The sequence below is a fragment of the Hordeum vulgare genome, chromosome 3H, assembly GCF_904849725.1.
Source record: "Hordeum vulgare subsp. vulgare chromosome 3H, MorexV3_pseudomolecules_assembly, whole genome shotgun sequence".
NCBI classification, from domain to species: domain Eukaryota; kingdom Viridiplantae; phylum Streptophyta; class Magnoliopsida; order Poales; family Poaceae; genus Hordeum; species Hordeum vulgare.
In genome coordinates, this window is record NC_058520.1 from 281,681,216 (window position 1) to 281,825,394 (window position 144,179).

Consider the following 144,179-nt stretch of genomic DNA (forward strand, 5'->3'; position numbering starts at 1 on the left):
GCTATCTTGGTTTGGACTTCACCTAAAACTTTCCTATGGATTGTGCTATCATGGTGCTTGTCATTAGTCCCAGTTCTCAACGTATCCTCTCGGTGTAAGAAGTTTTCATATCTTTGCTTTCATCTGTCCTTGTTCCTTTTAGTGGTTGTTTGTCACCTCATATTTGTTGAGATGATTTTCATAAGCCCACTACTATCTGGTTCTTTCGTTGTTGGTTTTCCAACTACTATGTCTATTCTCTATCCGGAGGCTCTTCAATTCTATTGTGATGGTAGTTGTCATTCTTTTTTCTTCATTCTCTTCTTCCGTATGAGCTAGTTCATATTCTCTTGTTCCGGAGGCATTGTGATATTGCTCTTTTGGGTCTATCTTGTTATTCTATCAAAATCATGGTGTTCCCTTGCTCTATGTACTTGTTTGTTGTGAATATTGTCTATTTCTCCTACCTTTTTGAATTTTTTGTCCCATTTTCCTACCGAAGTGCTGCCGAAATTTTCTGTGAATTCTTGCTTCTTTCTCATATCATTCCTCATCTCCTTACAACCTTCAAAGGTCGTTGGCTTCACTCGTTGGTCAAAGAAGCGACTAAATTCTAACCTCGTGTTCTTTCTAATCCTCTCCCCCTTTCATTCTTGGATCTCGGGGCGAGATCCTCTTGTAGTGTAGGAGAGTTGTGACAGCCCGATGCCGACGTTCCAGAAGATTCCCTTTACTTTCCGTTTTCATCGTGTGTCTATTTTATTTTGTCGCATCATCATCGCATCATGCGCATCATCAGCATTGCATCGGCATCTCCGTCGCCGCCAGTTTTCAAAACTTGCATTCGTTATTAGTTGCCGATTCTCGTCGTTGTCCGTTCTGAACCCGACCGCACACGCACGCGCCCGCGGTACCGTCGAAACCCTGTTTTAAAAGTGTGCGTTTAAAACTTTCTCTGATCGGGTTGAGATTTGACGCGCGGTGTTATTTTTATTATAGCTAGGCCACCTGTCGAATTTCGTCGCGATCGGAGTCCGTCTGGTACCCGAACGGTCGACCGTAGCGGCACCGTATTCGGTCTACCCTCGGACGTCTGTCGGTGTTTTTAATTCGTTGCCGCGCTGCCCGTTCTCCCTCTCGTCCCCGGATATCCCCTCTACATGGCCGCGTACCCATACCCGCGTTCGGAATCGTCTGAATCCGACCCTGCGGTTGGATCCGGAGCGCGATTCCGGTTATCCTAGCCCCCCACCCCCCCCCCCCCCCGTTTGTCTATATATAGACCCCTTCTAATTTTCGGACAGCCTCCCCCTAATCCTGCCTCGTTTTCCACGCCCGAAACCCTAGCCGCAGCCTCTCTCCTCCCCCAGCTGTCGCGGGCCCGCAAGCCCAGATCGGGCCCGCCGGGCCCGAAACCGTCGCGCCCCCGCCTTGCCCGAGGCTCCCTGTCCGAAGCTTCTCTCCAGCCCTCGCCGGAGCGGCTCCCTCACCGGCAGACGGAGGGCCGCTGCTGCGTCCCTGCAGCTCATCGAAGGAGCCCGAGCCGCAGCTCCTTTCCCCGCCGCCGGCCAGCAACCTTGCCGCAGCAACCCAGCCGCCTTGCCTTCCTCGCCGGCCAGGAACCCCCCGTGGTCGCCGCTCGCTGCCAGCCCCTGCAGCGCCCGCCTTCCGCCAGATCCGGCGAGCCACCGCCCGGATCCGACCGCCGCCTCCCAGCCGCCTCCGGCCTCTGCGCCGCCATGCGCCGCCGCGCCCCGGCAGCCGCCGCCGCCGCCAGGGGGTTCCGCACGGGAGGACGAGGAGATCCCTCCTGTGAACGAGACAGCCCCAGCTGGGCCTCGCTAGCGCGTGGGCCTCCCCGCCGCCGCGCCCAGTGTCGAGACGAGCCGGCCCAGGCCAGGCGCCCCGCATAGGCCAGCTCGGTCTGCTAGGCCGAGGCTCCAGGCCGGCCCAGTCGCCCCGCTGCCTTCGCCTATGCCGCAGCCCAGCTCCACCCGACGCCTGCCTCGGCCCAGCAGCGCACCGACCAGGCCGAGGCCTGCTAAGGTGAGCAACCCCCCCCCCCCCAAGCCCTCTAATTTTTGCCCTTGGACTCTTTTGCTAAATTGCGCCCATGCACGTGTTGTAGATCCGGCCCGGTAGTGTTTTTATTTCGTAGTCTTAGAATTAATTATTTCAGGGATTATGGATATATTAGAAAGCCTGTAGAATATCATCCGTAAGTCGGATCGCGAAGGTTTAGATATGTATCTCGTGTAACTTTTCGCGTAGGATCCGAATTAAAAACTTGCACATTTGTTTGACGTCGTTTAGTGTGTTGTTTGCCTAGCTAACCGTGTTGTCTCAATAGGAAGTGCCCGCATTTATTTTCCGCGTGTGTTTGAATTGCTCGAATGCCATGATACAAATGCCTATGTTTTAGGGGCTATTTTTCCATGTATTTAAGAGCGGTCACTCGTATTTTTGCGTGTAGGATTTGCCTCTAGTTAATTTTCCCGTATATAGGTTATTCTCCCGCATTATCGTGTGGCATTATTTTGTGTTGCAAACCCCACATATTTTATATGTTTCCGGGGTAGAAAAATCCCATGGATTTCTATGCAATTAGTTTTAGCTTTTGAGGAAGTTAGTTCGCGAGATATTTTGCTTTGTTGCCCTTTTGATTAATTCGTAGGATTTATTCCGAGCCCCGTTCGAATTAGTTGTCAACTAGAGAGTTGATCTTGGATGTTTTGTTTAGTCCCTGGTATTTTTAGTTGCAGTAGAAATGCATGTTTAGGTGTTGTTTGCTTGCTCTCAAGTTGCTAGAAATAGTGCTGTTTTAGAGGAGCTGAAATATTTCTAAGTCTGGAATCTGTTATTATTTTGTTGCTGTCTTGTCTTGCTTGCATCTTGTGATCTGTAGCTCTTTTGGGGTTAGTCCAATGGAGTTAGTTGTACCCCTTGTGTTTCTCTAGCATGCTGGTAATTTTCATGCCATTTGGAGTCCTTTAGCTATGGATTTTGCTGCTGTCAATATGCCTTCAGGCTGAAAACTGCACTTTCAGGAGGTGTAATTTTCACTAAGTCTGAAATAGTGTGTGAGATGCCATTTTGTGTCTTCTTTTCCTAGTGCTCCTTGCTGCCATGCTAGTTGTTGTTAGTTGTTTGTAGTAGTGCGTCTTGCCCTCTTCCGTGCCATGCCTTGCTTGAGCTTATCGGAGTTGTGTAGCCAAAGTTGTGAGGCATAGAAAATGCTATGTGGCTGACTTTGGCAGATTGTAGTGAGTTCTTGTTATGCTCGTAGTTTTCGAACCGTAGCTCCGATTTGATCGTGTCCTACATGAAACTTGCTTAGGATCTCGTGTAGTTTCATTTTCTCTTGCTGGTTGTTTGTTTTGAAGTGCTCGTAGCCGTCGTTGCACACATATTGCATTCATGCCATCATATCTTGCGGTGCTTGTATCTTTTGAACCGTAGCTCCGTTGGAGATGTTCTTTATGTGTAGATTGCTTGCCTTGACGCGTAGAATCACGTGAACCTATTTGTTTTTCTGTTTAACAACCAATTGAATGCATTAGTTCAGATCTGGACAGAATTGTAAATTAACTTGTGAGGTCGATTCGGAGGTGCTATATGTCATTTCCGACCTCACTTAAAATGCCTAGATGGTTAGTTTAACTTCCGTTTCACCTCTTGCATGTTTTACAACATTAATATTGCCGTGTATTTAATTGTGATAGAACTAAATAAATTAACGTGGAGTTTCGTCAATATGCAACTCGTGCATATTGAACTTCACTTAACGTGTAGTGTTTGATTGTGTGATTTGTCATGCCGTGACTTGCATGTTTTCAGCTGCTCATGCATCATATGGGTTGTGCATCGTGTGGTGAATTTCGTGTGTTGATGCTTGTTTCCGTTTCCCTCCGTCTCGATAGAGTTCCGCAAGCGTGTCGGATGTGAGGACCCGTTCGACTACGTCGGTTCGTCTGCTTCACGGAGGCATTCTTCTTCCAAGCGGGATCTCAGGCAAGATGATCATTTCCCCAGATACCATTACTATCATGGCCATGCTAGTTTTACCGTCTCTATCGTTATGTCTCGTTGCCTACCACATGTTAAATATTAGCCTCTCAACAATGCCATGAAACCTTCAACCTGTTCGACCTAGCAAACCACTGATTGGCTATGTTACTGCTTGCTTAACCCTTTTGATAGCGTTGCTAGTTGCAGGTGCAGTTGCTTCCATGTGATTACATGGGTTCCTCGCCATATCACTATATTAATGCTAATTATTTTAATGCACCTATATACTCGGTAAAAGGTGGAAGGCTCGGCCTTTCTAGCCTGGTGTTTTGTTCCACCTTTGCCCCCTTAGTTACCGGCTACCGGTGTTATGTTCCATAAATGAGCGCTCCTAACACGATCGGGGTTGTTATGGGGACCCCCTTGATAATTCGTTTTAGATTAAAGCTGGTCTGGCAAGGCCCAACTTTGGTACTACATTTGCCTAATCACTAATGAACCGCATAGGGAGTAATTAACCCGAGGATATTTAATCAACCCCCGGGCCAGTGCTCCTCATGAGTGTTGGTCCACCCACCTAGCAGTCGGCGGTGCCACCACGGGGCAACTCGAGGTTTGGTTCTCGTCCACTTTGCATAGACGATGTGTCCTGAGAACAAGATACGCGACTCCTATCGGGTTCGTCGACACACCGGGTGGCCTTGCTGGATTAGTTTTACCTTTGACGAAATATCTGGTGCATCGGGATTCCGGTGATGCTTTGGGTAATCTCAGAGTTGAGGTTTTCCACTAGGGAATCCGACGAGATCGCGAGCTTCGTGATTGAGGATTTCTATGCGGCTTGTGGTAATTTGTGATGGACTAGTTGGAGCACCCCTGGAGGGTTAAATCTTTTCGGGAAGTCGTGCCCGCGGTTATGTTTCAACGTGGATACTTTGTTTAACACTGGCTCTAGATAACTTGAAGTTAATTTAATTAAAATTTGCCAACTGTGTGCGTAACCGTGACTGTCTCTTTCGTGAGTTCCTTCTCCGATCGAGGACACGGTGGGGTTATGTCTGACGTAGGTAGGTGTTCAGGATCATTCATTTGATCATCAGTAGACACGTCCGCGATGCGTAGATCTTCCCCCTCTTATTCTTGTACTCGTAAGTTAGTCACCAAAAATATGCTTAGCCGCTGCTGCAACCTCACCACTTAACCATACCTCACCCATTAAGCTTTGTTAGTCTTGATACCTTTGGAAATGAGATTGCTGAGTCCGCCGTGGCTCACAGATTACTACAACACCAGTTGCAGGTACACGTAAAGGTTACCCGACACGAGCGCGTTGATTGTTCATTTGGAGTTGCTTCTTCTTCTTCTTCATCGATCTAGGATGGGTTCCAGGCCGGCAGCCTGGGATAGCAAGGATGGACGTCGTTCTTCTTTTGTCGTTTGTTTTCGTCCGTAGTCGGACCCTACTCTTACTCTTGATGATTATGTAATGTACTAATGCGACTCTGATGTAGCTTATGGCGAGTGTAAGCCAACTCCTTTTATATCTCTTCTTTTCAGTACATGTACTTGTAACGATATCCATTCTTGCGACACGACGAGATGCGCTTCTATCCCTGACGAGTCCCCCATGCCAAATTGAGGATAGGGTCGCATCTTGGGCGTGACAGCAGCGTCCGAAGGTAGCGCTACCACAATGTGCGCGTGCACTCGAGCCAGGCTCGCCCAAACCCTAGGCCCAGCCGCCCGCACCTACAACCGTCGGAGCTTCGCGTCGAGCCAGCCTCGTCGGAACCCCACCGCACGTGAAAGGGGTCGAGATGGACCTAGAGAGGGGTGAATAGGTACAGTTACAAATTTTAACGGTTACTTGGTGATGACGAGATGATGTATATACTTCTCGCTCCTCATTGGTTACCCCAAGTGGAAGGTTGAGATGTAGTCAGCAGCAAGTTTTCCCTTACACGAAGATTGTAAGGTTTATCGAACCAGAAGGACTCCTAGGATCAACAAGTAGGTGTCTTCCACCCTGGCGCTAGCAGAAGACGTGGACTTGCACACATAACAAATAACTTTGCTCCCAACAAGTACAGAGAGGTTGTCAATCTCTCCGGCCTTGTAGTTTGCAAAGGATCAAAAACAAGCGAGAAAGTAATAGTGATTGCAACGGAAAAGTAAATGAAAACGGTAAATGATGGAGGTGTAGGCAATGATGTTGATATGGACCGGAGTCACATGATGTTCACAAGTGATGTCTCTCTCCCAAAAGATGGTAAACAACTATGCTTGGGTAAACAAATCACAGTTGGGCAATTGAAAAAATTATGAACGCACCACAATGCTAATTATGCTACTTGATAGTTAGAGGTTCAATAGTAATGGGCAGTACTCCAAGACAAGTAGACCGTTTATTCATTAGCATCTACTTACTAATCATCCACCTTGAGATATCTATCCAGAACATCTCACCGGTATTAAGTTACTAGCCCCACCCAAAGTGTAAACTCAAAGCAACGCACAACTGCATTAACAAACTATGCGTAAGGCAAACAATCCTTGCTACCGTGGTAACGAACACCGTTGTTTCCTCCCTGGTGGCAACAACACATCCTCTAGTCTCATGTTTCTGTCACTCAAGCTAGACATCGAGGGGCATGAACCCACAATCATGCATAACGCTCCCTCTTGGAGTTACAATCTACTACTTGGCCAAAGCAATAAATAGCAACGGAGAACATGCACGAATCACTAAGGAACATAATATAAAAGGATAATCAAATATATAACTCATAACAATCTGAACATAATCTCATAATCCATCAGATCCCAACAAACTGAGCATAGCAATAGCAAGAGAATTACATAGATGCCTTGATCATGTAGGGCAGCTCACAAGGACTAACCATTGAAGCACAAGATTGGAGAGAAGACATCACATAGCTACTGGTCATGGACCCATGGTCCAAGGAGGACTACTCACGGCACATCCGGGAAGCGTCCATGGCGGTAGAGAAGCTCCCGGAAGTCAATCCTCCCTCCGGCAGGGTGCCGGGAAGAGGTCTCCTGACGCTCCCGATCTCGGAAGCGCTGCGGCGGCGGAACAATGGAGAAATTCGTGATTCTGGAAGTTGTGTAAGGGTTTCCTCTTGGAGGACTAAATATAGGCCGAAGGAGGGCATCGGAGGAGGTGGGGCCCACCCAGGCGGCCTCCTGGCGCGACCAGGGGGTAGGTCGCGCCAGCAGGTCGCCTGGACGGCCCCTGGCCCCCTCTGGCCCATCTTCGGTGATGTGGAAGCTTCTGTTTTGCTGATTTTTTATATATATTTCCTGCAATTTTTCAGGCTTCGGAAAATTGGGTAAAAGCCCGTGCAAAATAGACATCAGCACACAGAAACTGGCACTAGGTGCACTGAGTTAGTAGGTTAGTCCAAATATGTGTAAAATGATACAAAAGTGTAGCAAAACATATAACAATGTCACCCAAAAGATCATGGAACAAGCAAAAATTATAGATACGTATGGGACGTATCAACAACCCCAAGCTTAATTTTTGCTCGTCCTCGAGTAGATAAATGATAACACAATAATTTCTGTGGTGACATGCTAACACACATATAAGAACTTCAAAGCAAAGCAAGTAAGATATGAAATTCAAGTCAAGACAATAACAATCAAGATTTTATATCTAGTATTGAAATTAGCAAAGTAAGAACCTAAATGTGCAAGAGCTCTTGCTGTCCGTGACTCGAATGTCTCCAAATGGTGTTTGCATGCAAGAAGTGGGAGATGGGTTGAGATCATAAAATATTTTTTAATTGAAACTCAATTTCCTAAACTTTGACACTTGGTCTCCTTCGGAATCTTATTTTGACTCATCCCTAGACCACTACTCACGCACAAGTCAAAATGATCCTCTCCCTTTCGACTTTGAGCACTCATGCAATGGATGAGCGTAAGCAAGATATGTTGGCACTTAGGATGGCAAATAGAATAATGACGGGGAAGGAACACAAAAAGGTGTGAAAGGCTCACATCAATGAGGACAACCATAGGTGAGAGAAAGCCAAATGATAGATATGATGTGAGGAGTAGGGATTGCCATGTAATGGATGCACATATGAGCTAAGGTAAGCTCGCATATGAGCTAAGGTAAGCTCTCCAATGGAACTAGTGGGGGTGCATCCAACTTGTTTGCTCATGAAGACCTAGAGCTCATTTGAGGAGGCTCATCATTGGAATATGCAAACCAAGTTCTATAGTGTAAGGTTCCCCACATAGTTATGCATGAATGATAATCTCTATGTAGTACCGATATAGCAATGGAGTACGAGTGTGGATCTTTCAAAAGGAATAGTAGTGTTGCCCCTTCTCTCTTTTTATTTTTATTTTTTCTTTCTCTCTTTTTTGTGGCCTCTTTGGCTCTTTCATTTTATCTCTCATTTTTCCTCTTTGGGATCTTTTGTTTGTCCTCTTTGGGATCTTTTCCTCACTTAAGGGCAACATTCTATGTTTTACATGAATAAAAAGAAGATCATCACACTTTATAAGAAGTACTCAACATAAAGACAAGTGAAAACTATCATGATGTATGCAAATGTATGCCTCTGCGAGTGTAGCAGGATATGCAATGATACTAACGCGTCATGTAGCAATAATTGGGGCAAGACCCAACTATCATGCAGATCTACGATCAAGCAAAAGCATGTATCACATGAAGATCAAGTCATGAGATGGTGGATGTTGCATGACAATGTATCTCGGAAAGGCTATGGGAATGCCTTAATAGGTAGGTATGGTGGCTTTTTTGAGGAAAGATATGATGAGGCTTATGTATGACAGAGCGTATCATGTCATGGGTTTGGATGCACCGGCGGAGTTTGCACCAACTCTCAATGTGAGAAAGGGCAATGCACGGTACCACAGAGGCTAGCAAAATATGGATGGTGGAAGTGCCAACAATTGAATACTCACATTAGTCCGTAGAACTCATACACTTATTATCGATAACTATATATCTAGTTAGGAGGTTCACAAAGAGACAAGTACCCCGAGGAGGGGTGTTTGGGGTTGGTTAACCTTGCGCATCCTTGACTCATGGTAACATGAGGGTACTCTATATATTCCAACCCCTCCAGAGGTTAGCGATCAATTTAGTAGCTAGAGTTATCTACTATTTTTTAGTTTTTTGAAAAACACATGGATTTCCCAAAATACGACACCTATCACTAATAGGCTCAAGCTCTTGGCACCAATATTCCAAACATTACTCAAATCAATACCTCAAAACTATTGCAAGTTACTACTATACTTAAATAGCAACCTCAATTACCTACTCATGCAAGACACACAACTCAGTGCAACGAGCCAACTCTCTAAGCAAGATAAGCATGATAACTCAAGAGAGTTCCAAAAGCAACCTAAATAAAAGCTCTTAAAAAGATAAGCATGAAAACTAAGAGCTAAGCATGACAGTAGCTACGGAAAGATGAAGAACACGAAAAAAGATAAGCATGAAAACATATGATGTGTTCTAGAGTGGAATGGAGCGTGTTTCTCTCCCAAACAAGGTAGGATAGGTTCCTACTTGTTATGAATAGCAAGCAAAACTAAAATAAACTAAAAAGTAAAGAGCGGGACGTTCCAAGCATAGCACATAACATATGAAGTGATAAAAATATAACATGGAGATGGACGAACTTATGATTGCTGATAGAGAAGGGGATGCACGGGGGCATCCCCAAGTGTAGACGATTGAGTCTCCTTGAGTATTTCTTGGGGTGCATGGGGGCATACCCAAGCTTGAGCGCTTGACACTCATGTATCTTCTTTCATCATCTCACATCGCATACTTGAAAACTCCCTTCATACGAAACTCATCAGAAGTTGATTAGAGTGGTTACTACCCTTAATAAAATAATTCATTACGTGCTGGAAATAAAGATTTTCATGAAAAGCTACTGTTTCCCATGATTGCCAAAAGGTTTTTGCAAATAAAAAGTAAGCTTAGGATTTGCAAAACAATGAAAACGCAAAACATGGCAGAATCTATGAAAATAGAACAGAAGGTAGTAAATAATTTATTCGGGGCACTTCTGCAACATAAATAAAAAAACTCAGAACATATTCTAGAAAGATAATTATATATAGCATTCTGTCAAAAAATTCAGATCAAAAAAATGATGTGGTGATTTGTGACGAATTTTCCGTGAGGCACACTTAATCTGTTTCTGAACAACATGTCACAATTTTTGAACTTTCTTGCAATCGGAGGCTATAACTTGGCACAGAGCTTGAAAATAAAGATACAATGATGTTGCTACAGTAGTAATAAGCATCAAGACCACTAACATTGAAAGTAACAACTCAAAGTAAAGATAACAAGGGTTGTCTCCCTAGAGCTCTTTTTTATAGCCATAAAAATAGGCTTAAGATTTTAATGATGCTCTCGTAGGAATAAGAGTTGTAGAACAAAAGAGAGCATCAAGAAGCAAATACCAAACACATTTAAGTATAACATGCTTCCTATGCATAGGATATTGCAATTGAATAATTCATTGAAGCACAAAGCAATAAGCATAGGAAGGCAAAACAAGTGCAGCTTCAAAACCTTCAACATAAAGTGAGGGAACTTGATATTATTGAAATATCTATAAGCATATGTTCCCTTCTCATAATAATTTTCAGTGGGATCATGAATAAACTCAACAATATAAGTATCACATAAAGCATTGTTAGCATGATCCACATGCAAAAAGGTACTCTTACTCTCCACATAAGCATAATCTTTGGGGAGCCCATGGTTAGGACATTTTAGCATTAAAGTTTTCATGAATAAACTCAACAATATAAGTATCCCCCAAGCTTGAGCTATGCTTTCTCCGTCACGAGACCAAAAATTATAAATATAGTTCATGTATCGATGTATTTCATGAAGAGAATAAAACTTTGCATAAAAAAGAGGCATAAGATCTTCCCAATTTAGCAAATGAGAGTTATCAAGAAGCCTATACCAATCCAAAGCCTTATATTTTAATGATAGAGAGAATAGCGTTCTCATAACAAAATCCATCAATATACCAGCAATCTTAAATAGGGAGCATAGTTGTGAAAGATATAACAAGATTTTGCCTGGATGTATATCTCCTGCATATCGATTAGCCAAGACACAATCAATAATACCACTTGGTATTTTAAAGGGCACAATTTCCGTAGGTGGGGGAGGATTCTCCACCACAATAGTGGTGGGGCGGTTCCCCACAAGCAGCGAACTAAGAGTGCAGTTTTCCATAAGCCCAACTAGCCATGCCAATCATGAAAAGCAAACTAACAAAAGTAAAAAAGCAAAGGTAAAATATAGCATGCAACTCCCCTATCTTGAAGCCTGGAGTCCCCGGCAATGGCGCCAGTAAACTTTGCTTGATGATGAGATGATGTATATACTTCTCGCTCCTTGTTGGTTACCCCAAGTGGAAGGTTGAGATGTAGTCAGCAGCAAGTTTTCCCTTACGCGAAGACTGTAAGGTTTATCGAACCAGAAGGACTCCTAGGATCAACAAGTAGGTGTCTTCCACCCTGGCGCTAGCAGAAGACGTGGACCTGCACACACAACAAATAACTTTGCTCCCAACGAGTACGGAGAGGTTGTCAATCTCTCCGGCCTTGTAGTTTGCAAAGCATCAAAACACAAGCGGGAAATTAATAGTGATTGCAACGGAAAAGTAAATGAAAACAGCATGTGATGGAGGTGTAGGCAATGATGGTGATATGGACCAAATTCACATGATGTTCACTAGTGATGTCTCTCTCCCAAAATACGATAAAAACTATGCTTGGGTAAACAAATCACAGTTGGGCAATTGACAGAATTATGAACGCACCGCAATGCTAATTATGCTACTTGATAGTTAGAGGTTCAATAGTAATGGACAGTACGCCAAGACAAGTAGACTATTTATTCATCAGCATCTACTTAATAATCATCCACCTTGAGATATCTATCCAGAACATCTCGCAGGTATTAAGGTTTGAACGCCACCCAAAGTGTAAACTCAAAGCAACTCACAACTGCATTAATGAACTATGAGTAAGGTAAACAATCCTTGCAACCGTGGTCACGAGCACCGTTGTTTTCTCCCTCGTGGCAACTGCACATCCCCTAGTCTCATGTTTTTGTCACTCAAGCTAGACATCGAGGGGCATGAACCCACAATCATGCATAAACTCTCCCTCTTGGAGTTACAATCTACTATTCGGCCAAAGCAATAAATAGCAACGGAGAACGTGCATGAATCACTAAGGAACATAATATAAAAGGATAATGAAATACATAACTCATAACAATCTGAACATAATCTCATAATCCATTGGATCCCAACAAACCTAGCATAGCAATAGCAAGAGAATTACAAACGCCTTGATCATGTAGGGTAGCTCACAAGGACTAACCATTGAAGCACAAGATTGGAGAGAAGATATCACATAGCTACTGGACATGGACACATGGTCCAAGGAGGACTACTCACGGCATGTCCAGGAAGTGTCGATGGGGGCGGAGAAGCTCCCGGAAGTCAATCCTCCCTCCGGCAGGGTGCCGGGAAGAGGTCTCTTGACGCTCCCGATGTCAGAAGCGCTGCAGCGGTGGAATGATGGAGAAATTCATGATTCTGGAAGTTGTGTAAGGGTTTCCTCTCGGAGGACTAAATATAGGCTGAAGGAGGGAACCAGAGGAGGTGGGTCCAACCTAGGCGGCCTCCTGGCGCGGCCAGGGGGTAGGCCGCGCCAGCAGGTCGCTTGGACGGCCCCTGGCCCCCCTCTGGATCATCTTCGGTGATCTAGAAGCTTCCGTTTCGCTGATTTTTTATATATTTTTCCTGGAATTTTCCGGGCTTCGGAAAATTGGGTAAAAGCCCGTGCAAAATAGACATCAGCAGATAGAAACTTGCACTGGGTGCACTGAGTTAGTAAGTTAGTCCAAATATGTGTAAAATGATATAAAAGTGTAGCAAAACATATAACAATGTCACCCAAAAGATCATGGAACAAGCAAAAATTATAGATACGTTTGGGATGTATCACTTGGCAATTTTGGGCAATAATGCGGAATATGAAAATGAGCCTAACAATTGCAAGGGTGAAGGTTAGGCTTTGTGTACCAAGCACGACAACAAGTAGTATATGATAAAGCATAAGTAAGTAATCAAAGACTAGTAACAAGTAGGAAGTTAGGGTTAGGCATAAGCGCAACTCCGAGAAACAATGATGTATGCCGATGTTCAGTTCCTTGGAGGGAAGCTATGTCACCGATTAGAGAGGTGGTTGTTACCATGAAGAAACACCAATGCCATGAAGGCTCACCCTATTCTCTCCTTGAGACAACACCACGAAGGTGTTTCTCAACCACTAGTGGTAAGACTTCAAGGTGGCCTCCAAACCCTCACAGACTTTTCCGAGGAAATCACAACAGTTCGATTCCTCTCCAAAGAACTCCTACCACCTAGGAGTCTCCAACCTCCAAGAGTAACAAGATCATGGGGACCGCTCAAAACTTGCTCAAATCACAAATAGCTTGGGTTGAGAGGAGGAGTGGGAGACGATCTATCTTTTGATTGGAACAACACTCAAGGGAACTCACAGATGCTCTTGGGATCTAGGATTTGGTGTAGCCAAATGGAGTGAGAGAGAAAGGTGTTCTTGGAATCTTTTCACTCGGTTGGACCACTCCCACTCAAGGTGGGAGAAGACTATATATAGTGGTGGTAGAGAAGTGGACATTGGAGCCACTTATGTTGTGCAGTTGTCGGACGTCCGGCAGTTCATGGTCATCCGGACAACCACGAGGGGTCGGACGTTCGATAGTGGTCGGTCGTCCGAAGATGCAGAAAGTATCAGGTTGTTTGGTGGAGAGGTGCTCACCATACGGACGTCCGGAAGACGTCGGCCGTCCGAAGATACAGAAGGTATTAGGTTAGCACAGCATCTCGTGAAAAGGTGAACACGATATGGACGTCCGAAAGGCATCGGTCGTCCAGGGCACAGTCGCTCGGAAATGGTCAGAAGTCTGACATTTTGAATATGTTGAGTGGCAATGGAATTCCAACCGTACCCGGACGTCAGGTCCTCGGACGGCCGGAGGAGCCGGAAGTCCGAGGGTTTGAATCTGTTGGCTGGCTCCGGATTTCCGAAAGACGTCGCCCATCCATCATCCGGACGTCCGAGAGCCACCGGACGACCGTACAAGAGCAAACCAACAATAGGAATATAGAGAGAGAGAGGAACTGCCTAGAGTTTTGAGCAAGTTTCTTGTGAGACCCACTGATCCCCTCTTAGTAGTGTGGGGTCCCTATACTCAAGAAAGACAAATAGAATGATAGGCCACTTCATCTTGTTTCTTCGTTCTTGATCATCCTGGACAAATTAGTCACAATCCATAGAAAAACTCTCATGGGAACAAAACCTGAGATACACTCGATTAAGATGATTTGTTTCCTATATGTATGTTGTCAACAACATCAAAATATGATTAAGCGAATGATAGCACTTTCAGCAGGAGCATCACCGCTGCATCGCGCTACCGCCCCGCACCCGCTCAGCCCCATCGCCTAGCCGATGGCTATTGTGCCCCGTCACCGTTGTGCACCAGATCCGACTAGGGGTCGTCGGATCTGCATGTTCCCGCCTCCGCGTCGCCCGCCGTCGCCGGGGCCTGACATGCACCACCGCCGTCGTGCCCTTGCCTTGCCTCGACTCGAACACGGGGAACACGAGGGTGCAGCGCGCTCCAGCTCGCCGTGTGGGTCTCTCCAACGCCATGACGGCCCAGCAACAGCCCTAGCCAGGCACAGCCCAGCTCCTGCCTCGCCATGGGCTCGACCCACTCTGGTGAGCGCCCAGCCCCCGTATCCAGCGCCCGCGTGCATTTTTAATATGTTGCGCCCATGTTCTTGTTGTGCCCGTATGCGACATTTGGCTCGCGTATTGTTTTTTTTGTTGCAGATTTATCTATTTATCAAAACATTTAACAATTACACAGAAATGCATGATTTAAAAATGCTAATAATTAAATAACCATGCATCAGATGTAAAAACTTTATTTATGTAAAGTGTTCAGATTTTTGTGTAGACTAATAAATTGCAACTTTCACACGTGTTGAAAATGTTTTACTTGTTGCTTTCATCCATTTTGCATGAATGCCATGCTAAAACGGTTTAATTCATATATAATTAACCTTAGCTTCGATTAAAATGATCCACATATGCAACTTGACTAGAAATATGTGTAGAATAACATGGTGGAATTTATTTCGCTATTTAACAGCTCTAAAATTGTGTTATAGGCAGAACAGTACCGAAATCTTAAGGGCTTGCTTGGAATTGGTGTAAGATTTTACCTCTGGATTTAATTTACACGCGTATAATACCAGCTGCAGCTTGATTTCCGTATGAAAAAGTAACAATGCGAGAGGTAGTAAAAGTTTTACACGGGTATTCAGGGTCAAACGACAATCCAAGCGGAGGCTAACTTGCATATGGGGACTTTCTGGAATTGTTTTTCGTTCTTCCGGCCTAATTCAAACTTACCTAGAATTTCATGTAGTTCCACAAAATCTTGTTCATCCATGTTTTAACATGCTTGTGGTTGTCATTTGCATACATTTTGCATTTATGGCATATTATTTTGTGTTGGTCATATCTTTTAAACCGTAGCTCCGTTTTAGACGATCTATATATGTAAATCGACTAGAATGACGCGTAGAATCACATATTCCACTTTATTTTTATGTTTAACAAATATAAAACATGTTTTAGGCAGATCTGGACCAATTTCCAAATTCATATATGGGGTCGTTTCGAAAATGCTATATGTTGTTTCCGACCTCATTTAAAATGCCTAGATAGTGTAGCTTATTTAAGCTTCACCTCTTCCCATGTTTAACAACATTTAATATTGTCGTGTACCTAAATAGGAGTGAACTAAGTAATTCAAATGTGGAGTTTCGTCAATATGCAACTCGTTGCATATTGAGCTTCACTTAATGTGTAGAAGTTGATTGTTGTGCTTTGTCGTGTCTTACATAATTAAATAGACATGCATCATAATTGCTTGCACATCATGTCATGAATATGTTGTGGTGTTTATCGTGTGTTCATTGTTCGTATCCATATTATTTCTTCTTGATAGATTTCCAAACCGCTTCAGAGTGCGAGGACTCAAATAAATGATTAGTGCTTGTTGCAACCTCACCACTTAACCATACCTCACCCATTAAGCTTTGCTAGTCTTGATACCTTTAGAAATGAGATTGCTGAGTCCCTGTGGCTTACAGATTACTACAACAACAGTTGTAGGTTCAGCTAAGGCGATACCCTGACATGAACGCGATGATTGTTTGATTTGGAGTTCTTCTTATTCTTCTTCATCGATCTAGGATGGGTTCCAGGCCGGGAACCTGGGATAGCACGGATGAACGTTGTTTTATCATTTGATTCCGTCCGTAGTCGGACCCTGCTTTTCTACATGATGTTTGAATTAATTGTTTTATTGAGATGTTCATCGTGTAGCTAGTGGCAAGTGTAATCCAGTTACATATATTCATCTCTTTTGTACATGTACTTGTAACGATATCCATTCTCACAAAACGACGAGATGCACTTCTATCTCTGTCGAGGCCCTCGAGCCAAAATAAGGATATGATTGCATCTTGGGTGTTACACAAGAGTCGGCCTATTTTTTTTTGGACATGATGCCTATATACCCATGATCATTGTAGTGAATATTGTATAACTATCCACTTTTCTGTCAATTTCCCAACACTAATTTGCTTACCCACCATATGCTATTTTACATGAGAGATGCCATTAGGGAAAACTATGCCCCCCGGGGTCTATTCACAACATGCTGATAAAACCTTCAATACGATGTAATTTACTTGTTTTTATTTTATCTTGCTATCTACAATTATCTACACGCCTCACTTGCTTGCAAATAACAAGACAAGAGGACTAACAACCCTCTTCTCTGCGTTGGGTGCAAGTTGTTTGTTCTTTTGTGTGCAACCCCAGAAGACAGTTGTGGTTGATATTCCTATTGGTTAGATAAACCTTAGTTTCATAAGTGAGGGAAATACTTACCCACATTGTGCTGCGATAACCCGTTCCTCTTCATGGAAAACCCAACGCAGATCACAAGTGTCAGCAAGGATTTTTGGCGCCATTTCCGAGGAATATCATCACAACTACCAAGTAACTCCACACAAACTTTCATTCACTTGTTCCTCTTTTTATCTGTTGGTATATTTAGTTTGTCTCATAAAAAATAAAAATACAAAAATATTTACCTTTGATTGCTTAGCTCGTCACTAGATTGCATCCTTGCTCTCTAGTTTACTTGCCTAGCTATGCTATGTTTACCTTTGTCACACCAAAACAGAAAGTAAAATTAAAAAATAAGATAAATGGACCCTCATCCACTAGCTATTTTTTTCAAAAGACCTATTTATGTTGAAATAATTGCTAGTGAGAGTGCACTAGATTTACGAGGTCTTGCTTGAAAATCATGAATCTAGAAATTATGAAATTTATAAAGTGATTCATGATATTTCCTTCAATGAAAAGCATAATTTATATATTGCTGAATTTGAATATTATCCTACATGTAATCATCATGAGAGAGGCAAATATGGTTATAGAAATTTTCATGTTACTCACTTACCTCTCTTGATATTCAAATTGTTAATGCTTCATTCTTCCTAGTTGCTTATGCTAGACACTTCTTGTCTTGATAAATTGTTTGCTCATAAAATGCATATGCATAGGAATTATGTTAGACTTAAATGTTCTTGTCACATGTTTTATGGTGCTCTCTTTGTGATTCAATTCTTGTCTTTTATGTGAGCATCATTGAAATTTTAAGTCTATCTCAATGGCTTTAAAGAAAGAGCTTGCTGGGAGACAACCCAATAATTATCATATATTTCTATTTGTTTGTCATAATATGATTATTGCCTCTATAATTAGTGTGTATGTTTTAATTAGTGTTTCTGACAAGTAGAGCCTTTGGAATGATTTGCATGATGAGTAGAATTGATACGGTACAAAAACAGAAACTTTGACATTGAGTGCAGAATTTCTCTGATTTTACTCGAACGTGTTTTTAAGCTGAATTTTTTACATGGTATTGCTATAAAAATTAATCAGGTCTTCCAAATTGTTCAGAATTTTTGTAGTTACAAAAGTATAGGTTCATTATAGATTACTACATATTGTTCTGCTTCAGTTAGATTCTGTTTTTGCTTCCGTAGTTTGCTTGTTTTGATGATGCTATGGATTGTGTCGGGGGTATACACCATGGAGGATTTAGGATACAGTAATCTACGCTACAATAAAATAAGAATCAACTTATAAGAGCACCTGAAAGTATTTGATATGTTGCTCATACTAACGGATCTCACCAAGTTTTGTTGAGTTTTATGTGATTCATTTATTCAAATTTTGGGTATTATCCCGATGGACAAAGGATTGAGGAACATCGAAAATCTAAGCTTGGGGATTCCCAAGGCACCCCAAGGTAATTTTCTAGGAAGACTCGAGCGTCTAAGCTTGGGGATGCCCCGGAAGGCATCCCCTCTTTTTTCTCAATCCATTGGTATGTCACATGTAACTATATTTTTATTCATCGCATGATATGAGTTTTTCTTGGAGCTTCATTTGCTTCTTTTTTTGCTTTTACTTTGGGTTTGCAACGATTATTGCTTGTTGGGAACACCTATTTGAGAGAGATACCACATCATCACAATTTGTTAGAATACTTTGTGTGCTTCACTTATATCTTTTGAGCTTAGCAGTTGCTCTAGTACTTCACTTAAATGTTTTTGAGCATGGTGGTGTGTAGATTTTATAGAAATATTGTGCTCTCATTTTTCACTTATATTTGTTTGAGAGCTGGACAAATAGTGATGGTAATTTGCATGGGTAATAAGACTAGATAAAATATAAAGGGTATTCAATGAGTGATAATTAAAACCATCATGTAGCACATATAGATAAATTGTGGGTTAATGATATTGATGTGGTGATATGAAAAAGGTGTGAGTGCATTATTATTAATTCAGAGAGGTGTTGATATTAAGAGATGTTAAACTTCTTGTTCATCCAAAAAATTGAAGGGGCATGGTGATGATGTGTGAGCATTTATATTCCTCGTTGAAATCCTAGTGTTGTTTTGAGTCAGAGTCGCGCGATGGTTAATTCCTACCAACCCTCTCCCTTGGGGAATGTGAGTAGTACTTTGATTTGTGATAAAACTAATAAAAATTTGCAATAAGTACATGAGTTCTTCATGACTAATGTGACACCATGGACATACACAAGCGCACCTACTCATATTTGCTAGCCTCTTCGGTATCGTGCATCGCCCGTTCTCACCTTGAGGATCGTGCAACTTTCACCGGTGCATCCAAAGCCCGTGACATGACATGCTCTATTGCACATAAACCTTTTTATATCCCCCTCAAAATAGCCACCATACGTACCTATTATGGTATTTCCATAGCCATTCCGAGATATATTGCCATGCAAATGTCATCGCCACTTCACATGACTAGTTCGTTCATCATCATAATGCTTTGCATGATCATACAGAGCTGGCATACTATTTGTGGCAAAGCCATCGTTCATCATATTTTGATACATGTCACGCTAGATCTTTGCACATCCTGGCACACTATCAAAGGCATTCATATATAGTCATATCGTCCTATCAGTTTTCATATTGAGTTGTAAGTACATACAAGTGTGATGATCATCATTATTAGAGCATTGCCCGAGTGAGGAAATAAAAATGGGGGAGGCCAAATGAGCCCACCATAAAAAATGAATGAATGAGAGAAAAAGAGAGAAGGGACTTTGCTACTATCCTTTACCACACTTGTGCCTCAAAGTGGCACCTTGTTCTTCATCTAGAGAGTCTCATGTTATATCATTCATATGCTAGTGGGAATCACTTTTTCATAAAATTGGCTTGTATATTCCGATGACGGGCTTCCTAAAATGCCCGAGGTATTCATGATCAAGCAAGTTGGATGCACACCCCACTTAACTTCAGTGGAGATTTCATATACTTATAACTCTCGTGCATCATTTTCATGGCAATCCCTACTCCTTGCATCGATACCTATCGATGGGCATCTCCATGGCCTGTTGGTACTCCTAGTTGATGTGAGACTATCTTCTCCACTTTTACCCCTTTGAAACCCACCACCATATTCTATTCCAACTTTATGCTATGTCCAGTGGCTCACGCTCGTGTATTCCGTGAAGAATAAAAAGTTGACGCATATTGAAAAAGTACGATCCAATTGCCTGACTTGGACACCGTGGTGGTTGACATTTGTATTAATGTGGTGAAGATGGAGCCATGCCTTCCCATATAAGAAGATGAATGGGGTAAAACAATCTTTGAGGATCGTATACTTTGAAAGATTAATGATTTTGTTACTTATACATATAAGTATTGTTGTATTAATATTTATTAATTCATCATTTCTCAATGAGCATACATGCATAAGGTTACATCATGGATAGCATGTCAGATCAGAAATTCTGTTTTTATCATTTACCTACTCGAGGACGAGCAGGAAATGCTTGATACGTCTCCAACGTATCTATAATTTTTTATTGTTCCATGCTGATATATTATCATTCTAGAATACTTTTGGGGGTATTTATTTACCAATTTATATTATCTTTGAGCACTAACCTGTTGCCAAGTGCCCAATGTCAGTTGTTGTTTTTTGCATGTTTTTCACTTTTCCGGTTTTCCATGCCAAATGAAGCCCAATTGACCTCAAACTTTTTGGTGATTTTTTCTGTACCAAAAGAAGACCGAGGAGTATCAGAAGAAGGCTAGAGGCCGCATGAGGGGCCCACAAGCCAATAGGGCGCGGTCTAGGAGGGGGCGCCCTGATGGCTTGTCCCTCCCTCGTGGCCCTCCCGACTCAGTTCTCTCGCTTATAAATTCTCTTATACCCTAGAAACATCAGAAGGTGTCCCGATACAATTTTTACGTTGCCGCAAGTCTTTGTTACGACGGGAGGCCATCTGGAGCTTCGTTTCCGCACCCTGACGAAGGGGGTATCGATCACGGAGGGCCTCTTCATCAACCTTGTTGCCCTCACGATGCTGTGTGAGTAGTTCACCACACACCTACGGGTCCATAGCGAGTACCTAGATGACAATCTCTCTCTGTTTGATCTTCAATACAATGATCATCGCATTGTTGCTTTGATCTACATGATGTATGTCCTTTTGTGCGGGGCGTTTGTTGGGATCCGGTGAATTGTGGGTTTATGTTCAGATTATTCATGATAAATATTTGAGTCTCCTCTGAATACTTATATGATTCTTATGTGCATGATTATGATAGCTTCGTAATTCTCTCTGGTCTATTGAAATAGTTTGGCCAACTAGATTGGTATTTCTTTGATGAGAGAGATGCGTTTTGGTAAGTTCAACCTAGCGAATTTCTATATCCTAGTGACATAAGGGGACAAGATGTGTCTTTGTGTTGCTGCTACTAAGAGAAAAAAGAGAGAAGGAACTTTGCTACTATCTTTTACCACACTTGTGCCTCAAAGTGGCAACTTGTTCTTTATATAGAGAGTCTCATGCTATATCAATCATATGCTAGTGGGAATCGTTTCTTCATAAACTTGGCTTGTATATTCCGATGACGGGCTTCCCAAAACACCCGAGGTCTTCATGAGCAAGCAAATTAGATGCACACCCCACTTAGCTTCAGTGCAGCTTTCATACACTTATAGCAGATCATCATCAACTGAGCCTGCATCATCACCTCGTTGCTAGCAGAGACCTCCTACACTGGTGTCCCGACTAAGGAGTGGGAAGCTCCTGGTTTTGGAGAAGATTGTTGTGATATCCCGGCTTAATAGGAATGATAGACTACTCATATCAATAAGGTGCACCTTCTTTTTTCGGAAGCCCATGAGAAAGGAACCTCGAAGTTAAGGGTGCTTGGCTAGAAGTGATTTGAGGACGGGTGACTGATTGGGAAGCTGATTTTGAGTGCGCACGAGTGAGAATGAGCAAAACACAAGTGTTGGTACGTGGGGCTAGTCTAGATCCCATGTGATAGCCAAGCGCAATGACCAGAAACCAATGGGTGGACCGCTAGGTTTGACGTGGGCGTTACAATTTTCTCTTCCCCACTAACTTATTGCCAACTCAATTGGATAAGCAGTTGTGGGGGGTTGTTCATGCCTGCTTGGCACCAACTCTTGGCTAGCAAGGGCGATATTGGGGGAAATGACATCAGCTTCCCGGTGGACTTCCATGGCGGCAAGAGACTGTGTGGACTCAGTTCAGTCAATGTCATCATCGTGAGCTTCATTTCTTGGGCTCGGTTCAATTGGTCCAGCATGGACAACTTATTTAGCCGCAACAACAATTTGTTTCTTCTCAGTTGCGACAATGGTGGTTTTTTCTGCAACACGTTGAATTTTATTTTTAGAGGAGGAAGCAACATGCATCCGGGTGACATTGCATCTGACTCAAGTGACTTGTGAGGTTTCTCTTTCACACACCATGTTTAGTTCCTGGCATGGCTAAAAGCCAAGGCAACTTTGTGAAGTCAAGAAAAGAAAGTTAGAAATTTATTCAACACCAGGAAATAAAAATACCCAATCAATTTCACTTAGTACTAGCCAACATGCATGTTGAAAGGATCAATATCGTTGACTAGAGGGGGGTGAATAGGCAACTACCAATTATTAGCTCTTCTTACCAAATTAGGGTTAGTAACAAAAGTTTCTCTAGATGAACAACTAGGTGAGCAACCTATATGATGCTAACAAGAAAGACAACAAGTGCAAGCAATGAATACACCACAACAATAATAAGTACAAAGTAAAGGTAAGAGATAACCGTAAGTGGAACCTGTGGAGACGAGGATGTGTTACCGAAGTTCCTTCCCGTTGACACGAAGTACGTCTCCGTTGGAGCGCTGTGGAGGCACAATGCTCCCCAAGAAGCCACTAGGGTCATCGTATTCTCCTCACGCCCTCACACAATGCAAGATGCCGTGATTCCACTATTGGTGCCTGTCAGATTTCGGGCTCCGCAAAACCTCTAAGATTCGAACTCACGGGCGCACGCGGAGGCCACTCAACAAATTCGATTTACCAGGTTTGTTACTCATTGTGCAAGACTAAGGACTCGCACGATGGTGAGGGGAGCACAGAACACAATAGTTTACCCAGGTTCGGGCCGCCGCGAGGCGTAAAACCATACTCCTGCTTTTTGGTCGATTGCCTCCCACGAAGGTTGGTGGATGAACTAGTACAGTGTTCTTGAGCCTCCGGAGGCCAAGTGGCTAGGCGTATTGCTCTCGGGCTTCAATGATCCGATCCCTTTGCCAAGTATCTTCCCCTCTCTATTTATAGTGGAGGCTCGGGTCCTCTTCCCTTATCGTTGGCGGGAAGGGATCCCACAACGGCCAGTTTTGAAGGGGAACGGGGGAACATGCTCCCCTGCCCAAAGGTGGTCTTCACCTGCAAAGTAATTGTCTGCGCTGTAGAGACGAGCCTGTGGGTGATGTTTGCCCTACTAGCGGGCGGCGGCTTCGTCGCATCATAAGGGAAACCTTTGGAAGATGCCTTTGGGACCCTTGTACGCTCCTGCCCCCTTTGCACCAAAGGGGAAACTGCCCCGCTCTGCCATCTGCTGCTTGCGTGTCCTTTCCTGGCGTCACCCTTGACTCCCAAGGTTGGGCCTTCCCTCGGAATGTCTGCCGCTCCGGAGGGGTCCTGAGGAGACCTCCTATGGGTCTTGATGTCGTTCCTCCTTGTGAGGCCTGGCCCCTCATGAGGTCCTTGTTGAGCCTGCCGATGCTTGGTCGATGGAGTGGGCCAGCCATGGGCCGTAGACAGGCGAGTGTGGGTACCCCCGTTCCCAGAACACCGACAGTAGCCCCCGGGCCCGAGGCGCACCCGGGATGGTTCCCTCGCGAAGCCTTGGAGGTAGTCTGAAGCATCGTGGGCCCTAAATGTCTGCGGATCAGGCTTCACGCGCGCCATGCAGCCTGGTGACAACACTCCAGTTCTCGAGGCGCCCAAGGGCACGTCTGGTCAAAATGATGTGACGCCTAGGTGCAGCACTGGCCATCATTGTTCCTTGGGGGCGACGTCTGTAAGTCCTCCACGCGGGCGCGTCCCCTCGCGAGTTGTGCAGGCCCGGGGCCGCGAAGGGACGCCAGCCTGCTTTGGGCTGCCTATTTAAGACGGCGTGGGTGATAGGGTTGCGTCGCCCAGTCTTCTTTGCCTCCCACCTTGAGCCCTTCATTCCCTCAGCATGGTGTCGATGAGGAGATTCTCTGCCACCGACAAGGGGAAGGCCCTTGGCAAAGGTCCTGCTACTCCCTTTGCCAAGAGGGGCCAAGGCCGCCCCGGGAAGTATGTGGCGGGGCCGACAGCGGCCTCCGGCGGGCGTGGTCATGGTTCCGCCCGCCCGGGGATCTCCATCGGCAGCAATGGCGTGTCGTCGGCTGAAGCAGGTGTCCGTGGTGGCCGGAGTGGGAGGTTGGTGATGGACACCCGGCCGCCTCGCCCGCGGTTCCACTCAGCCGATACGGCGATGGGGTTCATGACATGGGTGGAGAGGTCGGAAATCGCCTGGCTCCAGCTTCCGAACTTCTTTGCGAAGGCGCTGCCGGCCGGCGGGCCTCGGGGCCTTTGGTTGCAGGCTGTCGGCTGCTGCGGCGGGGCATCCTGGGTGGAAGCTGAGGTCACCCCCAACGGTTACGTGTATTTAAACCGCGGGTTCCACACTTTCGCCTGCGCCCGAGGCCTGAAGGGAAGGCGCTACCTCCTCTTCAAGTACGACGGGAAGGCGACGCTCTTCGTTGAGATCTTCGGGGTCGAGGGCGATCGCCTGGGTTGCTGCCCGGAGGACGCCGGCCCTGGCGATTCGGTAGATGAGCCCGTCTCCGATGGCGGGCGACGATCCCCCAGCAACGGCGATACCTCCTCTGGAAGGAGGCCGAGCAACAGCAGCGACAGCAGCTACGACGAGCCGCCTCGTCGTCGTGCCCGAGCCTCCGGGAGGATCCCCCAAGCGTTGCGACGCCCGTCTACTCCTACAGCGCCTGTGAAGGAGGAGGAGGACATGGACTGGGTGTCGACGTGCGGGTGCCTGGCGTCAGCGGCGGCGACCCTCCTCCGTGATCTCCATCGCTAGCTGCCTCATCCTTATTTTTTACCTTGCATCCATAGAAACAAGGATAGGCCCTTCGGGCGTGTAATAGATTTGGGTTGCCGCCTCCTTTTATTAATGATGTTGCCTCTATGTAGGTTTAGATACTTAGCTTGGTAAGCTTGTGGGGAACTCCTTTGTTGTGACGCAAGACTGTGGTGCCCGGGGGGAGGCCCGTTGGTTGGTTGGTCTATCTCTGCTGGCCCCGGTCCCGCACATCTCCCTGCCGCCGTGGGGCGCGACCCATTACCAAGGTCGTTCCTCACGGGGCAAAGCCTTGGCACCAGGGTGTCAGGTGGCTTTGTGATCGGTAAGGCTCCTGAGGCGCTGTGCTCAAGAGTCCCCTTAGACATTCAAGCGTCTCTACGTCGACAAGTCCCAGTCTCGCACATTTCCCTGCCACGAGGCGCGACTTATCAAGGTCACCCCTCGTGGAACAAGGCCCAGGTACCCGGGTACCAGGTGGCTTTGCGACCGGTAAGGTTCCTGCGGCACGATGCTCAGGAGCCCCCTTAGATGTTCAAGAGGCCCTCGTGAGTTCTGTTTTTGGAGGTCCCTAATCTGCATTCAGGAAACTCTGCGTCGGCTGGTCCCAGTCCCACACATTTCCCCGCCGTCGTGAGGTGCAACCCGTTACCAAGGTGGTTCCTCACGGGGCCAGGCCCTGGCACCGGGGTGCCAGGTGTCTTTGTGACCGGTAAGGCTCCTGAGGCGTTGTGCTCATGAGCCCCCTTAGGCGCTCAAACTGTCCCAAGATAAACAGTTGTTGTGAAGTAAGACCAAATGTTGTTCCCTCTTGAGGACGGTGCATCGAGCCGTGAATGGACCTCTTGAGAGAGTGCTAGTTGGCGTGAGTTTGCCAACTCGTCAGTGAGTACCACATGTGGATCCGGGCGCCAAGGCCTTGGCGAGGTACCGACACCGTGCCCCAACCCCTGCTCGCGGGGTACGAGCAGGTGAGGGCAGACAGATGCACGACTCAGAGGAAAATAGCGTGTTGCAAAGAGTTGCAGGGAAAATAAGTTTTTGCTGAAAACTTCATTTAGAAAAGCCCCGAGTTTTGATTTCACAAATTCCAGTAAATCCAAGCCAGAAAAAGCAAATGCAAGCCGCGTCCGGCACCTAATCTATTCTCCGCCTTCGTCGCCCCCAGCGCCGAGCATAGGGCTTCTACTAGGCGTGGGGTGGACCCCTTCCGCATCCTCGGGGGGCCCTGGGCGTATACAGCCTCGGCTCGTTATTACGTGAGAGTGTCACGGTGGGGGTGTATCTGGGAGGTCGCGAGGATGCTTTGTCCTCGCAAGTGTTCCTACCCCATGAGGCATTAGGCGTCTGATTTCGGAAGTCATTGGTGGACTATGTTAATTTCCTTCGTCTTCCCCACTAGGCGGGGGATGGACCCCTTCTGCGTCCTCGGGGGGCCCTGGGCGTATACAGCCTCGGCTCATTATTACGTGAGAATGTCATGGGATGAAGTAGGTTCCGGAAGAATTAAAGAACGATGCAGGGTCGATGCAGAGGTGGCGCAGACGCAGTGCAGGGGCGGTGCAGAGTCGTCATGGGTAGAACATACGGAGGTGCTGAATGTTCCAGGCGTTCTGGATGGGAACTCCATCTTGAGTCTCCAGATGCACGGAGCCAGGCCTGGAGACATGGACGACCTTGAACGGCCCTTCCCACATGGGCGAAATCTTATGCAAGCCTTCCCTGGATTGGACCCGCCTTAGGACGAGATCGCCGACTTCGAGGGTCCTGGAGCGGATGTTGCAGCAGTGGTAGAGCCACAAGGCCTGCTGGTACCTCACGGCTCGGAGGGAGGCCCGGTGGCGCACCTCCTCTCCAAGTACGAGGTTCGTCCCCCGTGCAGCCTCCTAATGCTCCTCATCGAACGCCAAGACCCACGGGGAGCGGTGCTTGATTTCATGGGGAAGAAATGCCTCCGCTCCGTAGACGAGGAAGAATGGGGTGTCGCCGGTGGCTTTGGTTGCGGTGGTGTGACTGGACCACAGTACCGACGGGAGCTCATCGACCTAACCTCGGCCGCAAGCTTCGAGCTTCTTCTTGAAGCTCCTCACCTTGAGGCCCCACAGGACCTCTGCATTGGCGCGCTCCGCCTGGCCATTGCTCCGCAGATGGGCCACAGATGCGCAGCATGTTTGTGTACCGAGGTTAGCACAGTAAATCTTGAAGAGTTGGCTGGTGAACCGCGGACTGTTATCAGTGATGATGCGGTTGGGGACGTTGAAGTGGCTCACGAGCCCCTTGATGAACTTGACGACATACCTGGCCGGGATGGTGCGCACGGGTTCCACCTCCTCCCACTTGGTGAATTTGTCGATGGCGACGTAGTGGTAGCGGAAGCCCCCCGCGGCCCGCGAGAAGGGCCCCAATATGTCCAGCCCCCAGACCGCAAAAGGCCAAGTGAGCAGGATGGTCTGGAGGCCCTGCGCGGGCTGGTGGATTTGCTTGGCATGGAACTGGCAGGCCTCGCAAGACCTGACTAGCTCGGTGGCGTCGTCCAGAGCTGAGGGCCAGTAGAAACCTGACTTGAACGCCTTACCTACGAGCGTGTGCAAGGAAGAGTGATGTCTGCAGTCCCCTCCGTGAATGTCGGCTAGTAGCTCGCGCCCCTGCTCCCTGGAAATGCACCGCATCGCGATGTCGTCGGGCGCCTGCGGTACAAGGCGTCGTCTCGCACTCAGTAGGATGAGGCTTGCCGTATTACACGTTCCGCATCCTCTTCCTTCTCCGGCAATGTGCTACGAAGCAAATATGCTCCGAGTTCCTGCATCCAATCATCGTCTTGAGACTCCACGACCAGGAGCAGTCGAGCCCCCGAGGCCTGGCCGCAGTCTGGAGCCCCCGAGGGTGGTGCTGGGGGGAGCTCCTTTCCGCGCGGCGCCACGTCCTCAGGTGATAGCGTCGCTCCTCAGAAATGTCTAGCTCCTGAGCCACGCGACGTGAAGCTCTTTTGGCGATGTCGTCTGCCTTCTTGTTCTTGCCTCGTGGGACGTGCTGCAGCTCTAGGCCCTGAAAACGTTTCTAGATCTTACGTACCTCGTGCAGATACGCCTCCATATGCTCGTCCTTGGGTGTGTACTCCTTGTTGGAGAAGTTGACGAGGAGTTGAGAGTCGCCCATCATGGTGAGGCGCTGGACCCCCAAGGCCACCGCTGCCTTAAGGCCGGCGATGAGGCCCTCGTACTCCGCTATGTTGTTGGAGACCTTCTCCCCCATTGGAAGCATAGATGCATGGCATAGTGAAGCTTGTCTCCCATCGGGGAAGTGAGCAGGACACCAGCCCCTGCTCCCATTCGCACAAAGGCTCCGTCGAAGTGCATTGTCCACCCCTCGGGAGCCTCCGCTCCGGGGGCAAGGGATTGGTTCCCTTCCAGCCCCCGGTCCGGCGCGTCTATCCATTCCGCCACGAAATCGGCCAGGGCAGCTCCCTTGATGACCTTGGTCATGCTGAATTGGATGTTGAAGGCCTGCAGCTCGATGTTCCACTCAGCAACTCTTCCTGCTGCGTTTGGGTGTTGTAGGATCTTCTCCAAGGGGTAAGCGGAGACGACCTTGATCAGGTGTCCTTGGAAGTAGTGATGCAGCTTGCGCGAGGCGACGAGGAGCGCCAGAAGGAGTTTCTGCTGCATGGGGTAGCGCGAGCAGGCGTCCCGCAGTACCGTTGCTGACGAAGTACACGGGGTACTCGACGAGGACACGACCGCCTGGGGCGTCGTGATCCTTGGTGGCTTCAAGAGGTTGGGACGCCTCGTCGTCCGGAGGAAAAGCCGGGGCCTTGGGAGGACAAGGCTCTTCATGACCTGATTCGCCAGTCTGGGCCTCAGGTCCCTCTGCTCACGGGGGAGTTGGAACTTGCGAGTCGTGCGATCCCTCAGGAGCATTGGGCGAGGGCCCGTCGTGGCTTCCCAAAGTAGCACCCTTGCCGGCTCGCTCCTCCCTTAGTGCCAACAAAGCGGCACTGGCGGAGTGTTGGGTGGCAGCGAGGTACAGAAGCAGGGGCTCCCGAGGGCGAGGCGCCACCATGATCGGCGGGCTCGTGAGGTAACGCTTGAGCTCATTGAAGGCAGCGTCGGCCTCCGGGGTCCACTCGAAGGGCCCCTTCCTTTTCCTCATCTTGAAGAAGGGCAGGGCCCGCTCGCCAACCTTGGAGATGAAACGACCCACGGAGGTGACACACCCTGCCAGCTTTTGCATTTCCTTCAGGGTTGTGGGCACGCTCATCTTGTTTATGGAATTTACCTTTACTGTGTTAGCCTTGATCCCCCGGTGCAACACCAAGAAACCTAGTAGCTTGCCTGATGGGACTCTGAATACGCACTTCTTGGGGTTGAGCTTCAGGTTGACCGCCCGCAAGATGGCGAAGGTATCTTCTAGATCCTTCACCAGGGTCTTTGCTTGCCTTGACTTGACCACGACGTCATCGACGTAGGCCTCCGCGTTCCTCCCAAGTTGCGGTCCCAGGGCAATATGCATCAACCGCTCGAAGGTTGCCCCGGCGTTCTGCAGCCCGAAAAGCATACACTCATAGCAGTATACCCCGCACAGAGAGAGGAAGGTTGTCTTCTCGACGTCCTCCACTACCATCTTGATGTGGTGGTAGCTCGAGAATGCATCCAAGAAGCACAGGAGGTCGCATTCCGCGATGGAGTCCACGATCTGGTCGATGCATGGTAGCAGGAATGGGTCCTAAGGGCAAGCCTTGTTGAGGTTCGTGAAGTCAAAGCACATGTGCTCCTTCCCATACTTCTTCAGGACAACCATCGGGTTGGCCACCCATTCTGGGTAGCGCACCTCCCTTATGACCCCTTCTTTCTTGATCTTGTGCACATCTGGAGCGATGAACGCCTGCTTCTCTGGGGCTTGCCTCCTTGCCTTTTGCTTTACCGGACGTGCGTTCGGGCACACCATGAGGTGGTGCTCGATGACGTCCCTCGGAACCCCCACAAGGTTGGAGGCGCTCCACGCGAACGTGCTCTTGTTCGCCTTGAGGAAATCCACCAATTCCTTCTCTTGGTCTCGGGGAAGATTCGCTCCAATGGTGAAGGTGGGGGTTAGGCTCCCTTCGTCCAGCGGCACTTGCTTCATCTCCGCCTGGTCCTGGGAAAACAATTGCTTCTTCTTCACGGGCGCGATGTCGGGGTGTCTCGTGGGTCCCCTGCGGCGCACGCCTCGCCCCTGGAGTCGGCATGCGCTGCGGCCGCGGCCTTATGGGATAACCCGAGCACCCGTGAAGCGTCCTTGATGTCCCCCACGACCATAAGCACGCCGCCACTCCCTGACATCTTGACGATGATGTAGCCCGGTGCATCGCCGCCATGAACTGCGCGAGGGCGGGGTAGCCGAGTATAACATTGTACGGAAGGTGCATGTGAGCGACGTCGAAGTCGATCTGCTCGGTGCGGAAGTTGGAGCAGGTGCCGAACGTGACAGGGAGACGGATCCCGCCATGACCCCAGAAAAGGGCTTCGAGGGCGCGAGCTGCTCTCGGGGCAACCGCAACGCATCGAAGGCCTCCACTGAGATGACGTTGAGGCCCGCGCCGCCATTGATGAGGGTCTTGGAGACAGCCACGCCGGAGATGGTCGGCGTGCACAACATAGGAAGCGCCCCGGCAGCCGTCGTGGCTTTAGGGTGGTCGTCGGGGCCGAAGGTGATGTCGACCTCTGGCCACACACGGCGTTTTGGGGGCTCGGGCCTTAGGCAGGCCGTCCCCCTGTGATGCAGGAAACACTTGACGTGGCGGCTGGAGGGCGGCGCCTGCGATCCGCCGAGAATGCAAGCGACCGCAGGGGCGACCCTACTTGCTCGGACGCCGTCCACCGCCACGGATCGGCGGTTGTCGATGGTTGCACTTGCCATGGTGCTGTCGAGTCGAGATCTGGTTCCTGCTGTTGGCGTGGAGGCTCCGATGCGCGCCCCCTACCTGGCGCGCCAAATGTCGGATTTCGGGCTCCGCAAAACCTCTAAGATTCGAACAAAGGGGCGCACACGGATGCCACTCAACAGATTCGGTTTACCAGGCTTGTTACTCATTGGGCAAGACTAAGGACTCACACGATAGTGAGGGGAGCACATAACACAACAGTTTACCCAGGTTCGGGCCACCGCGAGGCGTAAAACCCTGCTCCTGCTTTTTGGTGGATTGCCTCTCACGGAGGTTGGTGGATGAACTAGTACAGTGTTCTTGAGCCTCCGGAGGCCAAGTGGCTAGGCGTATTGCTCTAGGACTTCAATGATCCAATCCCTTTGCCAAGTATCCTACCATCTCTATATATAATGGAGGCCCGGGTCCTCTTCCCTTATCGTCGGGGGGAAGCGATCCCACAACGGCCAGTTTTGAAGGGGGACAGGGGAACATGCTCCCCTGCCCAAAGGTGGTCTTCGCGTGCAAAGTAACTGTCCGCGTTGTAGAGAAGCGCCAGTGGGTGATGTTTGCCCTACTGGCGGGCGGCGGCGGCTTCGGTGCACCAGAAGGGAAACCTTTGGAAGATGCCTTTGGGACCCTTGTATGCTCCTCCCCCTTTGCACCAAAGGGGAAACTGCCCCGCTCTGCCATCTGCTACTCGCCTATCCTTTCTTGGTGTCACCCTTGACTCCCGAGGTTGGGCCTTCCGTCAGAATGTTTGCCGCTCCGGAGGGGTCCTGAGGAGACCTCCTGTGGGTCTTGATGTTGTTCCTCCTCGTGAGGCCTGGCCCCTCACGAGGGCCTTGTTGAGCCTGTTGATGCTTGCTCGATGCAGTGGGCCAGCTCTGGTCCGCACACAGGCGAGTCTGGGTACCCCCGTTTCCAGAACGCCAACAGTGCCCTTGAAGGCGGCGACCGAACCTTTACAAACAAGGTTGGGGCTATCTCCACACAAAGCTTGGAGGCTCCCAACAAGACCACGAAGCTTCACCAAAATGGAATGTGGCTCCAAGGTGACCTCAACAGTCTAGGGTGATCAAACACCCAAGAGTAACAAGATCCACAAGGGATTAGTGGGGGAATCAAATATCTCTTGGTGGAAGTGTAGATCAGGGCCTTCTCAACCAATCCCAAGGAAATCAACAAGTTTTATTGGCTAGGGAGAGAGATCGAAATGAGCATTGGAGCAACAATGGAGCTTGAGGAGGTGAGATGTGGCCTTCTCAAGGAAGAAGACCCCTTTATATAGTGGGGGGAACAATCCAACCGTTACCCCCACTCACAACACTAGCAGAGCGGTACTACCGCTGCTAGGAGCGGTACTACCGCACAGTAGTTCACCAACCACGGTAGTAAGAAATTAATACCGTGACTACCACTGCTTAGGCAAAAGGATGCGCAAAAAGTCTGACAAAGCAGTAGTAAAAAACTACTACCGCTGTGCGTGCGGTACTACCGTTGGCACCAGATGTACTACCGCTGGCCCTTTTGCACATACACAGAAAACATGTTGGAGCTCCATTGAAGTAAGGGAAAGGTGGTGCAATAGAAATGTGTACGTGTTGATTCCACCCAAACCTTTCCAAAGCGGACCTCCTCTTAATAGTACGGCTTCCCTACGACTCAAATCCACCAAAGAGAAACGTAGAAAGCAACCGTCTTTGAAAGACTCCAAGGGGCACCGAATCGTCTGGTGCCTAGTCATGAATTATCTGAAATGCTCAATGCACATGATTAGTCCGCACATGCATTGTCATCAATCACTAAAACCACTTAGGGAGAAATATGCCCTTACAATCTCCCCCTTTTTGGTAGATTCATGACAATACATGATTTGCACTAAAGGATATAAAATAACATATGCAAACCCAAAATCTACAAACTAGAGACATGCTCCCCCTGGACGTGTGCAAATGTTAGAGAAAGGACATGGTCTGTCCAACACACAACCACGGAAAACACTCCCCCTAGATTTTATAGACGAGGCATTCCACGCAACAAACTGAATAAACACTAAGCATGGAGGCAAGGCATAGCATGTGAGCATGAAGATAAGGGCACATAATAATTAGACTCACAAGCTACTAACATACTGGATAATAATGAGATAATAAAGATAGAGGAGTAATAGCATATGTCTCACACCATATGATAAAGTACAACGTCTCCTGGTCTCACACACAAAGCAAAAACAACCAAAATAGCAATGAAAGTTCAACGAATAAAGCAACATAGAAAACGAGGAAACTCGCAAATCCTAGACTCTCTCCCCCTTTGGCATCAGGACACCAAAAAGGGAGAGAGGACACCTACGACACAAGTGGTAGCTTGAAATGAAGAGGACTCAGCCATCAGACTCCTCAACATACTCCTCATCAGTTTCGTCCTCTATCTCCTAATCAGACTCCTTGTCAGACTCGGCCCACTGAAGATCCTTCTTTTTCATCCAAGCAGCTTCAGGAGTAATGTCTTGTTCAGGCCCACTGGAGATGTGCACGTCGAGCTTCCTCATAATCAGCTTGTCACACTGACGGCTCTCCTTCTGAGCAACATGAGTCATATACCACCCCTTCGCCTGCATGCAAAACAAGGTCTTCATCCGGTCCTTAAGCTTCTTGGCCCAAGATGGATCGACAAAGGAAGGCCCATGTGACTCTAGAATGCCCTCATCCTCAGCTGTAACCTCATCTTCATCAATATCCACAATGGCAGCAGCAGGTGTAGTGGTGGTGTTGGCCCATTTGTTCTTCTGTCGTAGCTTAATAGCTCATGGCGTATCCACCCGGGAGCTTGGAACTATATAGCTGGCAAGGCCTCTACCCACTTCTTCCAGATCAGGTAAAACATATAAGGGCCATAGACGGGGACCTTACGGTGAAAAACTGCCGACTGAAGCTCACGCCACATGACGTGAGACACATCAAGTGGTCCAGAGGCACGAATCCGCCCTTTCTGACACATCAAAAGCATATCCACCAGGTATGAATGCACCTGGTCCTTGTTGACAACGCGCGGAAAAAGAGTGTTGCGAAAGATACGGTGCATGATATCAAGGAATGGGTTCAGCATGTGAGAGACCTCGCCAGATGGGGACACCTTCTCAATAAATTACGGCATCAACTTCTCCTTAGTTGTAGCAGTTGGCTTAGAGTGTGGGCGCAAACCAGATGGATTATCAAGCCCCTCGTCATGGACGTTCAAAAAATCCATAAACTCCTTCCAAGTAGCAGACAACCTCTCCCCATTGATCATCCAAGTCATAGTACGCTCCTCATCAGAGTGGAAGTGGACTATAACAAAGAACTGAGCCACTATCTCGGGATCAAAGTCAAGTACGTGATGAGCTCCGCAATTCCAAGCTGTTCCACCATGGTCAGAGGTTCACCAAAGTACGTCGGGTCCTTCTTGAGATGGTCCATGTCTATCCACTGAATCGGTACATGGATATTCTTCTTGGTCTTGATCACATCTTCATAAATGAGAGCCTGCTGCTTAGACCAGAACAGTTCACATCCGGGGAGCTGAACCCTATCGTTGTCATAGGGTTTGATCTTCCGGTGAACCTAAAACTCAGCTTGTGGCATAGCATCCCAATTGACAATGTTCTCCTTGTTCTTGTGAGCGTGCCGCTTGAAGTTGCGCTTCGGAGCCTTGGATCCCTCGGGTGCATCTGAAGTGCAACGACGCTTGGAATTGGCATCCCGAGGAGGGTTCGAGCGCGTGGAACCACCACCTACGAGAAGCAACGCAAACACAAGAAAACGACAAAAGAAATCAAGGCAAAGACCAAAGCAAACAAGAAAATCCCAGAGAAAGGAGAACTAGGAGGACAGAACATGTGTATTCAGGGAACAACGACAGTACTGTTGGTCAAGCGATAATAAAAATTTATTACCGCCCTGACAGCGGTAGTACCGCTGCTCAAGCGGTAGTAAAAAATTACTACCCCTCTCACAGCGGTAGTACTGCTCCACGAGGAGCGGTAGTACCGCACGGGCAAAAAGTGCCAGATCTGACATGGAAAACTTCAGATCCGGTACTACCAGAGACCCAAACCCACATGGTGTAACCTATTCAGTAAATTTTCTACCACACAAGCACTCTCCAACCATCCTTGCATGAAAAGATTGTGCCATGAAACGATGAACTAACGCATATGCCCCTAACCCTAGATTCAACAAGAACAAATCAAAGAGAAGGGAACGAGAGGCAATACCGAGGTACATGGCATGAGGGAGAGGAGGGAGACGATCCCACTAAACGGAAAAAGAGGAGAGTGGTCGGAGAAGGATATCCAGCGAGTCCCTCTTGCACCGTTTCTTGAGAAGAGAGAGAGAAAGAGAGAGAGAGCCACAAGATGAATGAGTATGGAGGAGAAAGAACTACCCCTTCCCTAATATAATCCCCCCCGGTGGCCCTCGTGGTGTGGTAATACTGTGGTAATCGTGATAGTACCGCTTGGCCAGCGGTAGTAAAATTTTACTACCCTCGTCCAGCGGCAGTAAAATTTGACTGGCGTGCCTGGAGCGGTAGTACCGTGCCCTCTTCAAAAGATACACTTTGAACTATGCCAGAACAAGAGAAAAAGTGCAGGGAACCCCAAGGGAAGATAAGAAAAATGAAATGAGCACGAAACACGAACGTTGAACAAAATCTTCTAACAAAGAGAGGGCGGTGGTGGGAGCCACCAATGTTTGAGACAAATGGTATGGCACCGCGAAGAATTATCCTTGATGACCAAAGCTCGTCCTTGAAGCACAAGTGCCATAAACAATGGCTAACGTGAAAGACGTGATCAATTTATGCAGAATGGGGGGAGGGAAAATTCATTGAGATAACAACACTCCCCATATGTCCATGCCTACACCTAGAGCGAAATATAATAATGAGTGAGGTATGGTGTGCCTAGTCTCAATCCACATTGCTTGAATCAATGATATTTAGCTCATGCCTTAACTCGCGAAACCTTGCTTCATCTAGAGGTTTGGTGAAAATATCCGCAAGTTGCTCTTGAGTGTTGATGAAGAGGACCTCAATATCTCCTTGCTTGATATGATCTTGAATGAAATGATGACGAATATCAATATGCTTGGTCTTGCTATGTTGCACCGGATTGAGAGATATCTTGATGGCACTTTCATTGTCACATAGAGGATGCACTTTGTCACAAGTGACACTGTAATCCTTTAAAGTTTGCCTCATCCATAATAATTGTGCACAACAACTTGCGGCAGCTACATACTCGGCCTCGGTGGAAGAAAGTGACACACGGTTTTGCTTCTTCGAAGACCAACTTACCAAAGAGCGACCAAGGAATTGGCATCCTCCAGAAGTTGACTTCCTTCCGACACAGTTTCCAACCCAATTTGAGTCAGAGTAACCTACTAGACTAAAGCTTGCTCCTTTGGGGTACCATAAGCCAAAGTTTGGGGTATGAACCAAATATCGAAAGATTCGGTTGACTGCCGCATAGTGGCTTTCCTTTGGTGCGGATTAAAAGCGTGCACAAATTCCCACAGTCAACATGATATCCAGTCTAGATGCACAAAGTTAAAGCAAGGATCCAATCATGGAGCGATATACCTTTTGATCCACTACTTTACCATTGGGACCATTGTCAAGCTTGCATTTGGTTGGCATGGGAAATTTGACCGGCTTGACATCCTCGAGCTCGAACCTCTTGAGCATGTCTTGGGTGTACTTGGCTTGTTTGATGAATGTTCCTTCTCTTCCTTGTTTGATTTCAAACCCGAGAAAGAACTTAAACTCTCCCATCATAGACATCTCAAACTTCTCGGTCATTAGCGCAGCAAACTCTTCATTGAAAGATTCGTTAGGAGAACCAAATATACTATCATCAACATATAGTTGGCATATGAACAAATCCCCTTTGAGCTTTTTGGTAAAAAGGGTGGGATCAATTTTCCCAGTCTCAAACCCATGATATTGCAAGAACTAGGTAAGGTACTCATACCACGTACATGGGGTTGTTTAAGGCTGTAGAGCGCCTTCTTGAGTTTGTATACATGAGTGGGGAGCTTGGGATCCACGAATCCTGGGGCTTGTTTGACATATATCAACTAATTTAAGGGACCATTAAGAAATGCACTCTTCACATCCATTTGTTGCAATTTGAAATCATGATGAGAAGCAAATGCAAGCAGCATACGAATAGATTCAAGACAAGCAACAGCGGCAAAGATTTCATCGTAGTCGAGACCCTTGACTTGGGAGTAGCCTTGATCCACCAGTCTTGCCTTGTTTCGAACAACAACACCATTTGCATCTTGCTTGTTCTTGAAGATCCATTTGGTTCCAATGACATTATGTTCCTCCATTGACCTTGGCACTAATTCCCAAACTTGATTGTGCTCAAAGTTGTTAAGTTCATCATGCATGGCTTCAAGCCAATCCTCGTCATCGAGCGCTTCATGTACCTTTTGGAGTTCAACACACGAAACAAACGGGTGATGCAAAAAAAGTTTGATAATTGTTGACGAGTAGTTACCCCCTTATTGAAGCTTCCAAGCACATTCTTGAAGATATGTTGTCGAACCCGGAGCTTGTTAGCTATCTTGGCGGTGTGGCGCTCCAAACGTTCCTGGAACTCATAAAAATGGCATAGTCGTCCTACCTGGCACGACCCCATCACGAGAGTGACCACACATCACTCCCGCCACTAGTAATGTGACTCTTTGCTAGCACCGACCAGAGTAATCAACATAGCCCCGTCCCATAAGGGGTAACGTGGTCGTACTAGTAAGGTTGGGACGGTAGACACATCATAAATCTAATCCCATTTCCGAAACCATACTCACTCAAAATACCCGGTGCACCACTTCACCAAAAGTGGCCACCTAACTCATCATCACCCTCGGGCATTAGTGGCACCCGACGGGGTTTTCATAAACTTGATTTATGTCATCAACATGCTCATGCTAATACTATTCCAATATTACTTGTCAATATGATTTTAGCATGATCCTCGAAAGGGGTAGGATCAAGCTTAATGCATGTGCTCTAGAGGAGCCATCGGTAACATCACATCAAATGATTTACCGGCACTTATGATCACATGCACGAAAATACTTGCTATTTTAACATGCAATTATAACATATGCCCACTCATGGTCAAAGGGCTGCTTGCCTTGGTCAACTAGGTATCCGGGGTCTTCGAGGTCTTCTGCTCCGATTCCCTCATCACACGGATTTTCTATCATCATCAAAACAATAAATAAGAACTAGCTCACTCAAAAACAGATCACAAAGTTATTTAAAAAAATGTTATTTATTACTGATAAATCTAAGTTGTTATTCAAAAAAAATTGCCTCTATTTCCAATGAAGGAACATTTTTAAAATCAACTAAACAAAAGCAAAACTATTCCAATTTAGTCCTTTTTATTATTGCAAAATAGAATAGTTGTTTGAAAATTCATCTCATGGTCTTATTAAATACTACATAATTTTAGAAGAATAACGGTGGGAAATTATATTTTTACACTGGATAAATGTTTTTAGAAAAATCTTAGAAATTAGATTTTAAATATAAAAGAAAAATGGGCTAAGTCCGTATCCTGGCTCAGCCTGGAATTGGGCCGGCCCAAGGCGAGCCGACAACGTGCCCAGGCGCGGGCGCCGTCAGGTTTGAACCTGACGTGCAGGGCCGTGTGGTCAGCGGCTACGGGCAGCGCGGGGGAGGAGGTTGGGCCACCGACGGGTGGGGCACGCCTGTCGGGGTCGTCTCCTACCTCTGGCCAGAGAGGAGGAGGAGTACGCCGGCGATGCTGCCGACGTCCTCAAGCCCCGGCGAGGACAGAAATGGGCTCAGCATGACGCTACCTACCTGTTGGTGGTCGGAACAATGACGGAGAGGCAAGGGTTCGCCGGCGACGAGGAGGCCGCGACGGAGGAGTTTTGGGAGGTGGTCGAGGAGGCAGCTAGGGGCACGGAAATGCTCGGGGAAGTTGGGCGAAAGCTTCCTGGGGTTGAGGGGATCAGTTTGGTGGGTCGAGGGACGCACGAGCCGTCGTGTAGCCGGAGATCGACCGGAGCTCCGAAATGGAGGGGCCTCGGTCGATCTCGAGCACCGGGGCTCTGCTGGCTTGCTCGGGTGGCTAGGGAGGTGCTAGTGGTCGTTGTGAAGATATCTGAGGGGTGCAAGAGCAAGGGGGAGGGCTATAAATAGGCCCGCAACGGTGAGCCGATTCGGGTGTGCCGGTGACTCACCGTGGCGCGCATGAGGGTGCAGGGAGGAGCTGGGGTCGAAACCACGGTCTCAGGACGTGGTTTTGGACTACCAGAACCATCTGAATAGAGGGAGAGAGAGAGGGGAGTCGAGCCTCCGTGCTCGCGCATCCTTGGTCGGTTCTGGTGCGCGCGGGCACGCGTCGCACGAGCTCTACCGCGGGAGAGGAGGGACACTGAGGGTTGCTCGACGCAGAGGGGTTGTCGGGGAAGAGGTTGGACACCTCGGGGGAGGCTGGAACTGGCCGAGAGCGTCGCCCCCACCTCGGTGGCTTCCTGTAGCACACCCAGAGCGCATTTTTGGCATGCCACGGCATGCTGGTGCGCTCTGAGGCACTTTGGACGTGTCTAGCATGTCCTGGCACTGGCTCGTAGTGAGGCTAGCCATTTGGGTCTCGTGGGAGCTTTGGCTGGTCAAGGGAGACAAGAAATGTTGGTGCTGTCAGCCTTGAACTGATGCTTAGATTGGGGTTTTTGGCATTTCCAATTTGGACCAGTGAGGGGCCAGTTGACTCGGGTTAGGCATTGATACTGGCCACCTAATCTATGAGTTTGGAGCAAAGGGTTGGGTTTAGCTGTGGTTAAGAGGGCTTTTTCCCATTTGTCACAAGGTGCTCGATAGTGGTTTGAGGGGGTTGTACCCCACCACTGGTGCTGCAACTTAACAAGTTTGGGTTTGGTGCTAGAACATGGGGTTTCACCAAGTTTGAGCTCCATTGGACAAGTTTAGCTTTGTAAACTTGAAAACACCACTATTTGACCAGATTTGTCCCTTCCAAAGAGAGTGTGGTCAAACTAAGTCCTACAAATCCCATTTTTGGTGTGGAACCCTCATTTGAGGTATTAGGCACTCGTGCAAAGTTTCAGCATCATAGGACAAACTTTGCTATGTAGAGTTGCTCCAACTCCAATCTGGACAGAAGGGGTTTTAGGGTTATTCGGGATCCTTAATCACCTTGGATCAAAGTGATACTTTATGTGGACACCAAATATGGCTTAGGGATACTACTGGAACTTTCTAGGATTTTATTGAGAATATTTCCTGTGGAAATATTTCAAAAGGTCAAAACAGACAGAAATGGTTTTCAGGGTTTTCCTCAAATAATTATAATAAAATAGGGGTTTAAAATCCTATGTATGGAAAATATATGTCCTTCTGATTATCTCCAAATTTTATCAGATTTTTCTAAGGCAGAAAAGTATTTTTCCATGTAGAAATACCATTTCTGGCCTCAGAAATGGACATGTAAATAAATTAAGAAACAAATTCTAAAAATAATTATTTTTGTGGTTTTGAAATACTAAAATAAGTTAAACTCAGATTACCAACTTTGGGTAGAGACCAACCTTGCCATCAAGGGCAAGTAGTGCAACTCAAAGTAGGGTTTTACCATGATCACAAACAAGAAGAAGGTTTTGAAAATAATTCAATATTGTGAAATGGGGTTTTATCATCACATGATCATCACACAAGTCATTCAATGACAAAATGGCACTCACATCATTAGTTTTGAAGAAGTTTTAACAAGCTCAGATTTTTGCATTACAAAGAAAGTGGTAGCAAAAACAGGGTGTGACAGACCTATCCCCCTTACAAGAATCTCGTCCCCGAGATTCCTAAGCTAGGTGCTAAAAAGGTCCGGAAACTCACATCGGAGATATTCTTCACGCTTCCATGTTTCTTCGTCTTCGGTGTGGTTTCTCCACTGAACCTTGAAATACTTGATGGTGTGGCTTGTGGTGCAATGCTCAGCTTCATCCAGAATGCGGACCGGCTTCTCGTGGTAGGTGAGATCTGGCTGAAGGTCAATGGCCTGGTGGTCAATGTCCTTGTAAAGAATAGAACGGTTTGGCGCTTGAAGACACTTCCGGAGTTGTGACACGTGGAATACGTTGTGCACACCCGAAATTTCCGGGGGTAGCTCCAACTGATAAGCAACTTCTCCACGCCTTGCCGTCATCTTAAAAGGTCCAATGAACCTTGGAGCGAGTTTCCCTTTAACATGGAAACACTTGGTTCCCTTGAGAGGTGTGACATGGAGGTACACCTGGTCTCCGGGAATGAACTCCACATCCATGCGGCGAGAATCCGCATAGCTCTTTTGTCGCGACTTGGCTGCCTTTAGATTTTCTCGGACAAGTTGCACCTTCTCTTCTGCCTTGTGCAAAACTTCCGGCCCGGAAATCAGCCCTTCACCGGTTTCAGACCAGTTGAGCGGGGTGCGGCACTTCCGTCCGTACATCACTTCAAATGGGGCCATTTGGAGACTCGACTGGTAGCTGTTGTTGTATGAAAACTCAGCGAATGGCATACAGTCTTCCCATTTGGCACCATGTGCCAAGACACAAGTGCGGAGCATATCTTCTAGTATCTTATTCACTCTTTCCGTTTGTCCACCCGTTTGCGGGTGGAAAGCGGTGTTGAAAGAGAGCTTGGTTCCAAGGGTTTCTTGGAACTTCTTCCAAAATCTTGAGGTGAACTGCGTACCTCTGTCAGATACAATCTCCTTGGGAATTCCGTGAAGGCTTACAATACGCTCAATATAGAGACTAGCCAACTTGTTCCCATCATAAGTCGTGTTGACTAGAATGAAATGGGCCACCTTGGTCAGATGGTCGACAATGACACATATAGAGTCATGGCCTCTACTAGACCTCGGTAAGCCGGTAACGAAATCCATGCCTATCTTGTCCCACTTCCATTCTGGCACCTGGAGAGGTTGTAGCAATCTAGCAGGTTGCTGATGCTCAACCTTGACTCGCTGGCATGCGTCGCACTTGGCAACATAAGATGCTATTTCCCTCTTCATGTCATGCCACCAGAATCTTTCTCAGAGATCTTGATACATCTTGGTACCACCGGGGTGAATAGAGTAGGGTGTATCATGTGCTTCCTGTAGGATCAAGCCCTTGAGTTCAGCCTTGTTGGGTACGCATAAAAGTTTCCCAAACCACACTACTCCTTGTTCATCCACCGAGAATCCTGGGGCCTTGCCTTCTTGGATCTCCTTCTTGATGCCTTCAATGCTCTTATGATCCTTCTGGACCTCCTTGATATCATCAACCAGCGTCGGTTTGACTTCGAGGTTGGCTAGGAATCCTGATTCTACTAGCTCCAAACCGAAGTTTTCCAATTCCTCGTACAAGGCAGGTTGCCTTTCCTTGAGCATGACGTTCAAGGTGCTGGTATTCCGGCTTAAGGCATCAGCCACCACATTGGCCTTACCGGGGTGATATTGAATGCTGAGGTCATAGTCTTTGATTAACTCCAACCATCTTCGTTGCCTCATATTTAATTCCCTTTGGGTGAAGATATACTTCAAACTTTTGTGGTCAGTGTATATTTCACATCGCTTCCCCAGAAGGTAATGTCGCCATGTCTTCCGGGAATGCACTACTGCTACCAATTCGAGATCATGGGTGGCATAGTTCTCCTCATGAGGGCGCAGTTGTCATGATAGATACACCACAACTCTGCCATCCTGCATTAGAACCCCACCGAGCCCGATCCTACAGGCATCACAATATATCACAAACTCCTTGCTGATATCTAGAGTGGCCAATACCGGGGCGGTAGTTAATCTCTTCTTCAATTCTTGGAAGCTTGCTTCACACTCCGGCGTCCACTCGGACTTCTTGCCTTCCTTCAAGAGCTGAGTCATAGGTCGAGCGATGCGGGAGAATCCTTCTACAAACTTGTGGTAATATCCCGCAAGTCCGAGAAAACTCCTGACTTCCTTCACATCAATTGGCGATTCCCAGTTGGTTACCGTAGTAATCTTGGAGGGATCAACTGCCAAACCACTTGTTGTCATGGTATGACCCAAGAATCCAACTTCGTTCAGCCAAAATTGGCACTTGCTGAACTTGGCATAAAGTTGGTGCTCTCGAAGCTTTTCCAACACTAACCTCAAGTGTTGTTCATGCTCTTCTTCGAACTTGGAAAAGATTAATATGTCATCAGTGAATACGACAACAAACTTATCCAGGTATTCCATGAAGACCTTGTTCATGAGGTACATGAAGTAAGCTGGGGCATTAGTCAATCCAAAAGACATGACAGTGCATTCGTACAGACCGTACCGGGTCACAAACGCAGTCTTGAGTATGTCTTCGGGTCGGATCTTCAATTGGTAATATCCAGATCGGAGGTCGATCTTGGAGAATACCTTAGCTCCATTTAACTGATCAAACAAGTCTTCAATCTTGGGGAGTGGATACTTGTTCTTGATTGTGACCTCATTGAGAGAACGGTAATCGACGCAGAGTCTGATGGTTCCATCCTTCTTGGACACGAAAAGAACATGTGATCCCCAAGGTGACGCACTCGGACGAATAAACCCTTTCCTGAGTTGCTCATCCAGCTGCTTCTTCAACTCCGCTAGATCTTAGGATCCCATCATGTAAGGCTTCTTGTATATAGGCCTTGATCCGGGCATGAGCTCAATGATGAACTCGATGTATCGGTCAGGAGGCATTCCTGGTAGCTCATCAGGAAAGACTTCCAAGTACTCACAGACTATTGGCACTCGATCGAGTTCTACCTTTGACAGGTTGTTAATCCGTGGTACTCGAGCGGGTATTGGCTCAGAGACATACTTGACTTTGACCCATGGTCGCTTGTCATGGTAATGGCCCTGTTGGCACATTCCAAGATGCTTTGATGCTTGGCCAACCAATCCATGCCGAGAATTACTACTAGGCCTTGCGACTTAAGCACAATGAGATCCGCTGAGAAGCTCGTCCCATTGATAACTACTCCGACCTTCCTACATCCTAGGTTGGTCCTCAACACTGCTCCCGGGGTTTGAATTTCCATATGCCCGTGAGGCAGGGTAGGTTTCAAACCACATTTTTCCGCAATCTTTGTGTAACAAAAGAATGCGAAGCACCACAATCAAACAATACTGTTGCTGGGGTGCAGTTGACGAGGAACGTACCCAGAATGCAGTCCGGGCCTTCCTGTGCCTCTTATGCGGAAATATGACTAATCTGCCCCTTGCTGTGATACTGCTGATTGCGGGGAGCCTGATTCCTGCCTGGTGCTCCTTGGCCTGGATTTGGCGCATTGGGGCGCGGTGCGTCGGGCTTCTTATTGGGACACTTTCTGGAATAGTGCCTTGTTTGTCCACATCCAAAATAGGTAACTTGTGAGGGAAGATTGGTCTTGAATCCACTGTTGTTCGGTGGATTGATTGCTGGCTTGGTGTTGACTTGCTGCTGAGGACGGTAGTTCTGGCGAAATGTTGGATACTTGTATTGGAGCTGCTGATAATTGGGTCTTGCTGGAGCTGACTGCCATGGGCGTGGCTTCGGGTTACTCGGTCCTCCACTACCCATTAGCTTGCACTTACGGGTGTCGTCCATAGCACCACGCTTGTCTTCCAACATGAGGGCCTTATTAACCAGATCGCTAAAGATCCGACATTCACAAACAACCAGCTGATGCTGGAGTGACTGTTGTAGTCCTTCCATAAAGCGTTCTACTTTGGCAGCCTCAGTGTTGACATCTTCAGGTGCGTATCTTGACAGGAGGTTGAACTTCTGCAAATACGCCTTAACGGATCCACTGCCTTGCCTTAAGGCTCGGAATTCCCGCTTCTTAATGGTCATCATTCCAGGAGGAATGTGAGCATCGCGGAATCCATCTTTGAACACAGCCCAAGTGATGACTTGGCCTGCTCGCATGATCTGAAATCCATCCTACCAAGCTCTGGCTGTGCCATCGAGACAGTGAGAAGCATAGAGGACCTTCTCATGATCATCAGTGCATTTGACCAGCACGAGGAGGTCTTCGATAGTACGGATCCAGTCATCGGCATCCAATGGTTCGGTCATCTCCGTGAATATGGGTGGCGTAGTTTGCATGAACTTAGAGAGAGTAGAGCGACCATTGCCATTCCCGTTCTGCGGCGGGTTGTTCACCAAGATTTGAGCCAGCTCCTGAATAGCAGCATTGTTGGCTTGACGTTCCTCTCGAAGAGCTTGAAGGAACTAAGCCATAGTCAAGCTTTCGGGAGGAGGCGGTGGCGGTGGAACATCGTCTTGCTGCTCGTGGTGATCTCCAGCTTGATCTTCCCCTCCGGCTCTCTGCTGTTGTCCTGAGGAGGCAGAGCCAGGGTTGCCGAAGGTGCTGTTGCAAGTTGCATTCACCATCCTATCAGGGAGTAGACAGGTCAATTTGCCGCATTGGCTGAATCATAAGGGATGATGCTCTAGTAACGAGGGGTCTCGTGCTGTGCTAGTGTGAAATTTTTTAAGCCAAAGGTTTTTGGAAAGCTAATGCATTAGTTTTAAAACAAGTGATGTAGTCTCTCACAAGCTGCCTAAGGCAGAATGCGACTTGCATCCAACATGCTTACACAACATTCATGGTTCACTGAACCGATACATGAACTCCTACGCTTGGGGAGTACTCCTGATTACCTACGCTACTAATGCTAAGCGGCAGACTGTGCGATCTCATAAGCGGGTTCTGCGGGATCTTCGTCTTCATCTTCATCTTCATCTTCATCAGTGCTTCCCTTCTTTGAAGGAGTAGGAGAAGGAAGCGGACCATCACGACGTCTCTTGGTTGGCGAGGTAGCGAAGAGTTCGATGTCTCTTCCGTGGTCAGACGATGACTCTGGAGAGGAGTGGCCTGAAGCGGTGGTATTCCTCCTCGGAAGGCGAAGCCAGGTGGTCCTTCAGGTGCTCCTTCCTTTTTCACCTTGCGGTTCTTCATCTTCTCCGTGTGAAGCAGATCCTTGACTTGGTGCAGCTCTTGGCGAATCCTTGTTGACTCTTTGATCAAAAGGTGCGTTAATGTGTCGAAGGAGAGACTGAAGTAGGTTTGAAACCTCAGTGGCGTCCCGTCCTCGGAAGATGGGTTGAGTGTCCAACTCCCGTCTACCTCATCCTTAACGAAGGGTAGGTGACGAGTAGCTGGCTCGTCAGCCATCTCAGGAAGGATGTCGCGGAGTCGCACAAGCGCCTGTCGTGCTGCGGTCTCCACTGCCAACATCAGATCCTCCATCTGTGGCCCTTCAAAGAACCAACTAGTCGGGGAGTCATTAGCCTTCACTATCACGTCCATGTGATATTCCTTAGTGTCGGTGTTGACCCGGTGCTCGTGGTAGAGGAAGATGGGCGTGCAACGTACTTGGCACTTCTCGAGGCTATCGCTCAAAAGTAGAGGAAAGCCCGTCTCCAGAAGCATCTTAGGTACGGCGGCCATCTACAAGATGTAGAGGAGAGGGGTTAGAAAGTTTTTGTGGGTGCAGAATCTCAGGTTAAGGTCTATGTGCACTAGTCGTCTTTCCTATCGTCCATGTTACCTAGGCTTCCTATGGTCAGGATGGCTCTGATACCAGCTCTGTGGGGACCCCGACTTACAAGTCGAGATCGCCGAATGATCGTGCTCAGTGATCCCAGAGATCAATGCTCACCGAACACACATATACTGAAATAATAAGAGTCTTACATCTGAGTACCAAATTATTACATCACATGACCGAATGGTCAAGTTCACAAGGTTGGCCCTAAGGCCAAATCATACTAGTAAAACTAATAGCGGAAATCATAGGGGCTAAGCGGGTGCCCATGCCATCAATCCTACACCGACACGCATTCTGACTCGGAAGCGTCCTAGTTCGCAGGGGCGTCTCCGAAGACGTACTCATCTCCAAACTCCAGTCCTTCCATGTCTGGTCAATAATATAACCAGTGACAAGCCAATGAGTACTTTGAATGTACTCGCAAACAGCCCATGATATGAACATTGAAAGTGACTGATAACAATAACATGCATCTTTGGTGTAATTCATCTTGGTGGAATGATGATGAATATGCATCAAGTTAAAGAATTACTTTAGAAGAACATCTTACATATATCAATATATATCTGTCAAGGGCTGAACCATACGGGCTCACCCTATATGCCAAGTCACCAAACTTGGTCATATCATTACTTCCATAACAACACCTTTTTATCACCACTCACACACACTTGGTTTATGCGGAAACGACTGGACGTAGTTTAAGCAGGATTATCCAATTGTCCTTGACCGTGGACACGGCTATTCGAATAGTTTTACACTCTGCAGAGGTAGTACGCTGTACCCACGAGATCCGGGAAACTTCCGTGTCATCCGGGACTCGCGGTATATAGCATACCCGAGGTAAGTACCCGATCAATGCCTTTTCCCCGACGATACTAGACAAAGAAGTCCACTCGATTGGTACCCAACCCACATGTTGTATGTCTTACGAGCACCGACTCTGGACAGTGTCAACCATGCGGGGACCAATGGTGTGCTTGGAACTCATAAAAATGACATAGTCATCCTACCTGGTACGACCCCATCACGAGAGTGACCACACATCACTCCCGCCACTAGTAATGTGGCTCTTTACTAGCACCGACCAGAGTAATCAACATAGCCCCATCCCATAAGGGCTAACGTGGTCGTACTGGTAAGGTTGGGACAGTCGACACATCATAAATCTAATCCCATTTTCGAAACCATACTCACTCAAAATACTAGGTGCACCACTTCACCAAAAGTGGCCACCTAACTCATCATCACCCTCGGGCATTAGTGGCACCCGATGGGGTTTTCATAAACTTGATTTATGTCATCAACATGCTCATGCTAATACTATTCCAATATTACTTGTCAACATGATTTTAGCATGATCCTCGAAAGGGGTAGGATCAAGCTTAATGCATGTGCTCCGGAGGAGCCATCTGTAACATCACATCAAATGATTTACCGGCACTTATGATCATATGCACGAAAATACTTGCTATTTTAACATGCAATTATAACATATGCTCACTCATGGTCAAAGGCTGCTTGCCTTGGTCAGCTAGGTATCCGGGGTCTTTGAGGTCTTCCGCTCCGATTCCCTCGTCACACGGATTTTCTATCGTCGTCAAAAGAATAAATAAGAAATAGCTCACTCAAAAACAGATCACAAAGTTATTTTTAAAAATGTTCTTTGTTGCTGATAAATCTAAGTTGTTATTTTGAAAAATATTTGCCCGTGTTTCCAATGAAGGAACATCTTTTTAAATCAACCAAACAGAAGCAAAACTATTCCAATTTAGTCCTTTTTATTATTACAAAACAGAATAGTTGTTTGAAAATTCATCTCATGGTCTTATTAAATACTACATATTTTTTGAAGAATAACTAAATGTTTTTATAAAAATCTTAGAAATCAGATTTCAAAACTAAAAGAAAAATGGGCTAAGTCCCTGGCCTGGCTCGGCCTGGAACTGGGCCGGCCCAAGGCCAGCCGACAGCCTGCTGAGGCGCGCGGGCAGTCAGGTTTGAACCTGACGTGCGGGGCCCTGCGGTCAGCGGCTGCGGGCAGCGCGGGGGAGGAGGCTGGGCCACCGACGGGTAGGGCACAACTGTCGGGGTCGTCTCCTACCTCTGGCGAGAGAGGAGGAGGAGCACGCCGGCGATGCTGCCGACGTCCTCAAGCCCCAACGAGGACAGAAATGGGCTCAGCATGACGCCGCCTACCTGCTGGTGGTCGGAACAACGACGGAGAGGCAAGGGTTCGCCGGCAACGAGGAGGCCGCGGCGGAGGAGTTTCGGGAGGTGGTCGAGGAGGCAGCTAGGGGCACGGAAATGCTCGGGGAAGTTGGGGGAAAGCTTCCTGGGGTTGAGGGGATCAGTTTGGTGGGTCATGGGACACAGGAGCTGTCGTGTTGCCGGAGATCGACCGGAGCTCCGAGGCGGAGGGGCCTCGGTCGATCTCGAGCACCGGGGCTGTGCTGGCTTGCTGGGGTGGCTAAGGAGGTGCTAGTGGTCGTGGTGAAGCTATCTGAGGGGTGCAGGAGCGAGGGGGAGGGCTATAAATAGGCCCGCGACGGTGAGCCGATTCGGGTGTGCCGGTGACTCACCGTGGCGCATGGGGGTGCAGGGAGGAGCTGGGGTCGAAACCACGGTCTTAGGACGTGGTTTTGGACTGCCAGAACCATCTGCAATAGAGGGAGAGAGATAGGAGTCGAGCCTCCGTGGCCGCGCATCCTTGGCCGGTTCTCGTGCGCGCATGAGGGTGTCGACTGAGATTCTTCATTTTCGGAGCCTCGTTCTCCTTCTCCGCGTTGGTTTCAAGATCCTTGCCGAGTATCACTTTTGGATGCAAAAATGTGTAGAAGAAAAATATCATGCAGCTGTTGTTAGAGTAGTGGTGCTTTATTATAGGGTTACTATTGAAGATATATTTTTTTGATGGCTGAAAAACAAATTTTTGATGTTGTAAATTATATTTCAAACATTTTTTTATGTTTTATTATAGGGCTGCCATTGTAGATGGTGTGAGGAAAGGGAAGGGGGAGGCCGCCGCAGCAGTAAACACTCCCACCAACAAGTGGTGCCGGATTTCTGTCAGTCTCTTCTCTTCCTTCCTGAGGCTGTCTGTACCCAACATTACAATACAGGCACAGCCTTCCTCGTCTCTTCTTTTCGCCTCGCTTGTAGCAGCAGCAGTTTCTTTTTCGCACCCCCCTCTGCCTCCGAATCCTCCTGAATCCGCCCCCCCCCCCCCCCCCCCCCCCCCCCGGGGCTTTCAGCCATGTTTTTCCGCGGCCTTGACCGCGTTATTTTCCCCAAAATTTGAACTTTCCTGGTGTTTGCTTCTTTTGGGGGTGTGGAAGAGCTCGAATATTTCTGTTCGGTATGTTGGATTGGGAATTAATTGCAAGTGCAGCTTCTTTTTTCTGTTCTGAGGATGTTCGTTGACATGGATGCAGGAATATTTGGTTTCTTGACCGAAACCCTGGCGGTGGAAGATGGATGCCAACAAGGACAAAGGGAATGACAAGGTGCATTTGAGGGATTGGTCGTCCCTGGAGGCTCTGCGCACATACAAGAGACGCCGTCAGCCAGAGCCAGAGCCAGAGCCAGAGCCTGAGCCTGAGCCAGAGCCCAATCCCGTGGATGTGCGGGAGCAGCAGGTGTAATCTTCAACTGAAATCTGTGTATTACATGGTGCTGAGTTAGAAAGAGACTTCAGTTGCAATGTGGCACACATAGGGGTTTACGCTAGCCAAATATTTTATTTTGGCTTGTTAGAACGAATTAGTGACATCAACTTGGTAGTTGCATGACTGCGGGAGGGCATCAGTAATAGGGTGCATATCGCCAAAGCCTTTTGAATTTTCCAGGATTACCACCTGACTTCGGTAATCAAATGGGTGAAGAATTGATGAGTAAGTATAAGAGCTTGTTTTTCAGTGGTCTATTGTATGCTTTTGTTCTCCATGGCTGCAAATTTCTGGTTACAGATTATCTTATGCTCGCCAAGCAATTTGCTGGGGGCAACATTCAGCTTTTGCCTTTTGCAATCTTGAAATACTTTGCTAATGGTAAAAGAGTGCCACATTTGATTTTGCCGTGTCAAAAGCTTGAGTGGTTATTTCTCGGAAAAAAAACATTGAGTAGTATCTTTGCCAATCTGTTTTGTTGGTCAAACAGAGTAACATAGAGGAACTTTTCCTTTCTCCAGTTAGTATTAAAACCTGTGAAAATGAAATAACAGGACATGCATGGCATATCTTGTCGGAACCCTATGTTACATGGATACATGCTAGATACATGTCCACCAAGTATCGGGAGAGTTAATATTAAATTAAATACAAATCACCAGCGTCAAGCCACCACCACATGCTAGAATTTATAAAAATGTAAGTACCCCCCATATCCAATTTGTCACATATCCGTGTTGGTGTCGCATAGATTAAAACCCTTTTACTTTGCCAGCTTTTAATTTTGTTTATATCTTTTTCTTCAGTAAGTGACATTCTTGCTGACCTATTAAACTCTATTTCAGGGCCTTCATTTATTATGACTTGAATGAGCTACTTATATTTGCATATATAATGCAGAGTTGATCTTATTTTTTTGCAGGTTACTGACACTTTCTGGAAAAGTAGGGATATTGGATGGAAGCACGGGATAATGATTGATGAAAACAGACAACACTGGAAGTGTATGTATTGTCACCTGACTAGGTATGGTGGTGGTGTGTCTAGACTCAAACGGCATCTTGCTGGTGATTTGGATGTCAAAATGTGCCCAAAGGTTCCAGCAGAAGTTTCTGAAAATATTAGGGAACATTTGCAGAAGAAAAGAAAGAGACGAAAGCAGCGAGCTGCTCAGAATGGTGTCAACAGTGTGACCAGGAGCTTTGCTGATGATACCAAGACTGAGAAGGATCCTGTATCTGTTGATTTAGAGGTGCCAACTCGAATAGACACTTACATTCTTGAAGAAGGCACTAACCTGACGAATGCGGATCATCAGGAGCCTACCATTTTTAGGGTATACAAAGGGACAAGTGTACTTTCCCCTTAATTTATTTTCTGTTCAGAGCGACATCTACTGTTTGTTTAGCTAATTTAGCATAAAGGGGTAATAGAATGATTCTGTTCATGATGAACAATTGTTTCATCTGGAGTTATAAAGAATCACATTATTGGATATTTGATTCGCTTGGTTGCTTACTTTAGGTTCATGCACCTGTGGACTTGGAATGGGTATGTTACAACACCTAACCGATTTCAACTCAAACCCGCAGTGGTACCTCAGAAAATCTAGAATTAACCAAAGGCAATTAAACTTAATAAGACACAATAAAGCCATCCGTAAAAACAAAAATGCCAAAATATCACTGTGAGATTGTGAAATTTGTGGATTTCGTATCTTTGAAGACTAGTGCTCACTGCTGAGAGTGGTTTGAAATAAAAAATCACCCATGCACTGTCAAAACAGACAAATTTGTGGAATATGATCGGCAAGAACATTCTTCCTCTTTCATCCTTTTAGAACCATACTGTCATACTCATATGTTTGTACATTGTTTTGCTTGTGCACATACCATAGCATCTCTTTACATCTATGATATTCCCAAGCTCATTTGAAATGCACAAACCAAAATAAGTACAAACCCAGCCATGAGCACAAAATCCTTGTCCTGATTATTTGTGATTTACATCTCATAATTTTTTTTGTGCATCTGCTGAGCACTACCAATAAACTTGTACTGATCCATGTTTTACATTGTTTTGCAGCCTCCCTTGTTGCTACGAGGGGTAAGGGATATTGGATGGGAGCATGCGGTGGATCTTGATGGAAATAAAAAACGGTGGCAGTGCAAGTGGTGTGATTTATGTCGAAGTGGTGGGGTAACTACATTGAAGGCTCATCTTACTGACAGCAGCTGCCCGAAAATTCCAACGGAAATGTCAAAGCAAGTGTTGCACTTCGTTGAAGAGAAAAGAGCAGCACGGCAACTTTTTAATAGGGACCCATGGCCCCCTTACAAGAAAATTGATGGGGCTAGTCTTTTTTGCTCAGAAGGGAAAGAGGAGGGGCTTGTATCATGTAAGACTGGTCAGCAACCTTCAAATAATGGTATGCATATGCAAACATCAGGGAATTGCACTATTGATGAGGTATACGAACCCAATAACTTAATTCCTGTTGATTCATTTAATTTATGTTAAACCTTGCTCCCTCATTTTTCAAATAATTACGACTTTGAATGTCGGGTGCACGTTTCAAACTTTGGTCACTAATAAGTCTTCTCACCTTGAATGCCATCATCATATTTGTTAGAAATTACATTTACATAATTATATGTTTATAATTTTGCTAATATATAATTAGAAAAACTAGTGGACAAAGTTGTGTATTGGAGAATGTAGACTGTCTTTGTGTGTGAACTCGGAAACAAGTAGAGAGGATGGAGACAGTAAAAGCTTATCAAGTTATGCAACTGGTACTTATGTGCAGTGACCTTTTCATGAAAAGGAAATAGAAGAAAAGGGAACATAACAAGCCATGGACTAGAAATTGATTTATTTTGATAAATGACATTAAGTTGTAAGATTTGTTTGCAAATCAATGTCATTGCATGTTTACCAAAGTAGTCAAGTATCTTATGTCAGTGCGGCTTGTCCTGAGTCAAAGTCCAAGACCCATGAGTGTGAATCTATAATACCTAAATAGTGCATCCCCACTATCTCATTTCTCTTAACATGCATCATGTCCACATCAGCAGTGAGACACATCAGCCATACTTTGCCCACGTCATGCATTCACTGAATGGGCCATGTCAGCAACTTCTTAAATCATTCGGTTTACTGGAATGGTTCCTGATCCGTTTAGTTTGAGACTTTCAACAACGTGAGTGGGTGACACACCTCTAACTCTTCCCCTTCCTCTCACTTGATCTCTTCCCCTCCCTCTTCAGTTTCTTTTTTCTTTCTTCTAATTATTTGGTAACTGAAGAGCATCACAAGGATACCATTATTTCTTTCCTTCCTCTTAAGATTTCTTTCCGAGTGTTTCTAATCTCAACCACGGAACACACTAATCCTCCAGCATAGCCCCTCCTCTTCTCCACCGAACCTCCTTCATATTCCACTCTGATTGTGCGCTACGACACAAGCGGAACGGTGCGGTTGTCGAAGATGCCAGCGGCGTCCGGGGTGAAGTGGTCGAGCAGGGACAACCGAGGCTTAGGACCGAACACGGGGAGGAACCTTGAGACCGACAGCCTGTCAGGAACGAGAGGCTCCCCTGTTCCAGCGTGCCAGAAGTATCCTGGAGGGTAGATCGTCCATCCAACGGCTGAGGGAGGCAGATACCGATTCGCTGAAGAGGGAGTCGACAACCGTTGATCCAGCATTCGACGGCTCCGCATCGATCCCGCATCGCTGTTTACTTTCCGAGAAGCACTACCAGCTGCTTTATTACTTTAGCTACTTTATGTGTATTGGCTTATATAAGCCTCTCTTTCCAGTCCATTTGGGCATGTAAAATATGTATGGGTAAAACCCTAAGCCGCCGGTGGCGTGCTCTTGCTACTTTCCCCAATTTGAGAGCAATACAATTTGCCTCTTAGCTGATTTCGGTCTCTCAAATTAGTTCAAAATAGCTTTTCTTCTTCAGTCAGTCAGTTAGATCCTGACAATTGGTATCAGAGGCCAGTCGATCCTCGGCTGGAGGTGGCGCGTAGAGGAGGAGCGAGCAGTGATATTCCTCTCTGCGAGATCTAGATCGGGCGGCGGTGTACGCGGGCGGCGGCCGGAGTGGCGTTGTTCGGGTGCAATTTTAGAGCAGCTCTGGTTGACAGGGAAACTTCCCTGTTGTAAAACCCCATCTACTGTGCTGAGATTGTGCATCCTGGAGGCGGGCGTTGGCGGCGGTAGATCGAAGATCCAAGGTACTCGAGTCAAATCCCACCACCCAGCCCTGTTTTAGGCCATCACCATGATAGGGCAAGCAACCTTGATAGTGACAGCCGATCTGCAACTGGCATCGTTGGAGTTGGATATTAAAACACTGCAAAGCAACAGGGATGAAGATCGGAAGGAATTTCAGGAATTCCGCGCCATGGTGAATAAAAATTCCGTAACAATGCAGAGCAATTTTGACAAGATCCAAGAGAACTTCAGAAAGTTGTTGCTGGATCCTGACTCTGAAGAGGGATAGATTGAGCGCTCTGAGCAAGGTAGTGCCCAGGTGAAAATTAATGAGGTGCACTCACATGTTGTACCTGCTGGTAGGCCGAAGCAATTGAACAACTACACACCACCATCAGTGCATGGACAGGAAAAAGAAGCACTAGTGGTAGTAGGGTCTGCAGTGTTGAGATTACACAGGAAAAGAGCTGAATTTGGATGGTACTAACAAGGTACCATACATGCATCCTAACTTCAGCAACAACAAGCACGAGGGTAATCAAGCAACAGGGCAACAACAACAACTGCAGTTACCTCCAGTTGATATGGGCACAATGGAAGAATGGCCAGATGGGCAAAAGCAAAGGCAGTATTCTCCTTTAGACAATAGAAGGCCTCTTCTCACAGTGAAACTTGCAAAACTGAACATTTCTGAATTTGAAGGACAGGATCCTGAGGCCTGGATTCAGAATTTGGACCAGTATTTTGCTGCTGCCAGAACACCAATTGAGCATAGAACTGAGCTAGCAATATCTTATTTAAAAGGGCCTATTGTTCAATGGTGGAGAGGAACTGGATATGCACCTAGCAATGTGCCTTGGCATAAATTTTGTTCTTATTTATCTGAAAGATTTGCTATTGACTCAGCCTGTGATGTAGTAAGTTCCTTCCATGCAATTCATCAAACTTCTACCTTGGCAGCTTATGTGGAACAGTTTGAGCAGTTAATGAATATCATGAGAAGAGAAAACCCTGGTATTCCTGATAACTACTATGTGACTAGCTTTGTGTCTGGCCTTAACACTTACATCAAGAGCCATGTGGAATGTTTCAAGCCTAAGGGTATGCAAACTGCCATATGGTATGCTAGAAGAATGGAAAAAGCCCAACCACCAGTGCATGTGGTGCAGACTAAAGCTTATGTTCCACAACTAAAGAGGCAAGTGACTTTTGAACAACCAAAGATAGAAGGGATTCCTGCAGTTCAGAACAGAAATGTAGTGATACAACAAGCAAAACAGAACCAGGTTTGCTACAAGTGTAGGGAACCTTGGGTCCCAGGGCACAGACAAGTGTGTAAGATGAGTCAAAGAGCACAAATTCAAGCTCTGCAAGCACAAGAAGAGGAAGTACCTGAGACCATCTATGTTACTGATTTTGCTGATCCAGACTTGGAGAACCTGGACCAACTTCCAACTGATGCAATTCTTCAAGTGTCTATGCATGCGGCAACTATGGGAATAGGAGCAATCAAAAATACTTCTATTCTGACAGTCCAGGTGGGCAACACTTCTGCAACAGCATTAGTGGATAGTGGCAGTACCTCCACTTTTGTTTCACCAGAGATGGCAGCCAAATTACAAGTAAAACCTAAGTCCACCCCTAAGGTTAGAGTGGCTGTAGCCAGTGGAGAGATCCTATGGAGTGAGTTCATGGTACATGATTGCCCCTATGAAATACAAGGTCAACATTTTACCGACAGTTTCAGAATTCTGCAATTGAAGGGTTATGCCATAATATTGGGAGTTGAGTGGTTAAAGAAGTACAACCCAATACACATGGATTTCATTAAAGTGGAAATGAAAGTGTCTGCTTTGAATGGCCAGTTAGTCACATTTACTGATGAAACAATGCCAAAGGCAGAGCCTGAGGAAGCTACAGACTGTACTGATAAACTGATGGAACAGGCAGTGTGTGGGTTTGTCTTGTTTACTGCATGTGCTATTGAGATGGGGGGCACAACTAAGGAATTACCTGCAGAATTACAATCTCTGCTGCAAAAGTATGAATGCTGTTTCAGGAACCAATTGAGTTACCTCCCAGCAGACCATGTGATCACAGAATTCCATTAGTGGAGGGAGCAACAATAGTGAATCAGAGACCTTAGAGAATGCCCCATCACCAGAAGGAAATATTGGAGAAGATCATCAAAGAGTTGTTAAAGTCTGGAGTGATTAGGCCCAGTACCAACCCTTTTTCCTCTCCTGTTTTGCTAGTCAAAAAGAAAGATGGATCTTGGAGATTGTGCACTGATTACAGGAAGCTGAACTCTATTACCCTCAAGAACAAGTACCCAATTCCGGTCATAGAAGATTTATTGGACCACCTAAAAGGAGCTAAGTTTTTCTCCAAAATTGATCTTAGAAATGGTTACCACCAGATCAAAATGACAGAATGGCAGAAGAAGATATCTACAAAACAACTTTTGTTACTCATATGGGCTTGTTTGAGTACCTAGTCATGTCTTTTGGTCTTACCAATGGCCCTCCTAGCTTTCAAGCCCTAATGAATTTTCTCTTTGGCATGCTGAAATTTGTAGTGATATTCTTTGATGATCTCCTGATTTTCAGCACCTCTCTGGAAGAACATAAACAACACTTGACTCAAGTGTTTGATATACTGCAAGAGAACAAGTTATATGCAAGATTGGAAAGATGTTCTTTTGGTCAAACTGAAGTTCAATATTTGGGCCACATTATTAATCAAGAGGGAGTGGCTACTGACCCATCTAAGATCAAGGCAATCCAGGACTGGCCAGCTCCTACCAACATCACTGAGTTGAGGAGTTTCTTGGGTCTGAGTGGCTATTACAGAAGATTCATTCAGGGTTATGGCTTGATATGCAGATCCCTGTTTGATTGCTTAAAGAAAGATGCTTTCCATTGGGATAAGGATCAGGACAAGGCATTTGCTGAAGTAAAGGACAGGCTCACTCACTCTCCAGTCCTGGCCTTACCCGATTTCTCCAAACCATTTATATTAGAGGCTGATGCCTGTGGATATGGTTTGGGAGCTGTATTGATGCAAGGAAGACCCATTTCTTATTTCAGTAAAACAATTGGGCCTAGAGCTGCTGCCTTGTCCACCTATGATCAAGAAGCTATGCCAATCATTGAAGCTGTAAAAAAATGGAAGCATTATTTCCTAGCCACTGCTCTAATTATCAGAACAGATCAAGAGAGCCTGAAATATATACAAGAGCAGAAACTCACTGAGGGAATTCAGCACAAGTTGCTACTCAAGTTGCTGGGATACAATTTCACTATTCAATACAAGAAGGGCAAGGAGAACAAAGCAGCAGATGCACTGTCCAGCGTGAAGCATTTAGCTTCCATGCTTATTGCTAGCAGTACTACTCCCACCTGGGTAGTAGAAGTGGTTAAAAGTTATAGCCAAGATGGAAAGATTAAAGAGTTGATTGCTCAGTGCACTGTGAACAAGGATAACACTACTTCCTACTCCTATAGGAATGGTATCCTCAGGTTCAAGAACAAGGTGGTAGTGGGGAATGCAACTGCTCTAAGACAAGTCCTACTGAAAACTTTCCATAGCTCTGAGTTAGGTGGTCATTCTGGGGAAAGAGCTACTTATCAAAGGGTAAAGTTGGTGTTTCATTGGCCAGGATTGAAACAGGATGTTATTGCATTTGTCAAGGCTTGCCCAGTCTGTCAAATAAATAAGGCTGAACATTGCCCTTATCCAGGCCTGTTGGAACCACTTCCTGTCCCTGACTTTGCTTGGGCTCATGTTAGTATTGATTTTGTGGAAGGTCTACCTCTGTCTGAGAACAAGGATTTGATTTTGGTAGTTGTGGACAGATTTACAAAGTATGCTCACTTCATTGCCATGAAACATCCTATCACAGTGGAATCTGTGGCAAGGGCTTTCTCTGAAACAATTTTCAAGTTGCATGGTATGTCAGTAGTAATTGTCACTGATAGAGACAAAATCTTTACTAGCAACTTATGGCAGCAACTGTTTAAATCCTTGAAGATTAAGCTGCACATCAGTACTAGTTATCATTCCCAATCTGATGGGCAAACTGAGAGGGTGAACCAATGCCTGGAGAATTACCTGAGATGTATGTGCTTTCAGCAGCCAAAGAAGTGGCATGGATGGTTGGTTTTAGCTGAGTGGTGGTACAACACTAGCTTCCACACTTCATAGCAGATGACACCTTTTCAGGCTCTTTATGGTTTTCCTCCTCCCAGGTAGCTGAGTCTGCATTGCCTGATACTATTTCTGTGGATTCTGACAATTTACTCCAAAACAGAGAGTTAGCTTTGGAAGTGATAAAGCAAAACCTTATCAAGGCCCAGGCAAGGATGAAATGGTTTGCTGACAAGAAGAGAAAGGAAAGAGAATTTTTGGTGGGAGATATGGTTTACTTGAAACTGCAACCTTACAGACACACCTCTCTCAGTCTCCACAGGCACTTGAAGTTGCACTCCAGATTCTATGGGCCCTTCAGAGTTCTTCAGAGAATTGGTCTTCATGCTTACAAGTTACTACTGCCTGAGGATTGCAAGTTACACCATACATTTCATGTGAGTCAGTTGAAGAAGCACATTGGGCCATCAGTAGTGCCTTCCAAAAACCTTCCTTTAGTGGGTCCAGATGGGTTGAACAAGATGGAACCTGAGGCCATATTGAAGAGGAAACTAATTCCCAGAGTTCGGGGGACATCAGTGTTCCTGTGGTGAGATGGTTGATCAAATGGGTGAATATGCCGGTGGAAGAAGCCACCTGGGAAGATTCAGCTTTTATACAAAAGGTTTTTCCTTCTTTTGCAGCTTGAGGGCAAGCTGCCGCTTAACAGGGGGAATTGTTAGGAACGAGAGGCTCCCCTGTTCCAGCGTGCTGGAAGTATCCTGGAGGGTAGATCGTCCATCCAACGGCTTAGGGAGGCAGATACCGATTCGCTGAAGAGGGAGTCGACGACCGTTGATCCAGCATCCGACGGCTCCGCATCTATCCCGCGTCGTTGTTTACTTCCCGACAAGCACTACCAGCTGCTTTGTTACTTTAGCTACTTTATGTGTATTGGCTTATATAAGCCTCTCTTTCCAGTCCATTTGGGCATGTAAAATATGTATGGGTAAAACCCTAAGCCGCCGGTGGCGTGCTCTTGCTACTTATCCCGCCGCGACACTGAGGATGTCGCGGACGACGTCGCCATGGCTGGCACTATCACGTGCATTCGCTCCGGGCCATCTTTCGCCTTCATCGACGACATTCGCCGGGCAACTTCGACGGCCGTGGACGCCCAGGGCCTGCGCCAGCGCCTTGACGCCGGCGAGCTGGACGCGCCCTGGCGCTTGGACGAGGGGCTGCTCCTACATGGCCGCCGCATCTTCGTGCCCGACCATGGCGACCTGCGCCACCAGGTCCTGACCTTGGCGCACTCTGCAGGGCATGAGGGCGTGCAGAAGACTCTCCATCGTCTCCGTGCTGATTTTTACATCCCCGGTGATGGCGCGATGGTCCGCGACTGGGTGCGGTCGTGCGTGACGTGCCAGCGGAACAAGACGGAGACACTACGACCCGCGGATGTACTGCAGCCGCTGGACGTACCCTCCCAGGTGTGGGCGGATATTTCCATGGACTTCATCGAGGGCCTTCCCAAGGTGGGCGGCAAGTCCGTCATCCTCACGGTGGTTGACCGCTTCTCCAAGTACGTGCACTTCATCGCCCTGGGTCATCCATATACAGCCGCCTCCGTGGCGCGGGCCTTCTTCGACGGCATCGTCCGCCTCCACGGTTTTCCATTCTCCATCGTCAGCGATCGTGATCCCGTGTTCACGGGACATGTCTGGCGGGATCTCTTTCGACTGGCGGGCGTGAAGCTCCGCATGAGCACGGCGTTCCACCCTCAGACAGACGGCCAATCCGAGGTGGTCAACAAGGTGATCACCATGTACCTGCGCTGTGTTACTAGTGATCGTCCACGAGCTTGGGTGGACTGGTTGGCGTGGGCGGAGTATTGCTACAACACCTCCTATCACTCCGCCCTGCACACCACGCCTTTCGAGGTGGTCTACGGGCGCCCACCTCCGGCGATGCTCCCTTACGAGCCTGGGACGGCTCGGTCCGAGACGGCGGGCGACTTACTCCGCACCCGCGACGACATTCTGGCTGAGGCACGCCAGCGTCTTCTCCAAGCACAGCAGCTAGCTCGGAAGTACTACGATGCTCATCATCGCGAGGCGGAGTTCGCGGTGGGCCGTTGGGTGTGGCTGCGCCTCCTCCACAGGACCACGCAGTCTCTGGACCCGCGCTCCAAGCGCAAATTGGGACCTCGCTACGCCGGTCCCTTTCGTGTGCTGGAGCGTGTCGGCACACTCGCATACCGCTTGGAGCTGCGAGCTGGTTCTCGCCTCCACGACGTCTTCCATGTCGGCTTACTGAAGGCCTACCGCGGGGACCCTCCTGCAGCGACGCCGGCCCTTCCTCCTACTTCGGATGGCCGCCTCCTTCCAGCTTCCGCACAGGTGGCGAAGGTGCTGCAGGCGCAGCAGCGTCGCGGCGTCTGGCATGTCTTGGTACAGTGGACCGGTCTGCCAGAGGAGGAAGCGACTTGGGAGAAGCTCGACGATTTCCGCCAGCAGTTTCCAGATGTTCAGCTCGAGGACGAGCTGTTTGAGAAGGCGGGGAGAGATGTTATGACCGGTACAACGTACCAACGGAGGAGGCCCAATGGGCAGGGTTAATTACGGGCTTAGCCCAAGTTATCTTACCTATCTTAGAGTCCAAGTTATATTAGAGTCCAAGTTAGAGTCCAAGTTATGTAGGGTTTAGTGGAGGCTGTCGTCCTATATAAACACATGTACCCCTTCGATATTAAGCAGACAATAAACAGTATATTCTGTTGTCGTCTCCCTCAGGAGACGAGAGCCCCAAACCCTAGCCGCCTCTCTCTCTCTCTCATGCCGCGACGACGCCCAACCGCCGGCGCCGGCGTCCCCAACCTCGCAGCCCGCACTTCCACCCCTACAACCTACGTCCGAGACCTGGTAGAACCCTAGCCTCTACCATACTACCATTGAACGCTTAAACTATATGAGTTTATGGAATTTAACTTCTACCGGTGCGTGCTAAAAAATTTCCGCAGCAACGTGCGGGGTGTCATCTAGTTACTTCTGAGGGCATTGACGGTGTCATGGCCCAGGGGTGCCTCGTGCCACTGGAAGCCGGCCCAAGGCCCCTCAAGGTTGATACATGCCTTGGGACATCATCCCAGGCCGTGGGCCCTTTAGAAGGAAGGGCCCTGAGTACTTGGAGCGCAAGACAAAGACGCGCCGGACTCGCACTGCGGCTTTGCTGGTTATGGTTCTCAAGAACTGATCCCGAGCGTGCATGGCAAGGACTTGACCTCCAGTTCTCGCATGTGGAGCATGCGCTGTTCTGGGCATCCTCCTACATGGTCATCGGGAACGGCACGACCGCCTTGCTCTGGGAGGACCCGTGGATCAATGGCCGCTCCGTCCGCGAGCTCATGCCTCACCTGTATGACTGCATACCCAAGCGCCGACGCGCGGCCAGATCTGTAGCGGACGGACACAACGATAACTCCTGGGCACGCGACATCCATGACACTTTAGGCCTGCACGAGATCAGTCAGTACCTGCAGCTCTGGCAGATCATGCAACACATCGAGTTCTTGGCTGGCCCAGACCAGTTGATATGGAAATGGACAGCGAGCGGCATCTACTCGGCGAAGTCATGCTACTTAGCCACATTCCATGGATCTACGACTTGCTACTCATGGAAGCTCATATGGAAAAGTTGGGTGCCACCGCGGGTCAAATTCTTCCATTGGTTGGCCAGCCAGGATCGCTGCTGGACTGCCGAGAGGTTGGCCCGCCATGGACTGCAGCACCATCCTCGCTGCCTCCTATGCGATCAAGAGCCCGAAACCTTACGACACCTGCTGCTGGAATGCCCATTCGCCCGCGAGGCATGGCATGAGACCCTGGCCTGGCTCCGCATCCCAACACCTATACCGAGCCGTGAGCCATCACTCATGGACTGGTGGATGCACGCCAAGGAGAACACGCCACGGATCCTCCACAAGGCCCTGAAATCAGCCGCGCTGCTCGTGCCCGGGATCGTTTGGAAGCACAAAAACAGCTGCGTCTTTGACGATGCAACACCATCCATGTATACGCTTCTAGATAGGATCAAGGACGAGGCCCGTTCTTGGGCGGCCGCCGGGGCACCTGCCCTCCGCCTGGTGATTCCACAAACCTGGGATGTGCACTGATCGTAATGTAATTCATGTCCTAGGATGATTGTACTCGAACTCCTCCTTTTCAATGAAATGTTTGCGTTTTCCCAAAAAAAGACAAGGAAGCCGGGTCCCAGGAGGATTCCTCCACCTCCTTAGATCGGCTAGGATTCTTGTAACCCCATGCCCAGGCATCCTTTATAAGTCGGGGCAGGGCTAGTCAATAGGGCATCCAATCTTATACCTACCATCACCCCTTGATTCACTGTGGGCTCCACCCATGTCTACGAAGCATGCATGCATCAGCGGTAGCATTACTTAGCTACAAAGTGAAGGCAGCAGCAGTAGGTCGGCAAGACCATTTTCGTTTTTACTGTTGTAGGTCAGCAGTGACGTATTGGTAGGACATGATGTAACTGCTTATGTCAACTAGGCTAATAGGTTGGTTCAGTTCACTATATAAGGAGCACTACTCCATTTTCTTTTTGCGGGGAACTCCATCGTTGTAATTCATTTCACTCCATCAGCCAAAGAGCAATACTAGTACTACTACTACAAGAGCCTCTGTATGCTGTTCACTAGTGAGTGTGAGTGCTTCGATAGTATACTTGAGTGCAAGTAGTAGTAGTGTGCAGCCGCTACTGTGTGAGTTCCTCCGTTCTTGAGCGTTGCCGCAGCAAGTGTGCAGCTGTCTACTATTTAGTCCTCTGCTAGATTGTACAAGAGAGAGGTAGCTACTCGGCAGTAGTTTGGGCTAACATACACCCATATACATTAATCTAACACGAGCAGGAGTAGGGGCTTTACCTCCACCCTGAGGGTCTAAACCTAGATAATCCGGTCTCCTGTTTCCCTCTGCTCTTTCCGGCTAGTCACAACAGCCATCGAGGGGTCTGCCGGATTCTACCCCGACAGGCACCTATAAGTTAGCATGTTGCAATTTAAAATTTGGCATGTGGACTATCTAACCGCTCACTATGTCTTTCAGTGTTAACCTTCGACTCGTGTGAACTTTACATCTGAAAGTTGTAAAATTGACAAGCAGAAAAAAGAGTGCCAAAACAATAAAAACTACTTTAGAAAAACATACATACAATGTTCAAACGGGTTCGATTTGTAACAGAAAAGTGGGTTTACACCAGATACACCATCTTTTTTGTTTTTCATAACCCACCTTAGTTCTTTTGAGTAACTATTATAGCATTTAAACTTACCGACCTATTTTAGTTTGTTTTCTTTGAGAAGTTGTCAGCTCGGAGCAACCAGTGTGGTACAGAACATAGTGGCCAACCAGTTGAGGATTATGAACAGTCAAAGAAAGGCAGTGATTGGGTGAAGGAGCAGTTGCCAATCGAGAATGGCAAGCACCACATTGTTGACAAGAACAACGGGAATCCACAAAACAGAGAGGTAGTTATCCTTAAAAAAACCGATGCAATAATAGGGGTTTTGAAGTTTGTCGGAATTTGTGTCGAATAATGTATAGGGCTACATTTGGACTTGGTATTAGTGGAGGGTTTTGTGTTGGAGTAGAACACTTATAACCTGTGCCTAATATATAAAGGCACCAGGTAGCCTATGTCAATTTACTACACAATGGAGGAGAACCCGAGTAAGGGCTGCCAGAGTGTAGGCATCACCGAGCTCCGTCATCAAACATCGCCTCGCCATACTTTCTGCAATTATTCAATCGCTAAAATCCTAACAGACTTTTGGTGATACTACTTATAAATTTCTTGTAATGAGTAAGACGTTAATAGACTTCTAAATTTCATGCAGAAGTTGAACTTAGAGTGTGATAATTCAATACAAGGTGGCGTAACTGCATTGAAGGCTCATCTTACTGGTAAGAGCTGCCTGAAAATTCCAATTGCAATGTCAAACAAAGTATTGAACTTTGTTGAAGAGAAAAGAGCAGTGCTCCATCTTTTGAACAGCGAAAAAATTGATCGTGTTAAGTGTTTTCTTTCTGCTTAGGATCAGAAGAGGAAGGGACTGTACCATGTAAGAATGATCAGCAACCTTCAAATAGTGGTGTGCATATGCAAACATCGGAGAAGTGCGCTATTGATGAGGTATACAAAGTTAATCTAGTATCATTTACCATGTCAGGTTGATCAACAACCTTCAAATGATGCTATTTGGAAGTTAAACATTATTGCTGATCCATTTACTTTTTGTTACTCCCTACTTCATCGTTTTCAAATATCATTTCTACTGTCTGAAGCCATTGTTATTGAAATTTTGGTCACTGATAAGATTCTCACTCAGGAATGGCATCATTAGATTTGTTATCAATGTTATTTCCATCATATATGTTTATATTTTTACTAACATACTCCCTCTGTAAAGAAATATAACAGCGTTTAGATCACTACTTTAGTAATCTAAATGCTCTTATATTACTTTACGGAGGGAGTATAATAGAAAACACTATCGGACAAAGTTGTGTATTGGAGAATGGGGACTGCCTTGATGTAAAATAGGATGGAGATAATACAAACTCGCGTATCATGCCATTGGTACTTCGTGCAGTTTCATGAAAAGAAAAGAAGAGGAAACAAAAAGAGACGGCACAGAAATTGATTTATTCTTTAAAGAACATTAAGTGGTAAGATTTTATAGCTTGGGCTCGCGACATTGAGGGCACTCTCGGCATCCACGAGATTGGCCAGTACATCCGCCTCTGGAACGCCATTGAGCACACCATCCTGTTCAATACGCCCGACCAGCTCACCTGGAAGTGGACCAGGAACGGATCGTACTCTGCCAAGTCCTGCTTCAAGGCTACCTTCCAGGGATCCATCCCCAGCGCCTCCTGGAAGCTCATATGGAAGAGCTGGGCACCACCCCGGGTGCGCTTCTTCCATTGGCTTGCTGACCAGGATAGATGCTGGACCTCCGATCGCCTAGCTCGTCGTGGGCTGTAGCACCACGACCCTTGCCTCTTGTGCTGCAGGACCCCGAGACGATGGACCACTTGCTCCTCCGCTGCCCCTTCTCCAGGCAGGTGTGGCAAGACGTCATCGCCTGGCTTCGCTTGCCGTGCACCGCCCCCAGCCACGAGCCTTCCCTTCTTGCCTGGTGGCATCGCGCCAAGCGGAGTATACCGCAGCCCATCCGCAAAGGCTTCGCTTCCGTGACCCTGCTGACCCCGTGGATGATTTGGAAGCACCGCAACAGCTGCGTGTTCGAGGGCACCCAATCCTCGGTGAACGACCTGGTTACAAGGATCAAAGACGAGGCGTCCCTCTGGACCAAGGCAGGAGCGGCTGGTCTCCGCGTCATCATCCCCCAGACCTGGGATGTACACTAGCTATATGTTTTTCATTACCAGTAATGCCCCTCCTAGGAGGATTGTAACATAAACTCTACCTTTTCAATACAAACAAACGCATGTATCTCACGGCATTTTCTCGAAAAAAAAAACTTGTGTGAACTTTGAATCTGAAAGGTGTGAAATTGATGATCTGCAAAGGAAATAGTGCCAAAGCAGCGAAAACTGCTATTACATGAGATTTGTTTTTCCTGGGTATTTCTTAAACCTGGAGAAGAAGCTTACACCGGATACATCATCTTTTTTTTGTCTTCCTAACCTATCTTAGTGTTAGGAAAGCAACTTATCATTATTGAAGGCCCAATGGGCATATATATATTACACATGACTTGAGGTGCAAGGAAAGTAAACATAGACTAATAAGGACTCCTAGACTAATACTAATAGACTAATAAGGACTCCTAGACTAATACTAATACTTCCTAACATCCCCCCTCAAATGCAAAGCGTATGCAATAGCATTGCATTTGAAGAAGTGTAATACTAAAACAAAAATGATAATCCAAATCCACGTCTTGAGAGTGTCGTCGTAGCATGAAGAGTCTTCAAAACTTGTCGAGTCGTCGAAGGAGAGAACGAAGAGATGGCACATCAGAGGTAGACACCGCATCACTTGAAGATACAAGATAAGTATCAAGTGAAGATGGGTTGTCAAAAGAAGATGGCACATCAAGAGAATAAAGCATTGCGCGGAAAATCATAGTCCACGACAACCGTCGGCGAAAGAAGCTCGGCAGATAAGGCACGATGGACGTAGATCTGTTAGGAATAAGCAACTTGTATTCCCATGAGGCCATAGGCCAGTATATATACATGTACAGGTCGTGGCCTATATGCAGGAAACCCCTTATATATTGGGATAAATACAAAAGGGTACATGACTTATATTATAACTCTGACACCCCCCCTCAAACTCATGGTGGATGAACAACACTGAGTTTGGAGAGATAAAAGCCATGTTGTGCTCTAGTCTGGGCCTTCGTCAGGAAATCCGCCAACTGTAACTCGGAAGGCACATACTGAAGAGCAATAACCTGATCCTGCACAGCAGCGCGCACATAGAAAGCATCAACGCCAATATGCTTGGTGAGCTCATGCTTCACAGGGTCGCGCGCAATGCTAATAGCACCGGTACTGTCAGATAAGAGTAGAGTCGGTGTAGTGACAGAAACACCAAAATCCTGAAGTAACCACCGTAACCAAGTCACCTCTGCCGTCAAAAGAGCCATCGCTCGCAACTCAGCCTCTGCACTCGAACGGGAAACTGCAATCTGTTTCTTCGTCTTCCAGGCAATGAGAGAACCACCAAGAAAAACACAGTAAGCAGAAAGTGAACGGCGATCTGAAGGATCACTAGCCCACGTAGCATCCGAATAGGCCTGAAGCTGTAAAGAACTGGAGCGAGGAAAGAATAGACGGTGAGAGATCGTGCCCCGAAGATATCGGAGAACACGGAGGAGATGACTATAGTGAACCGATGTGGGAGCAGAGACGAACTGACTCAGAATATGAACCGGATAAGAGATATCCGGACGAGTGACAGCCAGGTAAACAAGACTGCCAACAAGATGACGATAACGCGTCGGGTCAGGCAGGGGATCACCATCAGTAGCGCATAGGTGAACATTGAGCTCCATAGGAGTCTCAACAATGCGCTCATCAGTAAGAGCAGCACGAGCAAGAAGATCCTGGATATACTTTTCCTGGGATATAAAGAAGCCATCAGAGGTAGAAGAAACTTCAATCCCAAGAAAGTAGCGAAGAGGTCCAAGATCAGACATAAGGAACTGCTCACTAAGACGGGCCTTGACAAAGGCAATATACTTGGGGTCATCCCCAGTGATGACCATATCATCAACATAGAGAAGAAGAGTCCGACCACGAGGAGAAAGGTGAATAAATAATGCTGGATCATGAACACTGGGTGAAAAACCAGCGGCAGTCACCACAGAGGCAAAACGCTCAAATCAGGCACGGGGGGCTTGCTTAAGGCCATAGAGAGAGCGACGAAGACGACATACCATGCCATCAGGAACAGAATACCCAGGTGGTGGCTGCATGTACACCTCCTCACGCAGCTCACCATTAAGAAAAGCATTCTTAACATCAAGCTGAGAGATAGACCAGTGGCGTGTAGAGGCCACGGCAAGAAGTGTACGAACAGTGGTCATATGAGCCACAGGAGCAAAAGTCTCGTCATAATCACGACCATGCTCCTGCTGAAAACCACGAGCCACAAGACGAGCTTTGTGACGCTCAAGAGAACCATCAGAGCGAGTCTTAACCTTGTAGACCCACTTACAAGTGATGGGACGAACTCCGGGAGGAAGGGAAACAAGATCCCACGTACCAGTGCGTTCAAGAGCAGCAATCTCCTCTGCCATCGCAAACTGCCATTCAGGATGAACAACAGCCTGATGATAAGTAGTCGGCTCAAGAACAGCAGCACCAGCGGTGGAAAATCCAAAGCGATCAATAGGCGGACGAGGACGAGAACGCAAACCATAAGTAGGCTGAGATGAGGATGACGACACATCCACAGAGGCATCCACATAACGTGAACGACGAGTGTAACACTGAGGAAAAGATGGAACAATGGAAGGAGGAATCGCCAAGGTAGAATCGGGGAGTGACGACGAAGAAGTCACCGGAGAGGAAGGTGTAGACTCCGGTGACATGCTAGACGAGGAGACCGTGGAAGATGGTGGCGACAAATCGACTGGAGGTGGAGAAGCAGAGGGAGCGGAACGAATAGGCAAAGGCTCGACAGGTGTGATAGGTGTATCAGGAAAAGTGAGAAAAGAGACATCGTCCACTGAAAAGGTCGAGGAAGATGGGCGTGGGTAGAAGGGACGAGACTCATCGAAAGTCACATCCCGAGAGATACGCATCCGACGACCGATAGGATCCCAACAACGATAGCCCTTATGCTCATTACTATAGCCTAAGAAGACACACTCAACAGACTGAGCGGTCAGTTTGGTGCGTTCGCGGGGGGCAAGAAGAACATAGCAAACACAACCAAACAAGCGAAGCATCGAATAATCAGGAGAACGATCAAAAAGACGCTCGAAAGGAACACCACCCTGTAGAGCAGCGGAAGGCTGAAATTGATGAGATAGGTGGAGGTGGAGACGGCCTCAGCCCAAAAATGAGGCAGGAGAGAGGCAGCAATCATCAATGCATGAGCCGTCTCAAGAAGATGACGATGCTTGCGCTCAGCCACGCCATTCTGAGCATGAGCACCAGGACAAGAGAATTGAGAGAGAGTCCCTTGCTCAGCAAGAACACCACGCAACATCTTAGAGATATACTCGCCAGCGGTGTCAGCACGAAACACACGAATGGGAGAAGAGAACTGAGTATGAACCATGGCAGCAAAACGCTTATAAATGGACAACACCTCACTACGAGAATGTGGCCCGCGACAGGGAGACCCGACGTCCCCACAATTCTTCGTGCTCGCTGTGGACACCCTCAGCTGCCTCATTCGACACGCCCATGAATGCAGCATACTCCGCCCGCTTCAGCCCGGACGCGGTATCCCGGCGATCTCCCTCTATCCCGACGACGTCATGGTGTTCTGCCACGCCACGCAGGACGACGTGGCTGCCATCAAGGGGATCCTCACCGTATTTGGCAGAGCAACCGGGCTCAGAGTGAACTACGCCAAGAGCTCAGCTACCATCATCCATGGCAACCCCAAGACTGCGGAGATGATCACTCAACGTGGATGGCCGGTGGTCGAATTACCAATCACTTACATGGGCATCCCGCTGATGCTCCGTCGCCCCACTGGGGCCCAGCTGCAACCCCTCGTCCATTCGGTGGCGGCCAGGATCCCGGCATGGAAGGCATGGCTCATGAACAAAGCTGTGTGACTAGCGCTGGTGAAGTCTGTCCCGAGCTTGATACCGATCCATCAGCTGCTCGCATTTGCCCCTCCAAAGAAGACCATAAAATATCTCGAGAAACTAGAACGTGGATTTCTTTGGGCCGGCCATGCCAACGGAGGGCACTGCCATGTCAACTGGCGCCACACCTGTCGACCCACAGAATATGGCGGACTTGGGATCCGCGATCTGGAGCGCACCGGTCTGGCTCTTTGGTTCCGATGGCTGTGGTTTGCCCGCACAGACGCCGAAAGGGCATGGCAAGGACTAGACCTACAGTTCACTAGAGAGGAGAGTGCGATGTTTTTCGCATCCACCACTATGGTCCTTGGGGATGGATTGACAACCCTTTTCTGGGAAGACCGCTGGATACACGGACGATAAGTTCGGGAACTCGCCCCCCTGCTATACCAGTGCATCCGCAAGCGGCAACGCAGAACGAGAACTGTGGCAGTGGGACTCCACGGGAACACCTTGGCCCGTGACATACAAGGAACCCTCGGGATACACGAGATAGGTCAGTACCTGATGCTCTGGCAGGCTGCCCAACAATTCGCCCTCTCGAATGAGCCTGATTGGCTGCTTTGGAAATGGATGGCCAATGGCATATACACGGCGCAGTCCTGCTACGCCGCCACATTCCATGGATCCACCCGCTGCCCCTCATGGAAGCTCATCTGGAAGGGCTGGGTGCCGCCCCGCGTCAGATTCTTTCACCGGCTCGCCAACAAAGACCGATGCTGGACGGTAGCGAGACTTGCCCGGCGTGGCCTGCAGCACCACTCGAAATGCTTCCTCTGTGACCAAAACCCAGAGACTATCCATCACTTGCTTCTAGCGTGCCCATTTGCTAAGAGCATGTCTAGTAGAGCCCTCAAACCCTTAAATCTAAAACCAGTTTTAAGGGTTGAGAATTGGCAATTTTTGACACTTATAACGGAATATTCCGTTATAAGGGTTGGGTTTGAGGGTTCTAGTCTTTGCCCCAACCCCAACCCTTAAAACTGTCATTTGACATATCACAATTTTCATCATCTCAATAACACCGAATAGTACTTTCAAACACATAATAATCATTCAATTTATTAGAACAATGTTTTGAAGCAAATTATAATGATTGTTCGAATCAAATAGGACATAGAAAAGTAACCAAAGGTAGATCATGGGCCTTGGCGTCGCCCAACCAACTGCCACTGGTGCTCTACTAGATCATCCCGGAGCTGACCATGAGTGTTTGCATCCTGAATCTGACGATGTGCTTCAAGGAAAGGTTGTACGCGACAAGGGTTTCTTTCCGGTTCCACACGAGTACCAACATTGTCATAGAAACAAGGCAGTTTTAACCCTCTCTCATCCTCGATGATCATTTTGTGTATAATCACACAACATTTCATGATGTTCTCCAAGGTTTTTTTGTCCCAAAAACGAGCTGGACCCCGAACTATGGCAAATCTTGCTTGCAAAACACCGAAAGCTCTCTCAATATCCTTGCGGGCTGCCTCTTGTGCCTTTGTGAAATGAGCCTCTTTTCTGGTTAAGGGCACCCCATTTTTCTCCTTGATGGACTTCACAAGAGTTGCCCAATCGGGGTAAATTCCATGGTGAGATAGTATCCCATTGAGTACTCATTGTCCATTATTTTGTAGTTGCAAGTTGGAGCATCCCCAGAAACTAATCTTTTGAACAAAGGAGATCTATTGAGCACATTGATATCATTGAGTGTTCCTGGCAAACCAAAAAATGCATGCCAAATCCATGTGTCCTCCGATGCCACGGCCTCAAGCACAATGGTAGCATCACGACTTTTACCGCAATACATTCCTTGCCATGCCTTTGGACAATTTTTCCATGTCCAATGCATGCAATCAAGACTACCAAACATCCCCGGCCATCCCCTTTTTTCACGACGACCAACCGGAATCATCGGACAACGCATCCATCTACACAACACAAAACAAAAAATTTAGTGTTGCTCTGTAACAAAAATACAGGAAACAGGGCCGGCCGGAGCTCGTTGTGGAGGAGGCCGGCGGTGTGGAGACAGAGGGAGGAGGAGCAGGGGAGCTCACCTTGGACGGCCCGCAGTGGAGGAGGCCGGCAGTGTGGACGAGCTCGGGGCGGTGGAGGAGCTCGGGGGCGGTGGTGGAGGAGCTCGGGGCAGCGGTGGAGGAGCTCGGGGGCGGCGGTGGAGGAGCTCGGGGCGGGACGGCGGTGGTGGCCCGAGATGCGGCCGGCGACAGTGGAGGAGCTCGGGGGCGGGACGGCGGCGGCGGCCCGAGATGCGGCCGGAGGCGGCTCGGGTCGGCGCGGGGGCGGGACGGCGGCGGCGGCTCGGGGGAGGCGCGGGAGGAGGTTGGGGACGGGAAATTTCCCTCCCGCGCATGGCCGGATCGAAGTGAGGGTTGGGGTAGATTTTGCCCCCCAATCCTCACTTCTACAGGTTGGGAGAGGGTTTGCAGGTCCGATCCATAATTTTTTTTGAGGGTTTAAGGGTTAAGGGGTTCTAGTCTACGCGTTTTTTTTGCCCAACCTGTCGTGGTTTTGTCACGGCAGATGTCCTCGTGCAAGGACTTAGGTGTGAGGACATCGCAACCATGTGGCGGCTTGAGAGGGGTTGGTCGGAATCGAGAGACGCGAGTTTACCCAGGTTCGGCCCCTCCGATGGAGGTAAAAGCCTACGTGCTGCTTGTGCTTCATTGGTGAAGATGATGATCTCAATTACAAGGGTGCAGACTCGCACCTCTAATCTCGTGGGTGTCTAATCTGTCTATCTCATGATTTGTCTTGTCTAGACCTAAGTTGTGTATCTTGTCCTTCTTGGGGTGCCTTACCCCTCCTTATATAGGTGTAAGGGGTAGGTTTACACGTAGAGTCCTACTAGGAGTAGGAATAGGACTAGTCTCTCTTGAATCCTAATCTGGGTCTTGTTTCCTTCTTGTGGGAGTCTTTCCTCTTCTCGGGCCTTCTGTGTGAGTCGGCCCTCATGGCCTCTCTATGAGTCGCCTTATGCCAGATTGTACGTCGGGCCTTGGGCCTTCGTCATTTGTCTGAGTCGCCTACGGGGTAATCTATGAGCCGCCCGCTAGGTCACTGCTCAGTCGCCGGTGAGTCGCCAAGTCCTTGGCGGGTCATACTTCAAGCCGGGTTACACTGCAGGGTATATCCCCGACACAACCCGTAAAAAAACGGTTATTTCTGTTTTTTTGAGGGTTTAAGGGCTCTACTAGACATGCTCTAAGCAAACTTGGCATGCCATCCTGGAATGGACGCACATACCAGCGCAACCACCAGGTAACGAACCTACCATGCAGGACTGGTGGCAACTGGCGAAGGCGCAAACCCCGCCCGCACTCCACAAGGCTCTACAATCCATCACGATGCTGGTCCCTTGGATGATTTGGAAACAGCGGAATGATTGTGTCTTCAACAATGCGAGACCCTCGATAGATGCACTAGTTGACAGGATCAAAGTAGAAGCCAAATGTTGGGCACAAGCTGGGGCACAAGGGCTGAGGGTTGTACTGCCCGCCTCCTGGGACGTCCATTGATGACGAATTTGCATTGTAACAACACCTCTTAGGAGGCCTGTAATCTCCCACCTTTTCAATGAAATGAAACACAAACGCTCCTTGCGTTTTCTCGAAAAAAGAACAGCGAGAACTACTGTTTGGTAGATGATATACTTGTTGTTCATGGGGTTTTCTTAAACCTTAACATGAAGTTCACACGAAGTTTACACAGATGCATCATCTTTTCTTCCTCTTTGTGACCCATCTTTATTCTTTCAAGAAGTATTTCATTTGAACTTACCCACCGTTTTTGGTTGTTTCCTTTGAGAAGTTGGCAGCTCGAAGTAACCAATGCAGTAAAAGACATAGTGACCAACCAGTTGAGAATTATGAACAGCCAAAGAAAAGCAATGATCAGCGAGAGGAGCAGTTGCCAGTGGATCCTGGAAAGCAGCATGTACTAAACAATGAGCATCAGACTCTGGACAAAAACACTGATATTTCACGAAATAAAGAGGTAGTTCTCCTTCAAAAGCCCATGCAAACAAATTATGTACCATCCAATCTGTCCTGTAGTAAGGGGTTAGTTGTGTTTGTGCTATACTGCTATTGAGTTATTGGTTAGTTTTGACCTCATTACTGTTAAACTTTGGTGAAACTACTTAGATGTCTTATAGTGAGTAACACTTCCATAGGCTTTTCTGAATTTCTTGCAGAAGTTGAAAGTAGTGTCATAATACAAGGTCTTTCATTAATATTAAAAACTTTTTTCTGAGATCTGAATCATGTGTTATGCCTTCAGAAAAAATTATTATAAGACTGAAAGCACTTTCCTTATTCTGAATTTAACATTGACTGTTGGAAGAGTAGGAATTTTGTGTCCTGGGCAGCTCGCGCTGTCCCTTTCAATTTGGGCATGAAAGAATTTTCTGTAAACCTGACAAAATTAATGATGTACACATGATGTAATGCCAATCTAAAAATTTGGTATGCAAAATCTTTCATGCTACTGGAAACCAAAGAAGACAAGCAGAAGCAGCACTGTAGAAATCTAATGTACCTTTCAAGTTTTCATGACTCGCTGCTTTTCTATTTTGGTTCTTGATATCAGTGACATACTGGAATATGAAACCTCCCCGGCTTTTGTAACATTATGTGATTGTATTATGGATTTTGACAGAATTTTGAGGGCATTTTATCATGAATTGTATGTGGCCTTGGTGATAGGGGACATGACCTTCCTCGATTCGCCCCCCTGCTGGAAACTAATTAGCATACCTTTGCAACATTGAAAATTGCTAGACAACAAGCATATGGTTATAATTTGTTTACTGAAGGAGAGAGCGCATATGATTTTGTACACATGATGAAACAATACGCTACATGAAAATTTGATGTGTTTCAAGATCAATTCTAAAACTAACAGTTACAAAAACTGAGAAATAAGTAGTAATAGCCCCTCTTTCCCAAAATAAGGCGCGATTGAATTTTTCTGGTCTTCATCGCACAACTTTCACTATGATTTTCACTTATTGTACGCCAACAAAATTAGTATAAAGACATGAAATAAAATGATTTCGCAAGACAAATACGACAACACCATTTATACATGTTCAATCCATGTACTTTGGTATATATTAATGTCTAAGTGGTGCACCAAAGGCCATGCAAAATCAAGCATGCCTTACATTTTGGGAAGGAGGGACTACACTAATCCAGTGGTGTTTGGTATCTCTGTTTTTTTTTTCCGAGTCTAGTAATCTTGTTGCACAACCCATTAAAAAATGGTTGTATGTCCAGCATGAAGTTCATTTATTTTCAAATCAAATGTAGTTGAGTTTTTGGCCATTTACAACGCAGCAGTACATTGTACACCCTTGGTTTACGTGTAGCCAGGATAACTGTTCATACGTGTATTGTAGACTATGCATGCAAACTAATTATGATGTAACATTCCTACCGTAGCTCCATGGAGCTATGAAACTTCATCCATCGAAGAATCGGTCACTTCTGGATTTGGCATATTCGATTTCAAACTTAGGTAGTCCCTCCTAATAAATTTAGATCGAGGACTACTGTTTCAGATTGTAACTTTTAGATTAAAGGGTGCTTCCCTCAACGAGTGATAGTACTGGCAGTTTCAAGTGGTTGGCTTGTCATCTGTTTCAACAATTGTCTTCATATCTTTTGTTAGCTACTAAGATATCTGTCCATATATTTGTCCGCACAACCTATTTGTAAGTCACCTGAACTGTAAATTCGCGTAAGATGATTCTGGAGAGAAGACATGTGCAGCCCCGAGGCTGAGTACGGCAGCGCCGTGATGAGTCCGAGGGTTGACTGGTTTGGGTGGGGAGGTGCAGGCTCGCCAGAGAACTCTAACGCTGGGGAGGTTTAGACAGATGGCCTGGGGCAGCGGTAGCACGGCGGTGGGGGAGGGCGAGGCGTGCACAGGAGCGCCTCTGGCCGCGGGTGGAGGCAGCAGGCCGCCCGGCTGGCGCTAAATCGGGTGGCCAGAGAAAGGAGAAGACGGGAGGTTAAAGAAAGAAGATGAGATGTCTGATTTCGATCCGATGGCCCAAAAAATTGACTTGCGCAAATTTAGTTTTCAGGTGGTATACAAATAGCCACTCCCATACTTTTTTGCTTTTTCTATTCTTCTGATAGGTGTTTAGTGTAATTCGATACCTGTGGCCTTTGGCGTCCTCTACGTAGATCTCTGTATCTATGATTAATATACTAAACTTTGATATGGGGTCCTTCCCTACTCTTCTCAGATGTAAAAATGGTGTAATCATATGCTTTGTTTTGTAAGAGTTATCTCAGAACTTAAAATCCAACAAAGGTAGGCGAATGATAAACAAAACTAACAGGAAAATTAGGGATATTGTACTCTTTTTTTCCTAGTATTTCAACACTTACTTATTTTTTCAAATTTCTACTAAATAAATTGGTATTTAATATATGTTTCTGTGTTGCTAATTTCTAATGTTTTCTTTTCTGATTCTACACTTATTTGTAGATATTGAAACATCCTCGGAAGACCAGGTTTAACTTACGGAGACATATTGCTATCATTGATGAAATTGCAAGGCATTGGAGGTGTAGATACTGTGGTATGGATGGACATGGCAAAATATCTAGGCTCCATTATCATCTTGCTGGTGTCTTTCGTCATCCTAAGTGCACGAATGTCCCTAAAGAAGTTTCTGCAAACGCAAAACACCATATTCTAATAAAGAGAAGGCCCAGGATGAAAAAGACTGGGCAGCAAGCTCCTCCACAGCCACAAATTCTTGCGCAATCCAGTGTAATACTGCAGAATAATGGTCCAGCATTTAGCAATCCTCCACAATTGCCAATGAATGATTTGTCGAACGAGGTGAACTTTATAACTGTATTCTCATTTATATTATTTCCTGTGGCTATATTAATCTGTTCATTAATTTAAGACATGCTACTTATGTCAGTTTGGTTGAAACTGGAATGGGTCAAAGAGTGTTCAGGCTATGATTTATAGTTTCTGCTAGCTCTGTTAGTTTTGTGCCAGTTGTGGTTATTTATATAATCCATTAAGTATATTGTTAATTACTAATAATACAATCATGACTCGTTACACGAAACAATCAAAATATGACATGCGTTGGGCACCGCCGCGCGCAATTTTTTCCCACTGGTTAGCTAACCTGGATAGGTGCTGGACCGCTGATCGCCTCGCTAGGCGGGGCCTCCAGCACCAGGCCCGATGCCCACTTTGCGACCAAGCTCCCGAGACGATACGCCACCTTCTCCTGGAATGCCCTTTCGCCAAGCAGACTTGGCATGAGATTCTTGCCTGGCTCAGGATGACCACCGCAGGACCAAGCGATGAAGGCACGCTCATGGACTGGTGGCTGCGCGCCAAGCAAAGCACACCTACAACGATGCGGAAAGGTCCTGCCTCCATCGCCCTCCTCATGCCGTGGATGATTTGGAAGATGCGCAACGAGTGCATATTCGACGGTGCCCAGCTCCTCGTCCATGTCCTGGTCTCTAAGATCAAGGACGAAGCCGAACAATGGGCACGCGCTGGTGGCCGCGGCCTCAGGTTCATCTTGCCAACCACCTGGGATGTACATTAAATTTTTTCTCGAGAAAACGCAAGGAGTGCTTGCGTTTCATTTCATTGACAAGATGGGAGATTACAAGCCTCCGAAGAGGTGATGGTTACAAGGCCAGTTCGTCACCAATGGATGTCCCAGGAGGCGGGCAGCACAACTCTCAGCCCTTGTGCCCCGGCTTGTGCCCAACATTTGGCTTCTACTTTGATCCTATCAACTAATGCATCTATCGAGGGTCTCGCGTTGTTGAAGACACAATTGTTCCGCTGTTTCCAAATCATCCAGGGGACAAGCTTTGTGATGGATTGTAGAGCCTTGTGGAGTGCGGGCGGGGTTTGCTCCTTCTCTTGTTGCCACCAGTCATGCAAGGTAGGTTCGTTACCTGGTGGTTGCACTGGTATGTGCGTCCAGTCCAGAATGGTGTGCCAAGTTTGCTTGGCCAATGGGCACGCTAGAAGCAAGTGGTGGATTGTCTCTGGCTCTTGGTCGCAGAGGAAGCACTTAGGGTGGTGCTGCAGGCCGCGACGGGCAAGTCTCGCTGCCGTCCAACATCGGTCTTTGTTGGCGAGCCAGTGAAAGAATCGGACGCGGGGCGGCACTCAACCCTTCCATATGAGCTTCCAAGAGGGGCAGCGAGTGGATCCCTGGAATGTGGCGACGTAGTAAGACTGCGCCGTGTATATGCCGCTGGCCGTCCATTTCCGAAGCAGCCGGTCGGGCTCAGTCGAGAGGGCGAATTGTTGGGCAACCTACCGGAGTAACAGGTACTGACCTATCTCGTGTATCCCGAGGGTTTCTTGGATGTCGTAGGCCCAGGCGTTCCCGTGGAGGCCCTCTGCCACCGTTCTCGTTCTGCATCGCCGCTTGGGGATGCACTGATTGTCCGTGTATCCAAAGGTCCTCCCAGAAAAGGGTCGTCGATCCGTCGCGAAGGACCATACTGGTGGATGCAAAAAACATCGCACTCTCCTCCTGCGTGAACTGTAGGTCTAGTCCTTGCCATGCTCGTTCGGTGTTCGTGCGGGCAAACCACATCCATCGCAGCCGAAGCGCCGGACCTGTGCGCTCCAGATCGCGGATCCCAAGGCCACCATATTCAACAAGCCAACAGGTGTGGCGCCAGTTGACATGACAGTGCTCTCCGTAGGCAGTGGCGTGGCCGGCCCAAAGAAATCCACGTTGTAGTTTCTCGAGCTGTTTTATGGTCTTCTTTGGAGGGGCAAAAGCGAGCAGCTGGTGGATCGGTATTGAGCTCAGAACATACTTTACTAGCGCTAGTCGCCCAGCTTTGTTCATGAGCCATGCCTTCTATGTCGGGAGCCTGGCCGCCACTGAATCGACGAGGGGTTGGAGCTGGGCAGCAGTGGGGTGGCGGAGCGTCAGCGGGATGCCCAGGTAAGTGATAGGCAATTCGACCACTGGCCATCCCAGTTGAGTGATCATCGCTGCAGTGTCGGGGTTGCCATGGATGATGGTGGTTGAGCTCTTGGCGTAGTTGACTCTGAGCCCGGCTGCTCTACCAAACAAGGTGAGGATCCCCTTGATGGCAGCCACGTCGTCATGCGTGGCGTGGCAGAACACCATGACGTCGTCGGCATAGAGGGAGATCGCCGGGATGTCGCGTCTGTGGTGAAGCGGGCGAAATATGTTGCACTCATGGTCGCGTCGAATGAGGCGGCTGAGGGTGTCCACGGCGAGCACGAAGAGCTGTGGGGACGTCGGGTCTCCCTGGCGCAGGCCACAGCGAAACCAGATGGGTGGCCCGGGCTTGCCGTTGAGCATGACACGGGTGCTGGACGTCGCAAGTAAGATCGCCAACCACTCCCGAAATCTGGTTCCAAAACCATATCGGGCGAGAACCTCAAAGAGGAAAGGCCATGATATGGAATCGAAGGCCCGCGTGAGGTCCAGTTTCAACATGATCCGCGGAGCCTTTAGGTGGTGTAGCATCTTGAGCGATTGCCTAACCAGGACGAAGTTGTCATGGAGACTCTGGTTGGTGATGAACGCATTCTGGTTGCGGCTGACCAGGCCACCAAGTCTGGGAGCGAGCCGGAGCAATAGCACCTTTGTGAAGATTTTTGCCATGAGGTGTATCAAGCAGATCGGCCGGTAGTCTCGAAGTTCGCTCGCGTCGGCGCGTTTGGGCAGCAGGATCAGTAGCGCCTGGTTAAGCTTGCAGAAGCCACGACCGCGTAGCTCATACACTTGCTGGAAGATGTCCAGGATGTCTTGTCGAATAATACTCCAACAAGCTCTCTGGAATTCGGCCGTGAACCCGTCTGGCCCAGGCACTTTCCGCGCCGGGAGTAGTGTTAGAGTTGTGTCGAATATTATTGTACAAGGTAGGTTACAATTGGACTTGAAGTCATATGGTGTGTAGACAAGGTAGGAGTCGTGTCCTTTACCCCTAGCCTCTCATATATAGCGAGGGTAGAGCCACATGATGTAACATATGCCAACATAATAGCACAGGCGCGCAGGGGGAGCCGGCGGCGTGTGCCGGCGCCCAGGGTTGCCAGGGTACGGTATTGTGAAAGTGTCACGGGGAGAAGCGCCCGTAGTCATGCCCCGGGGATGTAGCCATATCGGTGAACCTCGTTAACAAATCTCGGTGTCGTGCTTGTGTGATTGCTTGGTCCTCGGTAGATCGACAGAGAGCCTCGGATTATTCTAACAAGCAGTTTGACGGCATTCCATATCTCCTCATGGCTGAATGGTGCATCTAGACTTGCTAAGTCGCATGGCTTGATGAGATTGTCCAGGTTGAGCGAGCATTCGCGGTCAGCAGGACGACCGAAGAGTTGGTCGAAGTGCGCGAACGCTGCTTGCGCCATCTCTTCCTGATCTGTGATGGTATGGCCGTCGACGGAGAGGGCGTGCACCTAGTTTTTCCGGCGTCGGTAGGAGCATTGCCTATGAAAAAAGGTCGTGTTGGCGTCGCCATCCTTGAGCGTGGTGATGCGGGAGCGTTGCCAAGCGATGGTGCGCTCGAGTGAGGCCAGCCCAAGGTAAGATATCTTGAGTTGCTTCCGTAGCCAGTCCTCTTGGGGCGAAAGCGCGTGTTCTTCTTGGGTCATCTCGAAACGCGAGATCAGCTCGCGGGAGATCGCCATCTTGTCCGGATGCAGCCGGTGGATTTGGCGCTCCAGCTGGTGAGTTTGCACGCTGTATCCTGGAGGCGCAGCATAAGGCGGCGGAAGGGATCCGGGACGTTCATTGAGCCCCAAGCCACACCGTTTCGCGGAACCCGGCTAAGCGTAGCCAGTAGTCTTCGTAGTGGAATGGTCGTCGTGCCGGGGATGTGGGTGAGCAGTCTAGCAACAATGGGCTGTGGTCCGACACGATGGAGGCAATGCAACGGAGATGGCAGTCGGCATCCGCGTCCTCCCAGTCTGAAGTGCAGAGCACTCTGTCCAAGTACACTAGCGTGGGTGGAGACTGCTCGTTCGACCACGTGTAGCGCTGTCCGTTTAGGTATATTTCCTTCAACGCAAGGTCGTTGACAAGGCGACGGAATCTACCCATCATGCGTCGGTTTAGGCTGCCCCTGCTCTTGTCTTCGTCGCGGAGGATTAGGTTGAAGTCGCCGCACACCATCCACGGCCCAGGGCAGTCTGCACGCACGTCTCTTAGCTCTTGCATGAATGCAAGTTTGTCATCATCATCCTGTGGGCCGTAGACAATTGTCAATCAAGAGGGCGTGCCCGTACCCGTGGTCACCTTGGAGGAAAGGGTGTTCGTGGTGAACAGTGGGTCCGTGATAGTCACGACCTTGCTCTTCCAAGCAAGCAGAATGCCGCCCCGCGTGCCTTGGGCCGGAAGGTATGTGTAGTCATCAAACTCCAAGCGGAGGGTTTCGAGCACAACCGACGAACAAATCAACTCCATCTTGGTTTCTTGAAAGCAAATGATAGAGGCAGAAGTTGTAACAATCAGCAAGCGGATGGCCGTGCGACGAGCGCGTGCATTTAGGCCATGCACGTTCCAAACAACGATCGTAGGGTTGTGATCCATGAACACATGATCGACGGGCTAACGCATGGTCGGCCTATGGCACGAGTGCATCATCGGTACTTGCAGGGGCCGGCGCTGTCATCGCCAAACATGCAGGGATCTCCCAGTCCACCAATGCAGCGATGGCCTTGATCACCATGAGCGGGACGGCGCAACAAATATGTTGTCGTATGCCTTCATCTCGATGGAAGTGATCCTCTGGTTCGTCCCAACAATCCCCAGAGTACGCAGAAGTTGAACCTGCGCCCTTCTCTCGGCGGTGGGTGGCGCCCCCGGATGGGGAGCAGCCGTTGTGGCCGAACGGCCGTGTCGCGGTGTGAAGTTAAGGGGCCGCCGTGGTTTTCTCCCTGGGGTAGGCAGGGCTGCGCTGATGTGCTTCGTGGCGGCTGCGAGGAACTCGCCCAGAGTCCAGCTGCGTGAAGTGGCAGCATGTCCACGGCTTTGGCGGAGCATGATCGGCGGTGAGGCGAACCTCCCGGTTGTAGATTGGCACGGGCCCTGTCGCACGCAGTTGGTGTTTGCCCATTCGTCGCGAGCTGGTGTGGTGTGGGCTGGGTCTCGGAACGCTGCAGGATTCTGACTGGGGTGTGGGGTTCATCTACAGAAGGGGCCAGAGTGGATTCCGTCTCGCATGCAGCGGGATTGGCCTCAGAGGCAGTGGGGTTGGCCACAGGGGCTAGGTGCCTCTCCCTCCGCACTTCAGCGGGTTCGAGTGGCCCTGGTGGCTCGTCTGATTCGCATGGCCCAGTTGCAGTTGCTGGCGTGGCGTAGACATCACTTTTCCCCAACAGGATAAGTGGACCGGCTGGCTGCGAGTCTGGCACCAAGCTCAGTACAGCCAGCTCTCGACAGTCCATCGGATGGGACGAGCCAGGCGTGGGGCTCGCGTCATCCGCCTCGGCCGTGCATCTCTCGGTCCGGTTTGCAACCAGTGGCGAGTCGCAAGCTGGCCCCGAGCCTGATCTCGAGCCTGCAGTGGCCTCCCACACCCCTTTGGTCAAAAATGGGTCTCTGGCAGTCTCCTTCGTCACGTTCCTGGGAGTCTCTGCGACTTGTGCAGCTTTGGTGGTCTGGTCCATTGCTGCGGTCCGCTTTTGCTTTCCTCCGCCCCTTTTCTAGCAATGCGACGAGCTCCCGTGGGCCCGTGCTGACCCGGCCATGGGGCCATGCCGCATCGCTTTTGTGGTACGGGCGGTGGGGCAACCACGCTGGCGGGCGCCGGCCATGAGTTGGCGACGGCAACACCATCAGAACGGGTGGCTCGGTTCCCAGCACGCCACAAGGGTGCGTCCATGGCCATGCCGTCAGCGCGGCCATGAGGTTTCGTGTCCGTACGGCGGCGCTTGCAGCCGTGGCGGCGCGTCCGCTCTTGGCCCGGGGCGCGGTTCTGGCCATTCCCCTCATGCGTGCCATCTCCTCCATTCCCCGCGTCCGGCTGGCTGCCGAGCTGTGGTGTCCTGCTCGTCGCGACGCGCGCCACTGCAATGGAAATCGGGTAGGTGAGCGTCCTGATGGTCAGCGCGTCGGAGCCCAAGCGAGCGGGGGTTTGCTCGACGATCTCCAGAACTGCGGCTCTCCGGATGTTGTCCGGGCAGTGTGTGCTTCCTGCTAGCCGAAATGTGGCCATGTCGGCCCGGGAACGCGTGTTGGTGTGGAGGCGCTCGATCCAGCATGACTCTCCAAGGATGTGCTCGGCAATGGATAGATGCCAGGCCTGGGCAGGGATGCCACGGAGCTCAAGCTCAACACTGAACTCGAACACACCAGAGCCGGCATGGGCAAGCTTGCTCCAGGGCCGGATGGAGAGGGAGAAGCGTGGCAGGTTGATGAAGTGGTCTCCGTCCAGCCGATGTCTGGTGGTATGAGTACTGAACAAGATCAGGAAATCCTGGGGGTGATGGGCATGCACGGTGAAGTCGCCATCAACAAGGTCGAAGGTGTTGAGGAGCACGTCGGAGACCTCGGCGCAGGACACGCGCGGCCTGTTGCCGGTGATGGAAGCGACCATCGCACGGCTCAGGACCTGCTCGGCCTCCTCCATCTCGACAGAGTGCGCCATGATCACTCTGACCGGCTCTTGCACTTGCCGGTCCGACGCGCTCCCGGGCAGCAGGCGCAGCGTGCTCCGGACTGGCAGGTCCGGCGCGACCGGTGGTGCAAGAGGGCGAGTCGTGGCCGTTGATGAGGCACTGCCTGCACCTGATGTCATTCGTGCAATCCCTCACCCGATGACTAGGATCGAGGCAGCGGAAGCAGAGTCCATCGAGTTCCTCCGGGGAGGGGCTGCGGCGCCGCTGCGGTGGCAGGCTGGGTGTGGCCTCTTGGCGCGGGCGGCGATAGCGGTTTCTGCGGCGAGGTTGCTGGTACCCCTCAGCATCGACCTGGACTCCGCCGGCGACCCGATGCACTTTGGAACGAGGGCTGAGGTGGGTTGATAGGTGTGGCCGGCGGGGGTCGGCGGCCCGCGTGCCGCAGAGGGGTGAGGGGGGCGGGGAGGGTGCGCGCGACGTCCCTGTACGAGTGCGCCGAGGACTCACTTCCCGAATCCGACCAGCGGTCGCCGGAAAGGGTCGCTCGGGGCTCGACAGGGTCAGCGTTTGCAGACGCCATGGCCAGGGAGGGCTGGGGGCTTAGGAGGTGGGTCACCGTCGGGGGTTTGGCGGGGCTGGGAAAGTGGGCTGCCGTCGGGGATTCAACGGAGGCGAGGCTGGTGGGGGGCTTGGTCAGGCAGGTGGAGCGGGAGGGAGGGAGCGGCATCAGAGAAGATTTGCCCTGTCAAATGTTTAGAGAAGTATGTACATTAAATTTATATTCATGTCCCTGCCCTAACTCTCTCTCCTAGGAGGGTTGTAACCAAACTCTATCTTTTCAATGCAATGAAACGCAAAAATCTCTTGCATTTTCTCGTTTTTTTTGGAAAATGCATATTTATTGGCTTCTCTTAGCAGGAACCATGTAATCTTAATCTCTTTTTATGCCACACTTTTTTTTGTTGAACCTTAAAACTGAAAAGATCTTGCTCTGATATTTTGTTAAGAGTTTTTTTTTCGAGAAGACGCAAAAGCCTTGCGTTTCTTTGCATTGAAAAGGGGGGTAGTTTACAGCCTCCGAAGAGGTGGTTACAACACGGTTACATGTAGGTCTAGTGGACATCCCAGGTTGGGGGCAAGGCTACCCTAAGCCCTTTGTCCCCAGCCCGAGCCCAGCACCTAGCCTCATCTTGTATCCTATCTAAGAGCTCGTTTAGCGACGGAGGGATGTGATCGAACACACACGCGTTCCTATGCTTCCATATCATCCAGGGGACCAGCAGCGCGACAGATCGCAGTGTCTTGCGGAGCGTTGGGGGGGGGGGTGGCGTCTCTCGCCCTACTCCACCAGTCCTGGATGGAAGCGTCATGCATCGGCAGAGGAACCGGGAGGTGCAGCCAGGACAGCGTCTCATGCCATGCCTGCCGCGCAAAGGAGCAGGAGATCAGCAGGTGTTGGATAGTCTCAGGCTCTTGGTCGCATGGGAGGCAGCGAGTGTGGTGAGGGAGCCCTCGGCGCGCGAGCCTTGCCGCGGTCCAGATCCGCAAGCCAGTGGAAGAACTTGACTTTCGGGGGAGCCCAACCTTTCCAAATGAGCTGCCAAGAGTGGCATGTCAATGATCCATGGAAGGTTGCCCGGTAGCAAGACCTCGCCAAGTAGATGCCGTTGGCCGTCCACTTCCAGATGAGCTTGTCCGGCTCCGAGGACAGATTGATGCTAGCGACGAGCTGCCAAGTCCTCAAGTATTGGCCTATCTCCTGCAGGCCCACCACACCTCTAATGTCACGGGCCCAGGCATTGCCGGCGATGCCTTCCGCCACCGTCCTCGCTCTTCTTCTGTTCTTGGGGATGCATAGGTATAGGAGTGGTGCAAGCTCGAGAATTGACTGCCCATGCAGCCATCGGTCCTCCCAGAACAGAGCGGTGAGGCCATCACCTACTAGCATGAAGGTGGATGCATGGAATAGGCCGCGCTCCTCAGGGGAGAACTGCAGGTCAAGGCCTTGCCATGCACGGTTGGCATCCGTCCTCGATAGCCAGAGCCAGCGGAGCCTGAGCGCTAGCCCCGCGCGCTCCAGGTCTCGAATGCCCAGCCCGCCGTAGGCGAGTGGCCGGCAGACAGTGCGCCAGTTAACGTGACAGTGCCCTCCCATTGCAGCCTCCCATTGCAGCCAGGACAGATTTAACCAATGCTAGCCGTCCTGCCTTGTTCATGAGCCATGCCTTCCAGGACGGAAGGCGGCCTGCGACGGCGTCTACCAGTGGCTGCATCTGTGCCGCTGAGGGCCGGCGAGTGGAGAGCGGGATGCCCAAGTACGTGATGGGCAGCCCCGCGGGCTGGCAGCCCAGCGCCTCCAGCAGGGCGTCGCCATCCTCACCCCCATGCAGGGTCGTGGTAGAGCTCTTGCCGTAGTTCACCCGCAGGCCCGATGCGGTCTCAAAGATGCCCAAGATGCTCTTCACAGCAATAACCTCCTCCATCTCAGCGTGGCAAAGCATCATCACGTCGTCGGCATATAGTGAAATTGCCGGAATGCTGCGTCGGGGGTGCAAGCGCCGGAGGATGCCGGTCTGGAGCGCCCTATGCATGAGGCGGGCCAGCGCATCGACCGCCAGGACAAAGAGCAGCGGCGATGTGGAGTCACCCTGGCGCAGCCCGCGCCTGTGCCAGATCGGGGGGCCGGGTACTCCATTGAGCATAACTCGCGTGCTGGCCGAAGAGAGCAGGATGGACAGCCATTCCCTGATCCTGTCTCCGAAACCATATTGGCGCAGGACCAGGATATGGAGTCGAAAGCCCGCGTGAGGTCGAGCTTGAGCATGATGCACGGCGCGCCCAGGTGCTGGAGCATCCGCAGAGACTGCCTGACGAGCATGAAGTTGTCGTGGAGCGTGCGTCCGACGATGAAGGCGTTCTGGTTGTGGCTCACCAGGCTATCAAGCTTGGGGGCGATGCGCAACGACAGAACCTTCGCGAATATCTTGGCGACGATGTGAATCAGGCAAATGGGCCGATAGTCGCCCAGCTTGTGGGCATCCGCGCGCTTGGGCAGCAGGGTGAGCAGGGCTTGGTTGAGCTTACCAAACCCTCTCCCTCGTAGCGGCGTACAGCTGCTCGAAGACGTCCAGGATGTCTTGCCTGATGATGCACCAGCAGGCGCGCAGGAATTCGGCGGTGAACCCGTCCGGCCCCGGTGCCTTGTGCGGCGGCATGCGGCTCACCACAACCCAGATCTCCTCGGAAGTGAATGGCTCGTCCAGGCTGTGCAGATGGCCGGGCGTGATGAGCTGCTCCAGGTCAAGCGTGTGCTCCCGGTCCACCGCAGTGCCCAAGAGCCCGTCAAAGTGCTCGAATGCAGCCTGGGCCATCTCCTCGTGATCAGACAGTACCTGCCCATCAACTAGGAGGCTATGCACGCGATTCTTCTGGCGGCGGTAAGTGCACTGCCGGTGGAAGAAGCTCGTGTTCGCATCTCCCTCCGCGAGGAAGGTGATACGGGCGCGCTGCCGCACGATAGTGCGCTCCAGGGAGGCGAGCCCAAGGTATGACAGCTTGAGCTGCCTGCGCAACCAATCCTCTGGTAGGGTGAGCGGGCGAGTGTCCATCGCGAGGTCAAAGCGGGCAATCAGCTCGCGGGAGATCGCCAGCTTGTCCCGGATGCTGCCCGTGGAGCGGGCACTCCAGCTCGTAAGGGCGCGGGCAGTGGCCTGCAGGCGTCGGACCAGCCGCTGGAAGGGGTCGGGGTCAAGCACCGAGTTCCAGGCTGTGGCGACGGTGTCGTGGAATCCGTCGAGGCGGAGCCAGAATTCCTCGAAGCGGAAGCGTCTATGGGCCACGGGCATAGGAGAGCAGTCCAAGAGCAACGGGTAGTGATCGGACACGACGGATGCAAGGCAACGGAGGTGGCACTCCCCATGGTAGTCCTCCCACTCCGAGGTGCATAGTACCCGGTCAAGGTGCGCGAGCGTCGGCGGCGATTGCTCGTTGGACCAAGTAAAGCGGCGCCCGTTGAGGTAGACTTCCTTCAAGGCAAGGTCGTTGATGGCACGCCGGAATCTGCCCGTCATGCGGCGATTCAGGTTGCCCGAACTCTTGTCAGCATTCCGGTAGATGAGGTTGAAATCGCCACATAGCATCCATGGGCCCTGGCATGCAGCGCGAATGTCCCGCAACTCTTGCAGGAACAGCAGCTTCTCGGGGTCGCCTTGGGGGCCATACACCGTGGTAAGCCACCACGGGGCTCCTTCAGGCGCGCGCACGCTGACCGTGATCGCGTTTTGGGTAAATAGGGGGTCGGAAATGGTGACAACCCTAGTTTTCCAAGCGACGAGAATGCCGCCGCGGCTGCCGTCGGCCGGGAGATAGGTAGAGCCATCGAACTCAGACCTGAGGGTGTCCAACACAGTCGACGAGCAAATCAACTCCATTTTCGTTTCCTGAAGACATACAATGGATGCCCGAGTAGTACAAAGCAGAGAGCGGATCACGCATCGCCTAGCGCGTGAGTTTAATCCCCTAACATTCCAGACCACTATCTGAGGACCTCGATACATGGGAGAGAGATCGACAACAGTCGCCGCCAGCCTAGCGCGCACGGACCATGACATCACCCGCTGGCGGAGCCATGTCAGCGGGGATAGCTCGGTCGACCAGGGCGGCCATGGCCTGCAGCACTGGAAGCCCCAGCGGCATGGCGAACATATCGTCATAGGCCTTCATCTCGGTGGCAGTAATCTGCTGGTTCACCCCCACAATGCCGAGAGTGCGCAGAATCTGCACCACCGCGCGCCGATCTGATGCGCAAGGAGCCGTGGCTTTGGTGTCGGCGGCTGCGGAACATCCCCTCCTCGGACTGAAGTTGAGGGCGGGGCGCTGCCGCTTCCCGGGAGAGGGCAGAACGGCATCAAGCTGTTTGGTGGCCGCAGAGAGGAAGGCACCCAGCGTCCAGGGCTGGCTGGAGACGTGGCAGTTGCGCCGTCGCTGCAGGGTGATCGGCGGCGAGGCAAAGCGACCTGGGACCAGAGCACGGGTGCTAGTGCTAGCAGCGCAGGGTGAGGAGTCCTGCCTGAGCAAGGGTCTCTGCAGGATCGAGAGGCGCCCTGGGCAGGGGGATGAGCCCGGTTCCACGCACGGCTGGGTCGGAGGCTCCATGGGCGTCGCAGGCCCGTTTGCCCCGGCAGGCATGGCAGCTAGCACGGGTGCCTCGACAGGCGCGGCCCTCGGGGCAAAGATATTCCGGGTCCTGGGCCCATTCGCAGCAGCAGCGGGCCCGGCCAGGTCAGCTTCCGCGGGAGCAGGGGCAGGATCAGCAGCACCAAACTCCGCGGGTCCCGGGGTGACAGCTGGGGCCGGTGGGGTCGGGGCGGGCGTGGCCGAATTGGCGGGAGCGTGCAGATCGCGTCCCGCCCCCTCGTCGTGGGTGCGCGCGTGGGTCTGCTGCGGCTTTGCAGGGAGAGGCTGCGGCGGTGCGGGGGGGGGGGGGGGCAAAGGAGATCCTCGCCCCCTTCGGTCCAGACAGGGCTGCAGGAGGGACCAGGGGGATCGTCCCATCTTGTTGCTTTGCAGGAGCCGGTCGTGGCTGGCCACGATCCCGACGGGGTGTGGGATCGGGCGCAGTAGTGGCGGGCCCGGACGAAGCATCCTCGGTCAAGGGCGAGTTTGAAACTGCAGCCCCCTCCGGTCTCGTCCAGCGAATGGAGGCATGCCACCTGTCCCGCTGCCAGCCGTCGCGCCGTCATCAGTGGGGGGGCGATTGGCAGCTAGCGATGGGGCCACCGGCAAAGCGGCTTTGGGCGTCACCGCGGGCCCCTGGCGCCTTCCTTTCCTGGCGCCGTGACGCGGGCGTGCAGGCCCCTGCTGACCGGGCCAGGCTAGCATCCCCTGGCGCGTGGGGCGGCGCCCCTGTCGCGGTGCGGCCGAGGACGGCCAGGGCGCGACCGTACAGACACCGCCGGAGCGGCCGGAGCCGCCGTGGGCATGCAGCACCAGAGCGTCCACTGCCATGTCATCCGCCCGGCCGGCCTGCGCCCCGTCCGTACGTCGACGTTTGCAGCCGCGCCGGCGCGCGCGTCCAGTGCCGGGGCCATGCCCCTTGCTCGGACCAGGGCCATGCCTGCCAGTAGCGTCGTCGGCCTCGCCGCCATTGCCGGAGGAGTGGGCAGCGGCTGGAGCGACTCTGATCATCTCGGCCTTGGTGAGGGCGATGGCCACCGGGAACGTGAGCGTCCTGACGGCCGACGCCTCCGAGGGCACGCGGCCGGGCAACTGCTCGACGATTTCCAGGACGGCGGCGCACCGGATGGCAGTCGGGTCGTGCGCGCGCCCTGAGACGCGGAAGACCGCCATGTCATCGCGGGAACGAGTGCGAGGATGCAGTCGCTCGATCCAGCAGCAATCTCCCAGCAGGTGTTCGGCAGTGGAGAGCAACCAGGCGTGAGCGGGGATGCCGCGGAGCTCCAGCTCGACGCGGTACTCGAGCTCGCCGGCACCGGCGTGGGCGAGCTTGCACCAGGGCCGGAGTGACAGCGAGAAGCGGGCGGAGCTGATGAAGTGCTCGCCGCGGAGCCGCCGCATGATAGCCAGGGAGGAGAAGATGATCAGAAAATCTTCGGGATGGTGCTGGTGAACCGTGAAGTCTCCTTCCTCGAGCTCGAGGGAGCCGAGGAGCAGCGCGGCGACCTCGTCAATGGACACGGAGGGGCGGGTGCCCGTGACCGAAGCCACCATCGCGCGGGCGAGCACCAGCTCGGCCTCGTCCATCTCCTCGGTCTGCGCCATGAACACGCGGGGGGGCCGCGTCCGCGGCCGGCAAGACCGGAGGTGGGGAAGGGGCTGGAGCCAGCAGGACGGGAGCAGGGCGTGCTGCTGGGAGAGGGGCAGCGCGAGGAAGCCGGGTCTGCTGGACCGGGGCGTTGCGCGGGGATCCCTGGGTCGCGGCCGCGGGCCGCCTGCCATCACAGTCGCGGGAGGAGTGACCAGAGGCGAGGCAGCGGCGGCAGCGAATGTCGTTTGGGCAATCCCGGACGCAGTGGCGATGATCGAGGCACCTGAAGCAGAGGCCCGCGAGCTCCTCGGGGGAAGGGCTGCGGCGGCGCGAGGTCGAGGGCCTAGCAGGGGCCTCCCGGCGCGGGCGACGGCGATGTTCCCGGCGGCGAGCCTGCTGGAAACCATCGGCGTCAAGCACCGGCCCGCCCGAGACACGGTGGACCTCCGAGCGGGGGCCAAGGCGGTCTTTGGCGGGAGGACGGGCCGCGGGAGCGACGCAGCCAGGAGCGGCGGCGGCCGACGGCGCGGGGATGGCCGGCGGGGTGCGGGCGACGTCGCTGTACGAGCGCGCCGACGAGCCAGAGCAGCAGTCCCCATAGGAGACGCGCTCGCCGGAGAGGGACGTCCGGCGGTCGACAGGGTCAGCCGGCACCAGAGCCATGGCGCGAGGGGCGGGGAGGAGCGCGGGGAGGGTGCTGCCGGCGGGGCAGTCCGGGCGGCGCGGCGCGGTGGCTAGGCGAGCGGGGCGCGCTTTTGTTAAGAAATAACCTGCAGTGTTGACTGTTGAACATCTCATCCTTTAACAGTTAATGACGCCCCCTCAGGTTGCTGGTCTTCTCTCCAGAATAGACACAGTTGTACTGAACAGACTTCACCAACCTTACCATTTGCTAAACATCTATCATGACATTAGGGAAAAGTGTAAACTTCAATATGAATTAAGACCCAAGATGCTAATTGCTGTTGTCATGTACTTATGTCACAACTCAAATTGGGAACACACCTTTCTGTCTCAGTGAGCATACTGTTGGAAATTTTATATTTGCTTTTGGTGCTTGCACATCCTCTTATGGATTGAATATATTCTCGCAGAGCTGGAAAATATAAGATTCAAGTAATCAGTTGCAGTTTAAACTCCGATCCTTTTTCCTTTTGGGCAGTATGCTCAGTTGTTCATCCGTTTTAACATACTCCTGTTCCCCAAAGAAGCGTCCTTGTTTCTTGATTCCTTGCAAATTTAACTTTACTAGAAACTGCTCCAAAGTCAAACCTAGTTTATTTTAAGTGCTCCGTGTCCAACTTCCTCAGTTTCATTTATATTCTTCGCTGGTGTGCTATCTTATTGTACTGTTGAATTGTCAGTTTTTGCACAGCTCATTCATCGTAGAACTATATGAGTGGTGTGTTCTGTTTGCAGTTCTCATATCATATGTTGTTAGGCAAGGCATGATTTCACTATGAACATGCATGTCATGATTTATTTTGTATTTAAGAGATGCCCCGTGTGAATAGGTGCGTTCCAGTTACCCGACAAGGTTAAGGGACAATGCATGGGAACATTCACTGGTTTATGACAGAGAAAAAGGACATTGGAAGTGCAAGTGGTGCAGCTTAGAGGGTTATCATGGTGTAACTAGATTAGAGTGGCATCTTGTTGGCTGGCAAAATCGTCCTCAATGCTGTAAAATTCCGGAAGATGCCGCTAAGAGGGTTAGGGACCAAATGATATCAAGGGAAAAGAAGAAAGTGAGAAGATCAGGTCCACATGACGGTATTGACAATGGAGACATGCTTTGCTCTTCTACGAGTTCACAATTTGATGAAGAGCATTTCACTATCGCAGTGCGGAATAGTAATTCTTCCCAAGCTTTTGATGAAGCTAACAGAACATCAAATACATGCAACACGTTATCAAATACTATATCCGGTTCTCAGGTGAGTCCTTGTTTGCTTCTATTCTTTTCCTGCACTGTGTTGGAATTGGGATATCAATTATGAGAATAGATTAGTGGACTACATTCAGTGTTTTACTGACATGTATGTCTTCGGGTGGAGGTAATGCATTTTGATCCGTCTACAAGAAGTCTAGGGCTAGAATAAATGTACAATCTCTTCACAAGTACCCCCTCCGTTCCTAAATATAAGTCTTTTTAGAGATTTCACAATTGAACTACATATGGATGTATATAGACATATTTTAGAGTGTAGATTCAATCATTTTGCTTCGTATGTAGTCCCCTAGTGGAATGTCTAAAAAGACTTATATTTAGGAACGGAGGGAGTAACAAATTGTAGCAGCTTCATGTGTGTAGCAGGGACTCATTGTCCTGGAACTTATTATCAGTTTTAGCTGGGCCATTTTCTTATAGAGCATTAGGGTAGAAATTTGGATACTAATGGAGAATCAGTAGTCAAGATTACTTAACATGGTGATTTATTACTGGCAAACTTGTCATTATCTTTTCATTGACAGGCTTATTGCCATTGTAGAAGGAGTACAATTACAGTTACCTCTTGTATCCATATTTTCTCTGGCCTAATCTCTCAAGTACTAATTTGAATGGTTTATCATGCAGCCACTCATGGAGGGGCCTCATGGAATATTATATAGTAACACAAACAAATCTGAGATGCTATCTAGAAGAAGTGACTGTTGGAGTCACTGGAGATATGTTTTGAATGGACTGATGCATTTGCAAGGTGTACAGGAGGGTGCTGGCATCCAGAGTTGCATCCGTGATGTCCTCGACAGTTGCGCTGAATTTGAATCTGTAAGTGATAAGACTAATTATTACTAGAAAATTGCAGTTCTATTTTGTTGTTATACACTTATTACACTCTTATTTAGGGACCAGTTGTATTGCATTGTCTTATCAAATGCCCACAATATTTTTCTCTATTATATCAGGTCAGAGACAAAGTGGAAATGGATTCTGACAGAACAGTGTCAAGTAATCTGGGTATTGCTGAGTGCAAGAACGTTCTTGTGGACATTTTGAGATCAGAGGATTTTGCGTTGCTATGCAATGTGCTTCGCAAAACTGTGCATCAAGATGAGGAAAGGACTAAGTATTTCGATTTTGGTGTGATCGACTCTAGAATGAAAAATGGAGAGTATGGGTGTACACCTGAAATATTCAAAGATGATTTAAAACTGGTAATAACCTTACAACTTTTCAGCTTTCTTACAGATCCCGTTAGCATATATTATGAGGTTCACACCTAACTTTGACAATGTGCAAATATGTAAAATCCCGTTAGCATATACTATGAGGTCCTAGAGAGATATTATAGTTTGTTCTGATCCCATGTTATGAATAGCACTTGTATGCATTATGGTATATATATGCAGAAAACTATATACAACAGAATAGTTACAGATCTAATATGTACTCCATATATGGAAGGAGTACATGTCTACCATTGTTCACTGTATTCCCTGTGTGCACCGCCATGGAATAACAAAATGTATAGTGTTTGTTTTCCATGGTCATCACTCAAAATTATAGCAATTAGATGATCATGAGAGTAATGCAAATTTACAAAGCATAAGTTGTATATCCCTCATAGGGAATAACGTAATGGCTGGGCCACTGGCGCTTTATCCAGTTCGTTGTTCGTACCGACTTGAACACTAGATTAACTAACATACTACCTACAGTTTTGGGTTCTTATGAGTTCAATACCCAGATCTTTCTCTAAATCCCAGCTCTTCAGGTTATGCCGTTAGTTCCTTTCGGTCTCCCTAAGCGCTATCTGCTACTCACTGCTTTCTAAACCGACTATAAATATATTTTGTATGGCATGTATTTAATTTTTTTTGGGGTGGTGAATGGTAATTAACAGTTGAGATATTTGTGTAGTTATGGGAAAATCTTAAAATGGCTGGCCAAGATATCATTGACCTAGCAAATAATCTTTCAAGCCTCACAGAAGCCTCTTACACAAATCAGGCAAGTTTTTGGTCGCTAGGTTTAAATTATGTTTTTTTAGTTTTAATATTTTGAATGCTTTTATACTTCTCTATGTTTCAGTTAGGAAGGAATATCTTTTGATACATTTACTTGATGCTGATAAGCACCTTTGCATTGGAATCTGGTATCGCATTCTTTAGGTTGGAAGACAAAGAGGATCAGGTGATGGTGAGGAGCAAGTCAAGGTGACTATTCTGTTGCTAGCTTTGATGTTTCCATGATGGATTTATTCATTTTGCTCAACAGTATGCTACCAATATTACAGGGAGTTGTGTTGGCCAGCTCTGAATCCAAGAAACTGATCGAATCAGGTATATCAGTACCCTCGACCTCACAGGGATGCCAACCATTGGACTATGCAGACCGAACAGATATTTCTGATGTTCAAAAGGGCAGTGCATGTGACCAATGTGGCAAAGAGACGGGAGGTGTCAGCACCGTCATATGTAATGTATGCAAGTTAGCGTGTCACATGTCATGCATTGATCCTCCCGTATCATCCACGTCGATGGGAAGCTGGTATTGCAGAAGCTGCAGCAGTACCACCTGCAACGAATCAGCTCAAGGAGGCATGGCCCTTTATGAACCGAATTGCTTGCATGGAAATTGTGCCCTATGCAAAAGACTTGAGGTGTGCAGGCCCCCAGAATGCAAAGAACAGACATCTGTTGGTACGTCAAGAGCAATTGTGCATTCCAGTATTGAGGGCCGGCAACTGTCGAACATTGGCCCCGGTGGTTCATGCAAGATATGTGGAACTCCTGAAGAGGATGCCAAGAGATTCCTCATATGTGGTCACAGCCACTGTCCATACAAGTACTACCACGTTTGCTGTCTGAAGTCTAAACAGATTGCTAGCGATATGCAGTGGGACAAACCGTGCTGGTACTGTCCATCATGCCTTTGTCGAGTTTGTTTTTCTGACAGAGATGATGACCTGACCATTCTGTGCGACGGCTGCGACGAGGCTTATCATCTGTACTGCATAACACCTCTCCATACTTCGATACCCAAGGGGAAGTGGTATTGCCCGTGTTGTAGCGTGGAGAGAGCAAAGGCGGGGATGAGACGGTACGAGAAGAAGATGCTGAAGCACCACCGCAAGGATGATGCTAGGCTGGAAAGTAGGAATTTCGAAGCGGTGGATTTGCTGCTTTCTGCTGCGGAGAAGCTGAGGGAGGATGAGCAACTGGTGGCTTGTACAGATTACTAGAGAAGGTAGATATGGTGTGGCCTCGTTCTTCTTCAGTTCTGTGACTGGAACACACTCGAAAGTCTTGCTGTTTTCAAGTGTGTTTGCTTGCAAGAAATTGAGTTGCACACTTATCTTCAGAATCCCCACCACCGGTTTTGGATCAAGCTGCTCAGCACCAGAATGGCATGCGATGCTTGACCAGCAGAGGATAAGCATCCTGTAGGAAGTTGGTTAGTTGGGTTTATTACTTATTTTGAGCTACTTTCTCTGCAGCAAAACTTGAAGAGAGCTTGGGTGTTCCTGTACAATGTTAGTGTTGTTGAATGAAGTTTGTTCAGGGATAGGTCAAAGAGTGACGTATCATGATCTTTGATAAGCAACGCCTTGGTTTTATTTTTCTCAAAAAGAAGGATTACCCCAGTCTGTGCACCATCTTTATTAATTTATTCATCAGAGGCTGACAAAATAAATACAATGATCAACCCAAATCCACCTTTTAGATAGGAATGACACCCGCAAGGTATGGAAACGGGTGGGGCCGCTCCATACCCTTACCCGCCCGTTTTGAACTTACATATCACTCATACCTATACCTGTAATGGATATAACTTTTTCCCATATCTGACAGGATATATGAGTATCCGCGGGTAAAAATACCCATGTTTACAACACCTTAAATTGAGCAGAAAATAATTGTAAAAGGCAATATATAATCATAAATTATTAATAGTAACACATTTAAAACAACAATGTACTAACATATTTCAACAACAACACATTCTCATAAAAAGAAACATGCCTATAAAGCAACACATAAAAATACTCCCTCCGTTCCAAAATATAAGACCTTTTAGGAATTTCACTAGAAGACCACATACGGAGCAAAATGAGTGAATCTATACTCTAAAATATGTCTATGTACATCCGTATGTAGTTTATAGTACAATCTCTAAAAGGTCTTATATTTAGGAACGTAGGGAGTATTAAACAACAATACATAATCATAAATAACAACGCATAGTCATATACTTTAAGTTCACAAAATCACCATAAATTACAGAGATAACTTGACTGCACATTAGAGTTTGTACCTAGCACAATTAAGAGAGAGGGGGGGGGGGGTTAATACGTTAGCATATTAAAGGAAGCCCACTTGTCAACATTTTAGATGGATGCATGTATTGGTTATAAGATTTCATACTCGTACTCTCTCTATCCGATGGGCATGATATTTTCTCATTTATGTACCCATGGATAAAATTTTATCCCATATCCTTACCCTAATAGTGTTTTTACCCGCAGGATACACGAGTAATGGGTATCCATTGTCATCTCTACTTCCAGGCGAACAAAGTCGCTACACCTACAAGTATAAAGATGTGCCTTGACCGCATTAACAAACATCATCTAATCCAGTGGCCTCTAGAAGCCACCCGCCTGACAAGCTGAGAGTACCAACCGGTCTAGGCGTCCCACAATGTGCATCGCATGCGCATGCTCTTAAGATCCGTTGTCGTCATCTTCTGTCGTTCAATTTTCAGGAGGACTCATTGTATAGATCTTTCCAGGACCATCTGCTGTCAATGTCACCATGACACCAGACAACGCCACCAGCCTGCGCGTCCACCAAACAACGTCCAACATTGAGACTCCATTGTTCCATGCTGCCGAGACCCGTCGTCTTCAATGCGATAAATGTAACGCTGCTCCACCTGTTGGACCCCCGAGTGAATCTATGCTCCAAAACAATGCCCCTAGGAGGGAGAAGGGCACCACAGTCTCTGTCATCATTCGATTCGGAAGACCCGGATCTAGGGTTTCCCCCAGAATGGATGTCGCCTGGGGAAAGAGGGGCACACCAGATGTTCCGAAGTTTCCAAAGTGTGAGAACTCAGAACTCTCGAAGTCTCTCTCAAATTCCTTGGCCCTGGATCAAGTAAGGTTCACCACTGTACAAGCTCAGAATTGTGATAGGTAGCCACTATGGTCTTCCCAATGCCGCAAGAGCGGGGAAAGAGGGTCTCCTTGCCAACCCACTCTTGTTGTAGATAACTTCTTCGAGAACTTTATTAACAAAAACCCTCCACTAATAGAAAAACGATTACCCATAACTTTAATTGATGGGATCTCAGCTTTAGTGATGGCATTGGCATATTTGACATGTCATCACTAATAGCCTTACTAGTGGCTGGCATCAAAACCGTACGTCACTAGCGACCGCATCAACCTGTTCAAAAATAAAAAAATAGATCAATTACTGATCATGTGTTATACTCCCTCCGTTTTAATTTACAAGTCCGACACATATACCTAGGTCGTCAATTTAACCAACTTAATGAAAGACATATATAACAGAAAATACATCTTTAGAAACTTTAGATGTTCTATTTTCTAATGATATACTCCCTCCGTCCTAAAATAAATGTCTTAAGCTTAGTACTCCCTCCGTTCCTAAATATAAGTCTTTCTAGGGATTCTACTAGAGGACTACATACGGATGTATATAGACATACTTTAGAGTGTAGATTCATTCATTTTGCTTCGTATGTAGTCACCTAGTGAAATCTCTTAAAAGACTTATATTTAGGAACGGAGGGAGTACAATTTTGTACTAGCTTTAATATAAAGTTGAGATAGTTATTTTGAAACAGATGAAGTAATTTTTAAGCTAAACAATATATTTTATATAAATTAAATTAAAGATCTAGATATACGTGCATGCCTTCTAAGTAGTATACTCACATCAACAATAACTGAATTACCGATGGCTTGGTGACTAAATGGGATGTCAACGATAGCTGAACGAATCTGGTAGAAAGAAAATAAATTGAAATAAACTACTAAGGACGTGCAGAATGATGACCACATCATCGGGGCACACCAGATGTTCCGATGTTTCCAAAGTGTGAGAACTCAGAACTCTCGAAGTCTCTCTCAAATTTCTTGGCCCTGGATCAAGTAAGGTTCACCACTGTACAAGCTCAGAATTGTGATAGGTAGCCACTATGGTCTTCCCAATGCCGCAAGAGCGGGGAAAGAGGGTCTCCTTGCCAACCCACTCTTGTTGTAGATAACTTCTTCGAGAACTTTATTAACAAAAACCCTCCACTAATAGAAAAACGATTACCCATAACTTTAATTAATGGGATCTCAGCTTTATCCACGTCACCACTATTTAGTGATGGCATTGGCATATTTGACATGTCATCACTAATAGCCTTACTAGTGGCTAACATCAAAACCGTACGTCACTAGCGACTGCATCAACCTGTTCAAAAATAAAAAAAATAGATCAATTACTGATCATGTGTTATACTCCCTCCGGTTTAGTTTACAAGTCCGACACATATACCTAGGTCGTCAATTTAACCAACTTAATGAAAGACATATATAACATAAAATACATCTTTAGAAACTTTAGATGTTCTATTTTCTAATGGTATACTCCCTCCGTCCTAAAATAAATGTCTTAAGCTTAGTACTCCCTCCGTTCCTAAATATAAGTCTTTCTAGGGATTCTACTAGAGGACTACATACGGATGTATATAGACATACTTTAGAGTGTAGATTCATTCATTTTGCTTCGTATGTAGTCACCTAGTGAAATCTCTTAAAAGACTTATATTTAGGAACGGAGGGAGTACAATTTTGTACTAGCTTTAATATAAAGTTGAGATAGTTATTTTGAAACAGATGAAGTAATTTTTAAGCTAAACAATATATTTTATATAAATTAAATTAAAGATCTAGATATACATGCATGCCTTCTAAGTAGTATACTCACATCAACAATAACTGAATTACCGATGGCTTGGTGACTAAATGGGATGTCAACGATAGCTGAACGAATCTGGTAGAAAGAAAATAAATTGAAATAAACTACTAAGGACGTGCAGAATGATGACCACATCATCGGGGCACACCAGATGTTCTGATGTTTCCAAAGTGTGAGAACTCAGAACTCTCGAAGTCTCTCTCAAATTTCTTGGCCCTGGATCAAGTAAGGTTCACCACTGTACAAGCTCAGAATTGTGATAGGTAGCCACTATGGTCTTCCCAATGCCGCAAGAGCGGGGAAAGAGGGTCTCCTTGCCAACCCACTCTTGTTGTAGATAACTTCTTCGAGAACTTTATTAACAAAAACCCTCCACTAATAGAAAAACGATTACCCATAACTTTAATTGATGAGATCTCAGCTTTATCCACGTCACCACTATTTAGTGATGGCATTGGCATATTTGACATGTCATCACTAATAGCCTTACTAGTGGCTGGCATAAAAACCGTACGTCACTAGCGACCGCATCAACCTGTTCAAAAATAAAAAAAATAGATCAATTACTGATCATGTGTTATACTCCCTCCGTTTTAATTTACAAGTCCGACACATATACCTAGGTCGTCAATTTAACCAACTTAATGAAAGACATATATAACATAAAATACATCTTTAGAAACTTTAGATGTTCCATTTTCTAATGATATACTCCCTCCGTCCTAAAATAAATGTCTTAAGCTTAGTACTCCCTCCGTTCCTAAATATAAGTCTTTCTAGGGATTCTACTAGAGGACTACATACGGATGAATATAGACATACTTTAGAGTGTAGATTCATTCATTTTGCTTCGTATGTAGTCACCTAGTGAAATCTCTTAAAAGACTTATATTTAGGAACGGAGGGAGTACAATTTTGTACTAGCTTTAATATAAAGTTGAGATAGTTATTTTGAAACAGATGAAGTAATTTTTAAGTTAAACAATATATTTTATATAAATTAAATTAAAGATCTAGATATACGTGCATGCCTTCTAAGTAGTATACTCACATCAACAATAACTGAATTACCGATGGCTTGGTGACTAAATCGGATGTCAATGATAGCTGAACGAATCTGGCAGAAAGAAAATAAATTGAAATAAACTACTAAGGACGTGCAGAATGATGACCACATCATCGGGGCACACCAGATGTTCCGATGTTTCCAAAGTGTGAGAACTCAGAACTCTCGAAGTCTCTCTCAAATTTCTTGGCCCTGGATCAAGTAAGGTTCACCACTGTACAAGCTCAGAATTGTGATAAGTAGCCACTATGGTCTTCCCAATGCCGCAAGAGCGGGGAAAGAGGGTCTCCTTGCCAACCCACTCTTGTTGTAGATAACTTCTTCGAGAACTTTATTAACAAAAACCCTCCACTAATAGAAAAACGATTACCCATAACTTTAATTGACGGGATCTCAGCTTTATCCACGTCACCACTATTTAGTGATGGCATTGGCATATTTGACATGTCATCACTAATAGCCTTACTAGTGGCTGGCATCAAAACCGTACGTCACTAGCGACTGCATCAACCTGTTCAAAAAAAAAAATAGATCAATTACTGATCATGTGTTATACTCCCTCCGTTTTAATTTACAAGTCCGACACATATACCTAGGTCGTCAATTTAACCAACTTAATGAAAGACATATATAACAGAAAATACATCTTTAGAAACTTTAGATGTTCTATTTTCTAATGATATACTCCCTCCGTCCTAAAATAAATGTCTTAAGCTTAGTACTCCCTCCGTTCCTAAATATAAGTCTTTCTAGGGATTCTATTAGAGGACTATATACGGATGTATATAGACATACTTTAGAGTGTAAATTCATTCGTTTTGCTTCGTATGTAGTCACCTAGTGAAATCTCTTAAAAGACTTATATTTAGGAACGGAGGGAGTACAATTTTGTACTAGCTTTAATAGAAAGTTGAGATAGTTATTTTGAAACAGATGAACTAATTTTAAGCTAAACAATATATTTTATATAAATTAAATTAAAGATCTAGATATACGTGCATGCCTTCTAAGTAGTATACTCACATCAACAATAACTGAATTACCGATGGCTTGGTGACTAAATGGGATGTCAACGACAGCTGAACGAATCTGGTAGAAAGAAAATAAATTGAAATAAACTACTAAGGACGTGCAGAATGATGAGCACATCATCGGGGCACACCAGATGTTTCGATGTTTCCAAAGTGTGAGAACTCAGAACTCTCGAAGTCTCTCTCAAATTTCTTGGCCCTAGATCAAGTAAGGTTCACCACTGTACAAGCTCAGAATTGTGATAGGTAGCCAATATGGTCTTCCCAATGCCGCAAGAGCGGGGAAAGAGGGTCTCCTTGCCAACCCACTCTTGTTGTAGATAACTTCTTCGAGAACTTTATTAACAAAAACCCTCCACTAATAGAAAAACGATTACCCATAACTTTAATTGATGGGATCTCAGCTTTATCCACGTCACCACTATTTAGTGATGGCATTGGCATATTTGACATGTCATCACTAATAGCCTTACTAGTGGCTAGCATCAAAACCGTACGTCACTAGCGACCGCATCAACCTGTTCAAAAATAAAAAAATAGATCAATTACTGATCATGTGTTATACTCCCTCCGTTTTAATTTACAAGTCCGACACATATACCTAGGTCGTCAATTTAACCAACTTAATGAAAGACATATATAACAGAAAATACATCTTTAAAAACTTTAGATGTTCTATTTTTTAATGATATACTCCCTCCGTCCTAAAATAAATGTCTTAACCTTAGTACTCCCTCCGTTCCAAAATATAAGTCTTTCTAGGGATTCTACTAGAGGACTACATACGGATGAATATAGACATACTTTAGAGTGTAGATTCATTCATTTTGCTTCGTATGTAGTCACCTAGTGAAATCTCTTAAAATACTTATATTTAGGAACGGAGGGAGTACAATTTTGTACTAGCTTTAATATAAAGTTGAGATAGTTATTTTGAAACAGATGACGTAATTTTTAAGCTAAACAATATATTTTATATAAATTAAATTAAAGATCTAGATATACGTGCATGCCTTCTAAGTAATATACTCACATCAACAATAACTGAATTACCGATGGCTTGGTGACTAAATGGGATGTCAACGACAGCTGAACGAATCTGGTAGAAAGAAAATAAATTGAAATAAACTACTAAGGACGTGCAGAATGATGACCACATCATCGGGGCACACCAGATGTTCCGATGTTTCCAAAGTGTGAGAACTCGGAACTCTCGAAGTCTCTCTCCAATTTCTTGGCCCTGGATCAAGTAAGGTTCACCACTGTACAAGCTCAGAATTGTGATAGGTAGCCACTATGGTCTTCCCAATGCCGCAAGAGCGGGGAAAGAGGGTCTCCTTGCCAACCCACTCTTGTTGTAGATAACTTCTTCGAGAACTTTATTAACAAAAACCCTCCACTAATAGAAAAACGATTACCCATAACTTTAATTGATGGGATCTCAGCTTTATCCACGTCACCACTATTTAGTGATGGCATTGGCATATTTGACATGTCATCACTAATAGCCTTACTAGTGGCTGGCATCAAAACCGTACGTCACTAGCGACCGCATCAACCTGTTCAAAAATAAAAAAATAGATCAATTACTGATCATGCTTTATACTCCCTCCGTTTTAATTTACAAGTCCGACACATATACCTAGGTCGTCAATTTAACCAACTTAATGAAAGACATATATAACAGAAAATACATCTTTAAAAACTTTAGATGTTCTATTTTTTAATGATATACTCCCTCCGTCCTAAAATAAATGTCTTAAGCTTAGTACTCCCTCCGTTCCTAAATATAAGTCTTTCTAGGGATTCTACTAGAGGACTACATACGGATGAATATAGACATACTTTAGAGTGTAGATTCATTCATTTTGCTTCGTATGTAGTCACCTAGTGAAATCTCTTAAAATACTTATATTTAGGAACGGAAGGAGTACAATTTTGTACTAGCTTTAATATAAAGTTGAGATAGTTATTTTGAAACAGATGAAGTAATTTTTAAGTTAAACAATATATTTTATATAAATTAAATTAAAGATCTAGATATACGTGCATGCCTTCTAAGTAGTATACTCACATCAACAATAAGTGAATTACCGATGGCTTGGTGACTAAATGGGATGTCCACGACAGCTGAACGAATCTGGTAGAAAGAAAATAAATTGAAATAAACTACTAAGGACGTGCAGAATGATGACCACATCATCGGGGCACACCAGATGTTCCGATGTTTCCAAAGTGTGAGAACTCAGAACTCTCGAAGTCTCTCTCAAATTTCTTGGCCCTGGATCAAGTAAGGTTCACCACTGTACAAGCTCAGAATTGTGATAGGTAGCCACTATGGTCTTCCCAATGCCACAAGAGCGGGGAAAGAGGGTCTCCTTGCCAACCCACTCTTGTTGTAGATAACTTCTTCAAGAACTTTATTAACAAAAACCCTCCACTAATAGAAAATCGATTACCCATAACTTTAATTGATGGGATCTCAGCTTTATCCACGTCACCACTATTTAGTGATGGCATTGGCATATTTGACATGTCATCACTAATAGCCTTACTAGTGGCTGACATCAAAACCGTACGTCACTAGCGACCGCATCAACCTGTTCAAAAATAAAAAAAGAGATCAATTACCGATCATGTGTTATACTCCCTCCGTTTTAATTTACAAGTCCGACACATATACCTAGGTCGTCAATTTAACCAACTTAACGAAAGACATATATAACAGAAAATACATCTTTAGAAACTTTAGATGTTCTATTTTCTAATGATATACTCCCTCCGTCCTAAAATAAATGTTTTAAGCTTAGTACTCCCTCCGTTCCTAAATATAAGTCTTTCTAGGGATTCTACTAGAGGACTACATACGGATGTATATAGACATACTTTAGAGTGTAGATTCATTCATTTTGCTTCGTATGTAGTCACCTAGTGAAATCTCTTAAAAGACTTATATTTAGGAACGGAGGGAGTACAATTTTGTACTAGCTTTAATATAAATTTGAGATAGTTATTTTGAAACAGATGAAGTAATTTTTAAGTTAAACAATATATTTTATATAAATTAAATTAAATATCTAGATATACGTGCATGCCTTCTAAGTAGTATACTCACATCAACAATAACTGAATTATCGATGGCTTGGTGACTAAATGGGATGTCGACGACAGCTGAACGAATCTGGTAGAAAGAAAATAAATTGAAATAAACTACTAAGGACGTGCAGAATGATGACCACATCATTGGGGCACACCAGATGTTCCGATGTTTCCAAAGTGTGAGAACTCAGAACTCTCGAAGTCTCTCTCAAATTTCTTGGCCCTCGATCAAGTAAGGTTCACCACTGTACAAGCTCAGAATTGTGATAGGTAGCCACTATGGTCTTCCCAATGCCACAAGAGCGGGGAAAGAGGGTCTCCTTGCCAACCCACTATTCTTGTAGATAACTTCTTCGAGAACTTTATTAACAAAAACCCTCCACTAATAGAAAAATGATTACCCATAACTTTAATTGATGGAATCTCAGCTTTATCCACGTCACCACTATTTAGTGATGGCATTGGCATATTAGACATGTCATCACTAATAGCCTTACTAGTGGCTCGCATCAAAACCGTACGTCACTAGCGACCGCATCAACCTGTTCAAAAATAAAAAAATAGATTAATTACTGATCATGTGTTATACTCCCTCCGTTTTAATTTACAAGTCCAACACATATACCTAGGTCGTCAATTTAACCAACTTAATGAAAGACATATATAACAGAAAATACATCTTTAGAAACTTTAGATGTTCTATTTTCTAATGATATACTCCCTCCGTCCTAAAATAAATGTCTTAAGCTTAGTACTCCCTCCCTTCCTAAATATAAGTCTTTCTAGGGATTCTACTAGAGGACTACTTACGGATGTATATAGACATACTTTAGAGTGTAGATTCATTCATTTTGCTTCGTATGTAGTCACCTAGTGAAATCTCTTAAAAGACTTATATTTAGGAACTGAGGGAGTACAATTTTGTACTAGCTTTAATATAAAGTTGAGATAGTTATTTTGAAACAGATGAAGTAATTTTTAAGCTAAACAATATATTTTATATAAATTAAATTAAAGATCTAGATATACGTGCATGCCTTCTAAGTAGTATACTCACATCAACAATAACTGAATTACCGATGGCTTGGTGACTAAATGGGATGTCAACGATAGCTGAACGAATCTGGTAGAAAGAAAATAAATTGAAATAAACTACTAAGGACGTGCAGAATGATGACCACATCATCGGGGCACACTAGATGTTCCGATGTTTCCAAAGTGTGAGAACTCAGAACTCTCGAAGTCTCTCTCAAATTTCTTGGCCCTGGATCAAGTAAGGTTCACCACTGTACAAGCTCAGAATTGTGATAGGTAGCCACTATGGTCTTCCCAATGCCGCAAGAGCGGGGAAAGAGGGTCTCCTTGCCAACCCACTCTTGTTGTAGATAACTTCTTCCAGAACTTTATTAACAAAAATCCTCCACTAATAGAAAAACGATTACCCATAACTTTAATTGATGGGATCTCAGCTTTATCCACGTCACCACTATTTAGTGATGGCATTGGCATATTTGACATGTCATCACTAATAGCCTTACTAGTGGCTGGCATCAAAACCGTACGTCACTAGCGACCGCATCAACCTGTTCAAAAATAAAAAAATAGATCAATTACTGATCATGTGTTATACTCCCTCCGTTTTAATTTACAAGTCCGACACATATACTTAGGTCGTCAATTTAACCAACTTAATGAAAGACATATATAACAGAAAATACATCTTTAAAAACTTTAGATGTTCTATTTTTTAATGATATACTCCCTCCGTCCTAAAATAAATGTCTTAAGCTTAGTACTCCCTCCGTTCCTAAATATAAGTCTTTCTAGGGATTCTACTAGAGGACTACATACGGATGAATATAGACATACTTTAGAGTGTAGATTCATTCATTTTGCTTCGTATGTAGTCACCTAGTGAAATCTCTTATAGGAACGGAGGGAGTACAATTTTGTACTAGCTTTAATATAAAGTTGAGATAGTTATTTTGAAACAGATGAAGTAATTTTTAAGTTAAATAATATATTTTATATAAATTAAATTAAAGATCTAGATATCCTTTTAAGTAGTATACTCACATCAACAATAACTGAATTACCGATGGCTTGGTGACTAAATGGGATGTCAACGACAGCTGAACGAATCTGGTAGAAAGAAAATAAATTGAAATAAACTACTAAGGACGTACAGAATGATGACCACATCATCAATGTCTCGTCCATGCAACTTGAAGCACGCCATTACTATGCGACACATAGCGCGTGGTAATATTTGCTCATGCGTAGAAAATTTAAAGATTAGCATTGTGTGGGAATACTCTGAGTTAAATAAATTGAAGCCGCACCCTACCTTATCCACATGCGTGATTGGATAGAAATTACACTGTCGAGCCAGCCGTCAGATTAAAGGGAGAAAGCACATAATCTGCGTACTCGAAACTTATTGGTGAAGCCATTACACAACGTCATCCCACCAAAATAGAAAGAATTGCACGTAGAGTCCCTATACTCGTCGGTTTGGTCCAGGACAAGCTCGCACGCTGCGTCGTTACTGTTAAAAGTAAACGAGAGAGAGAAGCGAATGATTGAAAATGAACAGTCTTCTCATTGATGAATGTTGGGGTATTTATACCCAGTACAAGACGGTAACTGCACAGGCAGTAATTAGACGGTTGCTAACTACACAACCGACATAAAGCATGAATTATTAGGATTTTAATTAATCCTTAACACCCCCCTAATCTATGCTTGACTAGGTTAATGTACATCATTTTGATAGACTCGTCCTAATATATAGCCGCCCTTGAAAATGTTCATCATCTTCATCTTGAGAAATCCTTGTATAATCTTTAAAATCTCCTCCAAAAACCCTGTGGGAAAAATATGAGGAGAATAGTGTAGATATGTTGCTAAAACTCCTTTAAAACCCTGTGGGGGAAAATAAGGAGAAAATGGTACAACATATAATGATTATTGTCTCGTGATAACTCATTTGAGAAAACCTTTGTAGAAGGATAAAACTCATCTTTGAGTTTAGAGATCAATAAATATGTCTTGAGTACTTCCTTTAAAAACCCCGATAGGGAAAATAGAAAGTATAACATTTGATGTTTGATAACATATTTCCTCATTAAAAACCATTATGAGAAATTTTGAGAGAAAACTCATAAAGGAAAAGAGTGCATCTGACATGCCATTGAAAACTCCTTTAAAACCCAGTGGAAAAAATATAAGGAGAAAATGATATGACATATACAAACACTTGTGTTTATATTGTCTCGTTAAAAACCTTTTATGAGAAACCATTAGGGAAAAACTCATCAAGGGAAAAAGAGTGCAATATATGCAATCTAATGATTGCTAAGAGGTTATAGTTTGGGAAATTACTCCCCCTAAACTTTGCAAATTTGGAGGATGTGTCATACTAATTCCATTGATATGATCATGACATTGTGAATAATCTGTTGGATTTTCATAGTATTTTGTTTGCAAATGATTTCCTCACTTTTCTATAATCTATGAGGATAAGTAATTTAGGAGCAATGTGATTTATGATATCGCTCTTCATATAACCTGTAGGTATTGAGTAATACAAGTGGAAGTATCTTGATAAATCAAGTTATGTGATTCTGATGAATCTCAATGACATGATTTTGAGTGTGGTTAATCATTCTGCCAAGTCATACATATTTTTCAATGCTTTTAGATAAAGCAATTATGTTAGAATGATAAGTGAGAACAATCATTAAAGTCCATTTACATGTCTTCCATATGAAGGCTATTCCAGCAAATTCAGTCATTTGATATGGCGTCGTTTGGATCAAATAAAGAACCAATATCATTACATCATATCATGGTCATATCTTCTATTTCCTGATGGAAGTATCCAAGATTTATTGTAATCTTCAAATATAGGATGATATTCCATATATCAAAGCTTGTACCTTTTGTTGGGGGTTGCATTCTAAACAAATATAGAAAATATGGTGTCAGGCCTAACATAGTTTGCAATCATATGAGTTCTTTGATATTAGTAAGATAGAACTACGCGTCTTTACTTCACTTTATTATCACCCATATGTAAGAATATATTTGTACCCGATCGGGGCAGTATGACCATACATGTCATTTATTATTATGATATATCCAAATCGAACTTCTCGTATATGTTTTGAATATATGTAGAACGATATGTATTCTTGAGAGAATGCTCAAGTTGTAAACTTAAGCTTTTGGTTAAATCCAAAATTTCCGTCTTGAGATGATTTTATGTATGTTTAGGTCTTGTAGAGACATTGATGACGAAATCATCGATATACACAGAGGTGATGTAAGGATATAAAATTTTGGGATTCCTTTATTAATACATCAACTATTATCATCCTTTGAGTAATCCTTTGAAGAAGGAACTCATTTAGTCGGTAGTACCATATGATTTCCGACTATTTTGAGCCATAGAGTGACTTCTGAAATTTTACACAAATATGTTGCGATTTATTTTGGATTCGGAATTGTAAGCCCTTGAGGGACTTTGTTATAAATTTCGGAAACGAGTGACCCATATGAGTATGTAGTCACTGCATCCATTAACTGCATGGATAATATTATTTGTACTGCCAATTATATTTATTATCTAAACTTAATTACACTCATACCAAGAGGGTATCTTACATCATAATTTTATGTCGGGTCTCTGCGTGAACCCTTTTGCTACAAGCCTTGCTTTCTCACCACCTCATTGACTTTGTCTATGAATGAGAAGTTTTTAGTATCCCATATGGAAGACACTTATGAGGAGTAGATATTACTATGGTAAATACCACTCGTTTGTAGAGCGAGGCTATTCTTCATTACTTGCTTCCTTTTATGTGAACCAACATGAGTGCAAGAGGCACTCTACCATGGATTTTGGTTCAGGGCCCAAAAGGTTTTAGCAATTTTCAGAAGAAATATATGTCGACAAATGTAGACTTATGTTATATGATTCTGGAGGAATCAATGAAATTTGTGAAAATGTATTTATTCATTTTAAATCCTTATGATTTCCTACAACAATGGAGTCAAGGTGTTTCGATGTCCCGACACGAAAACATTTGTGCACATTTATGTCGGGCTTTGGATGATGAGCATCCAGTGAGGTGTTCTTTCAACTTGATGTTGAATTACATTTACTGGTTGAGGATTTGATTTCCTCTATTTCCGCGGAAGCATATGCGAGATTATATCTCGTGTGGTCAGATTTCTCCCCCTCTTGCTCTCATTTCGGGAGAAGAGTGGCTTATTAGGTACCTCCACTCTTTCTGACATTTTACTGCAGGAATATAAAATTGAGTGACACCTTTGTCATCAGTAAATGTATGTGGCAGATTTGCAATGAGTTGCAAATATGTGATTCTAAACTTCTTGTTCAGATTCTTTGAGTACGTGGATATAAGGACTGAATGTCAATAACATATCTAATTTATTTCTTGGCATTCTTTGTGGTACTAATCTCCCCCTAATGCCAGAAATGTCCTTATTGCTAATGCAATCAGCATACGGGCTGTGAATAATTTGATTGACGGATAAATTGTTATTCCTCACATAGATCCCTATTTTTCTGTGAGAGCCCATTGATGTATGCTGGAGTGGTGATATTGGTATGTAACCAGATTATCGCAGATAGGAAATACTTTGTTGATTTCCATGTAATTACTACAAGGGGAAATAGTATGGTATGCAGTTGGTATGATTTATATCATACTTACGGTGTGTAATGTCGTATCTGTCTAGCAAGAGGCTAGTAAATTGCAATTCTATAAGTTTGGTCATGTTATTGATTTCACTATCTTTGATAAGATATTTAACTAAACCATTCTGGGTATGCACATACAGTATTATGTATAATCAGACATTGCTTGTGAAATGAGTTCAATGAAGTTGTCCATTCTAATGGATTTATCCCTTTTTAGGATAACTTGCTCTTACTTTGAGAATTTGAGCAATTAATTTAGTTATATTATTCATGATTTTGCGTGACAAGAGACACACTAGAAATCATTTTATAAATGTTTCCAGGAGTGCCATGAAATATCTATATAATACCACATAATGGTTGAGTAATCCACATATATCTTCTGAATGTGTTCAAGAAAAAATGAGTGGCTCATTTAGAATATTAAGGTGAGAGAGCCTTAAAACTTATTTCCCCTTTGGCACATGCGGTGCATATAAAATCTTATGATTGGGGAAGTATTGTAACTTAGAAAGTTGTGACCAATAGAATTGCCAATAATTTTTCTAATCAACCCCAAACCAGGATTGTAAGGCTTAAAGCCAAGTATTTTGTAAGATTTAGAAAATTATTTTGTACGCAACAAAACTGAGTATGAATTGATTCATACATTCAAAAATTATCAAATATGATGTCCAAGAAATAGGATATTGGACATTGCACTACATGTAGCAGTACAAGTATAGCCAAACAATATTTTGGGAATAATCAAGATATTACATGAGGTCTCCCATATTACTAAAAAATGAATTACGCAAACATATCATAAGCGCAAACGAATTGATCATTCTTTTCTTGCACTATGTTTTTGGTTCTCCTTGTGATGAAGATTCGAGAACATCAATTACCAGAATATTTTCTGGTTGTATGTTTGCAAATTTTCAAATATCCCAACGAACTTATTTGCATTTTAATAAATTTGCGATGTGGTTTGACCATATGTTTGAGGGTTTGGTAATCACATGTACGATATATATGTAACCACACATTTGACAAATTTGAGAGTTGTCTTTGTGATCATTTAAAAACGATCAATTACCATTTAAAAGGTAATTATGTCATTGGTTGTCTTTAGCCTCCACTTTACTTTGAATTTCTCATGGTTCTATTTTGTGACCATTGACTTGCTTCTCAATACTAGCAAATATTTTGAAATAATGGTATAACACCCATTGGGTGAATATGATGATTTCAAGAAATACTATGTTTCTTTACCATGAAAATGGTAATGTCATCATAAGAGGATGTAAAGTGTATTATGGGATATTCAATCGGATTCAAATATGAAAAATATCTGATCATAAAATCTCAACTTCAAGTTGATTGTATAATTATCAAAATTGTAAGGTGCGGTAGACTTGAGGCCTTGAAAAATTATTGGGTGATCCTTCTAAATGTGCTCATGGCAGCATGTTTCTCATAAGGGAAATATTCAAGGTGAATAAATATTCGTCCATTATGTACTTAGTTTGAGAACTAAGTGAAGTTGGTGACAGACGAAATACATACGAACATAATTAGATATTAAGAGAATAGCCATGGCACATATTCCGAAGGAGGAGTTATTGTGGCCACAGATGCCGCATGTGGATACAATGACTGATGTCATGAATCATCTTACAATAAATACTCCCACAAAATCATGTGTTTACTGTATTTGGAAATGTCAGCCATGCATTGAAGTATAGATTTTGCCTGTTTAACATTGGTTAGTCACTATGAAAGTATAACCACGATGTGATGTGGACCTTGCATAAGTGTTGAGACACTCAATCATTGCCATAAATTATGGGGTCCATCTTGATGGTGGACGACACTATAATTAGAAATAGTGACGTAGGCTCCATTGCCATGTATTTTACCAATGTAATAAAAGGTAATCATTGGAGTATGCAAATATTTTCATAATTTTCCAAGACCGATTCAAGCAAATTGAGGCTTGAACAATTCATATTGGCACAAAAATACCATTTTAGTATATCACAAATGTGCAAGAGCAATATTTACTATGAGAGTAAAATATTTTAGTGAACAACAACAATGAATGCTTCAGAGGAACAAATTCTAGTACGACTGATGCCTTATAGCCATATGTGTAGACCTCAATTTATATAGGATAACACTTTGAAGATAATCACCAATATGGTGTAGATCTCACAGTAATAGCAAGCATAGTCTGACTTCTGTCAGTAGATGTTCATAATTCTATTACCTTATGTTATGCTATAAGAAAATCACTTTGAAGGTAGTCATCAGTCAGAATGACATGATGTAGACCTTGTAGCAATAGTGGATAGTCTACAAAATTTTGCAGTAGATACCAATATTACCTTATGATATCCTGAGGTAGTCAAATATTAATTTTTGGAAGAGGACTTTGAAGGTAATCATCTTGTAAAATTGATAAGATGTAGACCTTAGAGTAATGGTGCATAATCTGCAAATGGTGCAGTAGATGTCACCAACACCTTGTGATTCACAAATAATATTTAGGCTATATACACATTAATATTTGGAAAATCACGTTAAAGATAGTCATCTTGCCAAAATGACAAAATGTAGATCTCACACTAGTGATGGATAATCTGCGAAATATACAGTAGATCCCATCAAGTACCTTGTGATTCCAAATTCAATTTTAATTGTATAATATAGTTGTTGCACTAAAATTACATGTTACGATGAATGCTTGAGGCAGACACAATGAACATGTTCATTTAATTTCTCTAGATAGAATTGTCATTTACAATCTTAAATGCAGTCTGGAAAATGAGTCTCGTGTCCAAACTTGCAAAATATTTGATCGCCAAGTCTACTATTTAAAGTACATACACATACTTGATGGAGTATTTTGCATGCTATGTACAGAACATAGTTCCAAAATGTTGGAGAACCAAACCGTAGGTTTAGTAAATGCTATAGTAACCCACGTTTCTGTACAATAAAACTGCATGGACATGTATTGATTATACAGAAGTACAAGGGCGAAATTGAATAATAGACGAAGAGATAAGGTTCGTTCTGGCCTTCCTTCCTCTCCCGTGCGGTTAGGGATTTATTCCCCAAATCCATCGCCGCCAAGGCCAGCCGAGCGCCGACGCTAGAAGGAGGAGCCGCGCTGGAGGGCTTCTTTCCTTCACGCGCCGGAAGGCGTCACCATGCCGTGCACCGGCTGTTGGCCGCTGCCACCGCTGTGCGTTAGGCGGCGAGCGCCGTGCTTGGAGCAGCCTGGCTGAAGGATGCAGCCACAGTGTAGCCGTCCCGCGAGGAACTTGGCCGAGGAGGCATCTTCCGGGCCATGGGTCGTCATTGGAGCTTGCCTTGGACAACATTGATACGCCGTCCTGGAGGTTAGTCTGTCGTCTCTCTATGATTTACCTTTTGGATATCGTGTTTGAGGTGTTTGGTCCTTGAATCGATGTATTCTTCTCTATTCTTCTGCTATGAACTCAGATGGATGTATTTCTCGTGAGCACATAGATGTGCGTAGGAGAAAAAAAAATATGAATAGATCGTTGATTCATGGAAAGAACCGAAGAAGATAAAGCAAATGGATAAATCTTCAGATCCAATTTTCCCCTTTTTTTGGATGATACATCCGTGTGATTCTTGCCGTGGTTCGAGTTGCCTTTTGCTCTCGGTTACAAGCATGATGTGGCTGATGGATTCCTTTTCTTGCTTGGGTTATCGATTATATTTCCTGCACACAGTCTATTTGTTGATTAGTTACTACAGTACTTACTACTAGTAGATCTTTGATTTAATCGAAAAGAAACAACAACTCCTGATTCATATCTTGTAGGGATGCATGATCTTCTTTGCCGTGAAGATGGAGGGGCTGTTGAGACTGCCGGAGATGCTGCCTCGATTCTTGCCCGGATGGTACCATTCATGGCTTGACGCTGAAGATTCCGTAGCCGGACGACCGCCACGCTCCGGTCGTATTGCCACCAGATGCGAGAGATAGCCTCGACGCCTCGCTGCTGTTAGGCTGCCTCCCCGTCGCTTTCTTCTTGTGTTGTGTTGGCCAAAACACTCTCGGATACGAGCGTGCTGATAACGTTTTAAAAGTAAACGAGAGAGAGAGAAGCGAATGATTGAAAATGAACAGTCTTCTCATTGATGAATGTTGGGGTATTTATACCCAGTACAAGGCGGTAACTGCACAGACAGTAACTAGACGGTTGCTAACTACACAACCGACATAAAGCATGGATTATTAGGATTTTAATTAATCCTTAACAGTTACGATCTTGATACTTGCAAACATGGTCCATCGACGGTCCTGGAGCGGGTCCATGTACATACCGTGTGTACGCGTGTACGCCCGAAGCCACGTCAACGCAGGTCGACGCACGCAGTTGCGGGTCGAATCATTTTCTCTACACCCGAACGTGTGAACCGGAACTTTGCGTGTGTTCGATCCTCAGTTTATTTCTTCAATCCCTAACTGTAGAGAACCATGGGTGGCGACAATGTTCGCTCGTCAGACTCTGCTAGTCTGAAGAACTAACGCTGTCAGACTCTGCTAGTTTGAAGAACTAAACACAGTGGAATTGCAGTCGAACTAGCCAGCTTTACTCATTAATTTAAGGAAATAGCCGGAGTTATATTACAAGGAGGCCAACCAGGAACACTGGCGAAGCAATAGGGGGAAACCCTAGAAGAAAGACATGCCCTGATCGAGCTGGATTCATGGCTTATATAGCCTTACAAAAGCGAGAGGGACGGTAAAGCTAATGAAAACGAAAATGAAAAGAGTGTCGGAAGAACGACAGTGATGCCCGACGCTGTGATCGCCGTTCGATCGAGGATGAACGGTTTCCGGGGCCTTTTCCATCAGCGAAGCGGTACGAAGGCCTCGGATGCGTTGGATCCTTGATGGACGGCCTTGGTTGCTTCCCGCCAACTTCTTCCTTTGAAATCATCGACTGAACCAGGATTCAAACACTTGGGTCCTGACAACTCCCCCCGATCGACATCAGACCTGTCCTCAGGGTTGAAATGCTGGAAAAATCTTTTGGATAAACGAGGCATCCTCCCAGGTAGCATCTTGCTCCTCAAAATTAGTCCATTTGATGAGCCACCTGACTACTGGAATCTGGACATCACCCTGTACTCTTGGAATAAGTTTTCTGTGCAGCAGTCTTTGAGGCTCCAGCAAGATTGTGCCATCAGAATGGAGTAATGGCAGGTTGGGGTTGGGAATAGCTTGTGGTCCAAGGTGCTTTTTCAGTTGGCTAACATGAAATGTAGGATGAAGTTTGCAGTGCTCAGGTAAGAGCAACTTATAAGCTACAGGTCCTACCTTTTGGATGATTCTGAAAGGCCCATAGTATTTGGAATGCAACTTGAGGCACCTGTGTAAGCTAAGAGTTGTATGCATGTAAGGTTGCAACTTTAAGTATACCATATCCCCAATTTCCAATGTTCTTTCAGATATTTTTCTGTCAGCATACATTTTCATCTTCTCTTGAGCTTTCAAAAGGTTTCCTTTTATCTGAGCTGCAATTTGCTCTGCATTAAGGATTGAGGAAAATTCTTGAGTCAGATCAGCATGATACAGAGCTGCCTCAGACAACATGTTAGGGGGCGTGTTATACAATGCTTGGAAAGGGGTGAGCTTGAGTGAAGAGTGGTAACTAGTGTTGTACCGCCATTCAGCTAATGGAAGCCAATGCAGCCACTTTTGAGGTTGTAAGAAGGCCATGCATCTTAACTAGTTTTCCAAACATTGGTTGACTCTCTCTGTTTGCCCATTTGACTGAGGGTGGTAGGAAGTACTCATGTGGAGTTTAATACCCAACTTCTTGAACAATTCTTGCCAAAGATTGCTTGTGAAGATCCTGTCTCTGTCAGTGACAACGACTGAAGGAAGACCATGCAGCTTGAAGATATTCTCTGTAAAAGCTTCGACTACAGTGTTTACAGTTATTGGATGTTTCATGGCAATGAAGTGACTGTATTTGGTGAATCTGTCTACCACCACAAGAATCATGTCCTTGGCTTGTGAAATGGGAAGGCCTTCAATGAAGTCCATGCTAATATGACACCAAGCAAAATCAGGAACTGGAAGAGGTTGCAGTAGACCTGGGTACTTGCAGTATTCATGCTTGTTAATTTGGCAAGTTGGGCAATCCTTAATATAGTCCACAATAAACTTCTTCATGCCAGGCCAGTGGAAGAGGAGCTTCATCCTCTGATATGTTGCTCTATGCCCAGAGTGGCCATCGAGTTCAGAATTGTGCAAAGCTGACACCAGTTTAGTTCTGAGGGCAGTGTTCAGCCCAATAACAATTTTGTTTTATATCTTATCAACCCCTACTGGAGAGCATAGTTAGGAACAACATTAACTGAAGTAGCTAATTGTGACAGTAGATCCTTGCATCTCTGATCTTGAGCATAACTATCAACCACTTCAGATAGCCAAAGGGGCTGAGCCTGACTGGCAATTAGTGATTGGAGTCTGTACTTAACTCTAGATAATGCATCAGCAACTTTGTTGTTCTTCCCTTGTTTGTATTCAATCTCGAAATTGTAGCCCAACAATTTGATCAGGAGTTTATGTTGAATTCCCTCTGTAAGCTTTTGTTCCTGAATATATCTCAAGCTCTGTTGGTCAGTTCTGATAACTAGGGAAGAAGCAGAAAATAATGTTTCCAGTGTTTAAGTGCTTCAATGATTTCCATAGCTTCTTTATCATAAGTTGACATAGCAGGTGCCTTTGGCCCAATAGTTTTGCTGAAATAGGAAAGGGGTCCACCTTCTTGCATTAGAACAACTCCTATTCCATAAGCACATGCATCTGTTTCCAGGATGAAAGGTTGGGAAAAATTAGGGAGTGCTAGAACTGGGGCTTGAGTCATCTTATGCTTCAGTATGTTAAATGCATCCATTTGATCAGTACCCCACTGGAAACTCTCCTTCTTTAGGGACTGAAACAAAGGTTTGCAGATAAACCCATAGTGTTGAATAAACCTCCTATAATAGCCAGTAAGGCCCAAGAAGCTTCTCAATTGTGTTACATTTTCAGGTGTTGGCCATTGTGTTATTGCCTCAATTTTTGTTGGGTCAGTAGCAACACCATCTCCTGTGATGATATATCCTAGATATTCTACTTGTGGTTGTGCAAAGGAACACTTGCTAAGTTTTGCATATAGCTGATTGGACCTTAAGGCTTCTAGAACCAGTTGAAGGTGTTCCTTCATATTTCTGCTATAGATCAAGATGTCATCAAAGAGAACCAGGACAAACTTCCTAAGGTAAGGAGCTATAATGGTATTCATTAGTAGCTGGAATGTAGCAGGAGCATTAGTTAGTCCAAAGGGCATCACCAAGTATTCATAGTGGCCACAGTGTGTGCTGAAAGCAGTTTTTCCAATGTATTCTTCTTTCATTCTTATCTGGTGGTAACCACTTCTGAGATCCAACTTGGAGAATACTGTTGCTCCCTTTAATTCATCCAAGAGATCCTCAATTACAGGGATTGGATATTTGTTCTTAACAGTCTGCTCATTAACCTTTCTGAAATCATTGACTAGCCTCCATGTCATGTCCTTCTTTTTCACCAAAAGAGCTGGGGAGGAATAAGGACTATTGCTGTCTCTTATAACCCTTGATTTGGTCATATCCTGCACTATACTCTCCATGGCATCCTTCTAGTGGTGAGGTAATCCATAATGTCTCTGATTGATGACCTTAGCTTGAGGTGTGAAGGTGATGACATGATCAATAGTTATTTTTGGAGGTAATGTAGTTGGGGTGCTGAAAACAGGGGAGTAGTCATGTAGGATTTTCTACACTGGTTCAGGAATAACTTGATCCACTGGTTCTTGTACAGTAATTCTGTTCAGTATCAGAACAGCTCCACACACAAGTTCAGTTGGGATTGCTTCTGTGCTATCAATTTCTTTTACTGGAACAGAGGTAAGCTTTCATCTTGGAACATTTTCTTTTCTCCTCCAGGTAAAGTGACTTTGACATGCATTTCATCAAAGTCTAGTTCCACACGACTGAATGAAGCCATCCAGTCAACTCCTAGGATGACATCATATCCTTGTAGTTGAAGTACTCTCAAATCAGTGGAGAATTGTGTACCCTATAGGGAGAAGGGACACTGTAGAGCAATAAATTCTGACCAGAGAGTATCACCATTTGCTACAATCACTTGTCTTCTTTTAGTTGGAGTAAGGGCACAATTTTCCTTCTTAGCTATGTTTGGTGTGATGAATGTGGCAGTGCTGCCACTATCAATGAGGGTTGTAGCAGGAGTGTTCCATAGCATTACAATTAGAGTGAAACTGAGCTTTCTTGCAGATCTAATTCCCATCAGTGCATGCATGTGTTGGGGAACGTCGCAAGGGAAACAAAAATTTTCCTACGCGCACGAAGACCTATCATGGTGATGTCCATCTACGAGAGGGGATGAGTGATCTACGTACCCTTGTAGATCGTACAGCAGAAGCGTTAGAGAACGCGGTTGATGTAGTGGAACGTCCTCACGTCCCTCGATCCGCCCCGCGAACAATCCCGCGATCAGTCCCACGATCTAGTACCGAACGGACGGCACCTCCGCGTTCAGCACTCGTACAGCTCGACGATGATCTCGGCCTTCTTGATCCAGCAAGAGAGACGGAGAGGTAGAAGAGTTCTCCGGCAGCGTGACGGCGCTCCGGAGGTTGGTGATGATCTTGTCTCAGCAGGGCTCCGCCCGAGCTCCGCAGAAACGCGATCTAGAGGAAAAACTATGGAGGTATGTGGTCGGGCAGCCGTGAGAAAGTCGTCTCAAATCAGCCCTAATTGCTCCATATATATAGGAGGAGGGAGGGGGACCTTGCCTTGGGGTCCAAGGGACCCTCAAGGGGCCGGCCGAGCCAAGGGGGGGAGGACTCCCCCCCAAACCGAGTTGGACTTGGTTTGGTGGGAGGAGTCCCCCTCCTTTCCCACTTCCTCCCTCTTTTTTTTTCTTTTCCTTTGATTTCCTTTTCTTGGCGCATAGGCCCCCTTGGGGCTGTCCCACCAGCCCACTAAGGGCTGGTGTGTCTCCCCAAAGCCTATGGGCTTCCCCGGGGTGGGTTGCCCCCCCCCGGTGAACTCCCGGAACCCATTCGTCATTCCCGGTACATTCCCGGTAACTCCGAAAACCTTCCGGTAATCAAATGAGGTCATCCTATATATCAATCTTCGTTTCCGGACCATTCCGGAAACCCTCGTGACGTCCGTGATCTCATCCGGGACTCCGAACAACATTCGGTAACCAACCATATAACTCAAATACGCATAAAACAACGTCGAACCTTAAGTGTGCGGACCCTGCGGGTTCGAGAACTATGTAGACATGACCCGAGAGACTCCTCGGTCAATATCCAATAGCGGGACCTGGATGCCCATATTGGATCCTACATATTCTACGAAGATCTTATCGTTTGAACCTCAGTGCCAAGGATTCGTATAATCCCGTATGTCATTCCCTTTGTCCTTCGGTATGTTACTTGCCCGAGATTCGATCGTCAGTATCCGCATACCTATTTCAATCTCGTTTACCGGCAAGTCTCTTTACTCGTTCCGTAATACAATATCCCGCAACTTACACTAAGTTACATTGCTTGCAAGGCTTGTGTGTGATGTTGTATTACCGAGTGGTCCCCGAGATACCTCTCCGTCATACGGAGTGACAAATCCCAGTCTTGATCCATACTAACTCAACTAACACCTTCGGAGATACTTGTAGAGCATCTTTATAGTCACCCAGTTACGTTGCGACGTTTGATACACACAAAGCATTCCTCCGGTGTCAGTGAGTTATATGATCTCATGGTCATAGGAATAAATACTTGACATGCAGAAAACAGTAGCAACAAAATGACACGATCAACATGCTACGTCTATTAGTTTGGGTCTAGTCCATCACGTGATTCTCCCAATGACGTGATCCAGTTATCAAGCAACAACACCTTGTTCATAATCAGAAGACACTGACTATCATCGATCAACTGGCTAGCCAACTAGAGGCATGCTAGGGACGGTGTTTTGTCTATGTATCCACACATGTAAATGAGTCTTCATTCAATACAATTATAGCATGGATAATAAACTATTATCTTGATACAGGAATTATAATAATAACTATACATTTATTATTGCCTCTAGGGCATAATTCTAACAGTCTCCCACTTGCACTAGAGTCAATAATCTAGCCCTCACATCACCATGTGAATTACATTGTAATAAATCTAACACCCATACAGTTCTGGTGTCGATCATGTTTTGGCCGTGGAAGAGGTTTAGTCAGCGGGTCTGCTACATTCAGATCCGTGTGCACTTTGCATATATTTACGTCCTCCTCCTCGATGTAGTCGCGGGTGAGGTTGAAGCGTCGTTTGATGTGTCTGGTCTTCTTGTGAAACCTTGGTTCCTTTGCTAAGGCAATGGCACCAGTGTTGTCACAGAACAAGGTTATTGGATCCAGTGCACTTGGCACCACTCCAAGATCCGTCATGAACTGCTTCATCCAGACACCCTCCTTAGCTGCCTCCGAGGCAGCCATGTACTCTGCTTCACATGTAGAATCTGCTACGACGCTTTGCTTGGAACTGCACCAGCTTACTGCACCCCCATTAAGAATAAATACGTATCCGGTTTGTGACTTAGAGTCGTCCGGATCTGTGTCAAAGCTTGCATTGACGTAACCTTTTACGGCGAGCTCTTCGTCACCTCCATACACGAGAAACATCTCCTTAGTCCTTTTCAGGTACTTCAGGATATTCTTGACCGCTGTCTAGTGATCCACTCCTGGATTACTCTGGAACCTACCTGCCATACTTATGGCCAGGCTAACATCCGGTCTAGTGCACAGCATCGCATACATGATAGAACCTATGGCTGAAGCATAGGGGACGGAGCGCATATGCTCTCTATCTTCATTAGTTGCTGGGCACTGAGTCTTACTCAATCTCGTACCTTGTAAAACTGGCAAGAACCCTTTCTTGGACTGTTCCATTTTGAACCTCTTCAAAATTTTATCAAGGTATGTGCTTTGTGAAAGTCCTATCAGGCGTTTCGATCTATCCCTATAGATCTTAATGCCTAGAATGTAAGCAGCTTCTCCTAGGTCCTTCATAGAGAAACTTTTATTCAAGTAACCTTTTATGCTCTCCAAAAGCTCTACGTTATTTCCAATCAGTAATATGTCATCCACATATAATATTAGAAACACCACAGAGCTCCCACTCACTTTCTTGTAAATACAAGATTCTCCAACCACTTGTATAAACCCAAATGCTTTGATCACCTCATCAAAGCGTTTGTTCCAACTCCGAGATGCTTGCACCAGTCCATAAATGGATCGCTGGAGCTTGCACACCTTGTCAGCATTTTTAGGATCGACAAAACCTTCGGGTTGCATCATATACAACTCTTCCTTAAGGAAACCGTTAAGGAACGCCGTTTTGACATCCATCTGCTAGATTTCATAATCGAAAAATGCAGCTATTGCTAACATGATTCTGACGGACTTAAGCATCGCTACGGGTGAGAAGGTCTCATCGTAGTCAACTCCTGGAACTTGTGAAAAACCCTTTGCCACAAGTCGAGCTTTATAAACGGTCACATTACCGTCAGCGTCCGTCTTCTTCTTAAAGATCCATTTGTTCTGAATAGCCTTGCGACCCTCAGGCAGTATCTCCAAAGTCCACACTTTGTTCTCATACATGGATCCTATCTCGGATTTCATGGCTTCTAGCCATTTGTTGGAATCTGGGCCCACCATTGCTTCTTCATAACTTGCAGGTTCATTGTTGTCTAACAACATGATTGACAAGACGGGATTACCGTACCACTCTGGAGCAGCGCGTGATCTCGTCGACCTGCGTGGTTCAACAGAAACTTGAACTGGAGTTTCATGATCATCATCATTAACTTCCTCCTCAACCGGCGTCGCAACGACAGAGGTTTCCCCTTGCCCTGCGCCACCATCCAGAGGGATGAGAGGTTCGACAACCTCGTCAAGTTCTATCTTCCTCCCACTCAATTCTCTCGAGAGAAACTCCTTCTCGAGAAAAGTTCCGTTCTTAGCAACAAACACTTTGCCCTCGGATTTGAGATAGAAGGTGTACCCAACTGTCTCTTTTGGGTAACCTATGAAGACGCATTTTTCCGCTTTGGGTTCCAGCTTTTCAGGCTGAAGCTTTTTGACATAAGCATCACATCCCCAAACTTTAAGAAACGACAACTTTGGCCTTTTGCCATACCACAGTTCGTATGGTGTCGTCTCAACGGATTTTGATGGTGCCCTATTTAAAGTGAATGCAGCTGTTTCTAATGCATAACCCCAAAATGATAACGGCAAATCAGTAAGAGACATCATAGATCGCACCATCTCTAACAAAGTACGATTACGACGTTCGGACACACCATTACGCTGTGGTGTTCCAGGCGGTGTTAACTGCGAAACAATTCCACATTGTCTTAAGTGAGCACCAAACTCGAAACTCAGATATTCACCCCCACGATCAGACCGTAGGAACTTGATCTTCTTGTTACGATGATTTTCCACTTCACTCTGAAATTGCTTGAACTTTTCAAATGTTTCAGACTTGTGCTTCATCAAGTAGACATAACCATATCTACTTAAATCGTCAGTGAAGGTGAGGAAATAACGATATCCGCCGCGTGCCTCTACGCTCATTGGACCACACACATCGGTATGTATGATTTCCAACAAGTCACTTGCACGCTCCATTGTTCCGGAGAACGGAGTCTTAGTCATCTTGCCCATGAGGCATGGTTCGCACGTGTCAAGTGAATCAAAGTCAAGTGACTCCAAAAGTCCATCAGCATGGAGTTTCTTCATGCGCTTTACACCAATATGACCCAAGCGGCAGTGCCACAAAAATATGGCGCTATCATTGTTTACTCTAACTCTTTTGGTCTCAATGTTATGTATATGCGTATCGCTATCAAGATTCAATATGAACAATCCTCTCACATTCGGTGCATGACCATAAAAGATGTTACTCATTGAAATAGAACAACCATTATTCTTAGACTTAAAAGAGTAACCGTCTCGCAATAAACAAGATCCAGATATAATGTTCATGCTCAACGCAGGCACTAAATAACAATGATTTAAGTTCATCACTAATCCCGATGGTAGCTGAAGTGACACTGTGCCGACGGCGATTGCATCAACCTTGGAACCATTTCCTACGCGCATCGTCACTTCGTCTTTCGCCAGCCTTCGTCTATTCCGCAGTTCCTGGTTCGAGTTGCAAATGTGAGCAACAGAACCGGTATCGAATACCCAGGCACTACTACGAGAGCCGGTTAAGTACACATCAATAACATGTATATCAAATATACCTGATTTTTCTTTGCCCGCCTTCTTATCTGCCAGATACTTGGGGCAATTGCGCTTCCAGTGACCCATACCCTTGCAATAGAAGCACTCTGTTTCAGGCTTAGGTCCAGCCTTGGGTTTCTTCGGCGGATTGGCAACAGGCTTGCCGCTCTTCTTCGAATTGCCCTTCTTGCCTTTGCCGTTTCTCTTGAAACTAGTGGTCTTGCTCACCATCAACACTTGATGCTCTTTACGGATTTCAGACTCTGCGACTTTCAGCATCGCAAACAACTCGCCGGGAGACTTGTTCATCCCTTGCATGTTGTAGTTCAACACAAAGCCTTTATAGCTTGGCGGCAGTGATTGAAGGATTCTGTCAGTGATAGCTTCTTGCGGGAGTTCAATCCCCAGTTCAGCTAGACGGTTTGAGTACCCAGACATTTTGAGCACATGTTCACTGACAGACGAGTTTTCCTCCATTTTGCAAGCATAGAATTTATCGGAGGTCTCATACCTCTCGATTCGGGCGTTCTTCTGAAAGATAAACTTCAACTCCTGGAACATCTCAAATGCTCCATGACGCTCAAAGCGACGTTGAAGTCCCGGTTCTAAGCCATACAAGACTGCACATTGAACTATTGAGTAGTCCTCCTTACGCGCTAACCAAGCATTCTTAACATCCTGATCAGCCGTAGCGGGTGGTTCATTTCCTAGCGCAGCATTAAGGACATAATACTTCTTCCCAGCTTGTAAGATTAGCTTAAGATTACGAGCCCAGTCTACAAAGTTGCTTCCATCATCTTTCAACTTAGCTTTCTCTAGGAACGTATTAAAATTCAGGATGACACTTGCGTGAGCCACGATCTACAACACAAATATATTCAAAGTGGACTTAGACTATGTTCAAGATAATTAGAGTTTAACTTAATCAAATTACTTGCTAAACTCCCACTCAAAAAGTACATCTCTCTAGTCATTTGAGTGGTTCATGATCCACTTATACTAGCTCAAGTCCGACCATCACGTGAGTTGAGTATAGTTTCAGTGGTAAGCATCCCTATGATAATCATATCATCTATATGATTCATGATCGACCTTTCGGTCTCATGTGTTCCGAGGCCATGTCTGCACATGCTAGGCTCGTCAAGCTTAACCCGAGTGTTCCGCGTGCGCAACTGTTTTGCACCCGTTGTATGTGAACGTTGAGTCTATCACACCCGATCATCACGTGGTGTCTCGAAACGACGAACTGTAGCAACGGTGCACAGTCGGGGAGAACACAATTTCGTCTTGAAATTTTAGTGAGAGATCACCTCATAATGCTACCGTCGTTCTAAGCAAAATAAGGTGCATAAAAGGATTAACATCACATGCAATTCATAAGTGACATGATATGGCCATCATCACGTGCTTCTTGATCTCCATCACCAAAGCACCGGCACGATCTCCTTGTCACCGGTGCCACACCATGATCATCCTTCAACGTGTTGCCATCGTGGTTGTCGTGCTACTTATGCTATCTCTACTAAAGCTACATCCTAGCAAAATAGTAAACGCATCTGCAAGCACATATGTTAGTATAAAGACAACCCTATGGCTCCTGCCGGTTGCCGTACCATCGACGTGCAAGTCGATATTTCAATTACAACATGATCATCTCATACATCCAATATATCACATCACATCGTTGGCCATATCACATCACAATCATACCCTGCAAAAACAAGTTAGACGTCCTCTAATTTTGTTGTTGCATGTTTTACGTGGTGACCAAGGGTATCTAGTAGGATCGCATCTTACTTACGCAAACACCACAACGGAGATATATGAGTTGCTATTTAACCTCATCCAAGGACCTCCTCGGTCAAATCTGATTCAACTAAAGTTGGAGAAACCGTCACTTGCCAGTCATCTTTGAGCAAAGGGGGTTACTCGTAACGATGAAACCAGTCTCTCGTAAGCGTACGAGTAATGTCGGTCCAAGCCGCTTCAATCCAACAATACCGCGGAATCAAGAAAATACTAAGGAGGGCAGCAAAACGCACATCACCGCCCACAAAAACCTTTGTGTTCTACTCGAGAAGACATCTACGCATGAACCTAGCTCATGATGCCACTGTTTGGGAACGTCGCAAGGGAAACAAAAATTTTCCTACGCGCACGAAGACCTATCATGGTGATGTCCATCTACGAGAGGGGATGAGTGATCTACGTACCCTTGTAGATCATACAGCAGAAGCGTTAGAGAACGCGGTTGATGTAGTGGAACGTCCTCACGTCCCTCGATCCGCCCCGCGAACAATCCCGCGATCAGTCCCACGATCTAGTACCGAACTGACGGCACCTCCGCGTTCAGCACACGTACAGCTCGACGATGATCTCGGCCTTCTTGATCCAGCAAGAAATACGGAGAGGTAGAAGAGTTCTCCGGCAGCGTGACGGCGCTCCAGAGGTTGGTGATGATCTTGTCTCAGCAGGGCTCCGCCCGAGCTCCGCAGAAACGCGATCTAGAGGAAAAACTATGGAGGTATGTGGTCGGGCAGCCGTGAGAAAGTCGTCTCAAATCAGCCCTAATTGCTCCATATATATAGGAGGAGGGAGGGGGACCTTGCCTTGGGGTCCAAGGGACCCTCAAGGGGTCGGCCGAGCCAAGGGGGGGAGGACTCCCCCCCCAAACCGAGTTGGACTTGGTTTGGTGGGAGGAGTCCCCCTCCTTTCCCACTTCCTCCCTCTTTTTTTTTCTTTTCCTTTGATTTCATTTTCTTGGCGCATAGGCCCCCTTGGGGCTGTCCCACCAGCACACTAAGGGCTGGTGTGTCTCCCCAAAGCCTATGGTCTTCCCCGGGGTGGGTTGCCCCCCCGGTGAACTCCCGGAACCCATTCGTCATTCCCGGTACATTCCCGGTAACTCCGAAAACCTTCCGGTAATCAAATGAGGTCATCCTATATATCAATCTTCGTTTCCGGACCATTCCGGAAACCCTCGTGACGTCCGTGATCTCATACGGGACTCTGAACAACATTCGGTAACCAACCATATAACTCAAATACACATAAAACAACGTCGAACCTTAAGTGTGCAGACCCTGCGGGTTCGAGAACTATGTAGACATGACCCGAGAGACTCCTCGGTCAATATCCAATAGCGGGACCTGGATGCCCATATTGGATCCTACATATTCTACGAAGATCTTATCGTTTGAACCTCAGTGCCAAGGATTCGTATAATCCCATATGTCATTCCCTTTGTCCTTCGGTATGTTACTTGCCCGAGATTCGATCGTCAGTATCCGCATACCTATTTCAATCTCGTTTACCGGCAAGTCTCTTTACTCGTTCTGTAATACAAGATCCCGCAACTTACACTAGGTTACATTGCTTGCAAGGCTTGTGTGTGATGTTGTATTACCGAGTGGGCCCCGAGATACCTCTCCGTCATACGGAGTGACAAATCCCAGTCTTGATCCATACTAACTCAACTAACACCTTCGGAGATACCTGTAGAGCATCTTTATAGTCACCCAGTTACGTTGCAACGTTTGATACACACAAAGCATTCCTCCGGTGTCAGTGAGTTATATGATCTCATGGTCATAGGAATAAATACTTGACACGCAGAAAACAGTAGCAACAAAATGACACGATCAACATGCTACGTCTATTAGTTTGGGTCTAGTCCATCACGTGATTCTCCCAATGACGTGATCTAGTTATCAAGCAACAACACCTTGTTCATAATCAGAAGACACTGACTATCATCGATCAACTGGCTAGCCAACTAGAGGCATGCTAGGGACGGTGTTTTGTCTATGTATCCACACATGTAAATGAGTCTTCATTCAATACAATTATAGCATGGATAATAAACTATTATCTTGATACAGGAATTATAATAATAACTATACATTTATTATTGCCTCTAGGGCATAATTCCAACAGCATGGATATTTGGAGAGGGGGATCATGAGAATCAACAGGGTGAGGGGTTACTGCTTCCTCATTATCAGCAGTGTAATAGACTAACTCTACATCTTCAGGATAACATTCTTGCATTGCTTGGATTTGGATTTGGTTAGCTAGCTTACAAAACTTTTTATGCCCTAGGAACCATGGGTCCTTGCACTTGTAGCATATGCCTTTTAATTTTGCTTGCTGAATTACAGTAGCATTTGAACTAGGAGGTTGTTTTCCAGGATCAAACTGGATTTGTCTCCTAACTGCCTGATTTAGATAGGGTAGGGGAGGTTTCTTAGCTGGTTGTGCCTGCTCCATTCTTCTAGCTAACCAAATATCTTTCTGCAGATCATGTGGTTCATGACACTGAACATGATGCTCAATGTTGTCACACAGGCCAGCAATGAAATTAGCTTTATAGTATTCCTGTGGTAATGCAGGGTTATCTCTGATCAAGTTAATGGACTGTTCAAACTTCAACACATAGTTATTTACAGTCCCAGTTTGATTAAGTGCATGAAATGTTCTGACATTGTCACATACTGAAGTTTCAGAGAACCTATCACCAAGCAGTCTGCAGTACCTATACCAAGGTAGGGTGTTTGCTATTATCCGTGTTCCTATCCACCACTCAATTGCAGGCCCAGTAAGGTAAGTCACTGCAATTTCAGTTTTCCGTTCTAAGGGAGTTCTAGCAGCTTCAAAGTACATCTCAATAGTTTGGATCCATGAGTTAGTGCTGGTACCATCAAACTCAGGTATATTATACTTGACAGGTTTCAACAGTGTGTGCACTCTCCTGTTATCCTGGGTCCAGTCCCTGTTTGCAATACCAAACCTCCTATCAAGGTGAGCATTTAGTCCATCTCCTTGTTCCTGCTCCACATTAATCACCTGTTGGCCAGGTCCCACTTGATGAGCAACAACTTGATTTTTGACCTCAACATTTGCTTGCTTGTTCTCAACAAAGTGTGGATGTCTGTAGGGAAGCTTGTGAGTACCATCCAAGTTAAGCTCCTTACCAGTGGTTTTGTCCACCAAGGTAGCAGAACCTACAGTAGCAGGGGACTGCTGTGCCTCGTGGAACTTGTTCACAGTGCCTTGTGGAGTGTGAGCAATGGTGCTGGCTTGGGGAATATCCTGAGGGTTGGGTTGCACTTCTCTTGGTTTGGGAAAATCAGAGATGGAAGTGGACAAGGAACCATGCAAGTCACCAAGGGTCTTCTGCAGAGACTGAAAGTTTTCATGCACAAAGTCTCTGAACTCATCAAACTCTAGCCTATCCGGCTCTCTGTTTTTCTGGAGCAATTGGACATCGAGTTGGAGTGAGGTGAACTCCAGCTGATCCGTGGAAGAGGAGTCCGAAGGTCCTACCATCTTTTTCATGAGGGAACGCAGAGAGTGTTTATAGTTGACGGTGAGTCAAGTACCTCGCTGTGGTGACCAACAAGCACAAGGAGAGGAATTTTACCACAGCCGAACCTGCAACCCGAACTTTGTGCTGCTTGTCCTGCCGCCACCAACACCGCCGCTGTCGCCGCGCCACCAGAATACACCGGATCTGGGAGGGTGGTGGGATTTTACTGCGCAAGCAGAGAGCTTTTGCAACCACTAACCTGACCAGACCTGTACCGAATGATCGCCGCCACCAGCGCCACCAGAGTATCACCGCCGCCGTGATCGGGAGGGCGGGAGAGGGATTTTACTGCTCGTCCCACAACATCTCCGCTACGAGATCTAGCACGCCGCCGAGGAGAGACTGGTTCTGATTACCATTGTCAGACTCTGCTAGTTTGAAGAGCTAAACACAATGGAATTGCACTCAAACTAGCCAGCTTTACTCACGAATTTAAGGAAGTAGCCGAAGTTATATTACAAGGAGGACAACCAGGAACACTGGCAGCGCAATAGGGGGAAACTCTAGAAGAAAGACATGCCCTGATCGAGCTGGATTCATGGCTTATATAGCCTTACAAAAGCGAGAGGGACGGTAAAGCTAACGAAAACGAAAATGAAAAGAGTGCCGGAAGAACGACAGTGATGCCCGACGCTGTGATCGCCGTTCGATCGAGGATCAACGGTTGCCGGGGCCTTTTGCATCAGCGAAGCGGTACGGAGGCCTGGGATGCGTTGGGTCCTTGATGGACCGCCTTGGTTGCTTCGCGCCAACTTCTTCCTTTGAAATCATCGACTGAACCAGGATTCAGACACTTGGGTCCTCACATCGCTAGAGAAGGCAGCCGCCATGGGCTCGGCAGCCGGTGGCAGGGCCGGTGAGTGCAGCGTGTCGCTCGTGGCACTGCTAATAGCGAAGGTGTGGAGCTTTGCGTGCATCATACGCACGGCGGCCGGTGGCAGGGCTACTCTGCATGGTGTCCAAGGCGGCGGATTACGCCGTGGAGGCGGAGACGAAGTAGTGATAGTGCTCCACGGCTACGTGGGAGGACGAAGCAGGGGGTGGCACCGGTGCTGGGCCAAAGGGGAAGCATGGACCAGCTACATGGAGGCGAGATGATGCAGAGAACTTTTCTGAAGTCCAGTGAACAAAATGCAGTGAAATACAATATGTTAGTCAAGCCAGATGATCTCGGTTATGTCACTATGTGTGATCTTTTGGTAGTTGCATAGTACTGTGTTGTGATCTGTACTGTGATTGTGATGAGTTTTGTAATCTGAACAGAATTTTCCTGTTTAATATATGATGTTTGAGCAGTGCCATTTGGTCAGATTATTAGCATTTGGTCAGATCGGTACCATTTGGTCATTTACTTAGCATTTTCTACCAGATATGGTCTTATAATGTACAAGAACAACGTATCACATGATATTTGCAAATCCGAGGAAACACAAACAACATATCAGAGAATTTGGGCAATATATGATCGGAAACAACATATGCAAATCTCAGAACATAACATATGACATATCCAAAGGTAGAATGATCATGAATATAAACATAGTTTCAAGTACGTAGTGGTCCAAAATAAACTAAAATTGGCACATCACATTGAACTAAAAAAGCTACTCCTCGAGATAATCAAACATTCTAACTTTTATTGGCATCTTAAATTGAGTGTTCTGTTGACTGGGAAGAGATCTTTTGTTGGAATTGTCTTGTTGACTATTTGTTTGATCCATCTGCTCCTGTTTTTGTAGCTATGCCATGTACCTCTCCTCATCAGCCATTAACCTCAATGCTTCCATATCATCTAGCTTTTTTCTCCTTATTAATGTTTGGCCTTGCTGTAGCAAATTGATCCATATTAAGCTTATCTTGCCTTGCTGGAGCATCTTGAGGCCTATCAACCTTTCCTGCCATTTGTGGAGCAGCGTTTTGCCTTGCTTGCTCCTCTCATTGCTGATATTCTCTCCATCTTTGTTGCCTTTCATGGTCCTCTTGCTGCATGAAAATGAACTGACTTTCCTCCCTTGCATATGCTTCCTCTGCCTTTCTTTTCTTCTCTTCTTGAATTCTTTTTTTTTCTTCCGCCTTCTTTTGTTTTGCCTCTGCTGCTTCTGTCTTTTTTGCTTGCATAACTAACCTTTTTGCCTCTGCAAGTGTATTTCAACAAGTGTGTTCATCTATGAATGTATTAATCATAATTGATTGTGTTCTGTTGTGATATGATGCATACAAATACCAGGGGCATCCTTCATTGCATTTAGCTCCAAGTCTAGATCATAGTCACTATCTACTAATGATGGAGCATAATCGAAGTCAGATGATTCATCTTCACTATTCGCATCATCTTCTATTTGTGTTTTCCCTTTCACTCTGCATGTACTTGTCCCTTCTTTTTTACTCTCTTCAACATGACCGTACGGCACATCGCTCTGCTCCAAAACACTCTCATGCTCCTGGTCTTTGCTGCTCTTCATAGAGATCATGACATCACACAATTGAGTGTTGGGGTTTCCAATAACAGTATCCCGTGTTTCTGTGGTAATGTCATGCTCATGCTCAAGATAAAACATGAGAAACCTATGTCCCTCTATAACCATTGACCCAATGCACATTGTGTCACTGTCCTTTGATAACAATCGAAGACCATCTTCATTGATTTGCATACCAGGCAACAACAAGTATGTGTTAATTCTTCCTTTCCTTTCATAACCCAATGCCTCAATCAACTGATCAAACATGGCCATACATGTCACTTCAGCCTCACAATAATCATAACAAACCTTCCTTCCATTAACATAGCACCTATTGCCTCCTATCCCCATGAAAAAACCACCATGAGCGAACTCTAGAGTGAAGCGATGAGTCTCGTGTGCTGTCAAACAAAGGAAAAATCAATTTTTGAGTTCATCCGTTCATAAACCTTACGGATGCATCCAAACCCTAACCAAATCAGTACCAACTTGAACTAAATTGATTATCAGGACAGTGCAAAAAGGCTCGAAATCAGCAACAAAAAAATCCCTACAAACAACAGCTAGAGGACAGGTATGAGCCAGAAACGAACTCACCATATTTAGGTACATGATCCTTGTCGTGCCACCAGACGGGAGCCATTGCCACCGATGACGACTCATAGTGGCTATGTGCTCGACACCGTCGCCTTCTCCCTCCCTCAATGCTCGCTATCGCGTTGCCGATCGTCGCAGATCAAAACCAACTTCCGCCGTTGTTCGTCGTTGCCTCTGCCTAGTACGTTGGGTGCAAGACTCAACTGAAAGCAAGGGCCCCTTTGCGCAAACTGAATCGACCCGTGTCATATTGTGCTGATGTGGCAGGATGTGTAGTCATGTACGTACGTGGGCCTGCCTCAGGACCGTCAAGGTACAAGTTTTGCAAGTAGCAGGACCGTAACGAGGCAACTCGCAAGTTTCAGGATCGTTCTGGACCAAACCAGGCCGAGATCACTCTTGTGACCCTCTAAACAATCTCTATCACAAACTGAATTCGATCTGAAAGTATTTTACGATCTGACCCTTTTAGAAACACCACAACCCGTGGCGTTGTTGCTGCACGTAGAAACGTCAGTCCAGGTTGACGTTTCTACTCCAGATTCAAACGCCGAACTAGCTCGGGTTGCAGATCCACACGGAAACGCCACCCTAGCAGGCGTTGCTGCCCAGGCCAAAACGCCACCCTAGCTGGAGTTACTGCCCATGTTTCTGGCCTCGTCGTACCCCGGCGAAGTAGCAAGCCCATGCCAACGTGACGCACACCGCTGCTACATGTACACCAGCAGCAGCCAACCGTAGCCGTAGCAGCAGCCCACACAACAGCAACAGCACACACAATGCCTAGATGTCCGAACAACAACAGCAACCCGCACAGTGTCTAGCTGCCCAACAGCAGCCAGCCGTAGCTCAGTGTGTATGTGCATGCATAGTGGGTTGACACGCCCAATTAATGGGCCTGTCATGTCCAGTTTTGGGGCGTGTTTTGACCCCACAGCTATCGTTTTCTTCTTGATAAAGCAGAGAGAGGGCGTAGATCGAGACATACGCATGCATGTGATGAGCATGTGTGACTTACTGCATCAACTGTGCATGGCACAGGGAGACATTGGCGTTTCGGCCTGGGCTTTCTGCTGCGCCGCGGTACTACGAGGCCAGAAACGCCAGCTAGGGTGGCGTTTCCATGTGGATCAGCGACGCGAGCTAGTTCGGCGTTTGAATGTGGAGCAGAAACGCCAATGTGGACTTGCGTTTCTACGTGCAGCAACAATGCCACCGGCTGTGGCATTTCTAAAAGGGTCAGATCATGAAATACTTTCAGATCGAGTTCAGTTTGTTACAGAAATTGCTGGAGGGTCACAACAGTACAAAAACCCACCAAACCAGCGAGTATAGGGATTGTACGTGCAATTCACTCCACCAAAATAGCACAAGTAAGCGGCCACAACCACACGTTGACCTAGTTAGGATACTAAAAACATATCGTCTCTCTACGTTCAAAAAACAACAACGACATATCGTCTCTCCCTTCCTTATCCGATCCCGTCTCATTCTACCCCTTCTCCTCCATCTTCCTCACATCACACCGCGGCGGGACATGATACCCGAGGTCCACCTCCTCATCTCCATGGCCCATATGACCCCACTGTAGATCTGTACGCTGCCCTTGAAGAGAAGCACACATATCAGAGGTACAAGTCCTCTTTCACTCTGCTCTCTCCCTCGATTCGCTCTTTCACTGCTCTCTTTCCCTCCTCTGTAGCAGTCGAGCACAGCTGCAAGGTGGGGAAGGTAGCCGCCGTGGTGCCGGACTCGTGGAAGACTGCCGACCTCGAGATGGCCATGAGCCGTCAGCTCCTCCACCGGAACTCCAGTTTATTACGACATGTTTGTATCAAATATTTATGTAAAACTTGCCCTATGATCTAAGGCCGCTGCTAGAAATCATCTTCCCAGCTAGCCGTCCGATCCTGCACTGGATGCCGTCGATCACAGCGACACAACCTGAGTCGTTCTCCTCCGATCCTATCCACGCCCATCATAGAATCGACACCGTGCCTCCCCTAAAAACGACACAGAGAAACACAACACCCCCTCCCCTCTGGCACCCTGCGCCAGCGACCTCGCGACATCGGAGCTGCCGATGAACGCTGCATCGCACCTCCAAAGAACCCTCGACGACGACTGCATCACGGCTCCAAAGTGCCGTCGGCAAACCGCTGCAGGCAATAGTGAGCCCGAAGAAAACCTTCGATACAAAATCGAAGACGCTTCTGCAAAGCTTTATTCCAGCTCTGGCGAAGCTTCATTGGTGCCCTGGCTTGCAGCATCGCCCGTGGCTTTGCAACCGAGCATGGCAACAATCGTAGCTCTCTCTTGTTGCAACGCAGTTTCGACGTCCCCGTGTAGGAGCATCACCTGCTGCAGCACAGCTCTGCCACCGACCATGGCAGCTGCTCGTAGCCCCTCATGCTCCAACGGAGCTCCATCATCGACATGGGAGCAACCTTGTCGCACATCACTTGCTGCAACACAGCTCCGTCGTAGGCCATGGTAGCAACTTCGTCGCGCATCGCTTGCTGCAACGTAGCTCCGCCATCGCCATGGCAGCAACGTCCTCCAAACCTAGCCTATAGTAGCATGAGGTGACCGTCGAGCGTCGTCCCTTGGGAAGCCGGCTTGCAGCAACATGAGGTAACGACGACGCCTGTCTACATCGGTGGGTGCCAGCACTGGTGTGTGGTGCAATGTGCTCAAGAAAAAAGAAAGGGAGGAAAAAGAACGAGCGGTCCAACTTGTGGAGGAAGAGATAAAGGAAAGAAAAGGCTAATGGTTGAGCGAGCAAACAGGGACACGTGCACGCGTCGGACGCGGCTAACGCCCGTAAAAACCAGTCGGTTGTTTTTAAGTGTTTTCCATGATCTAATCGTAGTTTTGATTTTTTTTGTGTTCTATCTATAACATGAACCTTCTATTTTATTGAATCCATGACATGCAAATAGATACAATTAGCATATCAGTTTTGATTTTTTAAATCCTGTGCAAATATCAATGGTGTGAAAAGGAGCAAGGACTACATTCCGTATTCCAATTAATACTAGCGTGTGTACGAAAGGATGCTGTTGGGGATATACCCCCACGGGATAACCTGCTAGAAAGTTAACCCGTCTAGCAAGGTGGCGGCCCAAGGGTTGGTCAACCGCAAGCTATAGAGGTCCAGAAGTCCAGAGCCAAGAAGGCGACTTATCCAAGAAGGCCGACCCATGGGCCTGTACTTGAGAGGCCGACTCATAAAGGAAGGCGCGAGACGTTTTGCATACTTATAAGACAAAATGAGTAGGAATTATATTATGTGAGGGGTTGTAGTACAACCCGGACACTGTTGTGACCTCTGGACCTCAACCCATATATAAAGAGGAGCCCCTAAGGTAGAAGGGACAAGTTAGAAATTCTCGAGAGCTAGGTTAGCGATTCCGCACCCTTGTAAACAAGATCATCATGAAGAACACAAAAAGGAGCCTTTTATATCCATTGGAGGGGCCGATCCGGGGTAAACCCTTGTCTCTTGTTTCCGATCAATCCCATCCAAGCAACCACCTAGTTGCGATGGCTCCTAGACTTAGTCCTATTGCTAGGACATCTGCCGTGACAAAACCACGACACTTGGCGCCCGCCATCGGGCCATGACACGGTGGTGTTGAGTTCTTGCAGGAAGATCTCCCTGGATGAAGGGATATATGATCGAGAAAATGACCAAGAGCCATCACGACAAGCTCTACATCGACGATTCAGGCTAGGCCCTGAGGCCGGATCAATTGAGTACGGGTACGAGGCCCCCTTCGGCAAGATCCACGTGTTCATCAGCAAGATCAACAAGTCAGAACCTGAGACGAATGTGTGCACCGACATCATCGAGCCGGCTCGACATGCTCGAAACCGGCCGAAAACATGTTTTTGTTGGCTTCATTCAGGGGGTCGGCCTTGCAGATAATTCTGTGACCAGCGGGGACACTCTTGTCTACTCTAACGACAATTCATCGGTTGGAGACATCGAGTCAATCTGCCCACTTTTTGATGATAGACTCGGGGGCTATCCTAAAGGCGAGGATGACCCGGAGTCCCTCGAGCCGCCTCGACAAGCCGTTGTGAAAGCACAATTGCTCCCTAGGGTGGTTTTGATAATTGATCACAACATATGCATCATTGGACTAATATGTTTATCCAATTATATCTCAGCCAAGTTCAAAAGATGCTTTGGCTAAAGGATTATGTGGAGATGCCCCTTGATGCAAGAAAGGAATAAGATTGTCTCAAGCTTCAAGCTAGAAGACTCTTCATTTTATATTTGTGAGATATCACTTTTGAGTCCATAGGTTGCTGAGATTCAAAAGTTGCCGTCTATTAGTGCAAGTCGTTACCACCGAGTTGATGACCTTGGTGTCACCGAGTTTGCCACTTTAGGTGTAACGGTTGGATTTTGTGCGCTGCCTATATATACCCCTTCACCCACCTCTCATTCGTGTGAGAAGCACTGTGAACACACACTTCATTTACAGATCCATTTTTTTGAGAGAGAGCCACCTACTCATGTGTTGAGACCAATATATTCCAATCCAATCATTTGAAACTTGATCTCAATCCTCCTCAAGTTTCTTTCCACCAAATCAATCTCTCCTACCCATGCCTATTCTGTGAGATAGTGATTTTGTGTTGAGGAGACTATCTTTAGAAGAACAAGAGCAAGGAGTTCATCATTCTACCACATCTATTACCTTTTGGAGGGTGGTGCCTCCTAGATTGGTTAGGTGTCGCTTGGGAGCCTCGTACTTTGTGTTGTGGAGTTGAACCAATATGTTTGTAAGGGCAAGGAGATCGCCTACTTCGTGAAGATCTACCGTGAGTAAGGCTAGTCCTTCATGGGAGGAAGCTGTGGTAGAATAGACAAGGCCGCTTCTTCGTGGACCCCTTGTGGGTGGATCCCTCCGTGGACTTCTGCAGCCGTTACCCTCCGCGGGTTGAAATCTCCACTAACATGGACGTATGATAGCGCCACCTATCGGAACCATGCCAAAAATTGTCGTGTCAACCTCATGCGTTTGATCTCCTTACCTTACTTCTTTACTTTACACTTGCATGTTTTACATTCCGTTGCTACACTCTTAGAACTTCATGTGTAGGGTGTTCTTGACTAGCCATAACTGCCAAAACTACCCCATAGAAAAGGCTAAATTTTTATCTTGTCATGTAGTCTAATCATCCCTTCTAGACATACTTTCTATCCTACAAGTGATATTAGAGCTTTGATCTCCATTGCATTGGTTTCACAACCTAGGAGAGTATGGCGTCTAGTGAGGGAAATTATCATCGTAGAGGTCCATACTTTGATGACACTAATTGTGCTAGTTGGAAGCATAAGATGAAAATGCATATTCTTGGATTTAATCCTCACGTATGGGCTGTTATTCGTGTCAGTGTGCAAGGTAATTTCTTCGGAGAAGGGCATGAACCGGATCGTGATGCGACAACCAATGAAGTGAAGATGTTGCAACTCAATGCACAAGTCTGCGACATCATATTCAACTATCTATGCCCCGAAGAATTCAACAAAATCAGACGCCTTGAGAATGCAAAAGAAATTTGGGATACTTTGATCGATATGCTTGAAGGTACTGATTATGTCAGAGAATCTAAGTTGGATGTGCTTCAAAGTCAGCTTGACAAGTTCAAGATGAAGGATGGTGAAGGTGTCGATGAAATGTACTCTAGGCTATCTCTCATCACCAATGAGATTGCCGGCTTAGGAAGCGAAGAGATGACTGACAAAATCATCATCAAGAAGATACTTAGAGATCTCGATGGAAAGTATGACACCATGTGCACATTGATTCGAATGATGCCAAACTACAAAGATCTCAAGCCAACTGAAGTCATTGGCAGGATTGTTGCTCATGAGATGTCACTCGACAAGCGGTGCTTACAAAGCTTCATGTGATGCTCTCGCTACTTCAAAGGACAATCTTGTCATTGATGAAGAGATAAGCCTCATGGTCAGAAAATTCAACAAGTTCTACAAGAGTAGATGCAAAGAGAGAAGCTCAACCTCAAGACATGATGAGAAGCATTCGTACAGTCGTGATCGAAACTGCTACAACCGTGGGAAGCCCGGATACTACTCCAAGGAGTGCTCGACTCCCTACAAACAAAGTGAAGAGTCACCTCGAAGACGAAGCTCAAGGGATGAGTCACCTCGTAGAGAGATAAGGATTAGAGAAGATTGTTATGAACGAAGACACTCATGAAGAGGCAAAGAATCGGAGAAGAAGGACAAATACACCAAGAGCATATCAAGAAGAAGACATCAAGCTCACGTTGGTGAATGGGTTTCTGGATCCAAGTCTGACAACCTATCCAAGAGAAGCTACCACTCCAACTCCGATTATAGTCAAGATGAAGGTGTTGCCGGCATTGCACTTGTTTCCTCCAACTCCTACAATTTATTTGATTCACCAAATGAGGGGTTCGGAAACTACTTCATGGCTAAAGGCCCCAAGGTATCACACCCCAAGTATCTTGATTTTAATAGTGATGAGGATGAATTGTTAGGAGAATACGACTTGCTCTTTGACAAAACTAGTGATTCCACTGAAAATGAACTTGCTAATAATCATTCTAGTCAAGAGAAATCGAGTGATGATGATAAGAAAGAGATTGAACGACTAACTCAAGAATTAAATACTCTAAAGTTAGCCCATGAAACTACTCTAGATCATCATAGAGAGCTTGCAAGAACTCATGAGAAGCTACGCTTTGAGAAGCTCAATTTGGAGTTCCTAAAAGCGATCAATGACGATCTTCAAAAGAAGAGTTCTTCTTATCTAGCCAAACGTTTACTCTTGACTACTTTTGTTCCTCAAGTTAAACCTAAGAACACTAGTGACAAAGGCAAGAAAGTTTCTTCATCTAGTAACAACAATGCTAAAGCTAAATCTAATGATGTTGTTGCTAGTAGCTCTCTTGATTCCCCTAATGATTCTATTAGCCAAGTTACACTTGAGCAAGAAAACGATTTATTGAAAGGCATTATAGAGAGAGGTGTCTTCAAGAGTCTTGCCGGAAGTAAGCAATTTGAGGAAATTGTGCACAAGCAAGGAGGACATCGGAAGAAACAAGGTGTTGGCTAATTCAACGTCAACGGAGATGATTGGGAAGAAGGTCCATATCACATTCGTAAGTTTGTTCCTCAAGAGGAGAAGTATGATCCTACTCCTCCCAAGGGAACAATCTCACAAGATGGCCTTCTACCACAAGACCACAAGGGCAAGGGAAATCTTCATGAGGACATTGACTTATTTGAAGAGGAACCCCAAGTCAAGGTCAAGTGGATTGCCAGGGACACTACTAGCACTACCTCATCTAGTGCTACCACAACTCCAAGGATTCCCATCAAGTTGATGTGGATCCCCAATAGGAAGAACTAGAAAGTTCTTGAGGGGTGAATTCGCCAATGAAATTCACTCTTATTCATTTTGGCAAGAACTATATGCAATCAAACTCAACCATATGAATTAGCTCAAGGAGTCACACATTCCCTCAAAGATAAGCAAGGAACAAGGTAATTAATTTATCTTTGTACATCATCGAATGTGTGTTTCACTCCATGTCCATAGATATTCTTGCATATGTTCCTTGTGCTTTGGTACTAACCCATGTAGGTGAGAAGAGTAAGAAACAACAAGGATTGCTCCCAACTCAAGATGATCTTCATCAACATTGAGCATCCACCACTACTTCACCTACTTGAAGTCTTCTACGACAAAACCCAAGGTTAGTTTATCCCTCTTAGGGGGGATGTCATATCAAGGGGGAGCTTTACGTAAAAGTGGTATAAGCCTCTCCTAAGGATATGAACACATTAATGCTTTATGTAAAAGTGGTAACCACACTTGTTCTTAACAAAGGGTATGACCTATGATCAAGTATTCTTACTTGGCTCCTAAGTCAATATACTCATATATAGATGACTTTGTCATCGCCCAAGTGCTTGATAGATGCTAGGATGTTTGTGCATGTTCACCATATTTTATCTATCATCTTATTGTGTGAGCATGTTGATCTGCATATATTTGCTCATTCGAGCACATCCAATTGTTGTTATTTGGCTCTTGATTTATATTTTGCCAATTGGATGGACAAGAATGCCTAGGGCTCTCCTCTAGCTATCTATGCTATCTCATCTCAAGATATATTCATGCTTCATCACAAAACTTGAAAAAGCACTTGTCGATCCCTCTGTGTGAAGGAGCACTCAGAGTTCTGTATCGTCAAAGGCTGCCTTCCAAAACCTCTTTGTGAATCTCGGTGAAATCAACCCCACTAACTTGGTTCCATTAAATTCCCAAAGTTGATCTGGTTTTTCAATCTTGATACCACCGAAAGCACCAACTCGGTTACACCGAGTCTCCCTGTCAGCTGACAGCAGAGGAACTCGGTGACACCAATTTTGTAATCTCGGTGACACCAAGAGCGATGGGTATATAATCTCGCAGACTGGATGTTTTGAAATCCACTCCTCAAATATTTCGTTCCCAAACCCTAAGCTGCCACCGAAGGACCCCTACTCGTCACCTTTGCCTTCGGAGCACCTCTGCTGTTGGGATTCGCCGCCGTCGACGGAATCTTCCCCGCCATCGCTCCGTAGTCGGACTATCACCAAGTTAGGGTACGAATCCGCCTTTCTCTTGCCCTCATTTGATCAATCTCATGCGCATTAGAATTTTTCTCTATAAGCCACCATTGTGCAAACCCTCCTCTCCACCAGAGAATCTCGTAGCATAGAGAACGATGGAATTTAGGATCTGATCTCCCGTAGCATGCAACTCGATGAGACCGAGTTGGTAAAACCGGTTCCACTGATTTTAGTTTTAGGGTTCGTGAGAAGCAACTCGGTGAGACCGAGGAGTTCTTTTCAGTGACACAGAAAATACTGCCAAGTCTCTGTTAATCGAGTGGTTTTTCGCAATGACTCCAAAATAACCAACCCAGTGCTACCGATTTATATCCTGCAGAAGATCATACTCTAAGTTTCTGAAGTCAAATTTTGGAAAATTCTTCTGTGTTTTGTGATGCTCAACCCTTCTGCACTTCTATATCTATTTCATAGGGTTGCTGTTTGCTGGTTTGCTGCTAAGTTGTTGCTTGTTTGCCAAGATGTCAGGATATGAGGATAGCCAGAATGATTTCAGAGAAAACAATGTTGAGATGGACTCAGGTACAAGTCCTGAGAAGATAGACTTTGACCCTGGTCCTTACAGCTCCCACGGCTTGCCCAAGGCAGCCAGCAGACATAGGGTAGAAGCTTAATTCGGATGAAGAGGACTCAGATTTTGTGCGAGAGGAAACTTTAGCTCCTCCAAAGGCTCCTAAGAAGACTGCCAGGAAAGAGTATACTAGGCTTGCTGATCTTAGAGCTCCTGAATCTGCAAGGAAAGGGATGACACTTTCCCTTGAAAATCCTCCTAAGAAGGCTGGTGCAAAAAGAGCTAGGAAGAGGGTGATTCATGTTGTTGGGAGACAAACTTCCATGTATGAGGACCCACAAGATGCTGCTGGAGAAGATGAGATCCCAGCTGATGCCCCTCCTCCTCTAAAGAAGAAGAAGCTCATGGCTGATGCCATGCCCAGGAAATATGGTCCTAAGCCTCCTTCTAAGGATAAAAAGGTTGTAGCTCCTAGGAAGACTACAAAGTATATTCCTGTAGCTGCCAAGGAGAAAGGCCTTGCTTCTAGTGCCTTTGGTGCAGAGGAAGAAGAAGAGAATGCACCCATTCTCATAAAGCTTCGACCAAATATGCCACTTCACAATGTTGCTCATCCAGTAGCTGAAGATATAAAGAAAAGGAAAGATGCATGTTTGAGGAAATGGAGAGTTGCAGATCCATATGCCATAAGGAGGAGGACTATTGTTGATCCAAGGTTTCACACCAAGGAACAACAAGATTTGTATGAGACTGTCTTGTATGAAAAAAGTCCAGCTGTTAGTGACATGAGATATGTTGACCGGGCTTACATCAAAGACAATGAAGATTTAATGTCTGTGGACATTGAAGATTTTGTTGGAAAAGAGATGACCCCATGGATTGATGAACTGATCTTGCAATTTTACTCAACTGTTCTTTTCTATGGAGATGGTTCTATTGTTTGGATGACTGATGGTCACAAGTATGAGTCAACGATTGATGAGTGGGCCACTATCATTGGTCAACCTAAGCAGAAAGAGAGTGATGTTGATGTGTACTCTGAGCCGAAGGTGACTCACAACTCCATGTCCAACATGTACAAGCCAATTCCTCACAAGTTTTTGGCAACTCACAAGATGGGCTCAGTGTACTTCTTGAAGTAGGAATACACACAACTAACACCATTCTGAGACACACATTGATGCCTAAATCAGGTGATGAGAATATGATTAGGGGTCACTCCATCAATTTGCTGCACCATTTGGGTTGTCACACTAGATTCAGAGTGATGGACTTGATAGTAGAGACTATTCGGAGGACTGCTACTGATCAGAAGAGATCTTGTGGATATGCCCCGTACATTCAGATGCTTATCTATGCCAAGCTAGGCAAGCATGAATATCTCCTTGATCGTCCCCATTTACCTCTTCAACCAGAATTTGAAGACAATGAAGTGGTGATGGATGACAATGACCCCAGCTCAGATGCAACTAGAATGGCAGCAGAGGCAACAGAAGCTGAGGCTGCTAGAAATGTGCCACCACCAGTTCCACAACTCAGAACTCAAGCTGAGCAAATGGAATTTGTAGTTAGCTCTGTCCAATGTATGGAGAAGAACATCTCAGGGATTCTGCAAAATCAGAAGAGTCTAGAGAGAGTCGTGGAAACAAAGTTTCATGACCTGGATGTGAAGGTAACGGAGTTGACCACTATAGTCAAACATCTTCAACATGAAGTTGACTTAGTGCAGATTCCACACCTAGATGATGATGATGATGAAGAGTCGCCTCCTCTCACTACCACTAGGTTTAGCACCAAGCCTAGGTCAGCTGCTATACCTGCTTCGGAGACAAGACAGACTTCATCAGGTCAAGCATCTGCACCTTCAGCTCTAGCTCCAGCTCAAGCACCTCCACTATCCACTCCTCTAGCTCCAGGACACTCAGCAGAAGCCTTCATGGACGCACTTCTATCGACTCCGTCATAAGCTACCCAGAGAGACGATTAGCTCTATACTTTTGAACTTTTAGGTAACTTGTTGCCAAAGGGGGAGAAATGTATAGATCATAGGGCTTCGAGAGAGAGAGCTTTTGACTTTATTTGCTCTCATTTGGTTTTACAAAACTTTGGTCTTTTGGATTCTGTGTGTGATCATACACTTTGCTTGGTTGATGCTATGTTATTATATTTTAAGCTATCCTTGTGATGATCATTCACTTATCTTGTTGGTGTCATGAGCATTACTATTCACGGTTATCTTGTATGCGCACCACCAAGATGTATGTGACATGGAAGAGTGACCCATGATCCTAATTGATTGTGCATTTCCATTGAAACACAAATCTTAAATAATGCACAAATTTAGGGGAAGCTCTTGCTTTTCACATACTTCTCAAGACATCGATGCCAATCATTGATTATATCTTTTGTCAAAACTTTGATCTATATGTTGTCATCAATTACCAAAAAGGGGGAGATTGAAAGCACAATTGCTCCCTAGGGTGGTTTTGATAATTAATCACAACATATGCATCATTGGACTAATATGTTTATCCAAGTATATTTCAGAAAAGTTCAAAAGATGCTTTGGCTAAAGGATTATGTGGAGATGCCCCTTGATCATTGTTCAAGAATTCGTCTGATTAACCAGTTAACTTGCCAGTTAATTGCTACTCTTAGGGTGACCGAATCGAATAACACCTATTCATCGTGTTAGCTTGCCATGCCGATTAGTTGGCCAGCTAAACCTATTAATTAGTTGTCATACCGATTAATCAGTTGCCAG

General features: G+C 46.5%; 1 protein-coding gene and 1 long non-coding RNA gene across 7 annotated transcripts; both read left to right on the plus strand.

Annotated features, from left to right (window-relative positions):
- Positions 1 to 49,953: 49,953 nt before the first annotated feature.
- On the plus strand, positions 49,954 to 96,134 carry LOC123443657. 6 transcript variants are annotated; one of them, XM_045120134.1, is made up of 15 exons: positions 49,954 to 50,091; positions 50,168 to 50,371; positions 51,324 to 51,737; positions 52,487 to 52,870; positions 64,119 to 64,301; positions 64,671 to 64,737; positions 64,875 to 64,966; positions 73,962 to 74,147; positions 76,653 to 77,012; positions 92,058 to 92,480; positions 93,122 to 93,316; positions 93,454 to 93,702; positions 94,409 to 94,498; positions 94,660 to 94,704; positions 94,785 to 96,134. In XM_045120134.1, the coding sequence occupies exons 2-15, from the start codon at positions 50,207 to 50,209 to the stop codon at positions 95,730 to 95,732; spliced, it is 3,801 nt and encodes a 1,266-aa protein (XP_044976069.1). In that variant the 5' UTR covers positions 49,954 to 50,091; positions 50,168 to 50,206; the 3' UTR covers positions 95,733 to 96,134. The 6 variants fall into 6 exon arrangements, with proteins under 6 accessions (XP_044976069.1, XP_044976071.1, XP_044976068.1 ...); XM_045120136.1 differs by having other exon boundaries at positions 51,324 to 51,653; positions 64,869 to 64,966; XM_045120133.1 differs by having other exon boundaries at positions 49,955 to 50,091; positions 64,869 to 64,966.
- Positions 96,135 to 113,263: 17,129 nt separating this feature from the next.
- On the plus strand, positions 113,264 to 114,608 carry LOC123439883. The gene is made up of 2 exons (XR_006630206.1): positions 113,264 to 113,805; positions 114,258 to 114,608. It is a non-coding gene; the product is annotated as an uncharacterized LOC123439883 (long non-coding RNA).
- Positions 114,609 to 144,179: the final 29,571 nt, after the last annotated feature.

Bases quoted from the DNA above. Each gene is read 5' to 3' on its own strand.
- LOC123443657 (XM_045120133.1), top strand. From the start codon at position 50,207: ATGGATGCCAACAAGGACAAAGGGAATGACAAGGTGCATTTGAGGGAT. The intron at 77,013-92,057 runs GTGAACTTTATA...CCGTGTGAATAG, and splicing joins TGAATGATTTGTCGAACGAG to GTGCGTTCCAGTTACCCGAC. The intron at 94,499-94,659 runs GCAAGTTTTTGG...CGCATTCTTTAG, and splicing joins AAGCCTCTTACACAAATCAG to GTTGGAAGACAAAGAGGATC.